Here is a 144,179-nt window from a genome sequence, read left to right on the forward strand (position 1 = left end):
ATTCCAAACACCTGACTGGTTGGGTATGCCCCAAGGACTGGGCTGAGAATCACTGTGATAGGGGAACAACTGGTTGGAGTTGAAAGTAAAACAGTTGTGAATTTCATCAGCTTTTGATTCAATGGATTCTGGTATCTTCTAAGGAAGAAACACAAAGGAAAGGGATTTAATTAAAATATATATAATTTAAAAAAAAGGACTGACTCACTTGTCCCTTAAGATCTGCATGCCCTAGTCACCTGGATACATAAGGTTGATTAGAACCTCCTTAGTGACTGATAAAGAAAAAAAAGTCTAATTGCAAAACAAAATAACTCATCAATATGTTTTCCTCATTAGAGCATTGTCCCACATGTTGAATACTTTTCCATTGTGCACCACCAAATTTATGCATCTTTCTAGCAAGCACTGTCTTTAGAATGCCTTGCTGCTCCTTTCCTGGCACCTCCTTAATAAGAAAACTTTTTTCTACACTCTATATTTACACACGTGAGCGATTCAAAATACAAAGTATGCCACTCGGGTTCTTAAGTCAGTTTCAAAATCTTTGTTTTCCAGACAAAAATGACTATGTTAAGAGATAAGTGAAAAGGACACAAAGAGGTTCAGTTTTTGGTTTTCTTTGCCAGAGGTCTTTTGACTGGCCAATCAGAGCTCTTGAGCACAGTGAAAGCCCCGTTCCTGACAGTATCTCACTAGTGCTGAGGCTGCTCTGATTAAAAGTAGTAGCAATGGCTGGAAGCTGGGGCTTATTTATTCTAGTCAGCTTTGGTGTAGTACATTTCACCTGGAACTCAGCTGGTAAGATGAAAAAAACTCCTTTAATCCTCTAATAGTTTCAGCTTTCTTTTATATATGTACTTGGATAATCAGTTCTGCAAACGGTAGGAAGGTTTTATTTTATCTACTGGAGGGTTTTGCTGCAGCAGCTGCTCGTTTGTACTTTGTTTTTATTGATCCACTTAGCTTCTACAAAGTTCTGTTGGAACCTTTAGCTTAAACTTTCTCGTTTTGTGACATTAGCATTTGTATATTTCAATAGCTCTTGGAAGTATAAATCATCTTGCACGCTCCACTTGCTTTTCTCTACAACACCAGGGCTTTTTTATTAGCAAAGTTGAATGTAGCCAGCGTATTTATTAAGAAGATGCCCTTGAGCGTGGTAGTATCCCTGGAGTGTTAGTTAAGTATCCTTCCTACAAACTCTTAACATTACACGTACATGCCTGTGGTATGCGTTTTATTCTCTGAGGTATGCAAACATCGATGCACAGCGCATGCATAGAACAGACAGTCGTAGCACACTGCTGCATGGGCCGGATAGAGCGAAGCCTTATGATCACCCTGTGGTTTCCGTTGAGGTGACTGAGACTTGAGCTGCAAATGTTGCTGGTCAGTTAAAAACTGTGAAGTGTCTTTCTCGGCATTCACTTTTTTTTTAGCTGCTTTGCATCATGGTCTTTTGTAGAAAGAGAAACTACACAGGACAGTTTAGTTGTATTGACACCAGTAAAATCTTAAGTGAACTATGCTATCTAATAGAAAATGACTCGATTCTCTGGCTATTTAGAAGTAAGGAGGAGCAGTTTTATCTATTTTAAACAAGCAACAGTAGAACTAAAACTGAATTATTAAAGGAGGTTTTTTTTACAGAAATATTACAGATGCTCTTTTAATATATGATTTCAGCTTATTTTAAAGAGTAGAGCACCCCATTTTATTCTGTAGAGCAGTTGCATATCTGGAGCATTTTGAAACCATTTCTAGTTGATAAATATATTAGGCTGTATAAAATCAGTCCTCCAATTGCTAGAAAGATTTTTGTTAAAAAAAAAAATCTGTATTTAAACTAAATGTCTGCATGTTGACTAACACCTGCTGCACTCAATGGACAGACATAGGGCCTTATTTGACATTTTGGGTTGTACTTTCTAGTAAACCAATTTTATACCTACAACAACAAGGACACTCTCTGCTGTTCCACACAACTTTTATAAAAGATGTGAACATTGGAAGATCCTCCCTACAGACCACTGTAGGCACTAAATTGAGTAGAGGAGCAACTGGAGTATTAGAAGAGGCTGACACAAACCACTTAAAGTACACAGCATTGGGGGTAGAGGAAGCACTGAAGATAAGTGTGGGTGTTAGTGTTCGGTGTGGGGGAGGGGGTGAAACCCTAGTGTCCAGTTACTGAAATTTACTGGCATGAGGTACCCCTTAAAGGCAATGTATATTAATACACACTCAAACACTTCTACTCACAAGGGAAGTCGTGAAAATCCAGTACAGATGGTTTGTTTCAAGGAAGACTAACTTCACCAGCTCTGAGATGGTATGAGAGAGTCTCGGTCTCAGATCCAAGAGTTAGTACTATTTCCTGCCGTGCCCATCTACCCCGCCCGTTCCCTTTTCCCTTCTCAGCAGCCCCATTCACAAACCATAAACTCACAAGTCTGGTGGTAAATATATAGGCTGCAACTTTGTTTATTAAGTGCAACATCAAACCATAAACATTCTTAAACCAAACTTCCACCTGAGCTGCAAAAACTTATGTTAACCTTATTTACCATCCTGCCATAACAGCTAGGGCAATGGTGTTGGCATGGGTCTCCATGCCTCTTTTACCAGGTCACCTCATCCTCCAGCCCACCCGCTCTTGAAGCCTCAAATGAGCTGAAGCCTGTAGCTTGGGTGTCTGTCTGCTATGACACACCAGCTGCTGTAGACCCGACCCCCCCCCCCCCCAAGCACAAAAACCCCTATGTAATCTAAGGGAGGGAGGGAGGGAGGGTTACAGAAATAAGACCCTGCAACTTGGAGACAGCCCCTTTGTTTGTTTGTTTCTCCCAGCCTCAACCTGGGTTGCTCACTAATTCCCAGCGGGGGCCTCAGTGGCAAAGGCTATTTAAATATGAATTAGACAATCCCCCGCTGTCCCTACCATAACTGTCACCCACCGGGCAGCAAGGTTAAGCCCATCTCGTGAGACCAGGGGCTCTTGGGATTAAACATACCACTTAAAACCTGAGTGTTTGGGAGGCCTAGTTTGTCACCATGCCAATAGTACACTCAAAATATTCACCTACATTTATACCCTCTCCCAATCGCATGTAAATATATTCATGGCTGCTTTTAACGGCAATTATGCTGCTTTTGTGAGGTTTTTAAGGGCACATAGTCATCAAAATATATATATGTTTTATACTTGGTTTTCCAATCTTGGTAACCAAAGAACTTCCATTCACTAGATATGCTGGATGCTGAGTAATAAAGCAATTGCTGTCCAGACTTGGTCTACAGTACTCGGTGTGGCAAAGGGGCTCTGATCATGACCTCAAAATCTGCAGAATACTGCTAAACTGAAGGGGGGAGTAGTGGGTGCCCCCTGCTGCCAACCAGGACCAGCTTCTGGAGGGAGTGCCACAAATGAGGATTAGTACCATGCTTTCTTCCCTCCTCCTCACATATCCATGTGTGGAGGAAGAGAGAGAAAAAGGGGCATGTTTAGTAGCAGTGGCTCAGGACAAATAAGGTACCACCAGTCAAGGAAGGGGGGGGGGGGTGGAGATAACTTCAGTTTTTGCACAGGCTGCTAGTTGGCCAAAAGCCAACCCTATTCCTAACTATTGAATTTATGGCTTGTGTTAGGAGAGCCATCATGCAGTGGCAACTGATGGGGTGCTGCAAGGAGGAACCTATTGTTACACTGCAACTTCATTACTTCCGATTGTATTACAGCACTTTAACCACTGTCTTCCAGAAATACACAGCATTAGACTAGAGCAGAGGTGCTCAACACATTCTTGAGACACACTAAGCCAGGTTGGTTTCAAGACATTTTCACTCATGGTTCAGAAATGGTGACTAAAACATTAGTCCACGTGGCCAAGGGATCTGAGCCCATATTGAAGTTGTAGCTAGAAATACTCCATTAATACTAATTTTCTGCCATCTTCTACATTTGCTGGAAGTCCTTCAACTTCTGGTCTAGAAGGTTGATTATGGGAAGAATGACTTTACCCAGGGTGTCATGTCCAAACTTGGGGCCTACAGGGCATTTTATTTATTTATTTGTTAGTTACATCATTGAAATGCTTCTTGATGTACATCATGTGCAACCAATCCTAACGTTCCTGGGAACACGTGAATGGGTGTCGGCTCTGCCATTAACTTCTACAGCATGACGACATAAGTTAGGTGATGTTCCAAATGGTGTACATATGCTGCAAAGTTGTTCAGAAGTGGCCCAAATATCTTTGGTTATAATTGTTGCCTGCCCAGGCCTGGATTTAGTCATAAACAGCATATAGTAGGTACCTACCTACCTAGGGTGCAAAATTCTGAAGATTCCAAATGTCTGAGCTAATAGGAGCTTAATTCAATTTACTTAGGACCATGCTGTATGATCTCTAGGGGAGAAGCTTCACCTTCCAGCCCTGCCTATGGGCACCAGCATCTTAAAATCCAACCCTGGCCATGTTCTGTTGACTTGCCTAGCTATTTTCTGGTATGTACTTATGAGATTATGTAGCACAGTGCTGCCAGCAACCTTGCCCCTTACTCTGTACAAGGGCATCCTTTTGTTAGATATAGTAAATATGGAAAACCTTGAATACCCTTATTTATCATTATCCTGATCATGTAGTTGTCACTGTCCTCCCCTCACCCTCCCTACTACCTCTAAGGTGGGAATCCTTGGCCCTTGAGGGCTGAAACCCAGTCAGGTGTTCAGGATTTCCCCAAGCAATATGCATTAGATCTATTTGCATACACTGCCTCTATTAACGCAAAGGACAGAGGTCCCTGCTCTGAGACATGGGCTGAGATGTAGCTTTGGTCCATCACCTAGCTGTGCAGCACAATCCACCTATATCCTGTTGGTATGGTTCCCCACCACCAATACCACCATATATATTAAAGAATAGCTCATGTGGCCAGTACTATGTCATCAAAGCCATGGGATAGCTGAAAGTATCTGCTTGCAGATATCCAGACTCTAGGAAATAACACTATTCACTATTAGTTGAGACTTTGTTTTAGTGATCGTTTTTAGTCCTATCCCAGTAATAATAGGATATGGTAGGTATGGAGATTTAGTATCATCTGAGAGTTGTAAAAGATGTTCCAATACAATCTACTGTTTTTAGAGCAGCTAGTTATATTTTGTATTTTTTGTTGGTTAATACTAAGTCTGTGAGGAACAAAGTATCAATTTATCTATGATTTGTTGATACACATAATATGAGGGGTAATGTCTATTACTGAAACTTGACTCCAGAAGATTTGGTTGTTTTGAATCCATTTTCTCATCATTTAAGTGTGATAATGAAAAAAAGAGAATGAATGTTGGCCTCGGACTCTTCATGTGGGTGCAATTGTGTACCAGTGCAGAAGGAGATAAGATTGTTGGATGTAATGTTGGACTGTCATCTTTTTTCAATGAAAGAACAAATTCTCCATGTAGTTAAATCAGCTTTCCATCAATTATCATTGTTTCGTTTAAAACCCATGTCATGTACAGTGGATTTTAGGAGTGTTATTAGGCTATGATTTGTCATAAATTGATTATTGCAATTCTCTTTGGGTGTTCCAGAGTACAGGATCAAAGACTTACAAATAGTACAAAATGCAGCTGTTAGGTTTGGTTTTTGGTGTTTCTAGATTTGAACATATAATTCCATTTTTGAAACGATTTCATTGGTTACCTATGAAATGTCAAGTGCAGCATAAAAGCTTTTTGGTTTTTTTTTTAGTATTATTCCTCAAATAATATATATGGTAAAATTCCTTGGTACAAGGCATTCACTCTTGTCTACATCAGGAAGGTCTTTAAGATCAGATTTCTCAAAATGTCTGAGTTTGCAGTTGGTGTCTTCAGTACATTGTGTCGTTACTCTGATTTCAGCTTTTTCTGTAGCAGGAATGTGGAATGCCTTGCCAGGTCAGCTTTCCTTTACTACTAATTTCTAGCAATTTAAGAAATTATTAAAAACACAGCTTTTTGTTCAAGTATTTATTGATAATAGTGCAGTTTTGGAAGTTATGACAGCAGCACCTTATGTTTTGGATTGTTAGTAGTATTTTATGTTTCTGTTAATTGATGATTTTTGTCTTACATTGGTGTATGTTTTATGGAAATGCCTAGTTTGTAGGCAGGTTAGAAGTGTTTTTAAAATAAAATATTTAGTGTTTCTCAAATGAAGACCAGGTAAAATAGGTGGTGGAGTACTTTATTGTATGTTTTCTTTTGTGAAAAAAGATTTATCAACGATTATTTGTGATCTTGGAACTCTGTGATCTTGACTATTAGTAGGTTTGAATTTACCTACTGACACAGACTATTTATTTAATGTGACTTTTAACTTGCAAGTTGATGATATTTCACAGGATGAATCTCTTATTAATTATTTAGATTCTTTAGGTTAGTCTCAATACGAAGGGGAAAACTCATTCTGGAGGTCACTTGCTCGATCTCCTTTCTTTTCAGATCGTATCCTCCCTTCTAGCTCATTCTCATTTATTTATTTATTTTTTTTTTGAAATAGTTTTTATCAAGGTTGTTCCTTATTCCGATTATGCTCTTAATTGTTTTGGGATCACTCTAAACAAATACTTTCTGCTTAAAGACCAGAATGTTAAACTACCTGTTAGAAGTCATTATGAGCTACCTGATTTAATAAAAACTCATCAAGCTCATTAGTAGATGATGGTTCTGAGACAGATGTAACAACCTTGATAGATAGTTGAATAAGAGTCCTAACTGTTTCTTTGTATGAAATGGCTCCAATCCATATATGTGAAATGTCTCATTCAAACTATGTACCTGGGTATACAGATCAGTTAAAAAATGTATGCTTAGAGTGGCAGGCAACCAGGAGGAAGTGTCCTTGCTGGCCAACTTTGGAAGATCATAATTTTCAATTGCAGTCTTATACTGTTAGACTGAAAGCTCAGAAATCATTTCAATAGAAGAATAGAGGAAGCTCCATTTTCAGCAAAAGAGCTTTTTGCTATTATAAGGAAACTTGCATCAGTAAATATTTCTAAAACAGATGATTCCTTCACAAGATATTGCTAGTGGTTTTTGTTTTAAAGTTCAGAAAATAGTTTCTCAATTTGAGAGTAATGCTCTTCCCATAGAAATATGTAAACCTTATCATATTTTTGGTCCAAGTTTTCAGTTGTTTTAAAATCTCATTTAGAAAAAATTCTGATGACAGCTAATAATTCCTTCTTCAGACTGGGTAGTGTTCATTCATCCATCCATAGTGAAAGCTTTGAAAGTTCATTTTTTTGTCTTTTTAAACACATGTGGTTAATGCATCCTTAAATGAGGGAGTTTACACCATGTGTTTTAAAAGTAGCAGTCATTATGATTTAAAGATTCCAAACTAGATCATACAATCATTGACAATTATCATCCCATCTCCTCACTGCCCTTTTCTGCAAAAGTAATTGAATTGTGTTTGGACAATTAGATGATGATCTTCAAAAAAAAAGGCATTTTGGATCAACATCAATTTGGTTTTAGAAAAGATCATGACACAGAAACATTGTTGATCTTTGGATGGTGTGAAGACGTGGTTTTGATAAGACAAAGTTCCTGTTGATTACTTTAGATATTTCTGCACCATTAATCATATCTTACTGAACCAGTTACAGTCAATAGAATTAACAGGCACTGTACTGTTCATTCTCATTTAGGAGGTACTGCATATTTAATGAATTTGAGAAATCTGAATTTGTATGTTAAACTGGAGTCCCTCAGGGCTCCTGTCTGTGGTGCTTTTCAATCTTTTTCATATAACATGCATGTTACTGAAATGTCTTGGAGTACAATATAAGTTGTATGCTGATTTGACATCCAATTTTTACTGCCAGACACATTTTTCCCAAATTATGACTGTTTTATGAAAATCATTCAACGGATTGAAAGTAAACTAAACCTTGCAAAAACTCAAATTCTTCTTTTGTCAGGCTTTATTGATGACTATTCTCTGTATTTAGAATGAATTCAGTTGAAATCTCAATAGTGAAAGAAATTAGGAATTTAGGAATTCAACTTGATACTACATTATCAATGAAGAAACAAGTTCAGGGTATGATTCAAAGGTCTTTCATAAACTTAAAATAGTTGGACGTATTAGATTTTTTGTTACAGATGATTTTCCCAAGGTTGTTCAACCAGTAGTTTGTCCTCTGTACTACTGCAATGGCCTTTTCATAGGCACTGTGAGTATTTCCCTGAGTGCTTTACAAGTTGCTCGGAACTCTTAGTAAAAGTTTTATTATAGGGAGGTCGCATTGACCATATTACTCCTATTTTGAAGTCCCTGCATTGGCTTCCTATGAAGTTCTGTACTAATTTGATGTGTTTCCCTGACACTTGATTCTACTCTAAGATGTTATCAACCTTTATGCTCTTTGAGATCTTCCGAAAAACAGCTGCTTGAAGTTCCATCATTTCGGCATGTTGGAAGAGTATAGGTCTTCTATCTTATGTTAAGGGTCTTTAAGTTGTGGAATGCCCTTCCTGTTGAGAGCTTCGCTCTATGTAAACTATTGCTCAGTTTAAGAATGAGCTAAAAACCCTTATGTTTGTTCAAGCATATGGATTATTAGATTAATGATGCTGCTCTGCTTTTTGGTAATGAATGACTCTGTTAATGTTTGAGTGACATTTTATTTATTTTATTTTATGTTGTTCATTTTATATTGTTTTACTTTGTATGTACCTTTTTGTTCCCTGCTTAGAATGTTGCAGATACAGCAGGTTAGAAACCTTTATCTACAATATAGAGAACATATGATTTATACCCTAGCTTCTCCCCCCGCCCCAATGTCTTATCAAGTGTGACTAGTTTCTTCTGCTAATATTTCCCTCATGTACAGATGAAGATGGCCTTTTTGTAAATAAGACTTCTATTTCACACACAAAGAAACAGAATAAGAGCTGATTTAATGTCGTGCACTGTTCCATACAGGAAGCTGTAAAAAAATAAATCATCCCATCTCATCAAACCCAGTGTATATTATCTCTTCAGTACTCTTTGCTGAGAGTCTCCATATTCGCTGTTCAAAATAAAATTGTCCACTTCTCAGTATTCATTAGAGCTTGATTTTGTAATCTTTATATTATAAAAACATTGAAACATTGACAGGCACTGTTGTAATTCTATATCATTCTCTAAATTCAAACCTGAAAAAACCAAATAATTTTTGAGATAAAGAATGCAAAAGAAGTTGCAACATATTTTTGACACATGAGCTGTTAATTGTCGTTAAACCACAGTGGGGTCTCAAAAGTAGTGTGGGTAGCAAGGAGAGATGTTAGTTCCATTTGCAGAAGAAGCTGTTAACCTCAGTCAGAAGAATCTTTCCCCTCAGGATGCACAGTGCTTATGCTAGTGTTGAAATGAACTTAAGCCAAACTTCACGTAAGCTTCTGTTATGTTCATATGGCTTACAGAGTTTTACTAAAATGCTAGATCAGTCAAAATAAGGGGGAGGGTCTGATTTTTTACAAAATGACCACTAACCTCACATTTTTTTTCTGCAGCATACAAAGAAAAGAACTGAGTTTAGACAGTTAATTTCATCCTCAACATACATATCTTTAACAATTTGATTTAGTTTTTCCTTTTTTCGCTTTAGCTTTCAAATTTTATATAGGGTCACTCTCTGTTTTGAAACTTTTAAACACTCTGCATTGTTTATCCTCCCCTCTTTTCCCCTTAAGTAAAGTTGATACTTTTTCAGTACTGTATTACAAACCATAGCATGTGGTTACCCTGACACACATTAAGCATATAAAAACATCAATGTACTCTATCACTACCAATTCCCCAGTAAGACAGCAACCATTCTTTGCTCATATCTGCGGCTCCCACAGCATTCACAACAAATTTACAGATTCAAGACAAATGCTAGCTCAGTGAAGCAGCGAGTTCAGTAAGTGTCCCATGTGTTCTTGAAAGCTCTCCACAGAACTGACATGCCTCTAGGCACATTCTTTATCAGAACAAATTCTTCACTGGGTCATTTGGGGGGGGGGTCAGAACACCCAAAAGGTATGCCTTCTTTAACAATAGGCTGTCGCTCTTTTTCTCAGTGTGAGAAGGCAGGAAAAATCCTCAAAGCAATAAATCTGCCTTAGTGACTTTATTTTTCTCCCAAACTCCCATCAGGTACCCCACCATCAATTTCAAAAAACCTTGGATTAGGGAACATAACCCAAAAAAGGTGAGCCAGGGCAGGCCCTCCTGCTCCCCACACCACACACCTCCTTGCACGCTCATTTGGTCAGAGAGAAATTTTGCTGTCAAAGAAAGGATATGCTTTATACAAATAGCTGGATACCCATTCACTACTACATTTAAAGGCTCATTTTCGAAAGAGATGGACGTCCAAAAAGTGACAAATCGGCACTTGGACATCCATCTTGCAGAGATGTCCAAATCGGTACAATCGAAACCCGATTTTGGACGTCTTTCTCAGAAGTCCGTCGCAAAGACGTCCAAATCTCAAGGGGGGGGGGGCGTATCGGAGGCGTGGTCGAGGCTGGACTTGGGCGTTCCTAAGACTTGGATGTCTTTGAGCCATAATGGAAAAAAGCAAAGACGTCCTGTTTTTATTACAAATAAGGCACAAAAAGGTGCCCGAAATGACCAGATGACTGGAGGGAATCGGGGATGACCTCCCATTACTCCCCCAGTGGTCACTAGCCCTCTCCCACCCTCAAAAACCATGATTAAAAATATTACTTGCCGGCCTCTATGCCAGCCTCAGATCTCATACTGGGGTCTATTACAGCAGCATGCAGGTCCCTGGAGTAGTTTAGTAGTAGGTGCAGTGCACTTCAGACAGCTGGACCCGTTCCATACCCCCCCCCCCCCACCTGTTACGTTTGTGGAGGAAACAGTGAACCCTCTGTGCCCCTCTTCACCTATAAGGGCTATGGTAGTGGTGTACAGTTGGGAGTAGTGGGTTTTGGGGGGGCTGAACACACAAGGTAAGGGAGCTGTGTACCTGGGAGCATTTTATGAAGTCTACTGCAGTGCCCCCTAGGGTGCCCGATTGCTGTCCTGGCATGTCAGGGGGACCAGTCTACTAAAACTGCTGGCTCCTCCCATGTCCAAATGACTTGACTTTGGACGTTTTAGACTTGGACATCTTTGCATTCGAAAATGGCCGAAAATCCAAGGACATCCAAGGTATTTTCAAACACAAAGATAGATGTCCATCTTTTTTTCGAAAATTACCTTTTCCTGCCTCTGAATTTGGATGTTCTTCAAAGCAGTGGCGTAGACAAGGGTGGGCCCGCGTGGGCCCAGGCCCACCCACTTTGGGCTCAGGCCCACCCAGTAGCAGCACACCTATGAAGTGACTGGCAGGGATCCCCAAGTCCCAGCAGCCGAAAACTCCCAACAACTGTCCCTCCTGCATACCTTGTAAATAGCAGATCTTTGCCTGTAGCAACTAATACTGCTCGCACCAGCCCCACAGCCTTCCCTCTGATGTATTCCCGCCTATTCAGAGGGAAGGCTGTGGGGCCAACATGAACGGTGTGTATTAGTTGCTGCTCGCTGCCAGTGAAAATCTGCTATTTAAAAGGTATGCGGGGGAGGGAGATGTTTGAGAGACCATATGGCATGCAGGTGAGAGAGGGTGAGACCATATCACTTGTGGAACAAGGCGGAATTCTCACCCATCTTGGGCCCAGGCCCACCCAAAACTGGGTGTCTGGCTACGCCCGTGCTACAAAGACGTCCAAATTCCAACTTAGATGTTTGTTTCTAAAATGCCCCTCATAGTGACCCAAGTTTCTCTCTCTGTCTCTTTACATAGGCACCTACACGCACCCAACGTGTATCAATTTGAAATTACTGCCTAGCTACCGCATGGCCCAGGTTGTAATTTCATTTTTTACGCATGTCCACTACGGACCGGAAAATTATGTTCATCTTTTAGCCGCCTGGTTAACACATGTGACCATACCGCTAAGACAATGGATGGCAATAAGGTCTCAGACCCAAAATGGACACGCGCCAGATTTCATTTTCGGCCAAAAAAAAAAGTCTTTTTTTTTTTTTTTTTTTTTTTTTATAGGTGCACTGAAAAATGGATCTGCATGCATCCAAAATGCGCACCTACACTAGGACAGGCCATTTTTCAGCGCACCTTAGTAAAAGGACCCCTGAAAGGAGCACCTGTAAAGGTTAGGACTTTAAATTGGGCATTGACATTGTTTAAAAGTACCATCTTGGAAACCCAGATGAGGTGTATAAGAGCCAGCATGGCTAAAAGATGAAAAGGCTATTAAAGCCTAAATAACATCTTTCCAAAAGATGGGAAAAAACAAAAAATCCAAAAACATGTGCTACTGCCTCCTCCAGAGTTGATAACCTGAAAGCAGATTTCTGGTACCTTTTTCCCAAATGAGGTATATAAAAACAGTGTGTGAATAACAAACCAGCTCAAAATAAGTCTGCTGGATCTAGAAGAGGTTTCAGCTCATGGTCTCCTCAGTAATTTGGGGCTGTAACCTTGTTAAGTCAGACTGGCTCAACATACACAGCTTTTTCAGGGTATCCACAATAAAGTTTGAAAATGGCATGCACTACCGGGGGGGGGGGGGGAACATGGGGGGAGGAAATTCCCCAGGTCCAATTGAGAATAGATAGGAGCTTTTGCTGTCTGCTTTTCATTTTATTGAAAGTGTTAGTGAACCTAGCATTTTTCTCACTACAGTGGCACTGGGCCATGCATATTTAGGGTGTTTTTAAATGGAAATATGGAGGGCTTTTTAGTTTAAAAGTGGTAACTGCATGGAGGAATAAGGTGCTCATGCAAAGCATGTGGCACAGTAATAAAAGTTTGAAAATAAAAGTAAGTCTACCCAAATGCTTTAGAGGCTAAATTTTCTGGGTTTGTACAAAGCTACTTTGTCAAGGCTAAGGATCTATTTATGCATATTTCTAGTGCAGCAGGCTACCAAACATCCTTATTTCCTTGAGCAACTGCAAGGTGTTAATCCAATCTGAATAATGGGTGGTCTATTCTGAGACAGTAGCCCAAATGAATTGAACGCTTTTGGAGGGAAGTACGGAAAAGAAAATCAAGGGAGGAAGTGACTCTCTAGAGGTGGTCCAAAAAAGGGAGAATGTGCAACTACAGTAAGCCAGTTACCCCACTTGGAGGCCCACAGGAGCCTTGGTTCCTTGCTCAAGAGGCTAAGGAGAAACCAGCATAAGGGCTGCCTGTCTGCCTCTGGGAACAGCTGTGGACCGTAGAGGGCCAGATGCAGTAACGTTTACCCAAAGTTAGACACCATTAAGATGTGTGTTAAGTCAGTGCCTATACCAGTAGTTCCCACACTTGGTCCTGGAGGCACCCCGTCTAGTCAGGTTTTCAGAATATCCACAATGAATATTCATGAGAGAGATTTGGAGGCAGTGCATGCAGATCTCTCATGAATATTCATTGTGGGTATCCTGAAAACCTGACTGGTTGAGGTGCCTCCAGAACCAGGTTTGGGAGCCACTGGCCTATTCTATAAAGGTCATGAACACTAAGCAACCTTTATAAAATAGCGGTTACTATGGTTACCTATGCCAGCTTTGGGTATGAGGACTTTTGCCTGCCAAAACCTGGTGAATCTTCATGCCCAACTGATGGCAATTGGGCACAAAAAATCCAAGTATTCTTTAACATCATACCTAATTTCTGGGAACGCCCCTGGCCTGCCTATGTCCCCTTTTTGAGTTGTGCAGTATGAAATTTAGGTGCACATGTTATAGGAGTTGCATGCATATCTGCCCTATGCCTTAATTACTGCTAATTAAATGCCAGTTAATGTCAATTAGTGCCTAATTGACTAATTAGTTTGTGTGCATCTGGGATTCATGCCCAGATCTGGGCACCCAACGTTGAACAACCTGTATAGACACCAGAGGAGAGTGCCTTAAAGGAGGAAGGATTGGGGGATACACTATTTGATCTTTTTGTAACGGGGGGGAGGTAATTATTTTGCCTTATGTACAAAAGTGATGATACTGTACATTACAATAAAATTCCTTTTTAATGGGTTCTCCAGTCAACAGTCTTCAGTTGCTTATCTTTATTTAACTATAGGCTCCACTGCATTATTTGTACACTGGCCTCCAAAGTATCCCTCGACCCCCACCAATCGGAGGTCCACTATGTTAGGTTATATGGAGGCAAATTTTAGTACATGGAGAGGGGTGAGAGGCACTGCTAAATGCAGAACCTCTTCTTAAATTGTTGCAGAACTGCACACTTTTATCTTTGCATGGAGCAGGAGCACCATTTTGTAAAGCTGCAAGTGTGGCGGAGGGGTCCACAAATGTGAGAGCAGCCTTTCAAAATGGCTGCTATGGCACAACCCAAGCCAGGAGAATCAATTTTGTCTCCTTACCTGAATCCACCTTTTCTGGGGTTCCTGATGTCTAGTGGGAGCAGGAGCCATCTTGTTCTTGGTCTTCCAGCCCCCAGATTCACTAGACACAAAGGGGTCCTGGTGAGGCCAAGGATGAGGGAGTTATGATCTCATGGGGGGGGGGGGGGATTCAAGGAGAGAACTGGTTCTGATTATCACCTATGGGGAGGGGTATAGCCCAGACCTCGATTATATACCACTGCACTTCAAATGAGCACTTATGCCTGCCTTGAGGCAGCTGAATATGCCAACACCTTTTTACTTTTTCCAGGTGGGCACAGATTTCCCTTGTGAAATGGGCAATTGGCATTTTTGATGTTGATCCACTTTAACCACTCTCCTTGTCTTCTAGAAATCAAAAAATGCTTGGCCTCCCCACATTGGATAGCTTCTATTCTGATACAACCTACACGTGTAAATGCTTTTCTTTGCATGTAAATATTGCTATTTACATGTGAAGATCTTCTAAAAACCTCTATAGTGTCTAAAGACTTTATTTTGGTTTGTGTGGGTGTGCTTTCTTCTTTTTTTTTTAATTATATATAATTTTTTTTTAGTTAATTACACAGAAAGGACAACAGAACCTGGATTTCCCCAACATGCTAACACAGATGACCCTGGAGTTAAGAAAGCAGCCAAATTTGCTGTTTATGACTATAATAATAGATCAAATGATATCTTTGTATTCAAGATATTGGATATAGACAAAGCAATGGTACAGGTAAGAATTGTTTTGTGGTTAATAACTATCACAGTGAATGTTGAATACTGGCTCCTATTCTCTGCAGTGAAGTCCTTGTACATGCTTTGCCATCATGTTTATAGTAGATATCGTATTACTAGTGAGTTCATGGTGTCCCACTGTGCTGGTATTTGAATTGATAATTGCAATAGAGCCAGTAAAATAAGTATACACAATCTCTTAAGTAGGCTCTCAGATGCCACACAGAGACAGCTTTATTTTATTATTTATTTATTTATTGCATTTGTATCCCACATTTTCCCACCGAATGGAAGGTTCAATGTGGCTTACGTATTGCTAAAAAGGAGGTTACAAAATTTAGATTTGTAGAAGTCTACTACATAATACAGAAGTAGAATAAACGCTTAGGTTGATATATTAGCATATTGAGGGGCATAATCGAAAGGGACGCCCAAGTCCCGATGAGGACGTCCCCGCAAAACGCCCCAATGCAGGGGCAAGGAAACCCGCACCATCAAAACAAGATGGATGTCCATCCCCCGCCCCGACAACACGGTCAGGGACGTCCAAATCCCCCAAATTCCAGATTCGGCTACAAATAGCATAACCTAATACCTGCTGTCACTGCAGCTCACTAAATGTGGCAAGGGTACACACTGCTGGGAGCCCTGCCCACATTTACATCCCTTAGTTACATGCTATTGTACTTTAAATGTGTGCCTTATAAATAGCACTTGGATCTCTTATGCTCAAGTGTTACACATCCCTTGCACATAAATGCCAAGAAAAAGTAACTGCTAGCGCCTAGTTATACACTTGCCCTTATAAGTTGGAATTTATTTGTTACATTTGTATCCCATATTTTCCCACCTATTTGCAGGCTCAATGTGGCTTACATTGTTCTGTAGAGGCGTTCGCCATCTCCGGTAGTGAATTTAGTCCTAAATGTTGACCTCCCCCAGTCACTTCAAACTAAAATACATGTTCATATAGAATATCTTGTGATTTACCATTTTGTATAGTCCTTCCTCCTCTTTCCCACCCCACACCCTAGAATGGATGGGATTGCATGAAAGACTCTTCCTCAGTTTAGCATAGCTCTTAAACTTAAGGACTGATTTAATAGTTTTAAGTTCTTATGCTCATACCACCTTTTGCATTGACAATATATGCATGCAAAGCTCTAGATACATTCTTTAGGCAAGTGAACATGACAGACAGGGTGAGTTGTGTTCTTATCTCCTGTGTTACTTCAGCTGTACTTAAGACTTATTTGGATTTAGTTCGCACCTTTTTTAGTACTAACTCAATGCTAGGTTCCCTGTTCCTTGAGGGCTCGCAGTCTAATTTTTGTACCAGAGGCAATGGAGGGTTAAGAGACTTGGCCAAGAAAAAGTAGCAGTGAAATTTGAACTGGGAACTTCTGGATGTTGAGCCTGGTGCTCTAACCAAGTCCTTGGGGCACACCATTGGTGGGGTTTTCAGGATATCCACAGTGAATATGCATGAGAGTCTTGCATGCACTGCCTCCTTGGTATGCAAATATCTCATGCATATTCCACTCTGGATGGGACTGGGTTGAGCAGTACTGTTCTAACCTAGCTGCCTACTCCACTACTTATCTGGCCCAGATTTTGACATGGGCAACTACCTTTGATGCCGGATTCTAATAAGCTCCTGAGTGTTGCTTCCACTACTGTGGATGAAAAGTGAGAAAGGTTCTTTTGACGTTAATTGGTATCTTAGACTCTGTTTTTCATAGACTACATGTCTTAAGAGACTGAATGTTGTGAAATACTCTCCATCACTTGTCTTTCCTCACTTTTCATCCATGCTTTATCATGGGGATCATATCCTTCCTTTGTTTGTCTACACTTCCACTACTGTGCCTCGATCAGGGTTTGCTGCTATGGTGGTTGTCGTGCAACATAAAAATCAGTGCTGCACTGCAGCATCTGCTGAAAGGAAAACTCTGTGCCAGGCCCACAAGCCCGTGCTAAGAGGGTCTGTGGAACCTGGCCCTATCACTTGCGTGGGTTGGGTTGTCATAGTGACAGTCTGTGACTAGGGGTGGGTGCTGAGCAGAGCCATTCAGTGCACGAAGCAGTGGCATAGCCCTATAGTCAATCTTAAGTGTGGGTGGGCACATTTTTTCTCTGCTTTTCCCTACCCCCAGCTCAAAAATATAAATACATTAGCTAATAAGGATACTCAAGCTCTGTCAGCTGAAGACTTTCTCTGAAGGTGGCCAGAATTCCCTTTTACCAAGGTTGGCAGGCAGCAGCAACATCCCTAAACTGCTGATGTTGTCGCCCCCATACATGCTTAATTGTCAGTGGCTCAAGGATGCTGTCGCTTCTGCAGAGCTTGGCAGAAAGGAGTTCTGGCCCAGGTCAGAAAATAAAAGAGGGCCCCCTCCCCAATGCCGGCTCCTTCCTGCCTTCCCTCCAATTTCCCTACCTGCCATTACTATCACACCAACAAGACCCTCATCAAATACAGAGCAAAGGATCACAAATTAGAAATAAAAATATTAAGACACAAATTGGGAACCCCAAGAAGTTAAACTTACTATGTACTGCCACACTGGCAATAAATGCATTTCCTTTTTTCGGTTGAATATAGGACAAAGACATCTGCTATACACATTTCCCAAAGCTAACATATTCCATTTAAGACATTCAAAATTAAATTCTCTCTTCTACCTTTTGTGGTCTGAACATCCAGTTTCTCTTTTCCGCTTTCCTGTCTGCAGTGCTAATTCTCCTTCAAGTGGCTGCTGTCCGTTTGTCTTTTCTCCTCTCTCCTATCTATTACCTCACTACACCGTCTGACATATTTATCATTCCTTTTTAGCTGTTTCCTCTCCTTTTCCCTTTTTGTTTTTTTTTCTGCCTCTGTCAAGTCAAATTTCACCCTTGCCATCTATTCAGCTACCTATCAAATTTTCTTCTCACCCACTAGCTCTCCCATCCCCATCTCGCTCCTTCCCTTTCATCTTTACTCTACTCTTCATTATCATGTTTCTACCCCTGTGATTGCTGGCCTCTCATTCATGTTCTTGCCCCCCCCCCCCCCCCATGGCCTCTCCCACATGGTTCCGCCATTCCCAGCATCTGCTCCCTCTTTCTCCCCCTCCCTACACTTATAGCCTGACATCTCCCTGTCCCTTTTTCTCTGCCCTCTTGCTCTATGGCCCAGCATTTCTGCCTCTCCGTTCATCATTCCCTTCTGCTCCTAAATCCAACATCCCCCCCCCCCATCTCTCCCTTCCTTGTGTCCCCTGGTCCAACATTTCTCTTCCTCCACCCCTATATGCAAGATTTCTCCCTTTCTCATCCCTCTCCACCCCATGTCCAACAATTTTCTGCATTTCTTCCTTCCTACCCTCTTAGTATAATTTTCAATATTTTCTCCCCGTCTCCTCCATGCATTCCCCCCATGCACTGTCGTCTTCTCTTTCCCTCTATTCAGATTCCCAGGTAGTGACAGCATTTCCCACACACTGCCTTCTGCTAACCCGGAAGTCATCCCTCTGCAGCGTCTCACCAAGGCAAACAGGAAGTTGTGACAGAGGGGAGGGTTCTGGATTAGCAGCAGGCAGTGTGTGGGAATTACTGCCGGGGACCCACTGAAGCCAGAGCGGGAAGGGGAGGGAGATGCAGGATCCCAGCCTGCTCCCCACCCCCCCAATACTGATGCTGTCAAGGATACAGCACTGCTGGGTGGGCCTGAGCCCACCCATAATTAGGCCCCTGGCATGAAGGCAAAGCTGGGAGACCCTGAATTTCCCTTATGGAGCAGCTGTAGTATGGCTTATTCTAATGCTACAGGAGAGCCACAAGTTAAAAGGATTCGGAGACCTGCAGATCTGAGCTGTAGTGAGAGAAAGGAGGACCCCCGTTTCACCTATCCTTGCAGTTGCACCCACACTTAAATACATCACTGTGAAGCAGGGGTGGGTAACCGCAGTCCTTGAGGACTGTAACCTAGTCGGGTTTTCAGGATTTCCCCAATGAGTATGCAAAGACATCTATTTGCATGCACTGCCTCCACTGAATGCAAATAGACCTTATGCATGCTCATTGGTGGAATCATGAAAATCTGACTAGGTCATGTCCCTCACATTGAGGTTGCCCACCCTTGCCATGAAGTATGCAACAAACCAATGTATGACTAATTCATTGAATGGGCCTTTATTAAAAAGGCACTTCAACTGGGACAACACTGTTAAGGTTCAAATAGTGCTCCAATACAATGCTATGCATATTCAAAAGGAAACAACTGAGCAGATTTGATTTTGCTCTAACAGAATTCATTAAAACATCATGTTTTGTTTCTGGAGACTTTAGTCACCTTTTCCCAGAGGTGTCACATTTTTATAAAAAATAAAATGGGAACTTAAACAAAAAGCAATAACTATATTGGTTTCTTATTTCCCTGTGAACAATCTAAAATTTTAAACGCAAAACACAAGACCTGTTTATGACCCATAGCATTTAAATTTTGTAATTTATCTAAAGTGGTAGTGCAACCAGTGAGACCCCGTCTGCAGCGTCGAGTCCATCCTGTTGTGTCAACGGCTTCATTCTGTGTTTATCTGAGGTTCAGGATCCAGTCTCCCTGTGATCAGACCTCCTTCCTTAAAGTGATGTCTTTGTACTATTCCATTATCAACTGGTATTCCTATACGTGAGAGGCTTAAATCATTGGTCTGACTTCTTATGTTCTAAGGAGCTTTCTGATTCTGTGAAGTTTAAATTTTTGTTCTTTTGGGTGTCTATCCAACTGTATTAAATTTAAAAGAATATTTTTTTAAGTAGTAAATGCTTCTTTTCAGATGGATAAGGTCCCTAATCAGCTAAAGACAAGCTTTTGGTTCACTCTATTACAAAAAAAGGACAAATACATGTGATCTGATCTAGAATTCCGTTGCATGACAGCTTTTCTCATGGCAAAAAACATCTAACCCCTGCTCTAGTTACTCCTCACTGGTGGTTGGTGTTTTGGCAGGTTAAATTTAAGTTGCATTTATAAAGGCTTTTGTGGATGAAGTACCTTATTTTCACAGCATCCCTTGGTCTTTATACACCGGTTAGAGATCTACATCAAGTGGCACAAAGATGTGCAGTTACCCACTGCTAATTCTTTTCATTTGGCAGAAACCATGAACATGACATTGTGTTTCTGATCCATTTAAGGTCCCCTTTTTTTTTACTAAGCGTTTACGCGCACCCAACGCGCGCCAAAATGGAGTTATCGCCCAACTACCATGTGGCTCTTGCAGTAACTTCATTTTTGGAGCACGTCCAATGCGCACATCTGAAAATTATTTTCGTGCACACACCAAGTGGCATTTGGCATGCGTAGTCATTAGCACCCGGTTACTGTGTGAGTCTTTACCGCTAGGTCAATGGCTGGTGGTAAGGTCTCAGACCCAAAATGGATGTGCAGCAATTTTCATTTTGCCGCACATCCATTTTCGGCAGAAAAAAAAAGGACTTTTTTACAAGCTCGCTAAAAAATGGATCAGCGCACACCGAAAACCCACGCCTACACTACCGCAAGCCATTTTTCAGCGTGCTTTTGTAAAAGGACCGCCCGAGTGATTTATCTTGCGTTCAAAAAGCAGGTGAAAATGATTTTGTTTTCTTGAGGTTTGGTACCTAATTGTACAATAAACTGTTGTTGAGCTTCGTGGAGAGTGTGGGGAAGCGATGTATGGCTATTGGTGTATGTGCTATTTTTAGGTATGTATTGTGCCATGCTTAAAATTATGGATATGTGGGCTAGAAATGTTTTTTTTCAATAAAATTTTAAAATGTATTGTGCCTTACAGGGGTGACTGTGGGTCGGGCTGACCTACCCTGATCAGTTCACTTAATACGGAAACAGTTCACCCCTTCCTTTTTGTCTCTAGGGCAAGAAACTAAGGTTGTGGTGGACCCTTGGATGGGTTCCCCACCTACTGCTCTTCTACATTCTCCTTGTTGGACACCCTCTGAGGGAGGAAGACCTAGTTCTTTCTATATATTTTCATTCTGAAAGCCCAAGCTCAAAATTGTTGTTAGGACAGGTCACCATGGCACTTCTGGAGCAGGGACTCATGATGTTCCTGTACATTGGCAGAAAGAGAGTATTTTGACTTGCTATAGCAGCAAGACTCACCAAGCCTCTTAGGTTCTGATGCCTAGGAGAACAAACTATGTAAAACAATAAAAAGCTAAAAATAATGGACAACTGCTATAATTTTATACTGAAAAAATAACATTGTTACCGATATTCTCAATTTTTCCATCCTGCTAACCCTATCATTCTTTTTAAATAAATACTTGGGAATATAATAGTGGTAAAATTTTTATATATGACCTTGTGCTGCATTTGTGAATCACTTTTTTTTTTGCTGCGGTTTTTAACAAATTTGAATGCAACATTGTTCACGATTAGAAAAATGAACCTGCTCTTTTCTCGGCTGACAAATAGATCTTGGGTTCCGTTTTACAAAGCCACAGTCATGATTACTGCATGCTGACAAAGCATGTAAGAATTGAATGGGCTTTGTCACATTTGGGGCACCGCTAATCACTAGTGTGGCTTTGTAAAAGGAGCCCTTTTGTCTTTAAGAGAGACCAGAACCGGCTCGCAATATGTTAACCTCCCTATGCTATCATTTGGCAGATATGTTAAGAAAAACTTAAATCCATATTTTTGGGTGTTAGGTTGTGAAAGGACTGAAGTATATGCTAAATGCAAGGATTGGACGGACTGTGTGTCGAAAGAATGAACATTATAAGTTAAAGAACTGTGAATTTCAAACAGACAAGACACTAAAGATGGTAAGTTAATTGTTTTCCTTCTGTTGAATACTTGTTGCTGGAATTCTGTGCTTTTGACATTCCTCATCTTCTGCTTGTAAAAGGTTTTTTTTTTTTTTTTTTTTTAATGTCCTGGTAGAACTGAAGAAGGCCAGTAAATTTTATCCTAGCATGGATATGCTCTGTGTGTAGATTACAGAACATGGAGGAATTTGGGAGGGGGGGGGGGGTGAGGGATGGGTTTTGGTTTTGATGTACCATCTTTCTGCACTTACAAAGCATTTTAAATATTTATATTCAGGTACTTATTTTGTACCTGGGTCAATGGAGGGTTAAGTGACTTGCCCAGAGTCACAAGGTTCCCCTGGTTCTCGAGTTACCGCCCTAACCATTAAACTACTTCTCCATCCTGGTTGCTGATACTGTATTGGGCAAAATATTGGTCTGGTCATAGCACCAGGGGTCCATCCCATATCGTTGCTTATATACTTTCTTTCCCCTTTTTATCGGCTTCCAGTTCATTCTGAACTAGCTTCCAGAGGCTTCATGTGCCTGTTCCGGGGCAGAGGGAGCAGCAGGGAGGGAACGAGCAGACTCGGCCAACAGGCGTGCGGCACCCCCCCCCCCCCCCATCAGGTTAAAAATGCACCCGGGGGGGTGTAATTTCACCAGGGGGGGCCCGCGCTGCGCTCGGGGGGGGGGGGCATCGGCGATCTGCCCCGGGTGTCAGGCAGCCTAGGAACGCCACTGGAGGGAGGTAACTCAGTTTCTGCAGTCAACAAATTACTTCTGGATTTTCCTATTTGGGCTTTTAATCACTTGTCACAACTGTGGTAGTGACCCCACTTTCAGACTCGCCTTGTCTTCCAGTGGTCAGCCTCCGAGGTAGCTCCAGTCTGCTTTTTGCCTTGCATTGTGCCTCTTCCCTGTAGTCATGATGTCATCAGTGAAGGCTCTCATAAGGAAGGCAAGGTTTTCCTGTGTGCTTGTAGCACTTCTGCCTTGTTTCCTTGCCTGTAAGGATGTCGCAACTGTCAGAAATGGTGAACCTTTGAACCAAAGCTGACAAATCACCTGGGCTGGCACAGGCAGGAATCAGAGCAGACTGGACTAGGATAAACTAACAGACTCAACAAGGTAGGACAGAAGTAACTAAACACAATGGACAACACAAGAACCGGATCCAGACGAGGCAAGGAAAAGAAGGCAAGGGCCAGAACTGGAACCCAGACAGGACAAGGCAAGACTCTAACTGGATTAAAACTAGGTCCAGAAAAGGGCATGACAAGGACAAGGCAAGGACTGGATCTGGACAGGACTAGACTGAAAGAGACAAGACAAAGCACAACTAGACAGGGTAGGAGCTAGGCAACAAGAATAACAGAAGCAAGACAATAAACAAGGCAGGGACAGGATTCAGGATTGTCAAGCAGGCTTGGCTTGGCTGGAACGGGATACTGAAAGGGACTTGGCTTGGCAGGGAACTGGGACAGAACCTGGCTCAAACATAGAGCAGGAGCAGAACTTAGCAGAAACAGAGCTCAAGAGCCAGGAAGCAAACAAAGCAGGCAAAGAGAGGACAAACAAACAAACAAACAAAGAAGAAATGTGCTTACCAGCATCCACAGCTGGAAGGGAAAGGCCAGGCAGATTGAGAGGCAGCAGACACACCTGCATAGCAGTGAGATAATTAGGGACAATGCTGGCTTCTACAGACTCTCAGAATTAACAGACAAGAACTATACACACAAGAAACAGAACAGGGAAAACAGGAACAGAGAGTGGCTTAAACACGGAGCTTAACTATAGCAAGAGTCAAAAGCAGGGCTAGACTAAAAGCAGAAGCCAAGAGAAGTCAAACAGATACAAACACCAAGGGTAGGGTGAGGGTGTGGCTCTAGAGCCAAGCCTTCAGGATCAAGGTTCAAAAGTGAACTCACAGAAACAGAACAAAGCATTGAAACACAAGACTCAGGGAAACACAGAACAGACCTTCAGGAGCAAGACTCAGGAAGAAAGCCAAGCATGGATAAGATCTAAACAGGTAACACAAGATTAAGAGACCTCTTGCAAAGGCTAAACATGATAGTTCCCAGGTGCTTATAAAGGACTTGCTGATGATGTCACAAATAGGAAATGAAGCAGAAGCAGGGAGACCAAAATGAGGCTTGGCTTACAGGAAGAACAACGATAGGGAAAAAGGCAGACTGGAGAGGTCACAGAGCTAGATACAGAGAAACAGTAGGTCTGAACATAAGGGCACGGCCACAACCGTGACAGTGGGCACTTCTGCCTTGTTTCTTTTGTTTGCCTGTGTGTTAAGGTTAGCACTTCTGTCGTGTCCCTTGCTGGTGTGCTGGTTTTGCTCTTCTTCTGCCTTGCCTTGTGTTCTGCTTTGTTCTGCCTAGGTCCCTGTCTATATGCTTGTGTGAGTTTGGCCTTTCCTTTATCCCTTGTTTATGTGGGCTCCAGTGCAGCTTTGCTGCTTGTGTGTGTGTTCTGCCTTCTTGTGCTTGCCTCTGCCTGTGTGTACATGCCTTCTGCTGTTGTGCTTCAGTTCCAGTTCGGCCTTGTGGCCCATATGAGAGGGCTCTGGTGTGCTCTGATTCCAGTTCGGCCTTGTGGCCCATTTGAGTGTCTTTCTTCTAGATTTACTTGGCTCTGTTCCTGTGTACCCTGTTCTTGCCTAGCCAAGCTCTGCTCCTGTGTACCCTGTTCCTGCCTAGCCAAGCTCTGTTTCTTTGTATTGCCTGTGTGCTTATTGCACTTCTGGTCTGTTCCTGCCTGTGTGGTATTGCACGTCTAGTCTGGTCCAGTCCAGGTTGGAGGGTTCGCCTGCTGCTGTCGTTCATCAGCAGCAGCCCAAGAGCTCACATTTTCCCTGAGTCCATGACAAGTTTGCAAAGGCCTCAAGGTCATGACATAGCAGCTGGCAAATCCAAAAAGGTGCATAATTAGCTCTGAGGCATGGAGGGCATTGGAAGAATTGGGTTGCCACAATCTAGTGGCATCTGGGAGCAAGCAGAACTAACGCAGAATGGCTGGCACAAAATTCCAAGTACTCGCTCTAAAACATTGCAGTGGAAAACTTTGACTTTTCACATGTGGTTTTAGTTGCTTACATTCATATTGCCTGTAGTCTTGCATTTTTGGAAATGCGTATTTATTATTTTGTAGGGATATTTAGAACATGAGATTTGTCAGTGACTGTTATTGGGGTATCTGTTTATCATGTTCTTTTGAATACAGTGCTTGCTCTAGTAGGGGGTGAGGGAGGGTTGGGGAGTTGGGAAGCATTTGGAAGCCACCCATCACCAGGAAGCAGGACTCACTGTTCCAACCTCATACCTCCACTGCCCTCAATCCCTTTAGAAACTGTCCAAATGTTTGCTTGATGATGATACTGGTGAGGTAAGTGATAGTTGCCTATGGGATTCCCTTAAGGTAGTGGTGCGGGGGCACACAGGAAATGAGCAACAGATTTAATACATTTGCAATTAAGAGAAGAATTGGGGCACTTAGAAAAGGAACACCCTGATCCTATCCTTTTTTGAGGAATTAGTCAAAGTTAGAGCTGAATTGGGCAGGTTACAAATTGGAAGTTTATGGGCCAATAACTTCGTTAATGATTTTTTAATTTGGCATCCATTCAGGTTCCATGTTGGCTTGTTAGCTCCAAGATAGACAAGTGGGTCAGCATATTAGGAAATTTAAAGGGTATGAGTGATACCCTCCATTTTGATGAGGATATTCAGCTGCAATTTGGCATATTATTGAGCATTATATAGTGAGATATCTACTACTCAGCTACAAATATTTGGACACAGTGGATTTGCCCTGTCTTTCTTGGAAGATAGGAATATGCCTATTTTCTTTTCTTGAAGTAGAATGGGCAATTTAAGCAAATGCCTCTTCCAATTGCAGTAGGATTTTCATAGACCTATTTGGGGAGGGAAACTTCCTAGGCTATCTAAAGCCTTACTATGGCAGTTTGTAGGTTTAGGAGGTCTTGCAACTCAACTATGAAAATTGTTAGATTGGGAATTTTTATCTTGATAAGCAGGTGTCTTATTAGATCAAGAGCATTTGCACCATTTTTGCGTTGAAGCAGTTACTGTGGCTTTCTAAGGGTTCTAAGTAAGTAGTGTATCTTGCTGGCTTTTGTCTAAGTTAATTTGCATATTTTGACAGGAGGCCACACCTACTTCTGGCCTGACAGCCAATCAAGTGAGGACACACCCATGCTCTGCCCCCATGATGACATCTGATGTGATGTCACCCTTTGTATAACCTCACTCCTTTGGTGATGTCATGGGACATGACCGGCCATGATCCTTTTTCCAAAATGGCTGCTACCACTGGACACCCTGCATCACTTTTTCCACTACTGGACGCCATGTTGGATGGAGTCAAGTGACGGGAAGTGACATCAAACCCCGACACCACTTTCTTTAAAAACAGCCAAACTTGAAAATAAATGGCTTAGAAGGGGAAAGGGGAAGTTTAGAGAGGCTGCAGACAAATTTGGGCTGTTGGCTAGGGAGAGGGAGGAGTTGCAGGGAAGGCTACAGACTGATTGATCTTACAGACAAGAACAGCATGCTTGCAAATCAAATGGTTCACAGAGATGTAATGATCTCTTGAAAAAGCAGGACTGTGAGGGAGCTTTGTACAGCACGCTAGTTCTTCCTGTCATTCTTAAAACCATATGGACCTAACTAGATCCAGCTTAAAATAAACAAAAGATGTCCTTTTGAAAGAAAAAAAATAAAAGAAAACTGAGTTGGGGGCTAAAAATGCCTATTTTCTTTCCTGTGAGAAAAAAAAAGTTAAGCTGTGCACATTCCTCAAAGGCTGTAGGGGTGGTGTTGAGGTTTTTTTGACAGCTTCCCATCCCATGATGGCAACCAGCAGTGGAAACAGGAAGTGACTTAGTGCATCTAGTGGTTGCCACCATCTTGGAGAAAGGGGTGTAGCTATGACCTTCCCATTACATCACCAAAGGGTTTTGGAGTGGGTTTATAAAAAAAAAAGGGGTGGGGTAGGGCTATGCAAATAAAGTGGGGTTAAGGCAGGGTTAAAATGTAAAAGAAGCAGAGCTGCAACATCACATCCAATGAAGTCATAAGGGGCTGAGAATGGGTGGGGCTTGGGCATGTCCTCACTTTGGCTGTCATGACCAGAAGTGGGCATGGCCACCTGTCAAATATGCAAACTAGCTTTGACGCAAGCCGGTTTGACATACTAAAGTAATACTGTAGTGATATTTTAAATCCTTTTATGAAGCATCTTTTGGTCATATGGGGCAGATAGGGTTAAATATAGAACTAGATCTGGGGTCTCCACTCTGGCTGCAATTTGATGTGAACCCACTTTCAGGATGGGGCAGGAATATGGGGTTTTCACCAGGTAGGAGGGCAGGGGGTTGGTCCATTTTAGACAATTGTTGGATGTGAAGGGAATTTTTATCCTTTTGAGGACTTAATGGAATTGTAAAATCTTCCAGGTAGTGATATTTTTTCCTTATTTACAAGCTAAGCATTTTCATAGTACTTGTGAGATGATCCGGAAGATGGAAAACATCTTAAATTTGTGGGTGGCCTTGGGGAAGCTTAAGGGCCCTATATCAATTTTACATAAGTATTCTTTGTTTTTGTGGGAAAGAATTTTTGAAGTGTAAATTAATGGTTCAATGGGAATCAGATCTGGGAAGAAATTTATCTCAAGGGGAATGGAAAAGAATATTTTTATAAAGTTTAAAAGGACATCTATTTGTATCTTAAGGAAAATACATATAAAGTATGAACTCATTGGTATTGCACACCAGTTTGGCTACAAGCTATGTTTCCGCAGAGAGCTACTATGTTTGCTGGAGGAGCAAGGGACCTTTTACCACATTTAGTGGGTCTGTAAGAAGAATTGAACTTTTTTTTGAACTATTGTTACCTGTATGGCACACTGTTTGGGGACTCTGTTCCCTTTTGTACCAACAGTGTGTTTTGTTGGACTGTGTAGCCGGTGTTTGCCGAAGAAACAATGGTAAACACCCTGATAGAGACGTATATTTCTGGTATACTGTTGTGGGGTGGGAGAGGTTTGTTTAGTTACAGATTGGACTCAATTGCTGACTTGTGTAATGTACATCTTCTTTGTGCTATATTTTTATGCTTCATGAAGGGTGGGTATTTGTAAATCTCTTTACTGAATAAAAATTGAACAAAATTGCATTCCATATTAAGTCGTGTGTTTGTCTTGTGGTCTAGTAGTGAGCAATATTATTGGAAGGACATTCAGAGCCCCTGCTATAGATGGAAGCTATCCTACCAGAAATTGCCAACAGCCCCAATGGGCGCTCTCATCCAGCTCCTCTGACTCCGCTCCAAGGTTTCCTTCCTCCCCAGTTCAGAGGTTTGCAGCATGACTTACTAGGCCCTATTAGGTACCTCCTAGCAGTTTATAGGCTTTCTGACACTGAGACTGGAAATCAGCAGTTTTGAGACTTCCCTCACGCTTCCTTGAGTCTCATTGGGAGTTCCTGCAATGACTTCCTTGCCCAACTTTGCTGTCGAGGTTGGAGTCCATCCCTGGTTCCAACACTGCGGACACACCCAACAAAGGTAAGGTCTGCATAAAGGAGGACATGAAAGTGGGAAGGGGTGGGGGGGGGAAGAGATCTGAATCCATCCTTCCTTTTAAAGCATCCTAGGCTAGTTCAAAAGCAATAAACTTACTGTGACAAATTACACCACCAATGAAGCGTCTTTCCAATGCAACCTAATCAGATGGCATCTTGGTTCCTCTTACAAGTGCTATCTTTTTTTTTTTTTTTTTTATATAGAGCTAGATGACGTGCACTACTGCATTATGGTATTGCTAATGCATTCTCTGTACCACAGGTCACATTTTATACAAAGGTACTTCTTTACTAATGTGTGTTGATGCACACTAACTTAATAGTTAAGTGCTAGATTGATTTTTTTTTTTTTGTTTAATTCCACATGCTTTGCGTGCACCAATAAATTATTTTTCTGTGTGCACACCCCTATTGAACAAGAGTCAAAATAGACCCTCTGAAGTCTAGGAACTTGTGACAAAACAGTGGGTTTTTAAACTTATAAAACTCTTCTTGAGTGAAAGAGTGGCCTAGTTGTTAGGGTGGTGGACTTTGGTCCTGGGGAACTGAGTTCAATTCCCACTTCAGGCACAGGCAGCTCCTTGTGACTCTGGGCAAGTCACTTAACCCTCTATTGCCCCAGGTACAAATAAGTACCTGTGAGCTGCATTGAGCCTGCCATGAGTGGGAAAGTGTGGGGTACAAATGTAACAAAAAAAAAAAGTATTTCTCCTATTGGCCAGCTGGTGGCGTTTCCTTACTTTAAAGCTGTTACAGAGAAATGACTGTTCTTTTTTTTTTTTTTTTTTTAGTCTAACACAGATGGGAAGTAATATGCAGTATACTTTTATTGAAAACTTGTTGTTCTGGGCTCTGATTGGCCGAGGAGCTCAAATTCATCTAGGATGTACTGGCCTTTACCCCAGTCTATATGTCCTGAACTCCCCAGGTACTAGTTACATAGTAAACAAATGTTTAGTTAGGATTAGCTTTCCTATTTCAGTTACTTGTTACTGTTTGCTGATTGCACCTTTTCTGTTCATTGTTCATGACATTTTGTAGTTTGTTTGGCCTAAGAATCCAGGTGGTTTGTGTGTTGGGTCTGTGGGTGCTTTCTAGGAACAGTGGGACCATTAGGAGTGTGGAGCAGTAACCTAGAAATCGCTGGGGATAATTTGAGAGCAGGAGACTCACCCAGAGGTGGTTGGGACCCAGTCGGTGGGAGGAGGGTGCTAGTAGGGTGCTAGTGTAATGCACAAGCGGCAGGTGGACCTGAGCTGTGCTGGGGATAGACCCTCTAAGTGGCCGCAGGGGTAGCCCCAGGCGTGTGGCTAGGCATTTCATAACAGGACTATTTTATAAATTTCTATTAATTACATAGAAAATTAAACTAGATAAAACACTCAAAATGACTTTGAAATAAATGTGAGCCATTAAAGTTGTTTTTCTTTCTGTTGAACCTTGATAGAGGAAAAGTAAAGTAAATGCTGTCCAGGCTGGAATGTTGTGGGGTTTTTTGTCATTCAAATGAGAGCATATCCCTATGTGGTTGTACTGTCTTGGTGCTGAAGAGAGTAATCACTGCTCCAGTCACAAGAAATGACTGAAAATCTTTGTTTTATGGGTGAATTCTTTATATCAATATGGAGTCTCTTCCTTTTTCAGATACTCAACTGTTACTTTGAAGTTTGGATTGTCTCATGGATGAATATGGTGAAGGTGCCTGTAGTTCTTTGTCAGGAATGATGATTTTGTTTTCTGAAGAATTCCCTCTAAAATACCAAAGCACACACTGGGAAAGAGATTTTGCCATCTTACGGCTTTTGGTTTCCTGCAGATGCTAGCTATCATGTTCTATTCATATCTCACAAATGTCACCAAATGCAAAGACTCATCTGTCAAATAAGAGATGCAAACACAATGAATGTATAATTATATAAAGCACCCAGTTTATCACGTTTTAAAATTATCCTTTAGTCTAATTCTCATTTTAACATCTTATTTAAAGACTATATTACTCTTCAGTAATCTTTATCCACTCATTTGTTCACTTGTCATGAGATGTTTTCAGTTTTGCTGTACATTTGAATAACTATGGCCTGATTTTAAATAACTGACATTTCTAAGCAGGATTACTGTAGCCTTCTTTCCTATGAATAAAACTACATTGCTCTAATTCCAGTTGCAGTTTGTGACTTCAACATGGTGCTCCAGGAGACCCCTGGAGTAGCCTCCCCTCCCCCCTGGTACTCTGCCTCTCTACCCAGACTCTGGACAGAAAGGGGAAAGTGGATGGGGAGAAGAGCCATGTGCTTGAAGGACAAGACATTTCTCAATAGACAAGAGTGATTTGAAAATGCTCACAACCTTGAGGATAATAAAGTTTGAAGGTGGACTGGTGGGGATGGATGTCATTGACAGACACTAATCAGCAGTGTTAGCTCTCCTTCAGCTCAGCTGTGTCATGCCCAAGATATTTGGTGTTTTTCCTTCAGCTCATTAGAATCCAAAGTGGCCCCAACTTGAAAATTAATGGACACCACTGATCTAAGAACTGCATTTAACAGATAGCTGTGGCAGAGGTAGAGTTGTCCAGTGTGAACCTTCTGTCTACTAGGCCTGGCAAAAAGCCATATTGGTGGTGTAAAGGGGCTGAACTTCAGTGAGGCCTTAAGTTTTTCTCACAAGAAAAACAGTACAAAGCTGTATCAAAGCCTCCAGCTAGTGAGATCTTGTCCAGTATGATCTTTTGAGGAAGAGGAATTTTTTTTAAAGTAGTTTGAAGGCAGGCAGGAGGAGAACATCAGCACACAATCTGATTTATATTTCAGAAGCATTTGTAAAGTATACCTGCATTCTGTAGTTCTGATGCAGAAACATCCTGCATTTTATTATAGGCTGTAATGACTTTTTCATTACTTTTATTTTGAGCTAATACAATATAGCAAACGGGCTTTTAAGAATACACCTGGAAAAGAGCAAATCATGAAAGCTCATGGTTTCAGCCTCAATTCTTATAGTGGTAACATGTTATAATATAGGCTGTAATACCTCCTCTGCTAGGCAAAGTTCCTTTTATAAAACCAGTAGGAAGCTAGAAAAGTCTTTTTTTTTTCCCCAGGATTTATCGATCCAGAACAAAGGTTGGCAAGACAGTGTATGCAAGAGGGAACACTGTTTTTGCTGATTGTGTATGTGTGCGCTATTAGGGAAGAGTATGCATTGCATTACACAGTGCTGCGTATGCCTTGTAGCGCTATAGAAATGATAAGTAGTAGTGCTTTTGTACATACTGCAAGAAATTGATGGATGACATTTTGTTGCAAATGACAGCCTATCCCCCCCTTTGCAACTGGCTACAATGCAATTTTTCTATTGTTTTGTGTAGATTAGCAACACTTCACACATGATAGGGAGGGGACAGGCTAATGTGCAAGGACCAGGAATGTGACTTCAAGGTAGCAAAACAATGTGACTACCAAGGGTAGAGGGTAGCTGAATTCATGAACTGGAGCACAAGACCAGGGCCGTGCAGACTTCTTCGGTCTGTGCCCTGAAAAGGGTAAGGACATATCACGTCATACATTATACTATGATTTTTATTGTGTTGGGCAGACTGTACAGATCTTTATTTGCTGTCATCTACTAAGTTACCTGCCACTGTTGGTCCTGAGCCTTCCTTCTGCAGTGTTCAGGCCCTGCAGTGACAGGAAGCCACATCCAGGGAGCACATGGCAGAAGGAAGGCTTTGGGGCCAGTGCAAGCAGCAATGTGTGAAATGTTACTGCTGCCAGCGACCTCTGGAGGGGGACACATTGTCAGTTAGACATAGGGAAGTGTTGAGAGACAGATATCCTCAACCTTGGGCAGGAAAGAAACATGCTAGGTAGCAGTGGAAAGAACAGAAGAGAGAGATGTTGAGTGAGGGCCAGAGGGGAGGGAGAAGTAGTAGAGATTTTGGACCCCCCCCCCCCCCATGATGGGAGAGATGTTGCACATTGTGGGGCTTAGGGAGACCAAACAAGGGGTAGCGAGGGGCGGGGGAGTCAAAAGGTATGTGGAAGGCAGACACTGGCTTAAGGGGGGGAGGGGAGATGATGGACATCAAAGGAGGAAATGGGGTGAAACAAACATAGGGAGAGATGAGAGCTAGAGTCAAGATTCTGAACAGAGGAGGATATAGGGAGATGAAATGAAGATAAACATGGTAGTGGAGTTTATGAAGAGGAGATGCTAGACATGGTGGAAGTTTGTGGTCATGTTAAAGATATGGGACACAGAGAGATGGAGAGGAGATGTTGAACACAGGATAGCATTTCACTAAAAATAAGCATGTGCACAGGGGAGGGGAAAAGCAGGGCCAGGCAGCATGGTGGTACATATCACTGCAGGAAAGCTTCTGCCCATGCCAGCTAAACTAGCAGCCCTTGGGGGGATCTGAACCCAAATGGGGGGGGGGGCAGGCCCCCTGTGGCTACACCACTGTTTCAAGCTGCCCTAGCAGGACTTTTTTTTTTCTCTTATATGAGAACTTGAACCCCACTAGTATCACCATTTTGAAGGAGACAGGAGCAAGTGGAAATCGATCCTGCCTTGGGGCCTCCTGGCATGGATCAGGATTATCACTCAGAAGAGGCAGTGCTCTGCAGACAGGTGGAACAGCATGAAGCATATATTATATATATATATATATATATATATATATATATATAAACATGCATATATACATAATATGCAATAAATCATAAATTTAAAAAGCCAATGAAAGTGATCAAACATAAGAGTATCAAAAATGAGTGTATGTTAGAGACTGCTTTGATGCAGCCTTTGGCCAGAATGTGGAGTGGCCTAGTGGTTAGGGTGGTGGACTTTGGTCCTGAGGAACTGAGTTCGATTCCCACCTCAGGCACAGGCAGCTCCTTGTGACTCTGGGCAAGTCACTTAACCCTCCATTGCCCATGTAAGCCGCATTGAGCCTGCCATGAGTGGGAAAGCGCAGGGTACAAACATAACAAAAATAAAATATAGATGAAGTCAATTCTCCAAAGCCATTTACAAGCACAAATGGCCTACTTAAAAACTGCCTAATGTTCCTGCAGGTAAAAATATGTACATGTAGTAGTGCTATAGAAATAAGTAGTTGTAGTAGTATTTTGAATTTGTGTGGCTGTCAAAACCTATTGCTCTGTTTTCACAGCAGCTAGTTTGCTTAATGGCTAGTCCTGCTTAGTGGTGGACAACTTCACACTTTTTTTTTCTTTAATTACACAATTACTCACTGGGGAATAATTAGAAACACACATATACAGTTCTATTACCTGACTTAATATAAATTTTAAATAGCTCATTCCTGTGCAGACTGCAGAGCTGCAATGCAGGGACACAGGGTTGCCAAACCTGAGCATCTGCTGTCATATAAAGCATCAGGGAGCTAACCAAAGGAGAATACAAGCCAATAGGCAGAGGGTTGTCTCAGGGGCAATTTCTCTAAATGGGTTATTTTTGTGCATACCATGACAGTAATGAACCTCACTCCTAAGCCTGGGAATGTAGAGTCCATCTCTCAACTTTACTGCTAACGCTCGCCATAGTACTTGCCTCATGCCAGAACTTCTTTCTAGAGTATGGCTACCTCAGGGGAGAAGGGGTAACCTGCGCTGAGCAACCATCGTTAGAACCAGGGCACCAACAATAGTGTGATCAGATGTTTCAAAACAGCCTCTCTAGCTTTGGTGACTGTGCTCATTACAAAACTTGGTAATACTTAGTAATGTGGCTTTTAATTCTATGACTCTAGGCCAGGGGTTCTCAACTCTCTCCTTGGGCCACACCTAGCCCTAATGAATATTCATGAGATAGATTTGCAGCAGTTCATGCAAATCTATACATGCATATTAACTGCAGATATCCTGAAAACCTGAATGGTTGGGTATGGTGCAAGGACCAGATTGAGCACCTCTCTTCTCTAGACTGATGAACCGTTGGGCTTTTTCTGGTTTAAGAGCTATCTTTAGTGATTTATGTTACTTTAGATTGATTTTATTTTTTCAACATTTATACTTAATTTATTATTGCTTTTGGAGAAGGTTTGTCTTGGGTTGTTTTTATTGTTTGTTTGCTTGCTTGCTTATGTTTTGGGTATATTTTTATACAGCTTTTTTTCTTTATTGTATTTTTAAAAATAGAACATACTTCGCCAGAGTATCTTCCAATGGAAATTAGGTAAACAAGATAATTACAAATAAGAAAATATAACCATCATAAGCACATCAGGCAAAATATAGACCTCTCTGAAAGGAAATATTGCGGGGGTGGGTGGGGTGTCATAAGACAGATAATAAGGGGAAAAAAAACCCAAAACACACCTACCTCCCAGAACAGGATTAAACGGACAATAAACGATTCCTAATTCTATATGGCATTACAGACAAAAAACAAACAAACCCTTGCTTAGGTATCACGTGAATAACCAACCCACCCCCACGACTAGCTCTTGAGTTGAGAAATTGTTTGTAGTGGTCTGGGGAGAAGAAGACGTGTGTATTATTATTAAAGAAAAGACACACAAGGAATTCAAACTAGAAAGTTAAGTATTTGTCCTACCCCTCAAAAGCAAACACTGTATTTTCTGTTACTTTACACAAATCTGGAACCTGTACCATCTTTTTTACCCATAAAGGAAACCTCTAACCAAAATACAATTTCAACATTGTATTTCAATTTGTATTCAAAATACAAATTCAAGATACTTGCCAAAACTGAATTTCAACATTCAGTTTTGGTTAAACTCCAGGGCAAAATTGGCCACCAAAGTGGAAAGAGGTATCTCACTTTCTCCCAAACCATTTGTGTAAGATTTGAAACTGGCCACAGACAATTGATTTTTCTCTCCAGTCTTCATCCTTTGCCCACTGTTCCCCAAATAAGCTTTCACCACCAAAGGCATAGTTTTGGCAAGTATCTTCAATACTTCTGTTAAATATTTCTTCAACGTTGCACCACTACCAACGGGCATTGGAAAATTGAGAAAGCACAAATTAAATCTTCTATTTTTGATTATCCAAAATCTCTGATTTCCTTTGTAGCCCGAGCTGGTCTTTAGCCAGGGCAATTGTACATTTCTGAAAATCTTTAACTCTAACAGACAAATCCTTCACCTTGGATTCTTATGAAACTAAAACACATTTCTTACACCTTCAAGTCCTGCGTTACAGTTCCAACTTGGTCAATATGAGCTGAAAGCAATTCTTCTATAGAATAGCCAGCCACAGACACTCAGATTCTTATATATGGCGCCTAGATTTGCTTGCCAAAATTTAGGCACACACCCCAGAGGTGCATGCAAATTAGTTGGCTAATGATCAAACATCAATAATTGGGTATCAATTACACCTGGTTTTAGCAGGCATAAAGTCTGGCACCTAAAGTTAGATGCGGGAATCAGTGCTTCACATAATTGTATAAAGTGTGCACGCCCATTGTGCTTTCTGTCAATATTTTGCAGCACTAAAATTTAAACACCATTTATAGAATTCCTCCCAGAGTCTAAAGTGACAACTGATGGTTTGTCAGTGGCAAAAGGCAAGGCTACTACCAGCCCCAGGAGATCAAAGGTAAAATTATGTATCATACCTGATAATTTTCTTTCCATTAATCATAGCTGATCAATCCATAGACTGGTGGGTTGTGTCCATCTACCAGCAGGTGGAGATAGAGAGCAATCCTTTTGCCTCCCTATATGTGGTCATGTGCTGCCGGAAACTCCTCAGTATGTCGATATCCAAGCTCCATCCGCAGGACTCAGCCCTTAGAGAATTACACCCACAAAGGGACACTCTGCCCAGCTCACCACCGCCGAAACGGGGGAGGGGAATTAACCCAGCTCATCCCCACACAAGTGGGGGAGGGGAATCCGTCCAGCTCATCCCCGCGGAGCGGGGGAGGGACACCACACCCGCCGATGCGGGGGGATCTGGCTTATCCTGCAACCGCAACCGCGAGAGGAGCTGACTGACCTTAACACCGCCGAAGCGGGAGGGGTACAAAGCTGCCCTACAGCCGCACGAAGCAGGAGGGAGCGCCGGCAGAATTTATGTCTCAATCCAGCCCCGAAAAACGGAGGGGAGAGGAATGCAGCAGCTCACTGTAACACAAACTCATCTCAACTCTTGAAGAATCCAATTGAAAAAACTTGAACACGAAGTCCTCCTGAACAGGAACTGAAGACTAAACTTGAACCTGAAATGCAACCAGAATATAAACAGTATAGATATCTGGGAGGGGCTATGGATTGATCAGCTATGATTAATGGAAAGAAAATTATCAGGTATGATACATAATTTTACCTTCCATATCATCATGCTAATCAATCCATAGACTGGTGGGATGTACCGAAGCAGTACTCACCCAGGGCGGGACATTGAAATCCCTGACCGCAACACTGAAGCTCCAAACCGGGCCTCCGCCCGAGCAGCCACAGTCAAGCGGTAATGCCTGGAGAAGGTATGGGCCGATGCCCAAGTTGCTGCCTTGCATATCTCTTCCAAGGAGACGGACCCGGCCTCTGCCATCGAGGCCGCCTGAGCTCTAGTGGAGTGAGCCTTCAGCTGGATAGGCGGCACCTTCCCCGCGGCCACATAAGCCGCTGCAATGGCTTCCTTGACCCATCTTGCCACTGTAGGCTTAGCAGCCTGCAGACCCTTACGAGGACCTGCAAACAGGACAAACAGATATCCGATTTCCGGAAATCATTGGTCACTTCCAAGTATCTGATGATGACTCGTCTCGCATCCAGATATTTGAGAGCAGAGTATTCCTCTGGGTAGTCCTCCCTACTAAAGGAAGGGAGACAGAGCTGCTGATTCACATGGAAGCGAGAAAAAATCTTGGGCAGAAAGGAAGGCACTGTGCGAATAGACACTCCTGCCTCAGTGAACTGCAGAAAAGGCTCTCGACATGAGAGTGCCTGGAGCTCGGAAACTCTTCTGGCTGAAGCGATAGCCACCAAAAAGACTGCTTTCAACGTCAGGTCTTTCAGAGATGCCCTCGACAAGGGTTCAAAAGGCGGCTTCTGCAAGGCTCTTAGCACCAGGTTGAGATTCCACACAGGCACCACTGAGTGCAGAGGAGGGCGCAGGTGATTAACTCCCTTGAGAAAACGCACCACATCTGGCTGCGAAGCCAGGGAAGCACCCTTCAGGCAGCCCCTGAAGCAAGCCAGAGCCGCTACCTGGACTTTAAGGGAACTGAGCGACAGGCCTTTCTCCAGACCTTCTTGCAGGAACGCCAGCACTGAAGAAATTGGAGCAGTGAAGGGAGAAAGCGAGCCTGCTTCAAACCACGCTGCAAAGGTACGCCAAACCCTGGCGTAAGCAGTAGAAGTAGAGCGCTTCCTCGCTCTCAGCATAGTGGCGATGACCTTGTCTGAGAAGCCCTTCTTCCTCAGACGCTGCCGCTCAATAGCCAGGCCGTAAGACCAAAGGGGGAGGGATCCTCCATCACCACGGGACCCTGATGCAACAGGCCCTGCTCCACTGGCAGCCGCAGAGGGTCGTCCACTGAGAGCCTGATCAAGTCCGCATACCAGGGACGTCTGGGCCAGTCCAGACCCACCAGGATTATTCGGCCCGGATGCTTTGCCACCCGGTCTAGTACCCTGCCCAACATGGGCCAGGGCGGGAACAGATAGAGAAGCTCCTGTGTCGGCCACTGTTGGAGAAGAGCATCTACTCCCAGAGATCGAGGGTCCCGTCCTCTGCTGAAAAAGCGCGGCACTTGGCAATTGGCCGATGACGCCATCAGATCTAGGCTCGGCTGGCCCCAGCGCTTCGTGATGTCCAAGAACGCCTGAGCCGATAACTGCCACTCTCCGGGATCCAAGGTATGGCGACTGAGAAAGCCTGCCTTGACATTCATGACTCCGGCAATGTGGGCCGCTGACAGCTGTTCCAGGTTCACTTCCGCCCACTGGCATAGATTCATGGCTTCCTTGGCTAGAGGGGCGCTCTTGGTACCTCCCTGGCGGTTGACATAGGCCACAGCCGTGGCATTGTCCGACAGGACCCGTACTGGCTCAACGCCAGTACCGGGAGGAACTCCAAAAGCGCCAACCGAATGGCTCTGAGTTCCAGGAGGTTGATAGACCACTTTGCCTCTGCAGGAGACCCGAGCCCCTGCGCTGTCCTTCCCAAGCAGTGGGTCCCCAGCCCGTCAAAGAGGCGTCCGTCGTGACGACAATCCACTCCGGGGTCACAAGAGCATCCCTGCAGACAACTTGTCTGTCTTCAGCCACCAGCTCAGCGCCATGCGCACTGCTGGGTTCCAAGGGAAGGCGCACAGCATAATCCTCCGACACCGGAGTCCAGCGCTGCAGCAGAGAGTGTTGTAGTGGTCTCATATGAGCCCTGGCCCAGGGCACTACTTCCATCGTGGCCATCATAGAGCCCAACAGCTGCACATAGTCCCAAGCCCGAAGAGGAGAGGCTACTAGGAACTGGTCCACCTGAGCCTGAAGTTTGACAATCCGATTGTCCGGCAGGAACACTCTGCCCACTTGGGTGTCGAATCGAACTCCCAGATACTCCAGGGACTGAGTTGGGCGCAGCTGGCTTTTCTCCCAGTTGATGATCCACCCCAGGGATCTCAAAAGAGCAATCACCCGGTCCACAGCTTTGCCGCACTCTGCATAAGAGGGGGCTCGGATCAACCAGTCGTCCAGATAAGGATGGACTTGTACTCCTTCCTTTCGCAGGAAGGCCGCGATGACCACCATTACTTTGGAGAAGGTCCGCGGAGCAGTAGCCAACCCGAATGGGAGGGCTCTGAACTAGAAGTGTCGGCCCAGGACTGCAAAACGCAGAAAGCGTTGATGAGGAGGCCAGATGGGAATATGCAAGTACGCTTCCTTGATGTCCAAAGATGCCAGGAACTCCCCTGCCTTCACTGCTGCTATAATAGAGCGGAGAGTCTCCATGCGAAAGTGCCGAACTTTCAAGGCCCGATTGACCCCTTTGAGGTCGAGGATAGGCCGTACAGAACCTCCTTTCTTTGGTACCACAAAGTAAATGGAAGTAACGTCCCTTGCCAAGCTGATTTTCTAGCACCGGAACGACCGCACCCAGGCGGATCAGATTGTCCAAGGTCTGCTGCACTGCCACAGCTTTGACCGGAGACTTGCAGGGAGAGAGTACAAACCCGTCTCTTAAGGGTCGGCAGAACTCTAGCTTGTAGCCATCTCTGATGACTTCCAGCACCCAAGCGTCTGAAGTTACCCTGGTCCACTCGCCCAGAAACGGGGACAGGCGTCCTCCAATCTGCACTGGGCCATGGACCAGGACCCCGTCATTGGGTACGAGACCCTGGGGGAGGACCGGAGGGCGCACCTCCGGGACGGCGGTCTCTGCGAAAGGAATGCTGCTTGGGGGAGAAGTTCCTCTTGAAGGAAGAGGGGGCAGAGGAGCCCGACTTGCCCGGGCGGTACCGACGGGCTTCCTGAAACCGTCCTCTGGAGATACGGGGTGAGCACTGGCCCGAGCCCTGACCTCTGGTAACCTCTTGCCCTTAGACGTGCCGAGATCGGTCACAATTTTGTCCAGCTCAACCCCAAAGAGCAGCTTGCCTTTAAAGGCAACTTAGCCAGACGGGACTTAGAGGCGTGGTCCGCAGACCAATGTTTCAGCCAAAGCCACCGCCGCGCAGAGACTGTCTGAGCCATACCTTTAGCCGAGGCTCTCAAGACATCATACAGTAAGTCTGCCAAATAAGCCAAGCCCGATTCCAGGGCCGGACAATCAGCCCTCAAGGAAGGATCCGAGGGGGAAGCCCACTGCACAATCGTCAGGCAAGCCCCTGGCCACATAGGAGCCGCAAACTGAGGTCTGCAAACTTAAGGCAGCCGCCTCGAAGGACGACCTTAAGGCCGCCTCCAATCTTCTGTCTTGGGCGTCCTTTAGGGCCGTGCCACCTTCCACCGGCAACGCCATTTTCTTAGTCACCGCAGTGATTAAAGAATCCACGGTAGGCCAAAGAAAGGCCTCCCGTTCACTTTCAGGCAAAGGATAGAGGCGGGACATAGCCCTAGCCACTTGAGGCTCGCTTCCAGGACATCCCATTGAGCCGAAATTAAGGTGTGCATGGCATCATGCACGTGGAAGGTTCTAGGCGGGCGCTTCGTCCCCAGCATAATGGCGGAGCCAACAGGGGCTGAGGGAGAGACGTCCTCCGGAGAGGAAATCTTCAAAATGCTCATGGCCTGCACTAACAGGTTGGGCAAATCCTCTGAGCGAAAGATCCGCGCTGCAGAGGGGTCATCCGTTCCATCCGAGCGGGAATCCGTCTCCTCCAAGGAATCCCCAAAGGACCGTTGGGAGAACTCAGATACGCTGCCCTCATCTACATCAGAGGAAACAGAGTCCTCTAAGGCCTGGGAATCCACCCGAGTGCGTTTACTTCCGGGGGCCTCAACCCCTTTATCGGACAAGGGAGAAGGGGCAGCGTTTTGCATAAGGAAGGCCTGATACAGCAGCAAAATAAACTCGGGGGAGAAACCCCCCAGACTGTGCACTTCAGCAGCCTGGGCCACAGCCCTAGACGCACCCTCAACCGCCGCTCGCAAGAGCGGGGGAGAAACATGCTGCGCATCCAAGATGGCGTCCGGCGTGACACTCCGCGAAGGAACCGCGCGGGAAGAACGGTGCTTAACTTTAGCCGCTTTTTTGCCATCGCCCAAATCAAGGGCGGCCATGGCATTAACGTCTCCCAGCTCAAGGGCAGCCCAAGAAGAAGCCGTCCGAGCAGAGTGGCCGGCCAAGATGGCGGAGGCGAGCAGCGGGGGATGGGCGTTTATGGCGGGAAAAACCGCCGCACCGGAGGAAGACCCGGGACACTGACCGGCCTCCGAACTGACACCCAAGAAGGGCGAATCAGACTTTAAGACCCCCCGCATCCCCGCTAGAAGCGCACACGCGGTCCAGGGAGCGATTCTTCGCGCCCTCGCCCTCCGACGCCATAGGCCACGTGGAGATCGATCGGAGAACCCCCTGCCCGCTATAAAAAGGTAAAAAATTACCTGCTTCTCGCTCTGAGCTGTAATGACCTGGTGTCCCAGTGAGTAGCTGCAATAAACGTTTAAATAAACGTCGAAATAAACGCCTTTAAGGACGTCCAAAATTTTTTTTTTTTTTTTTTTAACGGAGCCAGCGGGAGGGGGGGAGGGAGAAAAGGAGGGACCTGGCGCCACCAGGTTTGCACTTGCTCAAGAAGAGCCCTCAACCCCAGGTACTCAACAAACCTAAAATTAGGCTTGGAGACCTAGCCAGAGCTGCTGCTGCTGTGTGTGACCACCACCTGCTGAGATAGAGAACATACTGAGGAGTTTCCGGCAGCACATGACCACATATAGGGAGGCAAAAGGATTGCTCTCTATCTCCACCTGCTGGTAGATGGACACAAACCCACCAGTCTATGGATTGATCAGCATGATGATATGGAAGCATTTCTTACCTTTTTCCATTAAATCTTTACCTGGCAAATTCCCGAGTCCGGAGCCTCCTCCTTCAGCTTGTGCCAACAATGCTAGTTCCATATCTGATCCAGGGCCAGTTCTTTCACCACCCGGCTGTATAGGCTGTGTGTGTAGTGTCTAAGCAATGTTTCCAGGGCAGGCAAGGCACCAACACCAATCACAGAACTTAGACTCAGTACCCTGCTGAAGAAAGCTATTGAAGTAGTCTGCATTTTGGGGTCTCACTTGGTATCGGAACATACACAGGAGTTTTTCTTTCCTCTTTTCCATGGCAAAGTCAAAAAAGCAAGAAAATATTAACAGCGAGCAACTCCTTCAACATGTAGGCAGTATGACACAATCTTGAATCTTCTACTATTATACAGATTTTGTAAATTTGTTTTTATTCTTGTAATCATCGTATGATTTCAAAAGTTATTTAATCAAATTAACAAATACGCTTAGCAGTGCCTACAGCTTCAATGGCGTTTTGACTTTTAGGTGTCCCTGGGCATGAGTGAGTTGAGGACATCAAAACTGCACATAGAATCTACAAAAAGTACTTATGCACATACAGCATGTGTACTCAAAGAACAGCAGGGCAAGTATTCTCACATCTGGGCGACATTATCCAATGGAGCCCAGTGTGGACGCTGATTAGCAATATTAACTCAGAACTTTCTAGCAGCATTCCACCATGCATGCACTGTTGCCTCCCCACCGGACAAATGAGAATGGGTTCTTCAGTCATTTTTAAAAAAACTAAAGAACAAACTCCAAGGGGTGGTGAGAGAGTATGTGAGAATACTTGGCCCGCTGTCCTCCAAGAACACCTGCTACAGGGAAGTAACTTTGCATTCTTCAAGGACAAGCAGGCCATTGTACTCTCATAGCTGGTAGGAATCCCTAGCTACCAGGCTCACCGAAACAACAATGCTAGAATAGGGACATGAAACTTCAAGGCATGTAAGTCAATTAACCTTATTTTCTTTAGATCCAGGCTGCACCTTCACAACTAGTATGCAAACTGGGCCTAGGAGGGTAGAGTTAGATTCTAAGCACTGGTTTAGTGCTGAATTGTCTGTGCATTGTCACTGAGCACTTTGGACTTTTAAGGTCTTTTCTCCTCCTTTATCTTACTTGTATATAATAGAACATTTTAGGAGTTTTGGCCTTTGACTCTTGTCCTTGCGTTCTGTGCAGCATCAGCAAAAACTAAAAGGGGGGGGGGGAGCTTGCCACAGCTGATGGGGTATAGTTACCAGTGCTGACATGCAGTGTATGTGCCAGTGAGATCAATTACTGCAGTGAAACCAACTCTGTCCTAGAGCACTTTGAGGTCTTATGCTTTCGTAATATGGCAAAGAGATGCCTCTATGTGATAGGAGTTGCGGCAGTAATTGCTTAATACGTTATTAATAACTTGTAGATAATGGGGAGAGACTGATCCAGGTTCAGTGGTTTATTCACAATTCGTGGGCTGGTGCTCGATCTACCTTGAGATTCTACTAAAAATTGCAAGATCATGGACTGACGAAGGGAAAGAGAAGTCAGATTGACTGTTTCATTCCTGACGTATACATCTATATACTTATAAGGACCTTCAGGTATGCCTTCATTCTCTGGAGAAATAGTTCAGTTGTGTTCAGAAAGAATGACGTGATCTATTATATACAAAAACATTTTTTTGCTACAAAAAGAAAAATTATATATAATTAAAGTGAACAGTACCCTCAAAACTTATAAAATCACCCAGATTTTATATATGGGTGTATATTTTTGTCTCTTCCTTGGGTCCCTTTGTGAACCACAAAATGCACAGTGTTAAGTGATATTTAATCATAAAGCATAAATAAAGCTATTTCAGTACAGACTAGAGGTTGGGATGTTTTGGTTATTGACACATAATAGACCCACCATCAACCCAAATGAATAAAAAAAGAATTATGCAGCAATACCCGCAATGTGAGCAGAATTGTCAGCTGTGATTCACAACAATGGTATCCCCGAGAATTTGTTTCTAGGAAGCTGAAGACTGTTCCAACACAGAATAAGACTAGACGCTGAATTAGTGCACCATTCACTCGGATCGCAAATAGAGACTAGAATATTAAAACAAACACACACTATCCTCTTGGAGAGGCCTATGTTGTTTACATCATATTTTATTTCATCCAATTTTGTTGCTTTTGCAGACAATTTAGAACATACATAATATCAAACCCAGGGGATGAGAAAAAAAACCACATTACTCAGCTGCTGAAGAATGTCAGGAGAACAGAAAAATTTGAAGGTTGCTCTCCATTCACACTTACAACTTGTATCATAGAAAAAAGCAGGGAAAACAGTGTTTCCTGTATGGTCTTTTGCCTTCTTTTTCTGAAGTGGGATCTTAACAAATGCAACATTGCCCAGGAGCACAGTCGGCTGATGTATCCAGACATGGTGCCTGCAACCTTATTCAAAGCACATTTATTACTCACATCATAGTAAGTTTTAATTTTGCAGTTTACAGCTTCTGATTTCACACACACACATGGGGTCAGTCAATTATTTAAAATACATAATTAGAATGTAAAAGCAATAATTTGGCCTCAGTCCAATACAAGACTTCTGGTCACCCGTTATAAAGAGGTCCTCAAACTTTAAAAATGAACATAATACAGTTACTTATAAATCACTGCTACTGTAGATTAGCAGTCCATCAGCATGAAATAGAATAAAAAACATTTACTGCACATCTCAAGCTGAAGACAGCTAATCTCAATTTGCAGCTATAACATATCTCAGTTTCTAAACAAACTTTTCCTCTAAACAGAACCTGTTCCTGCCATGTTAAGCAGCTACAGTTCATAGAGAATCCACAAAGCGTGGAGAACTCAAAGAAGACCCACGGATACTTTGTTTGTTTTTAAGCAGCTACAGTTCCACATTACATGAGGAAAGCCGACATTTCTCTCTGAAATTTTCAGTTAACTCCGAGGTCAATATTCAAAGACCTTGTTAAGTTTAGATGAATGCTCACTTCAATGTAACCAACCACATTTTTAGCTAACTGGTTTATTAATTTGTTGCAGCAACCCATTAAAGCTGAATATCAGACACTAAGGGGAATTCTGTAAATAGCACCTAAAAAAAAAAAAAAAACAGCGCTGAAAAAAATATTTGCTTAAGCACTATTGTATAACCACGGTTTATAGAATAGCACTTAAGCATAGGGGTCAGCGTAGATTTAGGCACATCCATTTGCACAAAAAAAAAAAAATGATGCCAATGCCCCACAACTAATTTTTATAGGCATCACCCCCCTTAAATTATAACTATGCTAAACTGGAATCTACACCCATGACCCTCCCATATCTGCACTCCCTTTTCCAGGACTGTGTAAAATTTAGGCACTATACTACATGTTTTTATCAGATGAATTTAACAACTTCCATGGCAGCATCTCATCAGCCCAAGGGATGCAACTGAACAAAGTTTGCCCAAGTGCCATTGGACAGTCTTTTGTGGTTCAGACTGTTTATGGAACGTCTTAGCGATCCAGATAGTGACAGACACCTGGGCAGATTAATTTATCTCTATTTGTGTGTTTGCTTAACCCATGTTAGGGCTAGTCTTGAGAATGTTGTTAAAATGTTAAGGCAGATACATACAGCACGGAGCAGGTACTGTATGCCTTTAATGACACCATCCATAGAGCAGTATCCTCTTAGGAAACCACTTCACCTAACCCCTTAAGGAGGTTAGACGCAGGGCTTCCAAAACTGTGGGTTAAGACCCCAAATCAGATCACAAAATCTCATCTTTGGGGTCACAATCTAGGCAGGATCTCCATAGATACATCATTATACGTGTACCTGGGGGGGGGGGGGGGGGGGGGGGGGAGGGGAATTGAGGAGCAGTCACAAAAAGATGAAGCACTGTGCTGAGATTTAAGCTGTAGAAGTGTTTGCTGTGCAATGCGTGTTTCTTCTAAGCTGTCCATTTTTGAACCAGTACAAAGGTCAGGTCATAATTTCTGTACCAAACCTATGGTTCCTGGATTTAGGTGTGAAGTGAGGGTGAAGGTGGTTAGATATACGGGTGGAGTATTCAGCATGCCTAAGTTAAAAGTTTTTGTTTTTTTTAAAGAGGCTGTATGGACATCCTTAAACTGGATAACAATAACCTTTTGTAGCTAAATCACTACATACAATCCCTTTGAACAATTTTTTTTTTTAATGTAGTGGCATATAATGGAAGAGAAAAAGAACAAAGTGTAATTCAAATAATTGGAGGTGTTGGCCTATTAAACTGTGGATCGAGATTAAAATTACCCACATCTTCCTTGTACTGGCCACTCTTCTGATCGTTCCATTGATATATATATATATATATATATATATTATATATATATATATATTTCAATACACAATCACAAAAATGTAAAAATTAAAAACATTAAAAAAACAAAAACATACCAAGTCCTAAAGTAGGGTGGAAAGATGACGACTTCTATCCACCATACGCTCTCAAATCAATCCATACTTTTTGAGTTAGCATGCATGTCTCTCAGAATACCTACATGCTGAAAAGGCCAAATTGTTCCCTCTGTGAGTCAGCTACATACCAGCCCTAGAAGGCTACACTTAGCCCTTTAGAGTCCCACACCTCAATTCAATCCCCTCCAGTAGCTGTTTCTGCACATCACTAGCATCACACATCCTGAAGTTTAAGTCTACATATAAACGTGAGCGGTAAGACCCGAGATACAGATTTCCATCGTGCTCAAGTGCTTCGCTGACATACGTCACCACTTCTCCTTCGGGTCATGGAAGCTTCGCATGTAGATTCCATCGTCACTGAGTTCCAAAACCAGCTGTACTTGGGCACAAGTTTCATCACTGTCTCTTGGCTGAGCAACTAAAGGAGAGCAAACAAACAAGTTCAAGAGTGCTGCTAATTAACAAATAATTCACAGCCTTGGCAGATCTGACTGATTACATGTTGCTTCAACAGAACATTGCCATTATTACAACTTACCCTACCCAGTCATTTCGTGACTAGCCCTAGGTACAACTTACAATTTAAAATGTGTTACCAGTGATGCATCTTGCTGTGGAGAAGTGTTGCCACAAGTGAAAGGAAATTAAGCAGTTCCTTCAACCGTAATTTTTAAAAGAGCAACAGATCTCACAAGTACTCAACTGCTATAAGTATAATGCATTTCTCAACTGTATAATTTTACTAGAATACAAAGGTTTTCTCTGGATAACATAGTAGATGACGGCAGATAAAGACCTGTACAGTCACTCAGTCTCCCAAAAGATAAACTCATAGCATAAGGTATGATGTGATACTACATTGTATACTTGATCTTGATTTGTCCTTGCCATTTTCAGGGCACAGACCATAGAAGTCTGCCCAGCACTGGTACTGCTTCCCAATTACTGGTGTTTCCATCTAATCACCGCTAAGCTTCGTTGATTCCTTGCCTTCTATACAAGATTCCTGTGTGTTTATCCCACGCATTTTTGAATTCCATTACTGTTTTATCTCCAGGAATGAAAACGCTGATGCTTCCAAAGCAAAGTGGAGAGCCAGCACTGCTAGATATTAATAAAAAGAATGTATCTTGCTTCCTCCTCCACTCATTAGAATGTACCTGTTATATGCAACTTGTCTCCCCTTTATGTTTAAAAATCTGTACACCACCAAAACCCATAGTCAGTGCAGATTTAAAAGAAGGCCAATTTAGAGTTCACCATCGAGTATATTTCACACAGATACAGGCTCATAAATTCAGATAGGTGGTGACCCCTCTGTATTGTAAGTGTAATCAGGGAGACAACACTTTTCTACATGTCCTGAGGATGTCCTAAGTCCTAAGATAATGAGCAACAGCAGTCTAAAGCTGCTTTATACAGAACGAGTGATAGGTGTTAGAATCCTGACTCCTCTAAGAGTTTTGTTGCATTACACTTAGGGTTACTGGAGAAGGATGCAGATTATGAATTCAGAAGGCTTGGGTAGTGGAGAAAAAGTGTATATTGAAATCAAGGGCAATGGACACTTCGCCCTCCTTTTGTCCTGGTGTAATCAATTCCATATACTTAAGATAAACTGGGGGGGGGGGGGGCTAATTTACCCCCAAGTGGATGTAACAATTTTTAGCTATTTGAGACAATTACATTCAAACACTTTCTAACAGAGCACAAAGACTGTTACTGAATAGTTTGGAGATGGTACATCTGGAATAGACTGGGGTTGGGGAAGCAATGGGGAGGAAAAGGGATGCTGCTGGGAGCTTCTCCAGTTACAATATTACGAGGGGTCATCAGAGTCAAGGCCCTTCATGGATACATTATATTGTATAGTGAAATAGGAGGCAGGGGGTATAAAGTAGATTTGTTAAAAGGGGATTTATTGTCTTGTCTATAAGCAATATATCTTTGTTTTGTCTTCTTATTTAGATCTCTATTATGCCCATTTGTTTATTACTTAACAAAAAGATTTGAACCAAAATCTGTACAACCCAGGTCAGTGTCCACCCTGGGAGTACAAAAATGGTCTATTATTCAGTACATTAAGATGGTCCTAGAAGACACCAAGGAAAGCACTAGGTCTACTACCTAATTAATCTTTACTATTGCTATTAGAGAGGAAACTGGACATCCAACCGCCGTTTGATAAATGGAAACAGCAGGACCTAAATCAAATCAGTAAATTTGGGCACGGCTGATGGATGAACCATTCCATCTCTTCAGCAATTAAAGACTAGACTGGTGTGGAAAAAGGATTACTTTGCCATCTTGCAAAGATACTATATGAATCTCTGATAAGAATACATCCAACTATTTCCTTTTGATTGCCTCTTCTCCTTCACATTTATCTCCTCTGTACATTGTCTGCTGAGCTCCTTACCAACAAATCTTTGGATAACCTTCCACTATCACAGCAAATGCAGCAAGACCAACATTTATTTAAACATTTTTCTTGCTTTCACAAAAGAAATTTTGAAGGGAGGAACATAAGAACAGCCTATAACATAAAGCAATAGCAAAACATCCAACATACAACTAAATACAAGAGTAATAGTATATAAAACAATGAAAAAAATAAAAAACAGATCAAAAGTTAACAGGGAAAAGAAAACAGAGAATAGAATGCACCCCCTTTGTACTCTTACAACTCCAGGAAGGTCCGACTCAAAGAGCCAAGTCTTTGAGGAACAATGAAATACAGCACAGTCAGTGGTATGAATTGAGGACTATGCACAAAAAGCAACTTTATTCCCAATATAAGCTAACTGCACACCTAAGAAATGGGATGAGCACAACTGTTCTAGGTCACAATCCTCTGACCTAGAGTTTCTACAAACTGCCAGATGAAAATAGGCACGATCAGATGCGATTTGCTGTACAGGGAAACCGATCTTATTGACAGTAATCAGCCCTGGACAGCAGGCTGAAAGCTCGTAGTGCTTATAACATACAGGGCCGATTCTCAATATTTTTTCAGCTCAATTCAAAAATTAACGCATGTAAAAATATTCATTTAGTAAAATCAACTTTATGCGCATGAATTTAGGTCATTCAGTGCATATAAATTTGATTTGGTGCACATTACTTACGTACTTTTCCAAAATGAAACCAGATCCCCCAAATGTACACTCCTAGCACAGTGAAGACACAAAAGACAGAAAATGCTGGCACCACTTGAACTACCCCAGTTTACACTCTATAATAAGGTTACCACTATTTTTGGATTTAAATGAATTATTACATACACATGCAGCCTTAACAAATTGTTTTTCGTTCACCTTCACAATTACCTTAAAAATTAATTCTCTAAGCCAGAGTCTCTGAGATAAGAAATCCACCATAGAAAATCCAGGATTCTGTCGAACTGCCGACATCGCTACCCAATATCCTCCAGAGCTACTCGGTCGGATGTTGTCTGGAAAGCCGGGCATATTTTCCAAAAACATATCTGCTCCTCCTTTCCTTAATCCAGACACGTAATATCTAGCCAGAAAATCAGATGAACACCACAAGATACAGTGAGCTACAAAAATTATGAAATGTTTTACAAAAAAAGTTCTCATTCACTAAACCTAATTGTGGACCTTCAGAAAGTGGGCATTATGGAACAAAATTTTCTTTTACCATCACCAATTCCTCATCGGTCCAATTTTCATTATTTTCTCTTTCACTCTCCAGTATAAAATAAACCAAGTTTCAAGTCCACTTTTCTTCCATACGATATGAGTAACACTACTACTACTAATCATTTCTAAAGCGCTACTAGACGTGCGCAGCCCTGTACACTTGAACATAAAGAGACAGTCCCTGCTCGACAGAGCTTACAATCTAATTAGGACAATCAGGACAAACAAGAGATAAGGGAATATTAAAGTGAGGATGATAAATAAGGGTTCTGAACAAGTGAATAAGGGTTAGGAGTTAAACACTATTCCAAAATGATGTGGATATTAAGTACCATATATACTCGATATAAGCCACAGCACCTCCCCCACCCCAATAAAAAAAAAGGAATGGTTGACTAATATAAGCCGAGGACAGACATTTGTGAGACTGTGATGAGCCAATCTACAAAGACTACCAGAGTGGGAGAAAGCATGAGACTATGTGGTCAAGAGGGATTGGGGGGAAGAAAACTGAATTATGTCTTTGAACTGTGAGGATGAGGGTGCATGTAGCTACATCCTGCTGTCTGATGGAGGTCAATGTGTGAGTGCTATCTGAAGGAGAAAGTTGCAGGGTACTAGTTAAGGGGACAAAGAATGAGACAGCTTGGAAAAGAGATGGCTGAAAGGGTTATGATAGAAGTCTACAAAATACTTAGTTGTGTGGAACAGGTAAACGTAAATCAATTTTTTACTCTTTCAAAGACTAGGGGACAGTCAAGGAATTTACATGGTACTACTTTTAAATCAAACAGGAGGAAATATTTTTTTTCACTCAACAAATGGTTAAGCTCTGGAACTAGTTACCAGCGGATGTGGTTAACAGTGGTTAGTGTTATCTGGGTTTAAAAAAAAAAGTTTGGACAAATTCCTGACGGAAAAGTCCATAGTCTGCTATTGACATAGACCTGGGGAAGCCACTGCTTGTCCCTGGGATCAATAGCATGAAATCTTACTACTATTTGGGATGTTGGGTACTTGTGACCTGAATTGGTCAATGCTGGAAGCAGGATACTAGGCTGGATGGACCATTGGTCTGACTCAATACGGCTATTCTTATGTTCTTCCAAGAAAGAAAAGGCAGGGTCCATCTACCCAACTGTCTTGCCATGTACCTGCCCTTCTTTATTTCTGACCCCAACCAGAACTTACCAGTATATAAGTTATACTTAGGGCTTTCTATTCTCAGGTATTTATAAAGTTATAAATGTGGCATGAAAACTTTTTTTTTTTTTTGCTTACACATACTATTGCTAGGAGTCTTTTCCAGTGGAATCCAATATGCACATGTGTTCATTTCCACAACACAGAAGGTACAAAAATTGAGAAGAAAAAACAAAGAGAAAGCAGGAATTTAAACACACACACACACACACAAAAAAAGCATTCTAGTACACTTCAAGTACTACTACTGACATTTCTATAGCGCTACTAGGGTTACGCAGCGCTGTACAATTTAACAAAAAAGAGGCAGTCCCTGCTCAAAGAGCTTACAATCTAAAGGACGAAATGACAAGTTGGGGTAGTATGGACAAGACATAGAACCGCCAACAGCCTGGTTTCTGGAACTTTCAGCCATTACTGGTTTCTGAACTTACATTCTACTGCATTTTGGGACTCACAGCCCTGTTCTCCCATTTGAACGGGAAATTATGATTTTGCAGCAGGTCAGTCTGCTACTTTGCATTATACAACACAGGGGGATTAAAGTTTTCTAGAAAACCATGTCACGAAACCAAAACTGAAAAATAGAACAAGTTTCACAATGACCATAAGGGAATCAACATAGGAAGAGAGAAATAAAGAGAATGCTCAAGAATAAACTCTCCCTGGTTTTCAGAAGAATACATTTGAAGAGGGAATGTTGTAGAATAGAATGTGCTTGGGCAAGTCAAAATATACAGAACTGAAAAATGGAAATGTTTAATATCCTATAAACACGTGAATATTTCTAAAAAAAAAAAAAAAAAAAAAACTTAATTTTAGTGGGCATTGATAAGCTTTTTAGATTACTGAAGCCTCCTTCATCTTAAGTGCTGAACCTCAGCCTTCTGCTGAGATTCTACCTAAATGTTTTGCTTCTAAAAGTTGCCACTATTCATGAGTCTTTTTACAGCTAAACCTGGAGATTACAATCTGTGTCTCTGATGAATTGTCAGATGTAAAATTGGTTATGTAATGGGCGGTTTTTACCTCTTACTCTATATTGCTTGAGTCTTTTCATATTTTACTCATGGTTTTGGTGGTATTAATTATGCAAGCTTTTTGTACTGTGTCAAATTTCCTTTGCATTTATATTTTTTTATCAGTTTCTTCTTTTCATTTGCTCTTCTAATACTTATGTATATATTTTTTTCTGCATAGTTTAGGGACTCCTAAGGCAGGTCTTCGTGGCCAAAACATGATTCGTGTCGACTCCATTGCATATTTTTAAATAAAACTTCTGATGTGAACTCCGAGTCCATTGGACGTTATTTTCTACAGCATCTTTGTATCACCTTCACTGCGTTTGCCAGCTTGCATTGACCCGTGAGAGGTTTTTTGTTCTTCTATGCTTGTCGATTTGAAGTGTCAGATATTCCAGTAGATAGGAAATGGTCTACCCTTACACATATTCGGAAGAAAAAGAGAAGTGGGGGAAGATAGGCTCTTTCCAATCAATAAGGGAACGTATATTTGAAAAAGGTATAATATTTATTATAACAGGTCGACAACACAGCCGTGTTTCGGCGACGCAGCACCTTCTTCAGGAGTCTTCCAACAGTATATCAAGTACTTGATGTTTGATACTCCAAGAAAAACAATTTTGAAGAACATGCAGTTCCTTCTCTTTCAGAGTAGTGGCAGAAATGCATACAGCAAGCGAGGCCGTAGTAACATGTCCAAACGTTTTTACTTACACCTATTTCCCCAAGACTTTGAGAGCTCTAATAGGTTTGAATACTGGCTGCCCTTTAGATAATATGCCCTCCTTTTTCTAAAACACTAGCCAAAAATAGGATGATTCTCCCAATCCATGGGTAAAATTGTTCTTACTCCCATTCCCAAGAAGGCTAATGAAGATTGATCGCAGGTTTTAAATTTTAGGCCTATCGCAAACATACCCATTTCTTGCAAAACTGTTGAACTTCTGGTAGCATTCCAGTTATCAGGATTAAACTGCTGGTATTTGTTACACAAAACTCAGCATGTTTTCGCAGCTTCTGTTGAGAATTGGGGGGGGGGGGGGGGTCCCGAGCCCCCCCCAAGAAGTCTGGAGTGACCTTAATCTGACTCCATCTCTAAATAACACTAGTACTGGGGTAATCAAGGAGTTTGCCTCTAAGGGAGACGTTAGGTCTAAGGAAAAGATACCAGCCTTATGACAAACTGGATTTAGATTACAAGTTATACAATGCATTTATACTTACAGCCTTTGATCATTAAGTGAAGCCCACAAATCATCATTTGGAATGAGGAGTTTATTTGCCAAGGTACAAGTCAAATCAGTGATTGACAACAGGCACGTACAATCAATTAATTATAGGAATATAAGCTGCAAACAGGTGTTAATTATTTGCTAATCTTTTATAATTTCTTTTACCAATTAGAGGTTTTACAAGGGAAAGCAATTAGGTAATTTGTTAATTCTGCTGGACACATTGGTTTCCCTTGGAGAGAGAGTGGCAACCCTTTTCTCTCTAACTTAAACCAGGAAATACCCTGATTTTTATAGGTGCCCTCAGGATATGGATAATATGACAGTAGATATACCTGATTGGATCTATGCTAATGTCATGGTTGTCACTGATTGGCTCATGCTAATGAGTAGCTTCTATCTTGCTAACATGGTTTTCTTTAGCTCGCTTAACCACAAATCTTAAGCAAGACCCTGCATCTAGCTACGCCTATCCTGCTCACAGGAAAGTCTCCCTCCTCTCTTGGACAGCTAGTTCCCTATTTTCTTTGCACCTGCTATGACTCACTCATTTCTCAACTTGTTTTTCTAACTTACATTAGAGAAAATTCCACTTTGTAACAGATACGGGCTTCCATTTTGTGCTGAAATCCTCCATTTTGTTTCCATATCTATTGACCTAACTTTTAGGCCTCAATCCGGGCTACAAACTAGGCCATACTTTTCCAGTAAGCTCCCAGTTATGTCCATCAGATTTCTGACTCAGCCAAGGTCTGTAATGGCCTGAGCTCTATGACTGGGCCCTCCACCATTCCAGTGGGGGGGTCTCTGGCTGTACCATAATTATACACTTCCCAGGCACCAAAACTTTGTTATTGGTTTAGACATATGAAGTAAAGAAAGTATTGTCTAGAGACGGTGAGATGGTTCTTTTACAGTTCAGACATCTCTGCAACTTTTAACACAGTCATGACAACTTGCTTGGTAAACTGTCTGAAGTAGGTTTTTCTGGTTCTGTGTTAAACTGGTTCACCTATTTTCTGAAAAGAGACAATATTTACTGCTTAAGGATAAAAGTTTTTTTTCACCTCCTTAGGCATCTCCTTGCAGTGTTCCACAAGGATCCCCCATCTCTCTGTTTTTGTATAATCTATATATGAGCTCACCTGGTCAAATTGCATTGAATGTGTGTGAACAATCATCTTACGCTGATTTATTTATTCCAGTGCATCAGGATTTGAAGGTTACCTATAGTAGTGTTATTAGCATTATTGACAAACCTGGCAAATGATCTTCATCTATTTGAATTACAAACAAAATCAAAATTCTTTGGTTTGGTCTGAATTTGAATAATATGCCAAGGTTTATTTCAAATCCTGACGGAACCCAATTTAGTGTAGAAATACATCAAGGGTCCTGGGAATGATTTTGGACTCTTTATTGATGATAGAGCCTCAGGTTAATAGTTTGGTCCAGAAAGCTTTTTTTTTTTTTTTTACTTAAACAAATTATGCTTAGCGCATTCATGTTTTTTTTTTTCCCCCTAATCATTATAAAATCATTGTTGAAGATGGCCACATGAACGGACCCACCCACAAGAGCTCCTTACCTCTCTGGAGTTGCTGTTTTCGGGTTTCTCTTCTCTGACCCGATATGGGGAAAAAGAGGAAAGGAATAGTTCAGCAAGTTCCTCCAGCTACCGGAGCTGCTCCCCTGGAAACTACTTCGGAGCAGTTCCACGTTCCTGTTGGTGTCAGTGCTGTTGCTTCCCTTTCCAACACGCCAGTACTGGAGTCAACTTCCTGCGGCAGTGTGAGCAGAATTTTGCCAAGTCCCCACAAGGGGCTCTCTTTGGTGCAGCCCAGAGGGGGAACTAGAGATGCTGTGGACCAGAGTTGGAGGAGAGGTGAATCCTTCACTCTCCAAAATGGAGGCTCAACCCCCTGCTTCCTCCTCCTTTTTGGATACCAGCAGTGTCTGGAAGGTCTACAATCTTTGCAGCCAATAGTAAGTACCTTAACCAGGTCTAGAGAACTTGGGAAGCTCTCTGAAATGTCTGCACCACGGTTGCAAAAGCCTGTAAGTCACTATGGACTCTGTGGGACGTCTTGCAGACTCTTAATGCTACCCTTAATGGTCAAAGTTGTTGATGAGCTGATAAGCTCTAAAGATAAGATTGCTGACTGTTCACAGGAATAGGCCTCAATCTTCAAAAATTAGCCCCTTAGAGAAAAAGTGGGTGAATTGAATGATGTTAATGTACTGATGAAGGATAATGTATTTATGCATAGAAAGTTGGAGTATTAAATCAAAACTGTAAGAATTCTTTGCTTTTTTTTTCCACATCTCTTTTGATAAAACCTGTGGATATTTTATGGAAATATGCGTGAGGTTTTGACAATACCAGCGGAATCTTTGTCTCCAGTGGTGAAAGTTCAGTATTTGAATTTGGCATCCGATTCGGACTTGTTAAGAAAAAAGGAACAGTGTGGTAAATCTTACAGACTTCTTGGGGTCATCAATGGAGATAGTAACTCAGAGAATAACTCTTTTAGGGGCCATTTTACTAAGTCACGTAAGTGTCTACGCGCGCCCAATGCACACCAAAATGGAGTTACCGCCCAACTACAACATGGCTCTTGCAGTAATTTCATTTTTGGCGCGCGCAAGATACGCTTGTATGAAAGATATTTTTTTCGGGCGCGCGTAATGGACACCCACCAAGTGGTATTTGGCGCGCGTAGGTCATTACCGCCCGGTTACCATGTGAGTCTTTACTGCTATGTCAATGGCTGGCGGTAAGGTCTCAGACCCAAAATGGATGCGCAGTCATTTTCATTTTGCCGCAAAGTCATTTTCGGCAAAAAAAAAAAAAAAAAAAACTTTTTGTTTACAGGCGCGCTAAAAAATGGATTGGCGCGTGCCCAAAACCTGCGCCTACACTACCGCAAGCCATTTTTCAGCGCGCCTTAGTAAAAGGACCCCTTAGTAACTTTGGAAGTGGACCTGGCATTAGTTTTGAAAACTTATTTCCCAGTAACTGATGAGAAGTTTTTTGGATCCAAAATTAAGAATATTTCCAGATTTGTCAAGAAACTCTCAGAAACAATGCCAAGAATACAAGCAATAGGACTGAAATTTCCTTACGTTTATAGTGTGTAATCTTGAACATTTCTATTGTGGTCGAAAATCAAGTACATTTATTTCCAGATTGTAATAGGATATTGTTTATATGGAATTTCTGATTGTCATAATGATGTAACTGTGATACTAGTGTTGAAATTGCAAAAATAAAATAAAATCATTGTCCAGCTGTCAATTTTGTCACTGACTATTGCAATTTTCTTTATTTAGGTATTTCTGCTAAATTAGTACACAGAATTCAGTTTATTCAGAATACAGTTGCAAGGTTGATTTACTTTAAGTTTGACCATGCCTCTCCACTGTTTAAAGAGCTGCACTGCCTCCCAGTGCAGGCTTGAATACATTTTAAAGGTGGTGCATCTGATTTTCAAAACCTTAGAAGGCCATTGTCCCAATGGATTGGTCTTTGATTAATTTGTTGGGTTTCAATTTATAGAAAGTTGTAAGTGTAGTTATCTGCTTTTGGGATTCCCCTCTGTTAAAAATGTTAAATATAAATAGTCAGTAAAATTCATTTATGATTTATTGGCAAAACTTTGGAACGACTTGCCTAATGAGATCCATTCTGTGTTATTTTTTTTTTCGAAAATTGGTGAAATATTTCCTAAATTTCTGTAATAGGTTTTTTCTCTTCATTTTAGAGATGGTTTATATTAGATTGTAATTCCTGGCTACTGTACCAGTAAATTTTTGTTTCCCTGCTTTGAAACTTATTAAGGGATTAGGCAGGTAATAAGTCCCCCAAGATAAGATCTGTTATAATGCGAAGACTTTCAGCCAAGTCAAAGATTGATAGTCACTAGAAGGCTGCACCAGCAAAGAGAAAGCCTGGAGCGATAAGCTGGTTGCCTGATGCAAGTTACACTGAGCAGACCACATAACTAAGTTATAAGTGAGAAATGGTTTACAGCACAGAGGAGCAGAAGGTTGAACACACCTCTTTAAAAAAAATTCTATAGTTAACCACGCAAGCCACAAATGGCCTCTTTTAAGTCATAAATTGTAAAGCATTACTGTAACTTCACTGTAATTTGTAAGCCACTTTGAACCGAAACTTGTTTTGGATAATGGTGGGATATAAGAAAGCATAAATAAATAAAAATTAAGCGAAGTTACTCACCTGTAGCAGTTCTCCAAGGACAACAGTATACAATACCACACGTGAGTGACATCATCCGATGGATCTGACCGTGCGTCCATGCATGCCTTCCCACCTGCCTCATTCACATGTGCCAAGCAGTTGACCTCAAAAAGCATATAGAATACGATACTGGGACAGGATAATGTATTACTAGCACTGTAGATGTTGGAGGAAAAATGGCCGAGTACACTATTGCTTTTGTTTGATGTGTATATTGTATATGATTTTTTTTTTTTTTAATTGTACATGTACTTGATGTGAAATGCTTAAAAAACCTAACTCCTAAAGGAGGAGTGAAGGAATGTGGTAATATAAATCCTGCTGTCCTCAGAGAACACTTGCTAAGGAGGAGTAACTTTGCTTTCTCCGAGGACAAGCAGGACATCGATATTACCACATGTGGGAATCCATAGCTACCAGGTTCACCAAAACACCACCAGTCAACAGGGACTTGCAAGAGGCAAGACCAATTAGAAACCAATTAACCAAACTTACACATACAAGGGAAAGTACAGCCTGGAACAGAAGAAAACAGGCCTAGAGGGTGGCGTTGGATTCTAGACCTCAAATTCTGAAAAACTATTTGGCTAAACTGGCTGTGACATGAATGGGTTGACAGAAGATCACACTGCAGCTTTGCAAACCTCCTCAGTGGAGACTGACCTCAAGTAGGCTACCAACACTGCCACAGCTCTGACACTGTGATATGTGTCATGACCCTCTAGGGTCAGCCCAGCCTGGGCATAAGTAAAGGAGATGCAGTCTGCTAGCCAACTGGATAAAGTGCATTTATTGATGGTTGTCCTCATCCTGTTACACGCAAACAACAAAAAGCTGGGTAGAATGTCTATGAGTTTTAGACTGCTCCAGATAGCAGCTAAAGCTCACTTGCCGTCCAAGTGTGCAGTTTGCTTTCACCAGGATGGGCATGAGGTTTTGAGAAAAATGTTGGCAGAATAGTTAACTGGTTAAGATGGAATTCCAACACTACCTGAAGTAAGGAACTTAGGATGACTGTGACTCTGGGGGAAAGAGATCTCCAAACTCCATCACACTGCGCACACCAAGTTCTTCACAAGGAGGCTCATGTATGCAGGAGATAAACATAGAGAGCCCTGAAAACCCTTCCTCCCACAAGATTCCAGAATTTGAGCATCCATCCATGGGTGCACCGAGGCTTGGGTTCTGGAACTTCTGGCTCTTTTGAGGGCGACTCAACCACCACAGAATGCTGATGAAGCTGCTGCTTCTTCTCAAATCCAGGAGCCTTTTAGACCAAGTCGACCTTCTTAGGTTCAGGCTGCACAGAGAAAGGTCTCCCAATTCTTCATCTGCGTGCCTTAAGAATGCTGTGCACTGGCACAGCCTCCTTGGGAGAGGATCATAGTTGATAACATCCAATATCTCAGCCCTGGACTAGAACTCAACCACCCAACTTAAATCGGACAGGCCTTGCCATCTCCCATTTCAAAAAAAAAAAAGGAGAGAAAATTCCTCTGGGGGACACTTTTTTCTCCTGAGGTGGGGAGGGTCTAATGGCAGACCAATGGATGCTTCCTCTAAGAAGTCGTCTGGTTCCACCTCAGACATCCAAGAGCAGTCCATATCGACTCAGCAAAATATTCTTCCTGAGATGTCTAACCTGTGCCTGCCTCAGACTAGTAGACTCATGGTCACACTGGGCGAGGGAGCACAGAGGTGGGTCCTCTCCTTCTCCTGGTAGGCTGGAGAGGAGCAGTGGTCCAACGCGTGACACAGCACCGTCAATGAGCAGTTGATGGGCAGGGCATAGGCCTCCAGGATCGGCACCATGAACAGTATCAACACCCTTGATGCCTTGGCACCACACCAAGATGCGCAGTTCCTCCTGCAGCATGGCCCAGAACTGCTCCTCAGAGACAGGCATCAGTAAGGGCTGGGCCAGTGCTGGTGCAGTGACAGCCTGGGAAGATGGAGCTTAATAGGAGGTCTAGTCCCAGCTCTGAGAAGGCTGTTGCAGCAGCGCAGACTCCATGGAGGAGAAGCAGTCCTCTCAGCATGGACGCTTCTTGGTTACCAGCAATACTGATGTCCTGGAGCTCCTAATACTATGATTCAAGGAGGTCCGAAGGTGGTGCTTTACCACCCTTACCCAGCAATTTCTTTTAAATCCGATACCTGTTAGTTTCATGAAGTGCCCACTAATCTGGGCTTGACAAATCCCAGGAATTAAGCTGCTCTGACAACTAGAACTCTCCTTATGACACCCAAAACTTTCATGTCCCTGATGTTTTTGGCCTTCTGCAAAAACACATTTTTCTATGTCGCTCTGTGTGGCACAGGAACTTTCATCCTGGACTTAGGTCTCAAGTCTCACAAGACCAGATTAGGAGTTCCTGCACCACATTGCTCCAAACCACTGCGAACCATGCAACATCAACAAGAAGAAAGCTCCTATTTCAGTGACAGTAGACTTTAGCAGGCCACAAGGTGAGGAGGTAAAGGGTGACTCTAGACAGAGCATGTGAGAGATGCATTATTAAGTGGCTGGTAGCTCGGGAGGTGGGTAAGCTAGTGGTCTACTAGTGGCTAGCTAGCTAGTTAGTTGGAGGGAATGACTGGTGACCTAGAGAGGTGGCAAGGAGTAAAGTTACTGGCTAAAGAGAGGAATGGTGAGATTGGGGACAACACAGGATAGCTAAAATGAAAGAGGAAGAATACTTGGGTAAGCTTGACGTGAAAAGAAAAGTGTCAAGATGGACAATAAATATAGAAAACAACAAAGCAGTGGAATCAAATGCATTTGATTCCACTGCTTTGTTGTTTTTTCTACTGTTTTGTAAGCAGTTGTGTGCCTTTTTGTTGTTAAGATGGACAATAATACACACACAAAACGCTAAGGAACTTTTAAAAAACACTTCATGTTAACTGCCCTTTTTAATAAATTCAGCAGTTGGTTCATATGGTACTACTGTGTAGCTATATGGTCTAATAACTAAAAATCCACTGAAAATTGGATTTCTTTTTAAACACTGGTGTGCAAGCAGACAAGCTCTGTGGAACTAGCCAGACTTGGTCATCATGCATCAGCACCCATTCACTCCAAAAGCCTCCCCAACCCATTTTTGGTTAATGTTTATCAAGAACAAAACAAACATGGCCTTTTAAAGAATGCATTTTCAACCGCATGCTAACATCTTCAAAAGGATTTTCAAGCCTCCTGGTAAAAAGACATGTCAGTTTGAGCTACTACAAACCACCCCACTGATACCATATTAATAATATATCCGTGCGGCAGCAATGTGCGTTCACTCTTATTAGCCAACACTTTTGCGCATACTGTACCTTCTTATCCTAGCCATAGTTGTTTCTGCCACAAGAACAAAGTCCTCAGCAGGAGAAAGTTGAACTCCGTTTGGGAACCTGAGGCCATCCAACAAAACTTTCACTTCTTTGGTCACCGTGTCATACTCCAATAAGCTTTAGGGGGGGAAAAAAAAAAACCAAGTGCAATTTCAGAAATGGCAACCAATACATTCAGGTTTTACTACCACAATCAACATTAGAGGATGCTGCTGTCTGCAATCAGACATGCCTGTTGTAATCACTTTTGGAGACGTACTCTGAGACTCTGGGGGAAAAGTTTGTCATCGTGCTGCAACACAGACGGCAATTCTTTAACTGGGCACTCCATTTAGGTGCCAGAGGGTGAACAGTAAAAACCCATTTCTGTAAAAGGAGCAGGGACCAACTTTCTTTTATAGAATACTAGCATAACCAGCATACGCACACCTAGGCGTGATCACAGCAGAGCTGAGTGCCTAAGACTCACGTTAGTTGTATGAACTCATACATACTGAAGACCCTATTTCCACCCCAAATTGCTGCACTTTGAACGTAACAGCAGCCATATCTAGCCCAATATCCTGCTTCCAACGGGGCCAATCCAGGTCACAAAGTGCTGACAAGATCCCAAATAGTAGCAACATTCCATAATACCAATCCCAGAATTGAGTAGTAGCTTCCCCATGTCTATCTTAGTAGTAGATTATGGTCTTTTCCTCCAGGAAGTTGACCATACCTTTTTTTAAACCCAGATATGCTATGCTGCTATCATCCTTCGACAATGAGCTCCAGGCTTAATATTTATTTGTGAAAAAATATTTTCTTCTATTTGTTTTAAAAGTATTTCCATATAACTTCATGGAGTGTCCCCTTGTCTTTATTTTACTCGTTTCACGTACTCACTATTTTACAGACCTCTATCATACCTCCCCTCAGCTGTCTGTCTCCAAGCTGAAAAGCCCTAACCTCAAGTCTTTCCTCATATGAGAAGAGTTCCATCTCTTTAATTATTTTGGTCACCCTTCTTTAAACCTTGTCTAATTCACAATCTTTTTTGGAGGTATGGCAACCAGAACTGCAGTGAAATTGCACTGAAGTGCAAAAATTTAGCAGTAATCGAAAAAAAATTATGGGTGGAAACTGAAATACCTCTGCATTAACTGTTGTGGCTGTGCCCGGATCTTCCCATTCAGTTACCACACAGAAAAGAATGTTACCGCGCAGTAACCATGGCAGCAGTCACTTGCAGTGGTGACAGCGCTTGGTACCTTACCAGCATGTTAATTAAGAGTGGAGGAGTAGCCTAATGGTTAGTGCAGCAGGCTTTGATCCTGGCAACCTGGGTTCAATTGTGACCTTGGACAAGTCACTTAATCCTCTGTTGGCCCAGCTACAAAAAACTAGCCCGCTAGGGACAGAAGTACCTGCATATAATGTGTACAGCACTGAGTACGTCTAGTAGCGCTTTAGAAATGATTAGTAGTAGCAGCAGCAGTAAGGTCCATATCCAATCCCTGCCCATATACAGTTAGCACATGAATCAGTGCGTGCTCGCACGAGGATGGGCTTCATTTGCCACAAAGTGTCATTCGCCGATAACAGCGACAATTCTTTGCAAAGAAACAGTGCACTCTTTCCTGACAGTGCGTGCAAGTGTAACGATTCGTGCCTGTGTGTATCCCACATTTACATTAACATACAGCAAATAAAAACAGCTAGCTGTTTTACAAGAAAGTTTAATTAAGTAAGAAATAAGGAAGGAAGGGGGAGGCAAGAAGGCCTAGGTTATAATAGCAAATCAAATGATGGAGAAAGCATTTTGGAGATACAAACACATAGGACTAGATTATAAACCAAATTAAATCTAAAATGGAGGAAGCGACGTCAGCCGAGAGAAATAGCCGCTCGTAACAGAGCTGACAGTAATACCCTTCAGTCAGCATTGTCAGGAAGGAATTTATCTGGACCATTTACTTCCACACAGAGGCGATCCCTGAGACAGCAGTGACTGCAAATGCCCTTAGGGAAAGATGGCGGCCTGGCGCACCAGTCAACCCAATCCAAAGGAAAGAAAGGTGCAAGTGAGTGTGACAGAAGAAGCGCTAACCAAAAGGGACACATTCCATGGAAGGAGGAGATTCGGTAGATATTGCTATAAACAAAGAAGATAAAACTGCTGTGGCAGAGCTCCAACGAGAGCCGGCAGATTTGGGGAGACGAGTAGAGGAGCTCGAATCCAGAGAGGAACAGCAAGAGGACATGGTGCGATTTCGTAGCACGCGTGGAGCAAATGAGTAATGTCTAGAGGAGCTGCTGGAAAATACGAGGACCTCAAACACAGATCCAGGAGATGTAACCTCAGGATAAAAAGGATTCCAGAGGAGGCAGCTTTCAAAAAGACTGCGTGGTGGGCTTAAATTTGGTATGGAATGCATTGAAGACAATGGTTCACTTTTGCTTCATTAAAATGGGGAGCAAGGAAAATGTGGAAAGCATTAAATTGCTATGAACAATTGATTCAATTAGATAGGAAGCATCAGACACAGAAAGAAGTAGGCAGAAAAGGAACTTCAACAGATTTGTAGAAGATTATATGAACTGCAATTAGAAGTTTCATATTCCTATACAAGTTGTTTCAAAGAAAATTTTTCTAGTTTGGCAGAGGAGTGTGGTAGCCGTGTTAGTCCCTCTTAAGGTTATCAATAGAAATCAAACAAAATAAACATGGAAAAGAAAATAAGATGATACCTTTTTTATTGGACATAACTTAATACATTTCTTGATTAGCTTTCGAAGGTTGCCCTTCGTCAGATCGGAATAAGCAAATGTGCTAGCTGACAGTGTATATAAGTGAAAACATTCAAGCATTACTATGACAGTCTGGGAGGATGGGGGTGGGTCGGAGGTATGCATGGGACATCAAAGCATATCATTGATATTCTAACAGGATGGGTGTGGATGAGGTGAGGGGTGGGGTGATCAACAGAGACATACAGCTTTATGGTTTATAATGCGCTAGGAACCCCAGATCCTTGTTAAGTCCTTTCTGTTGGGTGTTAAATATTCAATCATTCTGACTTCAAAGGTCTTTCGTTCTTGTATGGTTTTAAAGTTACCTTTCAGTATTCTCACTGTGAAATCACTGGTACGGTGTCCTGGTTCTGTGAAGTGCTGTCCCACCGGGGTGGGGCCCTACTGGCTGTATTGTTCATGTGATGTCTATGTAAATGTCATGTGATGTCTATGTAACTTGAATCTGGTCTTAAGCATCTGGCCAGATGCTTAACAAGGTAAAATTATGTATCATACCTGATAATTTTCTTTCCATTAATCATAGTTGATCAATCATAGACTGGTGGGTTGTGTCCATCTACCAGCAGGTGGAGATAGAGAGCAAACTTTTGCCTCCCTATATGTGGTCATGTGCTGCCGGAAACTCCTCAGTATGTCGATATCAAAGCTCCATCCGCAGGACTCAGCACTTAGAGAATTACACCCACAAAGGGACCTCTGCCAGCTCACCACCGCCGAAACGGGGGAGGGGAATTAACCCAGCTCATCCCCACACAAGTGGGGGAGGGAATCCGTCCAGCTCATCCCTGCAGAGCGGGGGAGGGACACCACACCCGCCGATGCGGGGGGATCTGGCTTATCCTGCAACCGCAACCGCGGGAGGAGCTGACTGACCCTAACACCGCCGAAGCGGGAGGGGTACAAAGCTGCCCTACAGCCGCACGAAGCGGGAGGGAGTGCTGGCAGAATTTAAGTCTCAATCCAGCCCCGTAAAACGGAGGGGAGAGGAATGCAGCAGCTCACTGTAACACAAACTCGTCTCAACTCTTGAAGAATCCAAGTGAAAAAACTTGAACACGAAGTCCTCCTGAAGTAACTGAAGACTAAACGTGAACCTAAAATTCAACCAGAATATAAACTGTACAGATATCTGGGAGGGGCTATGGATTGATCAGCTCTGATTAATGGAAAGAAAATTATCAGGTATGATACATAATTTTACCTTCCATATCATCATGCTGATCAATCCATAGACTGGTGGGATGTACCGAAGCAGTACTCACCCAGGGCGGGACATAGAAATCCATGACCGCAACACTGAAGCTCCAAACCGGGCCTCCGCCCGAGCAGCCACAGTCAAGCGGTAATGCCTGGAGAAGGTATGGGCCGAAGCCCAAGTTGCCGCAAATCTCTTCCAAGGAGACGGACCCGGCCTCTGCCATCGAGGCCGCCTGAGCTCTGGTGGAGTGAGCCTTCAGCTGGATAGGCGGCACCTTCCCCGCGGCCACATAAGCCGCTGCAATGGCTTCCTTGACCCATCTTGCCACTGTAGGCTTAGCAGCCTGCAGACCCTTACGAGGACCTGCAAACAGGACAAACAGATGATCCGATTTCCGGAAATCATTGGTCACTTCCAAGTATCTGATGATGACACGTCCACATCCAGATATTTGAGAGCAGAGTATTCCTCTGGGTAGTCCTCCCTCCGAAAGGAAGGGACAGAGCTGCTGATTCACATGGAAGCGAGAAACAATCTTGGGCAGGAAGGAAGGCACTGTGCGAATAGTCACTCCTGCCTCAGTGAACCGCAGAAAAGGCTCTCGACATGAGAGTGCCTGGAGCTCGGAAACTCTTCTGGCTGAAGTGATAGCCACCAAAAGACTGCTTTCAACGTCAGGTCTTTCAGAGATGCCCTTGACAAGGGTTCAAAAGGCGGCTTCTGCAAGGCTCTTAGCACCAGGTTGAGATTCCACGCAGGCACCACTGAGTGCAGAGGAGGGCGCAGGTGATTAACTCCCTTGAGAAAGCGCACCACATCTGGCTGCGAAGCCAGGGAAGCACCCTTCAGGCGGCCCCTGAAGCAAGCCAGAGCCGCTACCTGGACTTTAAGGGAACTGAGCGACAGGCCTTTCTCCAGACCTTCTTGCAGGAACGCCAACACTGAAGAAATTGGAGCAGTGAAGGGAGAAAGTGAGCCTGCTTCACACCACGCTGCAAAGATACGCCAAACCCTGGCGTAAGCAGTAGAAGTAGAGCGCTTCCTCGCTCTCAGCATAGTGGCGATAACCTTGTCTGAGAAGCCCTTCTTTCTCAGACGCTGCCGCTCAATAGCCAGGCCGTAAGACCAAAGGGGGAGGGATCCTCCATCACCACGGGACCCTGATGTAACAGGCCCTGCTCCACTGGCAGCCGCAGAGGATCGTCGACTGAGAGCCTGATCAAGTCCGCATACCAGGGACGTCTGGGCCAATCCGGACCCACCAGGATTATCCGGCCTGGATGCTTTGCCACCCGGTCTAGCACCCTGCTCAACATGGGCCAGGGCGGGAACACATAGAGAAGCTCTTGTGTCGGCCACTGTTGGAGAAAAGCATCTACTCCCAGGGATCGAGGGTCCCGTCCTCTGCTGAAAAAGCGCGGCACTTGGCCGATGACGCCATCAGATCTAGGCTCGGCTGGCCCAGCGCTTCGTGATGTCCAAGAACGCCTGAGCAGATAGCTGCCACTCTCCGGGCTCCAAGGTATGGCGACTGAGAAAGTCCCCTTGACATTCATGACTCCGGCAATGTGAGCCGCTGACAGCTGTTCCAGGTTCGCTTCCGCCCACTGGCATAGATTCATAGCCTCCTTGGCTAGAGGGTCGCTCTTGGTACCTCCCTGGCGGTTGACATAGGCCACAGCCGTGGCATTGTCCGACAGGACCCGTACTGGCTTCAACGCCGTACCGGGATGAACTCCAAAAGCGCCAACCGAATGGCTCTGAGTTCCAGGAGGTTGATAGACCACTCTGCCTCTGCGCTGTCCTTCCCAAGCAGTGGGCTCCCCAGCCCGACAAAGAGGCGTCCGTCGTGACGACAATCCACTCCGGGGTCACCAGAGGCATTCCCGCAGACAACTTGTCTGTCTGCATCCACCAGCTCAGCGCCTTGCGCACTGCTGGGTCCAAGGGAAGGCGCACAGCATAATCCTCTGACATCGGAGTCCAGCGCTGCAGCAGAGAGTGTTGTAGTGGTCTCATATGAGCCCTGGCCCAGGGCACTACTTCCATCGTGGCCGTCATAGAGCCCAACAGCTGCACATAGTCCCAAGCCTGAAGAGGAGAGGCTACTAGGAACTGGTCCACCTGAGCCTGAAGTTTGACAATCCGATTGTCTGGCAGGAACACTCTGCCCACTTGGGTGTCGAAACGAACTCCCAGATACTCCAGGGACTGAGTCGGGCGCAGCTTGCTCTTCTCCCAGTTGATGATCCATCCCAGGGAGCTCAAAAGAGCAACTACCCGGTCCACAGCTTGCCGCACTCTGCATAAGAGGGGGCTCGGATCAACCAGTCGTCCAGATAAGGATGGACTTGTACTCCTTCCTTTCGCAGGAAGGCCGCGATGACCACCATTACTTTGGAAAAGGTCCGCGGAGCAGTAGCCAACCCGAAAGGGAGGGCTCTGAACTGGAAGTGTCGTCCCAGGACTGCAAAACGCAGAAAGCGTTGATGAGGAGGCCAGATGGGAATATGCAGGTACGCTTCCTTGATGTCCAAGGAAGCCAAGAACTCTCCTGCCTTCACTGCCGCTATAACAGAGCGGAGAGTCTCCATGCGAAAGTGCCGCACTTTCAAGGCCGATTGACCCCTTTGAGGTCGAGGATAGGCCGGACAGAACCTCCTTTCTTTGGTACCACAAAGTAAATGGAGTAACGTCCCTTGCCAAGCTGATTTTGGCACCGGAACGACCGCACCCGGCGGATCAGGTTGTCCAAGGTCTGCTGCACTGCCACAGCTTTGACCGGAGACTTGCAGGGAGAGAGTACAAACCCGTCTCTTAAGGGTCGGCAGAACTCTAGCTTGTAGCCGTCTCTGATGACTTCCAGCACCCAAGCGTCTGAAGTTATTGTGGTCCACTCGCCCAGAAAACGAGGACAGCCGTCCTCCAATCTGCACTGGGCGTGGACCACAGGCCCCGTCATTGGGTACGAGACCCTGGGGGAGGACCGGAGGGAGCACCTCCGGGACGGCGGTCTCTGCGAAGGGAATGCTGCTTGGGGGAGAAGTTCCTCTTGAGGAAGAGGGGGCAGAGGAGCCCGACCTGCCCGGGCGGTACCGACGGGCTTCCTGAAACCATCCTCTGGAGGTACCACGGGGGCGAGGAAGCTAGCCCGAGCCCTGACCTCTGGTAACATTCTTGGCCCTTAGACGTGCCGAGATCGGTCACGATTTTGTCCAGCTCGACCCCAAAGAGCCAGCTTGCCTTTAAAAGGCAATCTAGCCAGGCAGGATTTAGAGGCGTGGTCAGCAGACCAATGCTTCAGCCAAAAGCCACCGCCGCGCAGAGACTGTCTGAGCCATGCCTTTAGCTGAGGCCCTCAAGACATCATACAGCAAGTCTGCCAAATAGGCTAAGCCCGATTCCAGGGCCGGCCAATCAGCCCTCAAGGAATGATCCAAGGGGGAAGCCCGCTGCACATAGTCAGGCACGCCCTGGCCACATATGAGCCGCAAACTGAGGCCTGCAAACTTAAAGCAGCCGCCTCAAATCTTCTGTCTTGGTGTCCTTTAGGGCCATGCCATCTTCCCACCGGCAACGCCGTTTTCTTAGTCCACCGCAGTGATAGCGAATGCTACATACCTGTAGAAGGTATCTCCGAGGACAGCAGGCTGATTGTTCTCACTGATGGGTTGACGTCCTCGGCAGCCCCCTCCATCGGAAAGTTTACTAGCAAAGGCCTTTGCTAGTCCTCGCGCGCCCATGCTCACCGCGCATGCGCGGCCGTCTTCCCGCCAGAAACCGCTCGAGCCGGCCAGTCCATTATGTAGTAAGACAATACACTTCAAGGGAAACTCAACTCCAAAAGGGGAGGCGGGCGGGTTTGTGAGAACAATCAGCCTGCTGTCCTCGGAGAAATACCTTCGACAGGTATGTAGCATTCGCTTTCCTCCGGGACAAGCAGGCTGCTTGTTCTCACTGATGGGGTATCCCTAGCCCCCAGGCTCACTCAAAAACAACAACCATGGTCAATTGGGCATGCAACAGCGAGGACATAACTGAAATTGACCTAAAAAAGTTACCACCTAACTGAGAGTGCAGCCTGGAACAGAACAAACAGGGCCCTCGGGGGGTGGAGTTGGATCCTAAACGCCCAAACAGGTTCTGAAGACTGACTGCCCGAACCGACTGTCGCGTCGGGGTATCCTGCTGCAGGCAGTAATGAGATGTGAATGTGTGGACAGATGACCACGTCGCAGCTTTGCAAATTCTTCAATAGAGGCTGACTTCAAGTGGGCTACCGACACAGCCATGGCCTAACATTATGAGCCGTGACATGACCCTCAAGAGCCAGCCCCGCCTGGGAGTAAGTGAAGGAAATGCAATGCTGCTAGCCATTGATATGGTGCGTTTCCCTACAGCCACTCCCCTCCTATTGGGATCAAAAGAAACAAACATTGGGACGGACTGTCTGTGGTGCTGTGTCCGCTCCAGGTAGAAGGCCAATGCTCTCTTGCAGTCCAATGTGTGCAGCTGATGTTCAGCAGGGCCAGGAATGAGGACGGGGAAAGAATGTTGGCAAGACAACTGACTGGTTCAGATGGAACTTCCGACACGACCTTTGGCAAGAACTTAGGGTGAGTGCGGAGGACTACTCTGTTATGATGAAATTTGGTGTAAGGGGCCTGGGCTACCAGGGCCTGAAGCTCACTGACTCTACGAGCTGAAGTAACTGCCACCAAGAAAATGACCTTCCAAGTCAAGTACTTCAGATGGCAGGAATTCAGTGGCTCGAAAGGAGGTTTCATCAGCTGGGTGAGAACAACATTGAGATCCCATGACACTGGTAGGAGGCTTGACAGGGGGCTTTGACAACAGCAAGCCTCTCATGAAGCGAACAACTAAAGGCTGTCCTGAGATCGTGCTTACCTTCCACATGTAATGGTAAGCACTGATTGCACTAAGGTGAACCCTTACAGAGTTGGTCTTGAGACCAGACTCAGACAAGTGCAGAAGGTATTCAAGCAGGGTCTGTGTAGGACAAAGAGCGAGGATCTAGGCCTTGCTGTCACACCAGACGGCCAAACCTCCTCCAATGGAAGAAGTAACTTCTCTTAGTGGAATCTTTCCTGAAGCAAGCAAGATGCGGGAGACACCCTCTGACAGACCCAAAGAGGCAAAGTCTACGCCCTCAACACCAGGCCGTAAGAGCCAGCGACTGGAGGCTGGGATGCAGAAGTGCCCCCTTCGCCTGTGTGATGAGGGTCGGAAAACACTCCAATCGCCACGGTTCTTCGGAGGACAACCTCCCAGAAGAAGAGGGAACCAGATCTGACGCGGCCAAAAAGGAGCAATCAGAATCATGTGCCTCGGTCTTGCTTGAGTTTCAACAAAGTCTTCCCCACCAGAGGTATGGGAGGATAAGCATACAGCAGACCCTCCCCCCAGTCCAGGAGGAAGGCATCCGATGCCAGTCTGCCGTGGGCCTGAAGCCTGGAACAGAACTGAGGGACCTTTGTGGTTCACCTCGAGATGCGAAGAGATCTACCAAGGGGGTGCCCCACACCTGGAAGATCTGTCGTAACCACACGGGAATTGAGCGACCACTCGTGAGGTTGCATAATCCTGCTCAACCTGTCGGCCAGACTGTTGTTTAACGCCTGCCAGATATGTGGCTTGGAGCCCCATGCCGTGACCGGCGAGCCCAGAGCCACATGCTGACGGCTTCCTGACACAGGGGGCGAGATCCGGTGCCCCCCTGCTTGTTAACATAGTACAATGCAACCTGGTGTCTGTCTGAATTTGGATAATTTGGTGGGACAGCCGATCTCTGAAAGCCTTCAGAGCGTTCCAGATCGCTCGTAACTCCAGAAGATTGATCTGCAGATCGCGTTCCTGGAGGTACCAGCTTCCTTGGGTGTGGAAGCCCATCGACATGAGCTCCCCATCCCAGGAGGGACGCATCCGTGGTCAGCACCTTTTGTGGCTGAGGAATTTGGAAGGGACGTCCCAGAGTCAAATTGGAGCAAATCGTCCACCAATATAGGGATTTGAGAAACTCGGTGGACAGGTGGATCACGTCCTCTAGACCCCCGGTGGCCTGATACCACTGGGAGGCTAGGGTCCATTGAGCAGATCTCATGTGAAGGCGGGCCATGGGAGTCACATGAACTGTGGAGGCCATGTGGCCCAGCAATCTCAACATCTGCCGAGCTGTGATCTGCTGGGACGCTCGCACCCGCGAGACGAGGGACACAAGTTGTTGGCTCTCGTCTCTGGGAGATAGGCGCGAGCCGTCCGAGAATCCAGCAGAGCTCCTATGAATTCGAGTTTCTGCACTGGGAGAAGATGGGACTTTGGATAATTTATCACAAACCCCAGTAGCTCCAGGAGGCGAATAGTCATCTGCATGGACTGCAGGGCTCCTGCCTCGGATGTGTTCTTCACCAGCCAATCGTCGAGATATGGGAACACGTGCACCCCCAGCCTGCGAAGTGCCGCTGCTACCACAGCCAAGCACTTTGTGAACACCCTGGGCGCAGAGGCGAGCCCAAAGGGTAGCACACAGTACTGGAAGTGGCGTGTGGCCCAGCTGAAATCGCAGATACTGTCTGTGAGCTGGCAGTATCGGGATGTGAGTGTAGGCAGCCTTCAAGTCCAGAGGGCATAGCCAGTCGTTTTGCTGAATCATGGGGAGGAGGGTGCCCAGGGAAAGCATCCTGAACTTTTCTTTTACGAGATATTTGTTCAGGGCCCTTAGGTCTAGGATGGGACGCATCCCCCCTGTCTTCTTTTCCACAAGGAAGTACCTGGAATAGAATCCCAGCCCTTCCTGCCCGGATGGCACGGGCTCGACCGCATTGGCGCTGAGAAGGGCGGAGAGTTCCTCTGCAAGTACCTGCTTGTGCTGGAAGCTGTAAGACTGAGCTCCCGATGGACAATTTGGAGGGTTTTGAGGCCAAATTGAGGGTGTATCCTTGCCGGACTATTTGCAGAACCCACTGATCGGAGGTTATGAGAGGCCACCTTTGGTGAAAAGCTTTCAACCTCCCTCCGACTGGCAGGTCGCCCGACACTGACACTTGGATGTCGGCTATGCTCTGCTGGAGCCAGTCAAAAGCTCGCCCCTTGCTTTTGCTGGGGAGCCGCGGGGCCTTGCTGAGGCGCACGCTGCTGACGAGAGCGAGCGCGCTGGGGCTTAGCCTGGGCCGCAGGCTGTCGGGAAGGAGGATTGTACCTACGCTTGCCAGAAGCATAGGGACCAGTCTTCCTTCCCCCGAAAAATCTTCTACCTGTAGAGGTAGATGCTGAAGGCTGCCGGCGGGAGAACTTGTCGAATGCGGTGTCCCGCTGGTGGAGAGACCTCGACCACCTGCTCGACTTTTTCCCCCAAAAATGTTGTCCGCACGGCAAGGCGAGTCCGCAATCCGCTGCTGGATTCTATTCTCCAGGTCGGCGGCACGCAGCCATGAGAGCCTGCGCATCACCACACTTTGAGCAGCGGCCCTGGACGCAACATCAAAAGTGTCATAAACTCCTCTGGCCAGGAATTTTCTGCACGCCTTCAGCTGCCTGACCACCTCCTGAAAAGGCTTGGCTTGCTCAGGGGGAAGAGCATCAACCAAGCCCGCCAACTGCCGCACATTGTTCCGCATGTGTATGCTCGTGTAGAGCTGGTAAGACTGGATCTTGGCGACGAGCACAGAAGAATGGTAGGCCTTCCTCCCAAAGGAGTCTAAGGTTCTAGGGTCTTTGCCCGGGGGCGCCGAAGCATGCTCCCTAGAACTCTTAGCCTTCTTTAGGGCCAAATCCACAACTCCAGAGTCGTGAGGCAACTGAGTGCGCATCAGCTCTGGGTCCCCATGGATCCGGTACTGGGACTCGATCTTCTTGGGAATGTGGGGATTACTTAATGGCTTGGTCCAGTTCGCAAGCAATGTCTTTTTCAGGACATGATGCAAGGGAACAGTGGACGCTTCCTTAGGTGGAGAAGGATAGTCCAGGAGCTCAAACATTTCAGCCCTGGGCTCGTCCTCCACAACCACCGGGAAGGGGATGGCCGTAGACATCTCCCGGACAAAGGAAGCGAAAGACAGACTCTCAGGAGGAGAAAGCTGCCTTTCAGGAGAGGGAGTGGGATCAGAAGGAAGACCCTCAGACTCCTCGTCAGAGAAATATCTGGGGTCTTCTTCGTCCTCCCACGAGGCCTCACCCTCGGTGTCAGACACAAGTTCACGGACCTGTGTCTGCAACCTCGCCCGGCTTCGACTCCGTGGAGCCACGTCCACGATGGAGGCGTCGAGAGTAGACTCCCTCGCCCGCATCGGCGAAGCTCCCTCCGCCGACGTAGTCGGAGAGCCTTCCTGGGAGGTGGCCCGCGGTCGGCAACCGGCACGCGGTACCGACGTCGGGGACCTCAACCTGGGCGATGGACCAGCCGGCGCCACGCTCGACGGTACCCGGAGGCGCAAGCACCGCCGGTACCCGGAGGGGTAGGGCGCAACAGCTCTCCCAGAATCTCTGGGAGAACGGCCCGGAGGCTCTCGTTCAGAGTGGCTGCAGAAAAAGGCTGAGAGGTCGATGCAGGCGTCGACGTCAGAACCTGTTCCGGGCGAGGTAGGCTTGTTCCGGGCTGTCCAGAGTGGAGCGCATCGACAACCTCCTGAACAGAGGGTGAGCGGGTCCTCTCGGTGCCGATGCCTGCTGGGTGCCGAATCCCTCGGCGACCCAGAGCTCTCGGTGCCGACACGGGGAGGAGACCGGTGTCGATGCTTCTTCGACTTCTTCCGAAGCATGTCACCGGAGCTCCCCGGCACCGACGAGGAGGACGTAGAATCCATCCGTCGCTTCCTCGGGGCCGAGACCGAAGAGGGTCGATCTCGGGGGGGCTGTACCGCAGGAGCCCTCAGGGTAGGAGGAGACCCACCCGAAGGCTCACCGCCACCAGCAGGGGAATGGACAGCCCTCACCTGCACTCCTGACGATGCACCTCCGTCCGACGACATCAGCAGACGAAGTCTCGGTACCACCGACGTCGATGCAGTCGCCCGATGCCTCGGCGCCGATGCAGAGGTCCGATGCCTCGATGCAGTCGATGGAGCGGCAGCCAAGGAAGATGGTCCGGACGCTGACGACGTCGATGCACTCGATGCCTCCGGTGCCGATGTCGACGAAGAGCCCGAGAACAAAACGTTCCACTGGGCTAAGCTCGCTACCTGAGTCCGCCTTTGGAACAGGGAACACAGACTGCAGTTCTGAGGGCGGTGCTGGGCCCCTAGACACTGAAGACACGCAGAGTGCCTATCAGTGAGCGAGATTACCGAGGCGCACTGGGTGCACTTCTTGAAGCCGCTGGAAGGCTTCGATGTCATGGGCGGAAAAATCACGCCGGCGAAATCAAAGGCCGAAATGGCGAAAATTGAAGCACCAAAATTTAAAGGGAGAAAAATCTCGACCGAGGCCAAACTAGGCCTACCCCGACAACGAAAGAAAACTTACGGGGCAAAAGCTTGAAAATTACGGGAAGGGCAGAAAACCCGAAAGGGTCTTCCGGAACACCTCCGGAGCGCTTCCCGAACTTTTAAAAAAAAAAAACAAGGAAAAAACACGTCGAAAAGGACGCGCGAGGTCGACTCTCTGGGGCACGAACGGCGTAACACGACCGTACCGAGCGCGGACGAAAGAAGACTGGCCGGCTCGAGCCGGTTCGGGCGGGAAGACGGCCGCGCATGCGCGGTGCGCATGGGCGCGCGAGGACTAGCAAAGGCCTTTGCTAGTAAACTTTCCGATGGAGGGGGCTGCCGAGGACGTCAACCCATCAGTGAGAACAAGCAGCCTGCTTGTCCTCGGAGAATAAAGAATCCACGGTAGGCCACAGATAGGCCTCACGTTCACTTTCAGGCAAAGGATAGAGGCGGGACATAGCCCTAGCCACTTTAAGGCTCGCTTCCGGGACATCCCATTGAGCCGAAATTAAGGTGTGCATGGCATCATGCACGTGGAAGGTTCTAGGCGGGCGCTTCGTCCCCAGCATAATGGCAGAGCCAACAGGGGCTGAGGGAGAGACGTCCTCCGGAGAGGAAATCTTCAAAATGCCCATGGCCTGCACTAACAGGTTGGGCAAATCCTCTGAGCTAAAGAGCCGCGCTGCAGAGGGGTCATCCGCTCCATCCGAGCGGGGATCCGTCTCCTCCAAGGAATCCGCAAAGGACCGTTGGGAGAACTCAGATACGCTGCCCTCATCTACATCGGAGGAGACAAAGTCCTCCAAGGCCTGGGAATCAACCCGAGGGCGTTTACCCCCGGGGGCCTCAACCTCTTTACCAGACGAGGGAGCAGGGGCAGCGTTTTGCATAAGGAAGGCCTGATGCAGCAGCAAAACAACTCGGGGGAGAAACCCCCCAGACTGTGCACTTCCGCAGCCTGGGCTACAGCCCTAGACGCACCCTCAACCGGCGCTCGCAAGAGCGGGGGAGACACATGCTGCGCATCCAAGATGGCGTCCGGCGCGACACTCCGCGAAGGAGCCGCGCGGGAAGAACGGCGCTTAACTTTAGCCGCTTTTGTGCCGTCGCCCAAATTAAGGGCGTTCATGGCATTAATGTCTCCTACCTCAAGGGCGGCCCAAGAAGAAGCCGTCCGAGCCGCGTGGCCGGCCAAGATGGCGGAGGGCGAGCAGCGGGGGATGGGCATTTATGGCGGGAAAAACCGCCACACCGGAGGAAGGACCGGGACACTCATCGGTCACTAAACTGTCACCCAATAAGGGCGAATCAGACTTTAAGACCCCCGCATCCCCTCTAGAAGCGCCCAAGCGATCCGGGGAGCGACTCTTTGCGCCCTCGCCCTCCGATGCCATATGCCACGTGGAGATCAATCGGGGAACCCCCTGCCCGCTATAAAAAGGTAAAAATTACCTGCTTTCCGCTCCGAGCTGTAACGACCTGGTGTCCCAGTGAGTAGCTGCAATAAACGTTTAAATAAACGTCGAAATAAACGCCTTTAAGGACGTTCAAATTTTTTTTTTTTTTTCAACGGAGCCAGCGGGAGGGGGGAGAAAAGGAGGGACCTGGCACCACCAGGTTTGCACTTGCTCAAGAAGAGCCCTCAACCCCAGGCCCTCAACAAAACCTAAAAATTAGGCTTGGAGGCCTAGCCAGAGCTGCTGCTGTGTGTGACCACCACCTGCTGAGATAGAGAACATACTGAGGAGTTTCCGGCAGCACATGACCACATATAGGGAGGCAAAAGTTTGCTCTCTATCTCCACCTGCTGGTAGATGGACACAACCCACCAGTCTATGGATTGATCAGCATGATGATATGGAAGATTCAATTTACATAGACATCACATGAACAATACAGCCAGTAGGGCCCCCACCCAGGTGGGACAGCACTTCACAGAACCAGGACACTGTACCAGTGATTTCACAGTGAGAATACTGAAAGGTAACTTTAAAACCATACAAGAACGTAAGACCTTTGAAGTCAGAATGATTGAATATTTTAACACCCAACAGAAAGGACTTAACAAGGATCTGGGGTTCCTAGCGCATTATAAACCATAAAGCTGTATGTCTCTGTTGATCACCCCACCCCTCACCTATCCACACCCATCCTGTTAGAATATCAATGATATGCTTTGATGTCCCCATGCATACCTCCGACCCACCCCCATCCTCCCACCCTGTCAGACTGTCATAGTAATGCTTGAATGTTTACACTTATATACACTGTCAGCTAGCACATTTGCTTATTTCCGATCTGACGAAGGGCAACCTTCGAAAGCTAATCAAGAAATGTATTAAGTTATGTCCAATAAAAAAGGTATCATCTTATTTTCTAGTTTGGCAGTAAGCCCAGCAGGTTGTTAACTTGACAAATATTAAAAAGAAAAAAAGAACAGCTTGGCCTTCAGGATTGAGATAAATGAAAAATAGAAACTAGCGGCAATGATGTATCTCCCAAGGAGAAGTAAACACTGTTGTCCACACTATTGGAAAAAACGCTACTAGGAATCTGTTTTTCTACTTTGCATTTTTTGAACATTAACTTTGGACCCCTGAGGCAGGTTCTATTGCGCTGAAACCTGGCCCGTGTCGGGGGTCTCTCAGAATAAAAGGACTCCGTTTATCTCAATCCTGAAGGCTCACCTGTGCTTTTTTTCATTTATTGCTTGTATTTGTGTACTGTTTTACCTTCTCTTTTGTTACCTAGCTCGATAGGTACAAAATGTGAGATAATAAACGTGCAGAAACAGAGGGCAGGGGAAGACTAAGCGTACACTGATGCAGAGATTAGAGAAACGTTTGTGCAGTACTATACTCCGTTATATTCTAGGCGAGACAGGTGTCACAGGACATACAAAATGATTTACATTATTTTCAGGCACCTAATGGGAAAATAATGGCAAACTCAAAGGGAGAGGTATAAACTCAGGATACCCCCAAATCTATTTTTGCCTCTTTTACACAGGCCAACACCGTGTTCTATACTTGCCGTCCATCGTCTGTACCCTCCATTACTAAGTACGAGTAGTCCCTCCTTTGCCATTTGCTGCTCGAATCTGTGAAGTAGATTTTCTTCCCATCTTGGGTTACAGTCAAGTCATTCACAAAGGACAGTTTCCTCCCCTGAATTGGATTACCGGGATAAACAAGCATTTGTGCATCTCCTAATGAAATGGAAAATAAAATACAATAAAATTTAGAAAAGACGGTTTTAAATGACTGGCCGTTTAGTGCAGAGATAAGGCAACTCTGGTTTTTGAGTGCCACGGGTAGGTCAATGAATATGCATGAGGTAGATTTGCATAAAATTGAGGTAGTGCATGCAAATTTCTCTTCATGCATATTCATTGTAAACAATTTTCCCAAGGGAGATCAAATAAAATATAACAACAAAATAAAAGTGTAATGAAAGTGCTCAGAAAACCAAACATGCCCAAGTGAATAATTTCTCTTTAAGGCCACTCATTGCACTTCCTCAATTTAACACTGATCAAAGTACACAGTCCATGATCTTCTTACAAAAAATTTAAACCAAAAACAAACTTATCTGTGATGTTGAAATTACAAATGATGAATCTTGTTCCCCATGTACCCCCTGAAGAAGCTGTTAAAACTAAACTTGGATCCATATCTGGGTTCTGAAGTAATTACGTACAGTGTCGTATGAAGAGCGAAGACAGAACAATTCTTCTTTTGGAATTTCAGCAGCAGTTTGTTTTTGGTTTATATAATTTTTTGTAAGAAGATCATAGACTATGGACATTATGATATCACTGCTAAATTACAAGGAAGTGCAATCATAGATAACAGTGGTCTTAAAAAGAAGTTATTCACTTGTTGGTCACGCTTGGTTTTCTGAGCACTTTCACTACACTTTTTTATTTTATTCAATCTGCCTGGGAAATTGTTTTAGTATTAAATATTTATATCTCTCAGGAATTTTGTGAAAAATGTTTTTGTTTTGACTTAAGTCTCATTTTGGATTTTTTATGCATATTCATTGTGGATATCCTGAAAACCTGACCTACCTGTGACATTCGAGAACCAGAGTTGCCAATGCCTGGTCTAGTAGAATATAATATTGGCCTTAAACATCAAAAATTGCGGTCTGATGTATTCCACAATAGATCAAACTAATGAAAGATAAGAGTACTGAGCTGCTGGGATCTAGAAGGAGAACTGGGGGGGGTGGGGGGGGGGGGAGTGCAAAATACTGGTTCCTCATAAGCAAAAAGGTGCAGCAGCAGAAAAAGATTTACCGTAGACCATGGCTACATAATATACAGGAATAGCAACATGACATGAGTTAGAAAAGCACATAATGGCATGAGAGAACAGAAGAGGAGATTCAGGGCCAATTCTAAAAATTAAAGTGGAGCAATCACGAGAAATAGTGAAACTTACTGAATTAATCCTTTATAGAATTCTGCAGGGAACCCATCCTCTCCTGCTGCTTTCCCAGTGAAAAGACTTTTGATTGCTTCCACAACCTCCTGATGCTGTATAGGTTGCCCTAACCACTGTTGCTAGTCTGGTAAACAGGGAAGGGGATAGTGCTGGGCAGACTTATACGGTCTGTGCCAGAGCCGGTGGTTGGGAGACGGGGATAGTGCTGGGCAGACTTATACGGTCTGTGCCCTGAAGAACACAGGTACAAATCAAAGTAGGGTATACACAAAAATTAGCACATATGAGTTATCTTGTTGGGCAGACTGGATGGACCGTGCAGATCTTTTTCTGCCGTCATCTACTATGTAATAGTTAAATTGGGGCTGCGGAAGATTGAGAAGGCATTGTGAAACTCTTGGGATTCAAGGTTACTTGTGGTCCTAAATGCTGGTGAGCAGGATCATTCAAAGCATTCCCCAAAGAAGACTTAGCAACATATGGAGGAAAAGAGAGAATTACAGGGAACAAAGCCAAGTAAAGCAATGCAGCAAAAACACAGAGCCAAGAAAATGACTGGCATAACCAATACTGCACACACAGAAGCTGAAGGTTTGATTTACAGTATACAACGTGGATTGAGAGCACCATAATTTTCCAGACACAGGATGTGATGAACGAAAAAAGTTTAACGAGAAATGTTATCTGTAACCACCACATGTGCAAGTCATTTTCACTTCAACGCATCATAAACTATGATTAAACAGAAGTATCATACACAAAAAGAGTCTAGCATGTACCTGTAACTGGATTAACTTCAAATATGCCAAGGTAACAGTCTGCCACAAACAAGGTGCCATTTGGCCCAACTCTGATGCCAAGAGGTCTTCCACAGGTAGGCTCAAGTTCTCTGGTTCCTGTCGAGAAAGTTTGACATGGATTTACAAAAGCAGGCAGTGTCTGCCTGGTAAAAAGAGCAGACTAGCGGCCCCTTTTACCAAGCTGCGGCAAAAGGAGGCCTATGCTAGCATCGGCGCATGTTTTTGATGCATGCCGAGGCCCTCTTTTACCGTGGTGGGTAAAAGGTAGATCTCGCTTTTCTGCAGCACTGCCATGCAGCAAGTTGCCACGCGGTCATTTCGGGGGGGGGGGGGGGGGGGGGCCTTACCGCCACCCACTAGGGTGGCAGTAAGGGCTCCCGCGCTAACCAGACAGTTCACGGCACTGCCCAATTACCACCAGGCACACACCGGCGCTACAAAAATAAATATATTTCTGTAGCGCCAGATATGACGGCACACTGGGTGTGGGAAATACTGCCGGGGCTGCTGTGGTAGCCCAGCAGTACTTCATTTTTAGTGAGCAGTAAGCCCGCATTGGGCTTACCGCCGCTTTGTAAAAGGGACCTTAATGCACCACCAAGGGAATAATGTTAGGTGCCAGGATGATGTGTGCCGAGCGTGGATTCTATAAAACAGTTCTAGCCAAAGTGCGAGCACTTGGATGGTGTTATTTGCGCACACTTACCTGTACACAGGCGCGTAAAAAGTGATTAACTGTGCTGTATGGGGTACAGATATGCGCTTACCACAAGGGGGTCTGCCAAGCCTGGCAACAGTATGGATCTTCCCATCTTCGATTTTCAGAATCTGCCCATCAGCAGTGCCAGTATATACAACATCTAGACAGAACAGTACGAGAGGTTAAAATATTTCTCACTAGCTAGTTTTTTTGTATGTAGCTCCATATGTGTTCATATTCTACACACAAAACAGATGGAAATAAAACTGCAGAGAACAGTTTACTTAGATTTTCTGTGTGTGACAAAACAGGGGAGTGAAGTATTAATGACACTTTCTATACTGTGGAACTTTTCTTGTCAAAGAGTGTTTTCTTTTCCTTTGATGATTTTAAAGTTAAGCAACAGGTGGCAGCAAAACAGTGGGTTAAATTCCGATGCCAGCCTGAACTGGAATGTGATTGCTCATGTTATGCTTTGAGCTAGAGAATAACATGGACAAAGTTTGTCCCCGCCCCATCCCTTCAGGCTCTGTCCCCATCCACATGTCTGTTCTATCCAAAAGACTCACAAATGGTACTGCCACTACTAGTCTACTAGAAATAGTGTACCAACCTACAGGACTTCAAGGGTTAGTAACCTCTTTCACAAAGTTTGCATGGCTGCAAAGGGAGTTCTGTAGCAAACTGGCAAGAGAAAAGAGCCACACATCTCGATATAACATGATCAAGACGAAGAACCAAAAAAGGCACAATATCATGTTTACATTGTATATTTTAATTCTGCTTTCATGAACGACCCCCCCCCCCCCCCCCCATCTACAGCATGTAGCAGCCCCTCTAAAGAGCCAGCTGTTGCAGTCATAGTACCATAGTAACATAGTAGATGACGGCAGAAAAAGACCTGCATGGTCCATCCAGTCTGCCCAAGACAAACTCATATGTGTATACCTTACCTTGAATTTGTACCTGTCCTTTTCAGGGCACAGACCACATAAGTCTGCCCAGCAGTATTTCCCGCCTCCCAACCACCAGTCCCGCCTCCCATCACCAGCTCTGGTACAGACCGTATAAGTCTGCCCTCCCCTATCCTCGCCTCCCAACCACCAACCCCTCTTCCCCCCCACCTGCTCCGCCACCCAATTTCAGCTAAGCTTCCGAGGATCCATTCCTTCTGCACAGGATTCCTCTATGCATATCCCACGCATGTTTGAACTCCGTTACCGTTTTCATCTTCACCACCTCCCGCGGGAGGGCATTCCAAGCGTCTACCACCCTCTCCGTGAAAAAATACTTCCTGACATCTTTCCTGAGTCTGCCCCCTTCAATCTCATTTCATGTCCTCTCGTTCTACCGCCTTCCCATCTCCGGAAAAGATTAGTTTGCGGATTAATACCTTTCAAATATTTGAACGTCTGTATCATATCACCCCTGTTCCTCCTTTCTTCCAGGGTGTACATGTCCAGGCGTGCATGTATTCTCTGGCATTCTCCAAAGAGATGCTCCCTTTTATAAATGGAAGTTGTCACACAAAAATGTATCTTGTAGGTTTGCTCTAAATTTCTACTTGTTCTTTAAAAAAAAAAAAACGCAGCAAGCTTTTGCACGCTGTAAGATAGCCAGCAGGTGGCAGCATAACTACTGTCTGTGCACAGTTCTCTCTAGGTAACAGAATTGAAAGAGTAACTAACTGCCAAGGTTCTGAGGCAACAACAAACAGAACTATGGAAAAAGTTGTTACTGAGATTTTGAACAAAAGGACGCCCTTGTGGAAGTCACTCTTTCAGCCGAAATAGCTCAGAGCTGACAGAAAAAAATCTGCCAGAGAAATACAAAGGAGCTGGAAGATTACCAGAACTTGGGGGCCCATGCAGCAAGCTTGTATTAAGAGCTATATGCTGGCACTTAGCTTATTGCATAGGAAGCTGTGAACAGCATGCAGGTTATTGCTGCATTAAAAAGTATGCACTGTCAACAAAATGGCATACACTACAGTGGTAATACATAGCCATTTGCTGCAAATGACTCCCTTACTGGCAGAGATTAGCTCACACACTGAAAGGAAAACAACCACCCCCCCCCCCCAAAAAAAAAAAAACCACCACCACCTACTGCCTCTCTCTGGGTCCCTTTCATCTTCCCTACAAATAATTGGTCTAACAGACCTCCCCCCTCCACCAGATCCCCTAGTCCCAGAGATGACACCCCTACAACCCCTTAAAAAAAAATTCTTGGTGGTTTAGTGCATCCCCCTCACAACCCTAAAAAAAAAAAAAAAAAATAATAATCCATGGTGGTCTAAAAGGCAGAGTGAAGCCCACTCACTCCTGCCTCTGTGCAATTATCTTTCAAAATGGAGGCACCTGACCCCATACAGTGCATCATACATGGGTTCAGTATACCAAAAGAGAAAACTTTTGCCTGCCAACACTTAGTGATGAAGCCTTTGTATTGTGCTCTGGCTTTCCTTCTTGCGTACTTTTTCATCTGCGCAGAATAGGGAATTAGACTCCTTATAATTCTCTATATGCTGTAGCTTGTGCCCACAAAATAGTTCAACTTTAATGCACAAACCCCACATGAAGCCCGAGCATACTTTAACTGCATCAGCCCCAGAGAGTTTAACTGGAGATAAATGCTTTATTTTAGTGGCAATTCCTGATCTTTACCTGACTGTTGTACCTTTTAATCCCTTTTGCACTTTTTGTTTGTCCTGTTTAATAGAGGAGTAGATATTCAAAGTGATTTAAGCAACCAGGGGAGGCTCCTGGCCATTTAAAAATCACTTGTGTGGACTTCCGGTGACGTCACTGACCAACATGGCAGCCTGCTCCTGGGGCTCCCGGCTCGCCAAGCTATTATCGCTACTTTAAGCATTAAAGAAAAAAAAGATTTCTCTCTCTCTTTGGTAAGAATCACGAGTGAAGAGAGGTTGGGGGTCAGAAGTTAAGTCGGGAGCGCGGGGCAGTTAACGACTCTCCAAAGCGACCTCACGCCACGCTTCTCCCCAGCAGGAAGGTGCATCGGACTCGGAATCAGTAGGATCGGAGGGCAATATAGGCACCACCCACAAATCTCATTTTAAGCGCCTTATGCTCGATCGGAGTGGAGGAGTGGCCTAGTGGTTAGGGTGGTGGACTTTGGTCCTGGGGAACTGAGGAACTGAGTTCAATTCCCACTTCAGGCACAGGCAGCTCCTTGTGACTCTGGGCAAGTCACTTAACCCTCCATTGCCCCAAGTACAAATAAGTACCTGTATACAATATGTAAGCTGCATTGAGCCTGCCATGAGTGGGAAAGCGCAGGGTACAAATGTAACAAAATAAAAAATCTTCGTAAGGATTTGGTACATATGAAGGCTGATATTGTTGAACGTATAGAAACTGCGAGGTGAGCTAAAGGACGTAGGTATACATATTGAAGACCTCGAGGCGAGGGTGGACGAACATGGAAACCATTCAGCAAATGCGCCAGAGAGAGGACAGCTTTGCGACTCAGCTGGAGGAGCTACAATATAAACTGGATGACATGGAAAATAGAGGGAGACGTAAGAATCTTTGATTTAGGAGAGTCCCTGAAGTAGGTAATCAGGAAGATGTTAAAGTAGTGCACGAAATCTGTATGCAGATACTTACTTCAACACCGGATGTTTCAGTTCCAGAAATTGAGTGGGCCCATCGTGCTCTGGGTGCTCCACCTAACAACAAGCTGAGAGACATTGTGGTGCGCTTTTTGAAATATTCTGATACAGAACATCTTCTCACCTTATCGTGCCAAAGGAAGGATTTGCTATTCAATGATGCTCCAATTTCTGTCTAGCAAGACCTCTCTGCGTACACATTGCAGCAGCGTCGGCCCATGAGGCCTACTTTGGAGGTTCTGGGGACTCACAATCTGAAATATCTTTGGGCCTTTCCATTTGCATTATACTTTACGATGTCTGGGAAACAGTACAGTGTGTGTACTCTAATCAGTGCAAGGCAGATTTTACAATCCGCTGGAATCGTTGCGCCACAGACGGACTACCTCTACTGATGCAAATGCTCGAGACAAAGTGCGTCAATAGCAACAAGTCTTCAACAAAGCTAAGAACCCTCGTCTAAACCTGAACACTGCTTCATCTTAAATTGGGAGGTGGACTGGAAATATAAAGGAAAAAAAAGGAACAGAGAGAAAGAGAATTTTTTTTTCTTTTTCCAATGTTTGTTGAATGAATATATGGGTGAGTTGGGGGCATTGGGTGAGGGCTGGGGGGGGGGGGGGGAAAGAGTTCTGTTGTTCTCTTTCGCCCTTGCTACACTGGAATACTGTTTGGGGAAGTGGGGGGGGGGGGGGGGGGGTTACCACACTACTTTCTCTGTGTGTATGTAAAAATATTTTTAGTTTATGGCGGCTAGTTTAAAGATCCTAACTCTGAATGTAAAGGGCCTGAATGTTCCCAGAAAAAGGCAACTGATTTGTCAGGAATTGTCTAGATCGAACCCTCATGTTGTGATATTGCAGGAGACCCATTTGAAACGGGCCCCCATGAGCACCTATTTCGTCCTGCTTCTTACTCAAAAATTTTTTTCGCTTCTGATATTACCAATAGTAAGAAACAGGGAGTGGCCTTACTTTTCCACAATAGTCTCCCTGTACAAATACTTCAGGTGAAGCGAGACCCTGCTGGGCGATTTGTTTTGGTCCAAGCAGAGCTGGATGCCTGGGAGTACACTTGGGGATCCGTGTATGGACCTAATACAGGCCAACCTTTTTTTTCAATTGCTTAAAAGCAACATACAAACCCTAATAAGAGGCCAGATTATTCCTGGTGGGGATTCCAATGCTACCTTAAACCCAGAATTAGACCACTCTGGCTCTATTTCTGGTGAAGACAGAAGGGATCCCAAATGCCTCTAGCTATGGACTCTGACTGATTTGGGATTGTTTGACTCTTGGCGGGACTGTCATTACTCTTTTTATTCATCAGCACATGCTTCTTACTCCCGAATTGACTTTCTCTTTTTAGATAAATCCTTGGGAGGGAATATTATTGAAGCTCAAATAGGAAATATTACTGTTTCAGATCATACCCCCTGTAGCTTAAATCTCAATATGCTGACGATTTTTCAGCTAGACGCTGGACATTTCATAACACTTTGCTTTGAGATGATTATACCTGTATCTTTACTGTATATTAATGTAAGGAATACTTGCAATTCAACCTAAATTCTGGTCCCTCCACTGCAGTGATTTGGGAGGCTCTCAAGGCAGTGTCCAGAGGGTACTTTATGAGATGAGCGGGGCGTCTCAAGCGACAGAGAGAGTCTACTGCACTGCATTGGAGACATCAGATTAGGGACTTGGAAGCTAAACATAAAAGCACAGGGTCCTCTAGGATCTATACAGCCTTACAGTCTGCACGGTTGCAGTTGGACGCAGTGCTTTCTAAGGATCTTGATTTCATCAATGAAAAATTGCACTTGCATAGCTATAAGGAGCGGAACAAGATCAGTAGACAGCTGGCGATCAAATTACGTAAATTGCGTGCTGAGAGAACTGGATTTCGCATAACAGGAAGCACAGGGGACACTCTTACAACATCTAAAGCTATAAGGGAAAGATTCAGTTACTTCTATGCAGATCTATACACACGAAACCTATCTATTCAGTTATACCTTGAGGGGTTGGACCTTCCGAGTTTGCGGCCAGAGCAGTTGGCCATGATCGAGGCTCCGATTACAGTACAAGAAGTCCTTAAGGCTATTAAATCATTGAAAACAGGTAAGTCACCAGGTCAAGATGGCTTTACAGGGGAATTTTATAGAGCTTTCACCCCCCAATTAGCACCGGTACTGACAAAAGTTCTAAATTTTCTGAGTTCAGGAGGGGTCTTACCACCTACTATGAAGGAGGCACGGATAGCTGTGATCCCTAAACCTAACAAAGATGTAACTGACTGTGCCTCCTATCATCCTGTAGCGGTACTGAATGTTGATGTGCGAATTTTGGCAAAGGTGTTGGCCTCTAGATTAATGTTTTACCATCTTTGATCCACCCAGACCAAGTAGGCTTTGTCCCTGGTCGACAGGCCTCTGATAACATACTTGATATCATGTATATAGCTGAACAACAAAAAGTGCCCTATTGCTTGCTCAGTGTCGACGCAGAAAAGGCCAGAGTCCATCGGCCTTTTTTATATCACACTTTGCACCGGTTTGGGTTTGGGCCAAGTTTTATTGGTTGGATTCAAGAATTCTATTTCTCGCCTAGAGCATGTGTTACAATAAATGGGAATCTCTCTCCCTTCTTTGAATTACAGATAGGCACTAATCAGGGATGCCAACTCTCAGCACTCCTCTTTGCCCTGGTGATGGAACCATTGGCATTAAACATTAGGAATAATTCAAGGATTTGCAGGGTGCGTGCTGGAGCTTGGGAATCCAAGGTTGCTCTTTTTGCGGACGATGTCTTGCAGACTCTCTCCTCCCCTTTGGATTCCTTTCCTGCTTTATTTCAGAAAATTGAATCCTATGGCCAAGTATCTGGGTTTAAAATTAATTTTACTAAGACTGAAGCAATGGCACAGGGACTAACTGCTGAAGACTACCAAACCTGTAAACGTCTTTATCCCTTGACCTGGGTGCCCAATGGATTGCGATATTTGGGGGGTTTGCATTACTAAGAAACTTGAAGATTTAAATTCTGCTAATTACACCCCCCTGCTTAAAGAGATTAAGACTGATCTAGAGCAATAGGACCCTCTGAATTTGTCCTGGTTTAGTAGAATTGCTACAGTAAAAATGAATGTTTTCCCCCCTTTTCCAAGCCATACCAATGCCTCTTAGTGATCAGCTGCTCTGTCCTTGCAAACACACCAAAAAATTATTTGGAAGGGTAAGCGACCTCGAATTCCACATTCTATTCTATATCTAGCTCGTAAGAATCAAGGTGGCTCGGGGTTCCACATTTGGGTTTATGCCATAGGGCAGCTCAAGCAAAGGCAGCGGTTGAATGGTATCAGGCATCTACTCATAAGCTGTGGGTACATGTGGAGCATCATATGCTGGGCAGCCCTTTGAGGTTACAGCAATTGCTTTGGTTACCACTTAAACATAGATATTTGAAACCAGCCCTTTGCCCGATCATTCAACACACATTTTCTTGTTGGGACAAATGGGATAGAACTTGGGGATTTTATAAATCACAGATGTCTCCTATAGCATATAATCCTGCATTTCCTCCGTGATGTTCTCCCTCAGTTGTCACTAGGTGGGAGAGACATGGCTTGCTGTCCTGGGGGCAATTAGTAGATGTTGACAGTTTGTTTTTTTTTGCTGCTGACTTGGCGGCCACCTATCAGCTGCCTCAAAGTGACTTCTATGTTTATCACCAGCTTATTCACTTATTTTATTTCTTCCAATTTGAAAAACAAATTGTTAGGGGAGAATACCTTCCTAGAGGGGGTATGTGCTGACTTTAAGGGTACTAGGTTTCTAATTTTCTGGCTGTACCACCATTTGAGAGATACCTTGCCATCAGCCTATAGACATCGTGAAAGGTGGGAAACTGAGCTGGGTACAAGTTATGGCGCTGAAGAATGGCAGCGGATGGAGATAGCCTCTGTTAAGGTCTCTCCAGCAGTGAATGTACAAGAAAACTGTACTAAATTAATCTACCGCTGGTACCTCACACCTGTTAATCATCATATGTTTGTGAAAGTACCCCCATTATGTTGGCGACAATGTGGTCAGTCAGGTACATTGGGCCATATATGGCGGTCATGTAGAAAAGTGAAGGTTTTCTGGAAATCTGTTCATAGGCAGGTGCAAGCTTGGGTGGGTTTTTCTATACCTTGAGATCCTGCTATGTTTTTATTTAATAGGACCCTACCAGGGGTCAGTAGTGTGGGGTGAGTGTTTGCGAAGCATTGTTTCTGTGCTGCAAGACTAGTGATTGCACGAGCCTGGAAGCAGACATGCTGCCCCCTCAATTCTCAAGTGGCACAATCTTTTATGGTACATTTGTGATTTGGAGAAGCTACTGGCTCAGGAAAATAAGACACTAACCAAATGGGAAAAGATCTGGGCTCCTTTGCTCTCTACCTTAGTGTAATGAAGACTGATAAAGACTGCAACACTATGAAACCAAAGCACGTAATGGACATAACATAACTCTCCCTCTATACAATTCCCTAATGTGTTTGTTCCACATGAACCTCATTCTACCACAACATCACCTATTGAGCCTGCAAATAGGTGGAAAAATGTGGGATACAAATGTAACAAATAAATAAAATTTTATTCTTGTGCAGAGGAACTGGTGTGGGTCTATGGGGTGTGGGACAGGTTCTTGGGAGTTGAAGAGTTTGGTTTTGCTTGCTTTTCATTTTGTTGTCGTCATCTCACTTAAATACAAAAAGACGGGAATATTACTGATGTATAAGACGAAGCCACTTTTGGTGGGCTCCTCAGCTGTAATGAATCTGTACATCATGTGGTTTTCCACTGTTAATGTTTGCCGTTGTATGTCCTATGGATTCATTCAATAAAGCTTCCTGTTAAAAATTCAAAAAACAAAAAAAATCACTTGTGTGGGGCTATCCAGGAAAATTCAGCAGAATTTAACCAGATTGTCACTGAATATCTCCTCTAACTGCCCATGCCAAAACCGGCTAGTTTGTGGGCAGTCTGGGACGGAGTTTGGTTAGCAGCAATTTTCAGTCTACTAACCAGCTGAGCAACCACAAATTTATTTTATTTATATACTGTCTAGACTTAAGTGGTTTACAGTTTTATAGGTACTGGCACTGTCCCAAATGGGCTCACAATCTAAGCGTATATTATACCTGGGGCAACATAAGATTAAGTCTTACCAGGGTCACATGGAACTGCAGAGGGAATTGAACTCGGTTCCCCAGGATCTCAACCCACTGCTGACCATTAGGCAGCAGAAGGAATCAAACCCAGTTCCCCAGGTCCACAACCCACTGGACTAACCCCATTAGGCCACTCCTCCACTCCTAAAATGAGGACACAAAAAAAAAAAAAAAGGCTGTCCTAACTTTATGTGGGAGGTTAACCAGGCACATCTGAATATCAACCGGTGCCTGGTTAACTTTTGGGTCCTGGCCATTGTGTTGCCATCCCCCACCCCCACTCTCCAGCGGCCCAGAAACCCCCTTTCCAATCCCCTCAGAAGCCCTCTCTCTTTCCTCCTTCACCAATCCCATCTAAAACAAGCCCCTCTTACAATCCCCCTCCCTCCCCACACAGGTTAGAAACAGCAACTGGGCCCAACCCCACCCATTCCACCCCTGTAGACCCCCCCCCCCCCCCCCCACGGTCTACCGTGACATATCCTGGTAGTCCAGTGGGGTCGGAGGGGAAGGAGCGCCCACTCACTCCTGCCCATTGTGGCTGGCTCCTTAAAAAGGCTGCCATGACCTCTAGCTTACAGGGTGAGGGGTAGGCCTGGTTGGCCTCTCTAACCCTGGGGAAAGGGAGAGGTGACTCAGGAGAGCAGAGGGTGCCTACATTCTTTATGTGGGTCCCGGGTTGATAAGCAGCTGGGGCCTACATAAGCTCCAGTGGCCAATATCTGAAGAATTGGTCCCAGATATAGCCCAGCATTAAATCTCTGGGGCTAATTTAGCCAGCAGAAGTCAACATTAAAAAAAAAAAAAAAAAAAAACACTGGACCTCTACTGGCTGAATATCAACCAGAACGTTTTTGGTTTATTAGTTTCTTTATTGGAGACAAATTAGAAATGCAGGTGAGACCTTGCAGGACTTCAGTGTTTCAAAGTGGATATATCTCAGGTTGTGGCAAGATCTCAAGTGTGCCTAGAAAACCTAGGGTAGTAGCTTACTGACCGGAACTTACCCAAGCAGTAACCCAACTGGCAGCTGGGGGACTGGAGGAGTAGGTGCACATAAGCCTTGTGCAGTACGGAGACCCTCTGGTGGCCTAGGATTCAACCTCAGGCTGGTGCACAACACTTTTATAATGCTGCCTTTTTGTGCTTTGCACTTGCCGTTTCCTGTGGCTTCTCTGGAAGGCGTCCTTTTTTCTTTTTCTGCAGACACACTGCTGCCTTGCCTCTGGAAGCAGCAGGATTAGGCAGAAGGGACCATAACCCCTTTCCCTTCCAATAGGCACCAGGAGCCACTAGTCTCCCATCGCTGGGCAAAACAGTGTGAAATTCAAAGCGCAATTATGCTTTTGGCCAAATCCCTCCTGGTGCAAGCCTCTGCAGTACTGTGATTTCATAGCATCCCCTACACCTCAGACCTTCTACTAACTGTAGAAAATATATGCAGTTTGGCGTTATGTTAAAAGTATTTTAAAACCCTTGCGAGACACTAAAGTGTTTCTCAACTTCAAGTGCCCACTAAGTCAAAGAAATTTCAACCAAGTACCCCCAAGCTCCAATCAGCAGATTTTGAAATGGACATTCCAAAAAACAGACATTCTAATCACAAGATAAAAAATAAAATTACTTTTTCTACCTTTGTTGTCTGGTTATTTTATTTTTCTAATTATGTTGGTCCAAGTTCTGGTTTCTGTTTTCCTCCATCATCTCTGGTCATTTTTCTCTCTCCTCTTTTTCCTTTTAGCATTCAATTCCCTTCCTGTTCAGATTTAATTCATTCTTACTATCCAATCTTCAATTTCCCTCTTTTTATTGCATCTACCTACAGCTTTCCATCTCTCTTTCCCTCATCCCGGCTCTCCTTCCTTATTTCTCAGTCTTTCACCAACTATCCTCTCTCTCTCCTCACCTGCCATCCAGTTGTCACTGCTGCTGCTTCTTCAGAACAGCAGTTTTCCAGCATGCGCTTGTCAGCTCTGCCAGTGCCCCACCCCATGACGTCAACTTCCTGTTCCAGGGCAGGACGACCAGGAGCCAATAGCACACGAAGGAAGTCTTCGGCCACACACTTGCTGTATGTGGTTTTGCTGCTGCAGCTGTTCTTCTGCAGAAGCGGTGGAGGTGGCAACAAGAGGGAGGCAAAGAAGGTCCTCCACCAAAGACTCTCTACCATGTGTTGATAGCCTACCGGGCACCATGTATCATGTGCGGTATACAGAGTGGTGTGCTGGTAAATGTTTAACAGACTCTCAAACAAAATATTAAATAAAATTTTAAAAACACACCCGTAGATTTATACATTAACTATCATACATTCTATTGGTACAAATATGTGCAGGCAGCAATCACCTTACAAATAATACTAAAACATACAATATTCTTTACTGAAAATTACAAATGGCCAATTGATTTTCACTGCACATCTGTAGCCAACCTATGTTTGCTATTCATCCAAGAGTTTTCACAATACATTTATTAACATTAAATCTGACATATGATTTACTATCAGAATATTTCTCACCCTATATACCAACATACCCACTACTGGAAAACTGGAACAAGCTGAACTATTACATATTCCCACACAGACACTACAAGCCAACAGAATAGAGATGGCCCCTCCAAATGCTTCAAAAATTAACCTGAAATCCTAAGAAGCTAGACTTTGCATGCAGTATAATACCAGGAAAACAGAAAGAAATATATTTCCTCCTATATAGTGCAAAATAAGAGACGATGTAAATTCTCAAATTGGACATATTCCAAACACTAAAATGAAAATAAAATGACTTTTTCTACCTTTATCAACTTTGTTTTTTTGATCATGTTGGTCTCAGTCTCTGATTCTGCTGCTCTCTATATGTTCTCTTAACTCCATTTCCAGGGCTTCTTTATTTCTTTACTTTCCTCCCTTCTTCTTCATTTCTTGCCCTACTTCCATAAATAAAAGCTGGGCCCTCCGTGGACTTGAGTGGATTCAGCTTTTGCCTATTTTCTCCATCTATATGCAGTTTTTCTCCTCTCATCTCCTGCATCTTCTTTTCTCTTCCCTCCCCTCTATACATGTCCAGCATTTCTCCTCTCTCCAATCTCTTAAATCCATGTCCAGCATTTTCACCTCCCCTCCATGTGCATCTCCTGCCTCTCTCTTCCCTCTATCCATAACCAGCATTTCTCCTCTCTCCCCTCCATCCATGTCCAGCATTTCTCCTCTCTTCCCTCCATCCATATCCAGCAATTCCCCTCTCTCCCCTGACCTCCCCTCCATCCATATCCGGCAAGTCTCTCTCCTGCTCTCCTCCCATCCACATCCAGCAATTCTCCTCTCTCCCCCCTGCCCTCCCCATTCACGTCCAGCAATTCTCCTCTCTCCCCCCTGCCCTCCCATTCATGTCCAGCGATTCTCTCCTCTCTCCCCCCCCTGCCCTCCCATTCATGTCCAGCGATTTTCTCCTCTCTCCCCCCTGCCCTCTCCTCCAATCCATGTCCAGTGATTCACCCCAGCGTCCACCTGCCCCCCTTTTCAGCCCCCAAGTTACTACTACTACTATTTAACATTTATAAAGCGCTACTAGGGTTACGCAGCGCTGTACAATTTAACACAGGACAGTCCCTGCTCAAAGAGCTTACAATCTAAAGGTCAAATGTACAATCAGACAAGTAGGGGTCGTCAAACTGGGGCAGTCTAGATTTCCTGAAAGGTATAAAGGCTAGGTGCCCCAGCCTTAGCCCCCTTTTCAGCTGCTGCTTCTAGTTCCAGTACCCGCAACAGCCCCCATTTTGTTCTTGTCACCCTGCGTCTCTTACCTCAAAGCGGCAGCGTGACAGCATCAGTGAAAGAAGCAGGCTGCTGACTCGGGCCTTCCCTCACTGTGTCCTACCCTCCTCTGATGTAATTTACTGTTTCCGCGATGGCGGAACACACCCAAGCCGAAAGCCTGCTTCCTTCGCTGATGCTGTCACGCTGATGCTTTGAAGTAAAAGATGCAGGGTGGCAAGAAAAAGGGGGCTGGAACTGTGAGCCACCAGCAAGGATTGTGGCACCCTCCAGAGGCCAGCACCCCCTGCCATGTTTACCACGCTTAACAGGTTGAGCCAACACTGTGGCAGGAATGAAGGACAGAGAATCGCTCCTGCCGCAGCTGATCTGGCGCAACAACTGGCTTGCAGATTTTCAGAAAGTCTGACAACCGGCTCGTGAGCCGGCTCCAACATACCACTGGGTATACATATCACCCCCATTGAGAACCTCTGCACTAAAACACATCTAGGAGTTTATTACTGCAAAGGCTGCTTTGGTCAGAACTAGTAAGGCAGTATATAAAGTAAAATATAACCAAATGGTTGAGTATTTTAAAATCTGAAAGTGAAAAACATTTAAATGTTGCATATGACATTAGCGTATTGGAATTACAGGTATGTTTAAGAATCAAATTCTACAACATAATGTTTGAAATACTTGTACAGATTGCTGAGAACTTGTGCAAATCAGAGATAGACTCACCACCAAAAACTGCAATAGACTCTGGTCCAACAAGTTGACCTTCAAACAACCTCTCCGCCTGTCTTAATTTCAGATTTGGCTCTAGAATACCACTCAGAAGGGGAGGTTCTTGGAAACTAGAAACAAAACCAAACATTTTTCAATATATTAACTATTAACATTACCTGACAGCAGAGAGGGGCCTCATATGAATTCTATTAAGGTGACCAAGAGGCATATTTTCAAAGCACTTACAAAGTTCCAAAGTAACCTATGGAACTTTGTAAGTCTAAGTACTTTGAAAATGACCCCCCCCCCCCAAAGTCACTGGAAGAAGAGATCAACAAAAGGAGCAAGGGAGAGAGAGAGAAGGTGCTGCAAGATCTGCTCTCTCCCTGCAGAACAGCAAAAAAAAAAAACTCTTCTCTCCACTGGGAGGGCACTTGCTCTCTCAAAGGCCAGAATGGGTTCCAGAAGGGCCCCTGGAAGCGACTGGAGGGTTACTTTTGCGGTCAAAGAATAACATTCTCCACCAGACATCGCCACCAACCAGGTTTTTGGATAGTAAAATTTTAAAAAAGGGAGAAGAGAACTGTCTAGATTTCAAGCAGATCCAAGAGAGGAAAAGGCCTGTTGGGATTAAAGAGGAGGAGTGGCCTAGTGGTTAGGGTGGTGGACTTTGGTCCTCCTGGGGAACTGAGTTTGATACTTTGACTCCCGGCACAGGCAGCTCCTTGTGACTCTGGGCAAGTCACTTAACCCTCCATTGCCTACCGCATTGAGCCTGCCATGAGTGGGAAAGCGCGGGGTACAAATGTAACAAAAAAAAAAAAAAAAAAGCGAAGCCTCAGTTTTCCTGCAGTTTTACAAAAGCACCATTACAAAACTACACTGAGTTGTTGAATCACCGTTTAGCACCACTGGAAAAGCTCTTGATTTTTATATCAAGTAAATAGACGCTCCCTTCCCCTAATGGAAGAATCCTGACTCCAGGTCTGAAACGAGTATTCAAAAAAGGTGGCTCCTTGCTTGTTTCCATGAGGAAAAAATAAGACATAAACAAAGTTTACACACGAGCACATATTAAACCCGTGCTTTAAAAGTAAACACCACTGGCTTTAAAATTAGAAAAGGTGGCTTTTACAGCACAGCCATGGCATAATTTCAGACCTTCTACCCCGCCCAGAAGGATCTTTCCCCATGATCCTTTGTGCAATCTCTTATCCCTCTTTACAGGGTGAGAGTTCAGAAGACAATGATCATCCTTAACAAAACATATTTGAAATTGCAACACATCCTTAACACAATTTCATCTGCACTGTGGTAGATGAATGGGATCATCAGTGCATGCCCAGGCAGCTGCAATGAAGAGGTCATATTTGAACTGCAAGCTGCTCTGTTCCAGTACACTACTTTAGAAAGGAACAGAAAAGCAATGTAGCACTCCTGCAGCAGGTGCTTCCCTTAGCCAGCACGACTGATGAGGCACACAATGTCACTGGGATTAACTGCTCTCCCAAAGCTCAAAACTTAGTATAAAGTTCCGAGCATGTGAGGCCCTTCCTGCATACCATGGTTTCCAACTCCTCAGTTTGTTCCAAATCTAGTAAGGAAAAGTCAACTCTCAGGCAGGTGGGTGGGATAGTGTGCCTCATCAATCATGCTGTCTACAGAAAAACATCTGCTACAGGTAAGCAATGCTGATCCCTGGCCTAGCTCCCATCAGCGCAGGCTGGTGCCTGTGGCAGGTCCCCCTAGGGCTGAGTCATACGCCTCACCACGTGGTTACCCATGGGCAATGACTTAGTCCAGTCCATGGACCTGGAAATGAGCCTAAAGGTCACCCACCTCTTCCTCCCCTTCACAATCACTCTCACATGGTCATCTGTAAAACCCTCAGAAGTGCTCTTCTGAATGTTCTGTTTATTATTCTGAGAATATTTTGCCACCCAAGAATTTACAGATCTTTGCAAATAATCCTGGGCATCTCGAACTTCTTAACCTTGTTTCAATTTGTCTCTAAATTGCTTCTACGTTTTTTTTCTTTTAATTCAGCCAATTGGTCTTGAAATTGGTTGAATTGTGGGTTAGTTTGGATGTTGTAAATCTGCTCAGCATCTCAAGTGACCTCTATAGTTGTTTCCTGGATTGTCTCTAATATAAACACCATGAGGTAAAGGGAGCACTTGTTCAAAATCACTGCCCACTTAAATAGGAACACCTGATTACTTGTGAAAACTCTGGGATACTTCTGAATACAAAGACCCCTGGGTATAATAATCTGCCATTTTTAATATATTCAAATCAGAGACACACTGCCTAATTGCATTCTAATCAACGTGCACTGTAGATTCAGCCACTGATTTTTTTTGTTGGTTATATTGTCACCACCCCCCCCCCCCCCCCCCACCCAAGTATCCTGCAAAAAGGATGAACATGAACCCAATTGAAGAGCACTTTTCCAAAACTCACTCAGTCCATCAGCGGCAGTTTTGAGAAAAATAGGTAGCAGCTTTTGCAAAGACTATTCAACACAAAGTCAAAACAAAAATAAATGGACTGAGTTTTAGAAAAAAGTGTTGTTCCACTGGGTGATGTGTTCAATGGAATAGCATAGCGTGCGCTGCCAAACTGGTTAATTCCATTGGGAACAGTAGAAAGTACTCCAAAAAAATAGAAAACCCAAAATATCATGGAGGTTATTATTATTATAAAACATTCACCCTCTCATGAACACAACCTGCACTAACTTTTAAAATACAATAAATATGGGAGAGAATACTCAGTTAAAGGGCTTTTCTACAAAATGCCCTACAGCATACAACATATGAATATGCCAGTTTTGAGGCTAATCATAACAAGCTCCTCAGCATCACAGTCCTCTCTCCTTAATGTGCCAAACAATTTAATGCGATACATGCAAATCAAAAGTCTAGCATGTAATCTGGAAGTCAATTTGCACCCCATTTATATTTGCAGAGAGCGATAAACTGCTTTTCGACTTTAGTCCCTATTGCGTTGAAATGAATAATATCGCATTGGAAAGATAACTCTCCAGTCAATGTCATTCTTTGGAGGAATTGGGTCTTATTGTACAAGAAATATGAGCAACCGTCAGTGAATGATATCCCTGGGTCTAATTATGGTTCTCAGAAATGGAAAACGTTTGACCTCTTTCTTTTATCAGCTTTCTAACTGTATTGCCTAATGTTTGATCTCAGCTTAATGTATAACATTGTCTTGTATAGTACAAGTTGGGTTTTTTTCCTCTCTCTTTCGATTGCTGTATTTTTGAAAAACTCAAAAATATTTACAAAAAATAAAATAAAGTCACCCAACTTGAGCTTAATTCAATATAATTTTTCCCCCAACTCCAGAACGATTGAATCAGCAATACTGCTACTCTAAATCAGTGGTTCTCATACCAGTCTTCAGAAAACACCTAGCCAGTCAGGTTTTCCGCATATCCACAATGAATATATATGAGGTAGATTAGATTTGCATGCACTACCTCCATTCTATGCAAATCTACCTCATGCATATTCATTGTGGATATCCTGAAAACCCAACTGGCTAGGCATGTCCCAAGAACAGGGTTGAGAACCTCTGCTCCAAACACAAACCTGTTTCATTGTGAATTGTTCATCTTTGGGTTTTGTCCTGATCGCCACTGAAAGCGAATGCTACATACCTGTAGAAGGTATTCTCCGAGGACAGCAGGCTGATTGTTCTCACTGATGGGTGACGTCCACGGCAGCCCCTCCAATCGGAAACTTTACTAGCAAAAGGCCTTTGCTAGTCCTCGCGCGCTCATGCGCACCGCACATGCGCGGCCGTCTTCCCGCCCGAACCGGCTCGTGTTCGTCAGTCCCATATGTAGCAAAACAAAGCAAGGGAAGACACAACTCCAAAGGGGAGGCGGGCGGGTTTGTGAGAACAATCAGCCTGCTGTCCTCGGAGAATACCTTCTACAGGTATGTAGCATTCGCTTTCTCCGAGGACAAGCAGGCTGCTTGTTCTCACTGATGGGGTATCCCTAGCCCCCAGGCTCACTCAAAACAACCATGGTCAATTGGGCCTCGCAACGGCGAGGACATAACTGAGATTGACCTAAAAAAATTTACCAACTAACTAAGAGTGCAGCCTGGAACAGAACAAACAGGGCCCTCGGGGGGTGGAGTTGGATCCTAAAGCCCAAACAGGTTCTGAAGAACTGACTGCCCGAACCGACTGTCGCGTCGGGTATCCTGCTGCAGGCAGTAATGAGATGTGAATGTGTGGACAGATGACCACGTCGCAGCTTTGCAAATTTCTTCAATAGAGGCTGACTTCAAGTGGGCTACCGACGCTGCCATGGCTCTAACATTATGAGCCGTGACATGACCCTCAAGAGCCAGCCCAGCCTGGGCGTAAGTGAAGGAAATGCAATCTGCTAGCCAATTGGATATGGTGCGTTTCCCCACAGCCACTCCCCTCCTATTGGGATCAAAAGAAACAAACAATTGGGCGGACTGTCTGTTGGGCTGTGTCCGCTCCAAATAGAAGGCCAATGCTCTCTTGCAGTCCAAAGTGTGCAGCTGACGTTCAGCAGGGCAGGAATGAGGACGGGGAAAGAATGTTGGCAAGACAACTGACTGGTTCAGATGGAACTCCGACACGACCTTTGGCAAGAACTTAGGGTGAGTGCGGAGGACTACTCTGTTATGATGAAATTTGGTGTAAGGGGCCTGGGCTACCAGGGCCTGAAGCTCACTGACTCTACGAGCTGAAGTAACTGCCACCAAGAAAATGACCTTCAAGGTCAAGTACTTCAGATGGCAGGAATTCAGTGGCTCAAAAGGAGGTTTCATCAGCTGGGTGAGAACGACATTGAGATCCCATGACACTGTAGGAGGCTTGACAGGGGGCTTTGACAAAAGCAAACCTCTCATGAAGCGAACAACTAAAGGCTGTCCCGAGATCGGCTTACCTTCCACACGGTAATGGTATGCACTGATTGCACTAAGGTGAACCCTTACAGAGTTGGTCTTAAGACCAGACTCAGACAAGTGCAGAAGGTAATCAAGCAGGGTCTGTGTAGGACAAGAGCGAGGATCTAGGGCCTTGCTGTCACACCAGACGGCAAACCTCCTCCACAGAAAGAAGTAACTCCTCTTAGTGGAATCTTTCCTGGAAGCAAGCAAGATACGCGAGACACCCTCTGACAGACCCAAAGAGGCAAAGTCTATGCTCTCAACATCCAGGCCGTGAGAGCCAGGGACTGGAGGTTGGGATGCAGAAGCGCCCCTTCGTCCTGCCTGATGAGGGTCGGAAAACACTCCAATCTCCACGGTTCTTCGGAGGACAACTCCAGAAGAAGAGGGAACCAGATCTGACGCGGCCAAGAAGGAGCAATCAGAATCATGGTGCCTCGGTCTTGCTTGAGTTTCAACAAAGTCTTCCCCACCAGTGATATGGGAGGATAAGCATACAGCAGACCCTCCCCCCAGTCCAGGAGGAAGGCATCCGATGCCAGTCTGCCGTGGGCCTGAAGCCTGGAACAGAACTGAGGGACTTTGTGGTTGGCTCGAGATGCGAAGAGATCTACCAAGGGGGTGCCCCACACCTGGAAGATCTGACGCACCACACGGGCATTGAGCGACCACTCGTGAGGTTGCATAATCCTGCTCAACCTGTCGGCCAGGCTGTTGTTTACGCCTGCCAGATATGTGGCTTGGAGCACCATGCCGTGACGGCGAGCCCAGAGCCACATGCTGACGGCTTCCTGACACAGGGGGCGAGATCCGGTGCCCCCCTGCTTGTTGACGTAGTACATGGCAACCTGGTTGTCTGTCTGAATTTGGATAATTTGGTGGGACAGCCGATCTCTGAAAGCCTTCAGAGCGTTCCAGATCGCTCGTAACTCCAGAAGATTGATCTGCAGATCGCGTTCCTGGAGGGACCCGCTTCCTTGGGTGTGAAGCCCATCGACATGAGCTCCCCACCCCAGGAGAGACGCATCCGTGGTCAGCACTTTTTGTGGCTGAGGAATTTGGAAGGGACGTCCCAGAGTCAGATTGGACCAAATCGTCCACCAATACAGGGATTCGAGAAAACTCGTGGACACGTGGATTACATCTTCTAGATCCCCAGCAGCCTGAAACCACTGGGAAGCTAGGGTCCATTGAGCAGATCTCATGTGAAGGCGGGCCATGGGAGTCACATGAACTGTGGAGGCCATGTGGCCTAGCAATCTCAACATCTGCCGAGCTGTGATCTGCTGGGACGCTCGCACCCGCGAGACGAGGGACAACAAGTTGTTGGCTCTCGTCTCTGGGAGATAGGCGCGAGCCGTCCGAGAATCCAGCAGAGCTCCTATGAATTCGAGTCTCTGCACTGGGAGAAGATGGGACTTTGGATAATTTATCACAAACACCAGTAGCTCCAGGAGGCGAATAGTCATCTGCATGGACTGCAGGGCTCCTGCCTCGGATGTGTTCTTCACCAGCCAATCGTCAAGATATGGGAACACGTGTACCCCCAGCCTGCGAAGTGCCGCTGCTACTACAGCCAAGCACTTTGTGAAAACCTTGGGCGCAGAGGCGAGCCCAAAGGGTAGCACACAGTACTGGAAGTGACGTGTGCCCAGCTGAAATCGCAGATACTGTCTGTGAGCTGGCAGTATCGGGATGTGTGTATAGGCATCCTTCAAGCCCAGAGAGCATAGCCAATCGTTTTCCTGAATCATGGGAAGAAGGGTGCCCAGGGAAAGCATCCTGAACTTTTTTGACCAGATATTTGTTCAGGGCCCTTAGGTCTAGGATGGGACGCATCCCCCCTGTTTTCTTTTCCACAAGGAAGTACCTGGAATAGAATCCCAGCCCTTCTTGCCCGGATGGCACGGGCTCGACCGCATTGGCGCTGAGAAGGGCGGAGAGTTCCTCTGCAAGTACCTGCTTGTGCTGGAAGCTGTAAGACTGAGCTCCCGGTGGACAATTTGGAGGTTTTGAGGCCAAATTGAGGGTGTATCCTTGCCGGACTATTTGGAGAACCCACTGATCGGAGGTTATGAGAGGCCACCTTTGGTGAAAAGCTTTCAACCTCCCTCCGACTGGCAGGTCGCCTGGCACTGACACTTGGATGTCGGCTATACTCTGCTGGAGCCAGTCAAAAGCTCGTCCCTTGCTTTTGCTGGGGAGCCGAGGGGCCTTGCTGAGGCGCACGCTGCTGACGAGAGCGGGCGCGCTGGGGCTTAGCCTGGGCCGCAGGCTGTCGAGAAGGAGGATTGTACCTACGCTTGCCAGAAGAGTAGGGAACAGTCTTCCTTCCCCCAAAAAATCTTCTACCTGTAGAGGTAGAGGCTGAAGGCTGCCGGCGGGAGAACTTGTCGAATGCGGTGTCCCGCTGGTGGAGCTGCTCTACCACCTGTTCGACTTTCTCTCCAAAAATGTTATCCGCACGGCAAGGCGAGTCCGCAATCTGCTGCTGGATTCTATTCTCCAGGTCGGAGGCACGCAGCCATGAGAGCCTGCGCATCACCACACCTTGAGCAGCGGCCCTGGACGCAACATCAAAGGTGTCATACACCCCTCTGGCCAAGAATTTTCTGCACGCCTTCAGCTGCCTGACCACCTCCTGAAAAGGCTTGGCTTGCTCAGGGGGGAGCGCATCAACCAAGCCCGCCAACTGCCGCACATTGTTCCGCATGTGTATGCTCGTGTAGAGCTGGTAGGACTGAATTTTGGCCACGAGCATAGAGGAATGGTAGGCCTTCCTCCCAAAGGAGTCTAAGGTTCTAGAGTCCTTGCCCGGGGGCGCCGAAGCATGCTCCCTAGAACTCTTAGCCTTCTTTAGGGCCAGATCCACAACTCCAGAATCATGAGGCAACTGAGTGCGCATCAGATCTGGGTCCCCATGGATCCGGTACTGGGACTCGATCTTCTTGGGGATGTGGGGATTAGTTAAAGGCTTGGTCCAGTTCGCCAGCAATGTCTTTTTTAGGACATGGTGCATGGGTACAGTGGACGCTTCCTTAGGTGGAGAAGGATAGTCCAGGAGCTCAAACATTTCAGCCCTGGGCTCGTCCTCCACAACCACCGGGAAGGGGATGGCCGTAGACATCTCCCGGACAAAGGAAGCAAAAGACAGACTCTCGGGAGGAGAAAGCTGTCTCTCAGGAGAGGGAGTGGGATCGGAAGGAAGACCCTCAGACTCCTTGTCAGAGAAATATCTGGGGTCTTCTTCCTCTTCCCACGAGGCCTCACCCTCGGTGTCAGACACAAGTTCACGGACCTGTGTCTGCAACCGTGCCCGACTCGACTCTGTGGAGCCACGTCCACGATGGGGGCGTCGAGAGGTAGACTCCGTCGCCCGCATCGGCGAAGCTCCCTCCGCCGACGTAGTCGGGGAGCCTTCCTGGGAGGCGACGGCAGCCGGTACCGCACGCGGCACCGACGCCGGAGACCTCACCTCGGGCGAGGGGCCAGCCGGCGCCACGCTCGACGGTACCGGTGGCGCAAGTACCGCCGGTACCGGAGGGGTAGGGCGCAACAGCTCTCCCAGAATCTCTGGGAGAACGGCCCGGAGGCTCTCGTTCAGAGCGGCTGCAGAGAAAGGCATGGAGGTCGATGCAGGCGTCGACGTCAGAACCTGTTCCGGGCGTGGAGGCTGTTCCGGGCTGTCCAGAGTGGAGCGCATCGACACCTCCTGAACAGAGGGTGAGCGGTCCTCTCGGTGCCGATGCCTGCTGGGTGCCGACTCCCTCGGCGACGCAGAGCTCTCGGTGCCGACCCGGGAAGGAGACCGATGACGATGCTTCTTCGATTTCTTGGAACGAAGCATGTCAACGGAGCTTCCCGGCACCGACGAGGAGAACGTAGAATCCAGCCGTCGCTTCCTCGGGGCCGAGGCCGAAGGAGGTCGGTCTCGGGGGGGCTGTACCGCAGGAGCTCTCAGGGTAGGGGGAGACCCACCCGAAGGCTCACCGCCACCAGCAGGGGAATGGACAGCCCTCACCTGCACTCCAGACGAAGCACCACCGTCCGACGACATCAGCAGACGAGGTCCCGGTACCACCGACGTCGATGCAGCTATCCGATGTCTCGGCGCCGATGCAGAGGGCCGATGCCTCGATGCACTCTATGCACTGGCGGCCGAGGATGAAGCTCTGGACGCTGAAGACGTCGATGCACTCGATACCCCCGGTGCCGATGCCGACGAAGAGCCCGAGAACAAAACGTTCCACTGGGCCAATCTCGCTACCTGAGTCCGCTTTTGCAAAAGGGAACACAGACTACAGGCCTGCGGGCGGTGCCCAGCCCCCAAGCACTGAAGACACGACGCGTGCCTGTCAGTGAGCGAGATGACCCGGGCGCACTGGGTGCACTTCTTGAAGCCGCTGGTAGACTTCGATGTCATGGGCGGAAAAATCACGCCGGCGAGATCAAAAGTCGAAATGGCGGAAAAGGCACCGAAAAAACAAGGGGAAGAAAACTTCGACCCGAGGCCTAAAAGCGGCCTACCCCGACGACGAAAGAAAACTTACCGGGGCGAAAAGCTGAAATTAGCGGGGGGAGAAAAGACAGGAGTCTTTTCCCACACAGAATGGAGTAATATATATATATTTTTTTTTTTTTTGAAAACACACGACGAACGCGCGAGGTCGACTTTGCGGGGCCCGACACGGCGAAAACACGACCGTACCGAGCGCGGACAAAAGAAGACTGACGAACACGAGCCGGTTCGGGCGGGAAGACGGCCGCGCATGCGCGGTGCGCATGAGCGCGCGAGGACTAGCAAAGGCCTTTGCTAGTAAAGTTTCCGATTGGAGGGGCTGCCGTGGACGTCACCCATCAGTGAGAACAAGCAGCCTGCTTGTCCTCGGAGAATGTAACCTTTACCACAATATGAAGATTATAGTTTATTGAGAGTTACACCACCGCCATTTATGAAAAAAGTTTAAAAAACAGGTCACAGCGGTGTACAAAGTAAGGGCCCTGTTCACCAAGGTGCATTAGTGTTTTTAGCGCATGCGCTAACCACGTAGGCGCCTATAGGGATATTGTAGGCACGTACATGGTTTACGCACATTAAAAATGTTTACGCGCCTATAACACTGCCTGGTAAATGGGGCCCTAAAATTTAACAAACTGAGAAAAGAACTCCATTAATAAAACAGGAAAGGAAGCAACTATCAAACCCTCAAAAGAAATGCACTCATTCCTAAAACAATTAGCTGCACAAAAAAGGGGGTGGATACATCAGAGAGACTCCGACTGGAAGGCAGTGGAAGCCAAAAACTGTACAATTCATGAAAGCGCAAGAGAAGGAGGAACCCCCTCCCCCCCAGCAAACTCCTAGTTGCAGCCAAAAAGGTTAAACTGATGATTAAGTAAGGTCCTAGATATAGCAATAGGAAAGAGAAATGAACAAGTTTACCAGAAGTTAAGCCTGCACATTTCAGACACCACCAGGGTAATTCTTTAAAAGGGGTCCTTACTTGGTGCTTACTTTCCTTTATAAAAAGACTACCATAGCAGGGCATATAGTTTACCATCTCTTGGAAAAGGTGACTAAAGTCACCAGAAACCAAAAATGAGGTTTTAAGGAATTCTGCAGAGAAAACAATTTGTAATTTGAAAGTCCAAACACCATCCTTTTCTGTGAAAAAATTAAAAATAAAAAATTACAGAAGTTCGAACATATAACGTTTTCATACTGCTTATGGACCCATGACACGAAAAAAATTTTTTTTGACAATTCTCAACATTTTTGATGTTTACTTTAGTCACCTTTTCCCAGAGATAGTCACACATGTTCCCGTATTTTAGGCTCAAGCTAGCGAAAATGCTGGCACTTCAAGTACTTATTATAAACTCTCAGAAGTTATAGTACTTGTTTATATACACAACTGTCTGCCCTGCCCCCACCCAACGAAGCACAGTAAAACAAAATTGTATACTCCAAAGTAAAGTGGTGCTAATAAAAAAAAGTCTTTAATGTAAATAAGGCTCGACTCGACAAGGGCAGTGTTTTGGCCAGTAGGCCTGCATCAGGAATCAAACACAAAATTGATCTTTTCTCCAAATGTAGCGCTTGAAACCACCAATAAAAAACAACATATCCAAAACTATACAAATCATTTGGATGGTAATGTATCTGGACAAATCATAGAAATCGTTCTCTATCAGGTGAATGGATCTCGCACCAAGGTTGGTGTCAAGTCAAGCCTTATATACATCAAAGGCTTATTAGCACCACTTTACTCTGGGTGAATGAGATTTTGTCACCTTCGCTCTGCTTCTCTGTTGTGACCACATGGTTGCGAAAGTTTCACATTCAAAGTGCACGCCATCACATTTAGGTGCCATTTTATAGAATAGCGCATAGCCAAATACTAGCATCTATGCACATAAGCCAGTATTCTGGTTATTTACATCAGGTCTTGGTGCCCTCAGATGATTACCCCCCACCCCCCACCCACACCATTCTACACATTATCTCAGTGTATCACGCAACTCACCTTAACTGTTGTGGTTCTATTGGACATTTCAGTACAAATATTGCTGCTAGCAGAGGAAGGAGTACCAGCAGAGCTAGAATTAAGAAGGTCACCATGAAAACCTTGCCGCTGTATGTACTAGAGGGAAACAACAACAAAAAAAAAAACACATTAAGACTTGCCAATACTTTCCTAAACAAAAAAAGGAAAACACCACGATTACTTACATCCACTTGCAATCTGGTCTTGCAGAAAAGAAAAACATCCATTCTATTATCTAGCAGGCTTCAATCAAGTAGCAGAAGGAAGCCTTTTCCAGAATTTGTGTATCTAGAATACATGGTATTACATAGACAGAGAGAAAACTGAGGTTAAGATGGTTGCATATTGCCACATACAGTAAACCTCTAAAGTTCTCTCTATCTCCACCTGCTGGTAGAGAAACATAACCCACTTGTCTCTGGATTGATCTGTGGGACGCTATGGAAATATTCTCTAACATATTGGGTTGTGCTTTCAACTCTCAGCTTGTATCCTAAGTCATCTCGGAGCCCACATATAAATTTCATGCTCACCTGCACTGCATAAGACAAGTCTGAAGCCCAGGCCATTCTGTAGCTTTACTCAAATGTTGCTACGGTACCCCTCAGGGATCTGCTGCATACCACCCATTTCAACCAAATGGTGGCTATCCAAGCTTGGCAAGAGAAGTGACTGTATTATAATTAGGGTAGGGCAAACTAGATCCAGCCCAATACCCTAACTGCTGCACCTGATGAACTTTCCGCTTCTTCTCAATCCCTTTCCAGGTTCCTGCTTTGCTGAGCGAGAAGCTATGCAGTGCTAGGCTAAGAATAGACATGCTTACAATAGATATATATATATATATATAAATAAAAGAAGTGAGGAAAGGAAAAATGCGGGTTTATTGTTTCAATAGGAACACAGAGTATCCCTAATTAAAAAAAAAATCTGCATATGTGTTTGGTGCTTAGTCAACGACTCCAGCTGTAAGGAGCTAAGGCCAGTGCTGGGCACACTTCTATAGTCTGTGTCCTATATGATAAGACAGATTGGGATGGGATGGAGAGGGCTTTGATGGCAACTCCAGTAAGGAATGTAACGGAAAGTGTGGTGCAGATTTCTATGGTCTGTGTCCCGAAAATGGCAAAGACCAGGATCAAGTATTTTTATACCACATTCATTGGTGGTTTAATCATGAAATAATAAGTGTGACTGCTGGGCAGACTGGATGGGCTGTTCAGGTCTTTATCTGCCGTCATCTACTAAGTTAATATAAGGGGGTTTTTTTTTAGGGGGGGGGGTTGGTATTGTACTCCCAGACTACTTTTAAAACAGTGGTTTTCCATCACTTGCAAAAATACAGTTTTATTGAAAGGGAAAGAAGATATTAGTGATTTTTTTAAAGCACTTTTACTACAAGTCAATTTTACTATGTAGCCTGGGAGCACAACATAAAATGTGTCTTGAGGTATGTTCCAGGTTTCATGGAAAACAGCCTCACAATAGAAAATTATGGGTTACACCATGCACAGCTCTCAAACTCCATCACCCTGTTCACTTGTTCAGTACCCACCTCTGTTTTATCATTCCCACCTTAATTCCCTTATTTGTCCTGATTAGATTTTAAGCTCTGGCAAGCAGGGACTGTCTCTTATTGTACAGCACTGCGTACGTCTAGTAGCGCTTTAGAAATAAGTAGATGCTATTATAACTTTCCAATGCAGAAAGACAATAAGAGTATCGGGGGGAGGGGGAGGGCGGGAGAAGAAGGAGAGGGGGCATCATAAGTCGTGCTCTACCATGCTTGCCATAATGAATCTATTCCTGAGTTTTCTTCTTTGTAGGAGAGGGAATGAATTTTCATTGCAGACAACTGAAGACAGATGGGGCAAGCGCTTAAGCATGCAGATTGTCTACCTAAGGGAGGGTTGGGCAACCACAGTTCTTGAGGGCCACAACCCAGTTGGGATTTCAAGATTTCCACAATGAATATGCCCTTAATCACACCAAGAGTTACATATAATCTAAGTAGTTCCATCTGCATGGGTTCCTCCTGGAGCTACAGACGCTATGGTTGAGACTTATCTGAAGTTGGTAATGCGGGATTTGGAAAAATTGGAGCAGCAGCGTTTTTTTGTTCGTAACAATTTAACTAAGACACAGAGACAGGCATTAGAAGAGCTGAAACAAGATATGTTGATTGTTATATCACGTGCCGATAAAGGCGGTGCGATTGTAGTGCAAGATCTACTACAATACAAAAGGGAGGCTTATCGTCAGCTGTTGGACACTTCCTTTTATGTATGTTTGACAGCTGACCCTAGGCAAGATTATGTGGCGGAAGTTTCAGCTTTGTTGAATGCAGCGTTGGATCAGGGAGTGATCACTAAAAAAGAACATAAATATTTGTTACGAAAAAAACCAGATATACCGTGTATATATGTTTCCCCGAAAATCCACAAGTCGTTGGGTAACCCTCCGGGACGCCCCATTGTGTTGGGTATAGGGTCCCTTTTTGAGCCCCTATCTCAATTTCTTGATTATCATTTACATTCAGTGGTGCAGAATACTCTCTCTTATGTCAGAGATTCGGGCGATTTGTTGAGATTTTTGAGTTTGTTACAGATTCCTGAAGATCAACAGGTTATTATGTTAACACTTGATGTTACAGCATTGTATACAAGTATACCCCAGAATGCCTGCCTTCAGATCACTGAACACACGTTACAGGGTTTGGATATGTCAGTCACTAAGAAGCAGTTGCTAAGTCAGATGGCGCGATTAGTGATTGAAAAAAATTAATTTTCAGTTTGAGGAGCAATTCTTTCTGCAGATTAGGGGAGTCGCTATGGGGGCCACGGTTGCCCCCATGGCGGCTTGCCTCTATATGGCAGATTTTGAGCCTCGATTTCTGACCCATCCAGGCAATGGACTTTACAATCTCATTGCCTGGAAAAGGAACATCGATGACGTGTTTATTATATGGTCAAGATCTGAAAAGGAGTTGCAGGACTTCGTGGGGTATTTAAACAGCTGTGATGCTAATATACAATTTGTTATGCAGGCGATGGGTTCTTCTGTACAATTTTTGGATATAGATATCTCCTTTATTGATCATCAATTTGAGACTGGGGTTTATCGTAAACGCATAGATAGGAACACGGTGTTGCATTTTGGGAGTCACATCCTCGCAAATTGAAAGAAAGCATACCGATCGGCCAATTTCTGAGAATTAAGAGGTTGAGTTCGCACCAGCAGAAATATATACAACATGCTAGATCATTAACTGAGAGGTTTCGCGAGCGGGGATATCCTCGATATGCCATTAAGTCAGCATATAAGCGAGCTAAATATGTACATCAATGTTGGTTTAACAATGATCAGAGAGCTAGACAACAACCCAATGAACTTATTGTGTGCTTCCATTCTATAAGCAGACCAATATGATTCAGCAGATTGGTCAACTTTATCTTTGCATCCGGCATTGAACATGAGGCCTCGGTTCTCCTGCACCCGAGATAGAAATATTGGAGAGAGAGACTGTCAAGGAAGAGATTGACAGTGTCAGGGGGACAGGAGGGGCTGGGGCCACACGCAATGTGGTTCGTGCTTGTACTGCAAGTATGCTATCAGTACCGATCGGGTGTGGGTCCAAGTTACTGGAAAAGATTTTTATTTAAAGATGAAATCAGATTGTAACAGTAAAAATGTTGTCTATGGGGTGGTTTGCCCGTGCCAGCGATGGTATATCGGGGAAACTACACGGAAGATTAAAGCGCGTATTGCGCAACATCTTAGCAACATTAGGTTGCAGAAAATAGATACTCCATTAATTTCCCATTTGTCACAAGCAGGTCATGTGGTGGATGATTTAAGATTTGTGGTGTTAGTTGTGTTGAAGGGGACAGGAAGGAACTGTGAGCGAGAACTAATTAAAAGAGAACAAAAGATGATATATTATTGGGGCACGGTGGAACCGCACAGTTTGAATAAGGAAGTGGATTGGCCACTATTGATGACGCTATAAAAGAGCTGCGTGACCAGTGGCATAGTGAATATCCAGTGTGAGTGGTTACACCGACCACAGAGCGTTCTCTTGGTGTACCAGACTATGATATGAGGCTATTTAAGGTTTTTATAATATACTGTGCGTTTAAATAATTGAATATGGTAGATTGTATGAGAGTAGTGTATTATGTTTGTTGTTTCAAACCAGGTCTCCTGAAGAAGATGAATGAAACACGGCCAGTGTTGAGACCAGATTCTTGTTTGTAAAGAGAGTTTGGGCTACCCAAAACCCGATATGGAAAGAGACTGGATCTTTGTTTGCAAAGAGAGTTTGGGTTAATTGAAACCCGATGTGAAAAAGAGAAGGGACGTTTGTCAACGATTGTGTTACTGTTTTTCACCATTGGACTGAGATTGAATTGAAAATAAAATAAAAATCTTCTTGGAACACGATCTTTTGGGACACACTGAGTGGACAGTGGATATAAGGAGGTTTCACGACTATGCATGTCGTATGGTGTGGACTTTAAGACAAGTGGAATAATTGATGTAATTTTGAGTCCTGCAGTTTGCAAAGAAAGTTTTTGGGGGATTGGATAAATATGTGTGTGTTAGTGAGTATACACAATTAAGAGAGGAAGTGTGAGTAGTAATAAAAAGCTGCTATAAATTGAAAAATTAATTTTGTAGTAGTCTAATTAAGAGTAGGCAATGAATATGCCCGAGATCTATTTGTGTACAACCCCGGCATAAGGAGTAGAACAATGAATAGTAGTCAATGGATTGTTTAGTTTGATATAGGACAACTACAATTTGAACACGAATATCAAAACTACTTGATAACAAATATTATTCCACTATATTATAGTAATGCATCCTAAAAAACTATATAAGAAATTGTAAAATGCATGCTGTAAACCTAGGATGTCAAACTGCAGGGGGCACAGTTAGCCTCCCCCAGCAACTTTGGACCTCCTCCCACCGCCAACCCCCCCTCCCCAGCCGGTCTTCTTCAGCGCCTGTCGACTCTGGCGCCTTTGTTGATGATCTCTTTCTGACTCCTGACGTCCTGCATGCACGTCCTGTTTGTAGCCCCATGCAGGACGTCAGGAGTCAGAAACAGATCATGAGCGAAGGCGCCGGAGTCGATCGGCGCTGGAAGACTTCGGCTGGCGGGGGTTGGGGACCCCCGCCAGCAAAGGTACCTGGTGGCAGGGGAAGTTCGGCGGCAGGAGGGGGTCCAAAGTAGAGGGGGCCAGGGCTTAATCTGTGGGGGCCCATGCCCCCACCTAGTTTCGCCCCTGCTTGTCAAGATATTCCTATGAATATTCATAAGGGATGGGATCTGAAGCAGCACATGCAAGTTTCTCTCTCATGCATGCTGAGGATCTCCTGAAAATTTGATTGTATGAAGCTCTGCACAATTGCTATTTGACACCCTTGCTCTAGATTTTGCAAAAAGGCACATTTTGCTGAGTGAATGGCAGGATGGGGTTGGTGTGATTGCATTAATTAGCGAGTGATGGACCCAGGGGTGTGTGTTATTTCAGGGTTAGAAGGCAGTGCCAGGGGGAGGAGGGGAGAATGGTGTAGATGGGTCCATGGGAGAGGAAGCAGAGAAATATAGAATAGATCCTACGCAGGGAAAGGATGCGTGCATGGCCATGAGGGGGGGGGTTATGTGTGCTCACTCATGGGAGGGTATTATATATACAGGAAATACATAAGGAGTTCAACAGATGTGAAGGATGTAGGAGAAACAACCCCCCCCCCCCCCAAATGTCTTTGCTTAGGGTAACCTATATAGTGTGCCATGTTCAATCCTAAACAAACCTGTGGAGGGCAACCTCATGAAATAGCAGGTACAACCCAAAACCAAAAGGCATAGTGGCAGGTGCAACCCTAACCGCTTTCCAGAAATAGGTAAAGCCAAATCCTCCAGAACCTATGCTTTCTACCTTAGAAGCCACTGATGTTATGCCAGATCCTCCAGGTCAAAGCTCCAGAGGCTTTTAAAGTACAAAGCATAGGATTCAGAGGATCAAGATGCTTTTTCTTCTCCGCTCTCCAGTTTACCCTTGACTGCTGGGGCTGCACCAGACTCTCTTTGGCTTTCAAAGTTGAAGCTTTGTATTCAGGAATCCGCTTTCCTTTTCTTAGCCATACTCTGTTTACTCTTGCTGCAGTCTTGGTTATTCTCCAGGCAAAGGATATGGAGGATCCAGCTCGTACTGCGTCCCTTTCTCTACTAGTGGCTCATCCTCTGCTCTAGCGAAAATGGGGTCACCAAGGGAAAGCTGAGATCTTCCTTACCAGTTAAGTATTCTTTCCTCAAGTCTGGCTAGACCAGTCCACAACAGTGGGTTATATCTCCTGACCAGAAGATGGACATAGAGAAATAGTTTCCGGTGACATCATCAATAAAATATCAGGTGTAGCTTGGAATCAGTCAGTAATATCAAACAAAGCCCATTAAAAAAAATGGAGGAAAACCCAAAAGAACCTCCAAACTTCTGTAGATAAGCAAATCAACCATGAAAAAGGAACCTGCAACCATAAGAACGGCACTGAGAGAATAGAAAAACCAACCTAGCTAAACACAACTGGAGAGGTACCCCCCCCCCCCCCCACACACACACACCAATGCCCTGTCTTCTAGGGCATGATTGGTGGACTGGTCTGTAGCTGAATTCAAGGAATGAAAATTTCACCTCTTAATCATCCAGCTTTACCTATCCACCCCAGTGGGATATACCAAAGCTTACACATCTAGATGGGAGACAATACTCCCTGAACCATTGCACTGCCAAAGACGCTATCACCTCTGACCCACAGATCCAACTCGGTCCTCTCTTCATTCCTTCGTGAAGCATTATATGTTGCTGCATGACAAATGACCTCTGGCAACTCAGCTTAGGCCTCCACCCAAGAAGTGGAATGGGCTCTATCAAGCAGGCTCGAAAACTGACAAACTATTTTATCAACCCACAGATTTGGAGATAAAGAAAAAAAAACTGGAGAAATACCATAAAGATATTTAAATAGAAATACTCCACACCCTTATTGAAACAGTATCAAAAATATTTATTAATACACATATCACTCCTACTACATTCATACCGCTCAATCATACTACCAACTGCCTAGCCTAATTGCTGACAGGCACATAGGCTCATGTCCAAAATAATAATGGGAAAAGATGTTATTTTCAAAACCAATCTGTCCCTCAACTCCCAGGAATGCAAGTAAACTGCATGCAGCAAGGTCCCAAAAAGGATATCATCAATCAACCAGTAAATCATCACTCTCACATAAATAAATGCTGAAACTGTTGTCTTTCAAAGCTGTTGATTTGCGATAAATCCTCCCACTGGGCTCAGTTTCTTCAAATCCACCAAAGTGGGCAAATAATATAGTACTGACACAACAATCATTGGACAACAATTAGGCCAGCAGTTTGAGAATAAAATTCAATTGTGCCTCTGCTCCCCAATGCGAGACCGCATTTCAGGAATCTTCCCCAGGAGTAGAAAAATCACTGTAAACAAAACAGCAAAAAAAAAATGAACCTACCAACTAAAAGAAAGGTTACAATCAATCGTATTAACCAATCCTCAAATTATAAGGAAAATATAAAGAAAAATATACGGATGCTTACCGGAGGGACTACATCCAGATCATACTGTCAGCATCCTAAACTCCAGGCGGAAATGCCCTTACAATATACTTCTGGGTTTAAATAGAAGCCCGGCACACTAATACAAACAATGAAAATTAATTACAAAATTACAATCACTATTCCACTTCCAAATTTAGCCCCCCTGGTATAACCGTGTTCCAAAAAAAAAAAATCTTTGTTCTGAATTCAACAAAACATCACTGACATCACCACCTCTCTTTAAGACAACAAATCGCAAACCATCAACCACAGGATACCCAATGGGCCACCAAGGGAGCCTCCAATCTCAAATTTTTATATTACTAATATGCTTCGCTATTCGCTGTTTCAATTTCTTTTTTGTCCGCCCAATATAATACAAGCAGCAGGGGCATATAATGCAATAAACTAGTTGTGAGCTGTCACAGGTAGTCTTGTGCCTAAAATAAGAATTTTTTTGTAGTACCCATAATGGGTAAATTATTGGTGGTCAAAGAAAATTTACAATAAACATTTACCACAGGGTGAGTGTCCACCAGATGAATGGTCATTTCGAGGGGGAGGGGGCCTTCAATATTTCACCCATATTTGTCAAAGTAATCCCAAGCCCTGGAAGACATCTGGACACAAAATGCCATCTTCTGAAGTTGGACCCTGAAGATACTCTCCCAGTGTAAGGCAGACTTGCCTCATGTGAGTAGCAAAGTGAAACCCCAGTTATTCCAGGTCCCGGGAAGGGCTTGTAGTAACAATGTAGTTAACTACTCAACCAAGGCTTTCCAAGAAGCCGATGACCTGAGACACTGCTACAAAGAGTCCTCCACCAAACTGGTCAAGTCAGCCAGTCGTCCAATTACAGATGTATCCACACTCCCTCCTGTGGAAGATAGCCACCATCTGGTCCTTGGAAAAGGTCCAAGGCACTGTGGCCAAGCCAAATAGAAGTGCCCAGAACTGAAAGTGCCTGACCAACACGTAGAAGCGAAGAAACCTCCTGTGTTCTGAGTGAATGAGGATATGGGACTATACCTCCACCAGATTCAGAGAGGAGAGAGAATCCCTGGGTGGACAGACAATTACCAAAACAGAGTTGCCATGTAAAAACTAGGAAACTGCAAGGCAACTGACCCTTTTAAGGTCTAAGATGGGATGGAAGGAGCCCTTCTTCTTGGGGACCAAAGTATGGAGTAGCAACCCCAACCCTGCTCCACTAGCAGGACCTCCTCTACAACCACCAACTGAAGGAGAGACCTCCACTGCTCTGTGCTTGGGGAGGGAGCCATCGGGGAAGGCCATAAAAAGCATTGTATCCTGTGGACTCAAGTTCTATTTTGCAGGCATCACAAATGGCCCTCCAGAACCCACTGGTTGGAGATAATGACACAGTCCCAAATAAAAAGGCTAAGTCAGCTTGGGATAGACCCTCTAAATCTCATTGGGTTACCTTGGGGGCAGAGCCAGGGGTATTCCCCCCTCCCCCCACTGCTTTTAAACCAGCTTGGCCCTTGAAAGGGCGTCCCCTTTTGAACTTTAGTATTAGTATCACCCAATGACTGTTTCCTAGATCAGAAGTAGCCGTGGAAGCAATCCTAGCTCCCAGATGCCTTGGAGGACCCACAGGGTTTATCCTCAGGAAGCCACCGAGAACAAGCCTCACCAAGATCTGATGAGCTTCTCATGATCCTCCCCAAACAGATGACCCCACCCCTTAAAGGGTAGCATACAAAGACAGTCCTTGGAAGTCAAATCCACCAACCAACGCCACAGCCAAAGACGACATCAAGCTTCCACTGTAAAGGCAACCAAACTTGAATGCTCAGGACTACATTGTAAAACAAGTTTGCCAGAAATACTGGTCCAGACTGCAGTTGGGCCAATTCCAGGGAGGGAGGGGGAAGCTGCTGCACCAACTGGAGCACAGCCCACACCACAATAACTCCCACTTCCAAGGCAGATAAAATGAAGAGTTGCTTCAACATCCCTTCCAGCTTGCGAATGAAGGGGCCCTTAACAGCCATACCACCCTTCACTGTGGTGACCACTTTGGGAATGGAAAAGTGGCGCTCCACATCATCCCGGGGCAGGGGATAAGGCCAACCCATGAGCTTAGACCTCCAGAGAGCCGAAATCAGAATTTCCCACATCACTATTTCTAGAAAGCCCAGTGGATGGGAAAGGTATTCGCTGGCCTGCAATAGCCAGCAAGTATAGAGAGGATCCCTCCCCAAGATGCCTCCGCTAGCAAAGTAGACAACTAGAGGTCTTCCATCACTTGATCAACAAGGGCAGACAGCTCATCCCTGTGGAAGGTATGCATCACTGGCGATCCCCATTTCTCTCCTCTGGAGAGCTCACCAGACTCCAGCAAATGAGCACATGGGAGACGCTTTCACATCCTAGCTAGTGTCCCTGCAGTGAGATCTGGGATGTAATCCAAACCCCCACTGGCTACCAGCACCCACTTGCTTAGGGAGCGGGGGGGGGGAGGGAGGAAGCAGATGCAGGAGGAGTGGGAACAAACGATCTGAGAGTCTGGGTGGGGGAAACATCTGTACTGCTGCATCCCCTGGAGCAAGGCCAAGGAGGGCCTCCCCCTGCCAAGTTGCCAGGGTTCTACCAAGCCCTTCAGAAATGGCCATGACAAGAGGAGCCCACTCTCAACTTGGGCCCCAGGGGCTCCAGAGGGCCAACCTGGTCTGGTGGAGCCCCAAGGAGAACCCCTGAGCTTTCCAACCTCAATCCAACAAGCACAGGGCTCAGAAGGAGCTACATGGTCAGGTTCCAAAATGGCTGCTCCTTCTGGAGTAACTCAAGGGGCCAAACAGAATCATTGTATTGTAAGCCACATTGAGCCTGCAAAGAGGTGGGAAAATGTGGGATACAAATGCAATAAATAAATAAATCACCCCCCCCCCCCTTTTTGAAGACATCGCCCTGCAATCAGGGCAGGCAAATTCAGCAGCAACCCTGTGGCCACAGCAAAAGCTGCAACACTGCATAGGCACCGCCCTGATCCCCCCTACACTAACCAGCACAGTAAGACTTGGGGAGAGCTCCCAGAAGGCTGAATTTGTCCCGTCTCTGGCAGAAGCAGTTTCACAGTCTTGCAAAAAAGTGAAACTGCTCCAAGACTGAGCCTTTTCTTTTGTTTCCCCCTCCTTAAGAAACTATGCTGCTGACAGCTAAAAACAAGACCCTCCGTCTTTTCTTTTTTTGGGGGGGGGGGGGGGGTGGAGAAAAAAAGACAATTCCAGCTGGCAGGGGCCCTGTAGGATCTGTGCCCCCAAAAAGATGGCACTGACTGGCAGGCAAAGGAGATTGGCAAAGGTCTGAAAATAGTATACCCTCCATCAGGAAGACAACCCCCCACCCCAGAAGTGGCATCTAGGCCTCAACCACCGAAGCTTAAGTCTGTGGGAACCAGGCCACAACAAAATATTTTTAAAAAGCAGCTGCCAACAGTATAACCTGCACCATCTGCTGGAGGAAGAAAAATACTCCTAGCCGCACCTGACATTAGACCAGTAATGTCACAGGAAACTGTCTCCATGTGTTTCTCTACTTTTTATCTGGGCTATAACCATTTCAAGTTTCTCTTTGTTATACCACTCAAGGGCAAACCATCTAAGTGATTTACAATATCTAATTATTATTACAAAAAAAAGTAAATAAGAAAGGAAATACAATTAAACAGGCCAGAAATAAGAGAAGAAAAAAAAAAAAGACTGTACTTCACACTACACCTCTAATTCCATCAGGCCTCAGTGCATCAAAAAGGTGGTGTCAACCACCATAAGCCTGGCAGAAAAGGTGAGTCTTCAAGTCCTCCCTAAATTTCTTAAAGGGCAGGTCTAAATGGATAATAAGGAAGCTGAGCACAATGTACAAAAGGAAACGGGTCCTCTGGGTTGCAGCTCCAGCAGTTTTACAAGTTGAAAGCATAGGATCCCGATTCCCTTCTCCACGCTCAGTTTACCTTTAGTGAACCTCTCTTCCTGATGCAAAGATAGAGAAAGGGGCATGGTTCAAGTCGGATCCTCCAGCTCGGTAAACAGCGTGAAAAATCTCTCAGATCCTGTTTTCCACTTTAAAAACCAGTCACCGTTGATAGCTTTTAAGGTGGAAATTCGGAAAGCATAGGATCCGGAGGACCTGGCTTTTTTATCTGACCCAGAAGTACAGGTTGACACACAACGACTTCCACACGAGTAGTCAAATATAGAAATCTTTATTGGTACCTCAATAAAGATTCCTATATTTGACTACTCCTCGCGATTATTGTGTCAACCTCTACTTCTGGATTTTCATAGAGGTTTTGTTCGGGGGGGGGGGGGGGGGGGGAAGACTCTCTTTTACCCAGTCAGCCACCGTCCTAGGCAGGCTACACGCGCCATACTAGCTTTACCTCCAGTCAATTACTATGCTCCTACGTTCTATGGCATTGGGAAACAGTGCTTGAGCAATCATTTATCGATTAAATACACAAATTCATCAAAATTGACCAAACGCATGTGGGCGCGATCTCGATTTATGCAAATTCATGCATTAAAGCGTGAAAAACAAAACAGGTTTGCGAGAACCAGAGCTAGGAGCCATACTTTCAAAGGCAAAGCATGATACAAGAATTCCTGCCTCCTCCGCCCCTCTATAATCAGCAAAACCTAAACCTCCCGTACGCTACTTAGTGCCACTCCCTCCAGCCCAAGGACTCCAAGTCAATGTACGCCAGGCAACGGGTGTACTTTTAGACCTAAAGATCCCGAAAGAATATGACGCTGCCACTCAATTGCATACAACAGGAAACATTGTGACATCACAAACAGAAAGCGCGCTCAGAATTACCTACTACGATCCTTAACGTTCTGCTCCGTGGCCTCGTCGGTGACCACCTGCGGCCTGATAGGTCGGCGCTGCCTAACCTCCATCTCATTCATACCGCCGTCAGCCTGTCTTCTTGGAGCGAGAACCGAATAAAACACCACCAGTGCACGTCTCAAGAATCAAAGTCACCTCCTCGCAACTCTTCCCCGTAGCCCTCGAAACAACACCCACCACAACAAGTGACAGTAGTCAATTCAAAATGCTAAAAACGTCTAGACGTAAGGGGGTGGTGACAAATTGTGACGTTCAAAGGAGGGGTCTGTGACTGCCGAATAAAAGAGCCTGACTGGTCCCCATCTTGAGATTGGCTTAATTATGTTCTCAGTTGTTTCCCTGCCCTTTGAAAAACAGTAATTAAGCCAATTGTTTTTAATGATCTCCATAGCAGGAGTTTTGAGCAGAGATGACAAGTTACCCAGGTCGAGGCTGGACTGGAGACGTTTTGGCTGGGCCTGTTTTATTGTTTTTGTTTGTTTGTTTTAAGCTTACATTCCAAGCAGTGTGGGAGCTGTAGTACCTGAAGCTGCCCTCTCTTGACATTTATTTATCAGTAAAATTTGGCATACCACTAATTGCATTGCAAAAAAAATGCTGCAAAGCGGTTTACAGTTTCATAAAATAGCATCCAGACATAATGAACAGAGAAAGAAAGAAAAAGCAGCAGGTGTAAAGAACATGGAAAGTAAGTGGACAGGATAGAAAATTAAAAAAAAAAAAACCCTCAGAATCCAGAAGCACAATTAAAGGTTTGACCAGCATTTAAAAACAGAATAAGAAGATTCTGTCCAAATCAACAGTGTATTGTGTTACAGAGTTTGGACCTGAATAACCAAATGTTGGCTCACAGGTATGTAATGTCCAATTGGAGGTGAGATGGAGGGGGAAGCTGCAAGAGGAAGTGTTGAGCTGATCGCAAAGTGCTTGAAGTTGTATATGAAATCAGAAGGTTAGAAACATAATCTGGGGCAGAGGGTAGGAGACCTTTATGCTAAACTGGATAAAAGCAGACATGTGGAGCCAGCCTAAGGCCAACTGATGACCTAAGCACAGCCCAACAATGGTGGGCTTGACAACAGTGATCATAACATGATCGCCTTTGAAATTTGCTTTCAAAAAGGTAAGCATAGGAAGTCAAATATGTTAGCATTTAACTTTTAAAAAGGAAGCTATGATAAAATGAGAAGAACGGTTAAAAAAAAAACTTAGAGAAGCGACTGAGAGGGTAAGAAACCTACAACAGGTGTGGATGCTGTTCAAAAACACCGTCCTGGAGGACCAGGCCAAACATATTCCACGTATCAGAAAAGGAGGATGGAAAACCAAACGACAGCCGGCGTGGTTAAAAAGTAAGGTAAAGGAGGCTATTGGAGCTAAAAAGGAATCCTTCAGAAAATGGAAGAAGGAACCGAATGAGGAAAATAAAAAGCGGCATAAGGAATGTCAAGTCAGATGCAAAGCGCTGATAAGAAAGGCAAAGAGGGATTTTGAAAGAAAGATAGCGATAGAGGCGAAAACTGATAGTAAAAATTGTTTTAGATACATTAAAAGCAGGAAACTGGCAAAAGAATCGGTTGGCCCGCTGGATGACTGGGGTGTAAAAGGGGCAATCAAGGAAGACAAAGGAATAGCAGAAAAACTAAATGAGTTCTTTGCTTCGGTCTTCACCGAGGAAGATTTGGGTGGGATACCGGTGCCGGACAGGGTATTCGAAGCTGAAGAGTCGGAAAAACTTATTGAAATATCTGTAAATCTGGAAGACGTTATGGAGCAGTTCTGCAAACTGAAGAGTAGCAAATCTTCTGGACTGGATGGTATTCCCCCTAGGGTACTGATCGAACTAAAAAATGAGCTGGCAGAACTACTGTTATTGATTTGTAATTTATCCTTAAAATCGAGCGTGGTACCGAAAGATTGGAGGGTGGCCAGTGTAATGCCGATTGTTTTAATTTCCCCCTCTTGGACCTCTTTCTGACTCCAGATCACACGGGGGACTAAAGATACCTATTTTACCTAACAGGTTCTGTATGGTTTCTCCAACCTCCATTGTCACCCAATCACAAGGAGGTCTGCTCTGGGTTTGCATTAGGGGCTGTAATCGAATTCTAATTCCCATAACTACTGCTTTCTGTCTTCCTGGATCTAGGTATACTCTGGGCCATTTATGTTCCCAGATAATGCCTAATAAAAATCTGTCTAAGTTTCTCCAGAGACTGAGTGTATGTAATCTGCCTTGTAAACTAAATGTAAGGTAAAGAGAAGATAGAATAAAGACAGAGATAGATTTGAATAAATAGATACATTTTATTTCTTACCCAAAGACAAGTCTTCAAGTTGGTACAAGTACAGACATCAGACTTTAATCAGGTACATTCAGCAGACAGATTCTTGGTACAATCGGACAGAGCCCTGCCGTCTGAGAGAAGCGTTGGGGCGGATACCAAAGCTATGGCAAATTGTCCCCTCTTTTATACACAAACTCTCCATAGAAGTCAATGGTGAGATACCTAGCTCTCAATTTCTGAGATGATACTTTCCCATGCAGTGTTATCAGCATGTTTTGGGAAGCTTTGAGATAACAGTTCCACATCTGTCTGTGTCGCAATACTTTTCACGCCATCTTAAGAACCCTGTATAACCTTGTATAACCCTGTATAACCTCTGTTGCCTTTTATACAAAAGTAATAGACTCCATTTTGTTCATCTGATTTAAAGTGACAGTTGTACCAGTTTGTGTCAGGACTCATTGTTCAGACCTGCTTTTTTTTTTACAGATTCTGAAATATTAAATCATTTACTTGTTGTTTGGCCTAGTCAGTACTTTTTCAGTTATTTTAGCTGTTAAAGGTATGTAAATTGACCCACCACTATTCCAGTGGATGGATCCCAAGCGGGGACACATATTAACTTACAGGAAAAGCAAGTCCTTGCGCAGCCAGTCATAGATTTTTAAACCTGGCTGGTATTTTTACAGCCTGGGTCCTAAAATCTGGCCTTCCCACCCTTCCGGTGGGCATCCAGTGAGGGTCTCTTGCTGTACTATAATTATACATTCCCCACTTGTCACCCCCTCTGAGGAGGGGTGACACAAAGCTCGTCAAGCTTGTCATCATCCATTCCAGAAGGTGGCAAGCTTTCAAACGAGAGGGGGAGTTTTGCTCTTATGGATTGCTAGCAGATATTATGCCAGACAGAAAACTTCATTCTTAGGTGGTATATTTCTGGGCATATGGAATTCCCTTTATATTACCCAACCCCTTGGGCCTTAATCTTGATGTTACCCCTCTTGAGGCGTACTCAAACCTGTAGTGATAGAGGTTTTATGAATGGGACAAAACCATGAGTTCATCTACAAACTCTCATGAAGTATAGGTCATACTAATACTTTCAGGTCTTTCTATGACTTCTATTGTATCTGTTGCATAGTACATAGGGAGATAATCTAATGTATGTATCTCAGTAGTCTTGAGAAGGAACAGTGGTTTCGATTAAGCATTGTTATGGTGGCTCAACAAATATATAGTTAGTATTCAGATTGCAGGCTGTTTAAGGTTGTAGGTATTCAGAATCCTTAAACAGGTCGGAATTCTTGGATCTTACTATTACTCATCATTGGCATCCAATCATGAGCACTAATAAGTGGATAGCAAGTATGAGGTTGCCTCATACAGCAAAAAGGGTAACAAAGGTCATGCATGGATCTTGACATATGCATAATGACCTGGAAGTATGGGAAGCAATTTATATACTTATTACCCCACTTGGAGCTTAGTCAAACCTACAAAAAGACATGCAACGTAAGTAAGCCTACACCAGAGTTAAACAATTGCATAACTGGTTGATACTCGTATCTGAGCAATATCAACTTCCATTCAAATTACATAAACAGAAATAACAGGGAAATTCTTAGAAAAACAATTAGAACAATAAAGAACAATAAAGAAAATAATAGAAAAATAAAAATAAAACCTTTTCAATATCTAGACAGGATTACTGCTAAAATAAAACAAAATATGAATCTATAATGTCCATAAACAGCAACAGTAGTTCTCAAATTAAGTATCAGTTCTAAAGTCTCTTTCATCGATCATGGTTGAGGCGGTGGAAGCGCTGAAGAATCTGGACGGAGATCTAACAGGGCTGGGTTTTCAGGCTGGCTTGCTGAAGGAAGTGGCTGGTCTTGAGATGGTTGGGGGATCTAACATCATTTGGGCCTGGATAGATCTTGAAGACGTACTTGTGGTGTACAAATTGGGATCTTTCCATGTCTTTATTCTAGGCATGCAGCATCATAAACAGTTCATCAAGAGTCAGAGGTTGTCAAAGGAATATGCAACATGACTGTATGCCTGAATGATACATTGCTATATCTTAGTGGGCACAGTCAGGGTGAATTGAATAGACATGAAAGTCAATGTAAACATTGGGGTTCAATAATGAAAAGCCAATTTACATAAATAGCAATAGTATATATGAAATTGTATCTACAAAAAAACAATTAGAATTTAGAGATGATGGTAAATGTTCAATTATTGATGTATGGAGGGCAATGCGTTGCAATTTATCGCCAATAGATATGGAATCTTCACCTACGATGACTACCATTCACCAAGGGTTGAGCCCTCAGCTGCAGGAGGCCAGTAGGACTTACGAGCTAGATGATTCAGAAGGAAAGGTAGAGGCCAAAGCTTCTTGCAACTCCAGTAAGTGGAGAGCCTGTCTCTTTCGCTCGTGGACCAATTGATGCATCTGTTGAAACTCACGCTCAACAATGTCTCGTATCTCACGCCGGGTAATGTTGGGGTCTGTGCATCTGTCTTTTAATTTAGCGATTCTTTGCTGCAACATAGCCTTCAGATCAGATACATTATTGGGTAGTTCTTCTTTGCTAGCAGTCGTCTCCTCGGTGAGGGACGTCAACGGAATTCCTGTATCCATCTGAGGAAAGGCAAAACTTAAACAGACCAGTAGTGCAATTTATGTGGTTAAGTTATTGAAAGAAGTCAGAATGCTAGGGGCCAGGAAAGAGGCTTGGTAAGAAACAAAGCATCGAAAATGAAAAATTAAAAAAAATCCCCCCAAAAAAAATAAAATATATAAAAATAAAAATAAAACAAAATATTATACATCTGAATTGCAGCAAGGCGTATTCAGACGGCAATGCAAGAAAAAGGTTCCTCGAAAAAGACAAATGGAAGAAAAACATTAAAAAGTGCAGCCACTTGATTGACCTTCACATAGAGTTTAAGTAACCCTTTTCAGTCAGTCAAAGAAGTAGAGAGAAGCATATCGCTTTAAGACAAAGCCACCATGTGGTAAGAGTTAGTTGAAGCAAGGTGTTAGTTAAATACACAAAGCATAAATTCCAGGACCGCTGCACACGAATAATGTACACCAGTTCTTCTCACAATCACTCACAGTGAAAGACAGAGAGATAAAAAGAGTAATAGTTGCCATATTGTGAGAACCTGTTTTGAATAGAAAGGAATCAGAAAGTGGAGTGTATAATTTTCCCAATTTATGTTTGAAAGCTTCACCAATTCTTAGTCCAAGAATAGTACAAAATCTATGATCAGCGCAAAATGCTTCCCCAAATGGCCAGTTCAGGGGAATATTTTTCGCATTCATTCCATATAACGGATAATGGTTATTAAATATTTCTTCTTTCTTAGACAAGGAAATAATGAAAAGCTTTCAGATGTCACACATATCATAGAGAAATTTCAAAAATGAAGGCTTTATATTCATGAAAAAACTAAAGAAGTGAATGTCACATCAATTTAAACAGCATAACAGTTAAAGCAGAAAACATTTTAAAAATGTGCAATACACAGCTTTTATTTAAAAGGGATCCCGTATAGAGTAAAATGGCATAAATAAGTCAGTTAAGGTTTATATAAAAAAACATAAAATGAACATCCTCTGGGGATCGCTTATCCCTGCAGTTGATAAGAACTCCCCAGGGAAGGTATGCAAAAAAAAACAAATAAAGAACTTGCTGACTCAGTTAGGTCATTTGTATGGTACCATAAACATACACTTGCAATTAAACCTAAAAAAAAATATAAGATAACGACATGTCACCTGTAATAGAAACAGAAACATCACACCAATACATATACAGAGAAATGGTTTCTGGATACTAAATGAGGAGCTGAGTAGTATGAGTGACTGAGAGCAACAAAATCAAATCGGGTTTGGGGTAACGCCTAGTCATTATGGGGTGGGTAATATTGATCCCTAAATCTGTGGTCACTGCGGACGGTGTTGATCCGGGTTCCATAAAGGGAATGACTGCCGTTCAGGGGGATTTTGACGGACCTGCGATTTTCTAAATCTATATGGCTGTGTCTGAAGACATTCAGCAGCATAATGACCATATTGTTGGCAGCGATAACAGAGCACATCAGGATAGCGATCAGGGCTAGGCCGGGAACGGTAGTCTCGTTGTCGCCTAGTATCCTCAAGAGGGCCCCTTGGGGGACCTCGTTGGGGTAGAGAGCGACGACCCCGTTCTTCTGGGTAATCAATTCTACGGTCTGGGCGGTAGGGCCGATTTCGGCCATTATTGTCATAGCGTTGGTCAGCATACATAACAATAACAGGGGGAGAAGTGTCAGGAGTATTGGTATCAGGGTCAGAGCTCCTAGAGGCTCTTTTCTCTTTGAGATCTTCAGTCTGCAGCACTTCCAAGTTAGTGTGTACTGTCTTACGATGTTGGGCTTCATTTTGCTTGCTTTTAATGAGTCGTCTGCAATGATGAAGGATGTGTTCACGAATTTTAGGCCATTTTTCCAGGTGGAGACCCACGGTGTTCTCCAACTTAAGTTTAATTTCTGAAGGTAAGGTTCCCTTCAGTAAATGGTAGAATACTGGGAGGGCATTATCAGAGTCAAATTTTTCCTCTGTTTCTTCCTTATATAGGTCTTGGAGTCTGAGTAAATAAGCCTCAATAGGCTCTGAATCCATTTCCCATCTTTGGGAAGTGATAACCGAAAAGTCTTTAAGGGTTGGATACATGGTCCGGATTTCCTGAAATATTTTTGTCTGAATTTCAGTCAAAGGGTTACCATCATATTGGGTATCTGTAACAAATTTTGCATAGCCCGATTGAGTGAATATGTCAGTGACACTAGCGTGTGGGGTTCTGCCCAGGAGCGCTTTCATGTCGCCGACTGACAGAGTGGTCCCCAGGGTTATGTCTTGTAATTTCTTCAACCATCGATTACCTCCCTGTGCAATATCTGGGAGCTGTAGTATGAGGCTGTTCAATTCAACCGCTGAAAGTGGAGTATATTCCGTATGAGGGACACCTCCGGACATTTTATTCAACAGGGGAAAAAGTTTCACTGATTTAAGGAGATCAATCGAGGTGGTTGGGGGAAACTGATTCTCATACTTTTTCCAAACTTGGAGACCTTGAATTAGGTAGAGGGTCGTTTTCTGATCCCAATGGGGGTCAGGGTGGTCATAAATTAGATCTCTTACAAGTGAAAGTTTGTCAGAACGTAAGGATCCTTCACGCGGGAAGAGGGCGGACTGGGGCTGGAGCGCCTCAGACCATCCTGCAAGGTTATCAATCCATGGTCGAACATAATGCCATGAATTCTCATGTAATGCCACATATTGAGCAGGTGTGCTAGGTGGATCAGATAGGATAGGTTCTGTACTGGTATTTAGGGCGGGCAAAACTGTAGGATGATGGGGACTATCAATGACTGTAAGGCAGCGGTTAGATCCCTCATTAGTAAAATAACTTTGAGGGTGGCGTTGTCTGGTATGATGAGAAATAAGATCATGTTGTTGAGGAAAATCAGATTTTGGTGCAACAGATACCACGGTGTCCGGGGTATCAGGGCGCGGTTGTGTTGTCAGGGACTTGCGTAAGGAACGAAGTCCCTCTGAAACAAACGCGAGGCCATCTCCCATACTAGCCAATGCGTGACCGTATTGTTCTTCCGAGGGGACTGGGGTATTAGGTAACGTAAAACGAGGTGAATCGTCTGCAAGGGAAGGGATTACTTCACTATCTGAAAAAGGGGAGAAATGGAACATCGGAGGAGGCTCGTTTCGAATATCCTCTATGTCCGATTTTGTGGGGAGTTGTTGTTTTAAAACTTCCCATGCTTCGTCTAATGGGGAGAGTCTAACCTTCGGTCGCTCCTTATTAGCTGGTTTGGCTGGGAGTACCAAGGGACGCATTGGCCGTGCACCTAACGTGTCCCATCTAGGGTTCACTGGAGCAGGGGGCGGTTTAATGAAACCCCGATCATAGAGTTCCTGACAAATAGCCCGTGTTTGTGTAGCAGGACTACATGGAATGAAACCCATTTGTCGCAATTGGGATAGGATAGACTGTAGGGATTCAGCGGGCAAGGGACCAGTTTGGACAGAAGAGTCCAAACGTAGTGGTGGAGGTGATGTTTGAGTTGGGTGCCCCATATGTGGGTAGGTAGTCGTTTGGGTGGTCATGTGTGAGGTGAATCCTGATCCTAGACCAGGACAAGTGGAGGTCTGGGCAGCCACATCAATTTGATTGATGGCAGGGTGCTGGACGGTGACCGGAACCGGTGGGTTCGGGACACAAGGGTATTGCTCAATAATGGGAGGGGGTATTTCAAGCTCATAGCCTCCAATAGTACGATATACATGAGGCGGTGGTGGGGTTAGCGTCTGGGTTGTTGCTTGCATCGTTGGAACAGTAGTAATAGTAGGCAATTGGGCGGTGGTCGTGGCCACTGGGGTTGTTGAAGGGGTTAAGGGCGTCTGGGTTTGTACTGACCCCTGAGATATTGGAATTGGGTCTTTTTGTGATGAGGGAAGAGATAGATCAACTAAACCGGCAATGTGTACGGTAGTAGGTGGGTCAAATCTGATAGGAGCGGGATGTACCGCAGGCAGCGAAGGTATCGCTGTCTGTGATCCTTGAGATGGGGGGGTCTGTGTCTGAGATCCCTGAGAAATCTGTAGCTGAGGTTTATCACAATATCCCGGGGGTATTGGGGTGTATCCCACTGCACATGGTAGGAGCTTGGTAGTACCTGCAGCGGTAGCAGCATCATAGGGTGGAGGGGCCGTAGGTGTTATTGCCTCTTGGCAAGGGGTTTGATCGCAATCAGACCTTGCTAGGGCTCTGTCATGCTGGTTTTGTGCAATAAGTATGAATTTATTAATAGCAGCTAAATGCTTATCCCTAGATTTTCCTGTTTTGTTGGATTCATTGTAGCAGATCAAGGCTTGGAGTTTACCCTGATCAAATGAACCCTTTGTTGGCCATTCTAGTCCTGGGTCTTTAGCGGACCAAACGGTGTGCCAGGTCTGACATAAACGGGAAAGTTCTTTTTTATCAGCGGGGAAAAAGTTAAGAACTCTTTCCAGGGGGCTAGTAGAGGACTGAGTGGACATAATGGATTTAGAAGTAAGGGGAAAGCAATCCACATAGGTGGAGGTGTGCAGTGTAAAATGGCAAATTAAATCTCAAATTGGATCCTAGTTCGAAGAATTATAATAGGTACCTCTATAAATATATATACATAAATAAAAAGGGTGCAAAAGAAGATCATTCAAAGGAAAACATGCATCATGCGTATAGAAAACACCTTTATACTCACGCGTCTTCAAGAGCGTCCCAGAAGTGGAACCTAAAACATAAATTACTAATTGGCGGAAAGCCCTATGCTTTTGCCGCAGGTTATATTAACAAAGAAATGATAGCCATAAATATGAGAATAGTGCAGGAGTCAGTTGTGTCACTTACTATATATAACCTACTCTAAAAATACTGCCCTCCAGAGTATGCTTCTATAGAAATTGACCATGGGATAACACTCGCCTTGGATTACATATGGGATAACACTCGCCATGAATTTGATATGGGATAACACTCGCCATATTGAAAACCCCAAAAGTGGGGGAAGCAAAAACTCCAAAAAAGATTTTAGCGAACAGCGAAAATAAGTTCTCTAAAATTAAAGGGCAGCGATCTAATTGGTTTTCGCCGGTTAGAAATATGGGAATACACTCGCCATATATGGGAATACACTCGCCATTTTGTCGCTAACCCCCAATAGATGCTTAAATATTCGTCTAGAAGAGAACAAAAATTTAGGGCCCCAGTCAACCTATATACACTCGCAACGAAAGTCGTTAGACGTCTCTTTATTAACCCCGCGCTCATCTATACAAGTAACTCATAGGTGGGCAATAATGCCGAAACCGCAGGCCACTCCGAAAAATGGAATGGAAGTCTGCTCAAAATCTAATAAATGAGATACCGTCATCCATTGGAGCACCCTCAATGGATGTAAGTCCCAGACATCGGTATCAAACCCAATGGTTATAGCGTGACACTGGTATATAAGAAAACAATAAAAGTATAGTATGTCCCAGGGAAAAGCCCCTGAAAATTACTATAGAAGTGATAGAAAAATAGAGAGAAAAACGAAATATTCCAAAGCAAAACAAAACAAATGTAAGCTCTTTGGGAAAGTCACAGTCATAAAAAGAGCCTTTAGTTGGAACACCTTAGTCAGGACAAAAAATGTGAAAAATTCCACGTTCATCATTCACTAGACAATATATTTTCCACTCAACAAACCAGGAGAAGGAAACTCAAAAGCATTAGAGCGGAACAGTAACAATAAGAAAGCCTGCAATACAAGGGCAAACAGTACAAATAAATTCATTCATACCTGTAGTAAAAGAAGAAAACTAATTAGGAAAGATAAGTGTACATATTATATGATAAAAACTGGGCCTACCTAATTTGTAATGTAAGGCAAAAATAAGCTGTAAGGGTAGGTTGAAAGCTGTATATGAAAACAAAATATAGACTTTAAACAAGACATGAAACTACTACATACTATAATAAGAGTAACAGAGGAGAACCATATATGTAACTGGAACATCGAAAAGGACAAATTAAAACATGTGATTCTTACATCAAGAACTTCCAATGATACAGCATAAAACATACATACTAGTCAGTGATTGTGATGACAAACAGAACAGCTGCAGCATTAGAAGGAAAGAAAAGGTGGGTTGGGTTATAAAGAACCAACAGGAAATAACTGAAGAAGTGAAGCAACGCTGTATTCTCATGGCACGCAGTCATCATCTTCTCAACAGAAAAGGGAAAACATATTTTATATGCATATCTATTAAGGTCTTTAAAACGAGTACGTCATTAAAACAGAGCACAAGAAACCTGAACTATATGAGAATCTTATCTAGAGAGTGAATAAGATCCCCTCATATCTAGCGCAGTATAACACAAACAGTAAAATAGATAATGCAAGCAATAGAAGCTGATGGGCGGGGACAGCATAGCGCCTAGCTTATAACGGGAGCAAGATATAATCCATATAGCGTCTAAGCAAATTTCAAATAGGAAAATAAATAACAAACCGTAAGCATTAATTAAGAGTAGGACAAGTACAAATTTAATAAAACAACTGAAAATAGTAGCCAAGAGACTATCAAAATTAAAAAGGAATATATTTAAATAAGTGGCAGAGAAGAGAACGTAACTTTACAAACAGACAGGCTATACGTAAGAGCAGGAAGCATAGTCAGGAGAAAAGAAGGGTGCCGTTGCCGTACAGGGCGAAAGGTTATTACCGGAGATTATTAGAAACAGGATAATGCATTCCTAAGCTAGAGATTAACAGATACGAGAGACAGAGAGGGCAGAGAATGGAGGGGAAGTTATTTATAAAACAGCCACAGAAAAAGAGGAAAATAGACAGCTATGCACTTGTAAATGGGGAAAGCAAAAATACAGAGAAATGAGACTGCAAGTATAGGGCGAGAGGTCTCAGTCATAAAAAGCTGAGAACTTGAAAACAGCCGTAGAGAGGAAACAGACCTTTCCTTTATTAGAGAGAAGTAAAACAAAAGTGGCTAGAGAGCTGAACGCCGTAATCGGTGCATCCAGCTAACGGTGAAAGAAAGTTATAAATAAACAAATAGAATAAGGAGACATACAAGCGGGTACGAGGAAAAAGGGACACACTCCGAACAGCAATCTTATCAGGGGTGTGCACAGAACGAAACTGTAATAACAGGAGGAAACAAAGGTAGCTGTGCAGTTTTAAATAGAATGCAGGAAGTGTGGTTTATAGCTAGAAAGGTAGCAAGAAAAAATTTTGTTTTAAAGAGAGAAAAACATGTAAGCTCTTCGGGTAAGGCACCTTAGTTTACAGTGTATACTAAGGTTGCCACACAGCAAACTATGAAAGGAAAGCTTGAGGGTGGTAGAGCAGAACAGAAAGGAAGCTAGGGCAAGCAGTACAAAAGCAATCATGCAGGACAAACAAAGCTGAAAAAGTCTGAGAAATCCTTAACCTTGTTTACAAGAAAAAGTCTGTAGCTAGCATGCTCTGAAAATCACGCTATATTCCTGTATTATAGAGCACAAGCACAATATGATAGCATTTAAATGTAACAAAAACAGTTGCTTCTCAACAATATAACCACAATATGCAGCAGTCTTCCTAAAACACTACCAGTTAAGCATTCAGCAAGAAATACATGCGTATTAATCATAGCAAGGTAAATGTGACATTATAGTGGAACATTAAGACATATATCTATGCAGGGCAAAAGAAAGTAACATCTGTAAAGAAGTATTGCAACATAATTACAGAAAGCTACACTAGGACAAAGAAGGAGAAAGTTCCAAAGGGGTAAGTTATGTATGTTTGAAGGAAAGATACTCTTGTAACACTTTGTAAACACATGGTGTAGCACAATGAAGTCTATCAGGCTGTCAGTGTTAAAGAGTGAGTATAGGAACGGAGAAAGCAGAAGGATTTTTAGGGGACAGCAATCTGAAAGCGTGCTGTTCTCCCAGAGTAAAGAAAATTCCCCCGATCCGGGAGCCTACAGAGAAGAACGGAGCAGGATTAGAGCCAGGGGATTAATAGGAAGAGGTAGGCAGAGGAAGTTAGGATGAAGGAGAACAGGAGAAGGGATTGGGAAGGAAAACAAAGTCGACAGAAAAAGAAAGAACAGAATAAATGGTGAGAACAGGGGGACAGGGATTTGAAAAGGAGGGATTAAGACAGAACACAAGATGGGATGGGAAACAGAGAATGCCCAATCTCTAAGGATTGTTAAGCGAGAATGCTAGCATAAAGACCAATCCAAAGATTTTGAACATTGAAATAAAACTTACAGCAAACCCCAAATCGCAGTCGCCTGGATTCGGTGTTATGCCCCATTCACACAACAAGCACAGTCTTGCGTACATCACGCAAATCAAAGAGATGGACAGGAGAGGAGAAAGAAAAGAGGGCGAGAAAGAACAGAATATAGAAAAACAGAAATGAAAATTTGAACTCAAAGAATCAGCATAGAAAAGGGCAGAGAAGCAGGTGTGTTAGTTCAGCGCAGGGCATGAAGAAAATCAGGGAAGAAAGTAAAAAGACAGAAGAATAGAAGAGTATTTAAAGTAGGGGTGAGAACGGACAGAACATTGGTGCCCAATACCCCTGAAGTGGGCAGTGTCCGTGATAGGGGAAAAATGAAGAAATAACAGCAGGGAGATAAGAGAGAAAGAGAAAAAGAGATGGACAGATGACATAGAACATTTGAACGCACAACGATATAAGTATCCCCTCTTGCGTTCAAAAAAAGAAGAGAAAGAAGGATAGAGTGAACGGTCAGCATACGGCTGGTCACCACTGTTTTAATTTCCCCCTCTTGGACCTCTTTCTGACTCCAGATCACACGGGGGACTAAAGATACCTATTTTACCTAACAGGTTCTGTATGGTTTCTCCAACCTCCATTGTCACCCAATCACAAGGAGGTCTGCTCTGGGTTTGCATTAGGGGCTGTAATCGAATTCTAATTCCCATAACTACTGCTTTCTGTCTTCCTGGATCTAGGTATACTCTGGGCCATTTATGTTCCCAGATAATGCCTAATAAAAATCTGTCTAAGTTTCTCCAGAGACTGAGTGTATGTAATCTGCCTTGTAAACTAAATGTAAGGTAAAGAGAAGATAGAATAAAGACAGAGATAGATTTGAATAAATAGATACATTTTATTTCTTACCCAAAGACAAGTCTTCAAGTTGGTACAAGTACAGACATCAGACTTTAATCAGGTACATTCAGCAGACAGATTCTTGGTACAATCGGACAGAGCCCTGCCGTCTGAGAGAAGCGTTGGGGCGGATACCAAAGCTATGGCAAATTGTCCCCTCTTTTATACACAAACTCTCCATAGAAGTCAATGGTGAGATACCTAGCTCTCAATTTCTGAGATGATACTTTCCCATGCAGTGTTATCAGCATGTTTTGGGAAGCTTTGAGATAACAGTTCCACATCTGTCTGTGTCGCAATACTTTTCACGCCATCTTAAGAACCCTGTATAACCTTGTATAACCCTGTATAACCTCTGTTGCCTTTTATACAAAAGTAATAGACTCCATTTTGTTCATCTGATTTAAAGTGACAGTTGTACCAGTTTGTGTCAGGACTCATTGTTCAGACCTGCTTTTTTTTTTACAGATTCTGAAATATTAAATCATTTACTTGTTGTTTGGCCTAGTCAGTACTTTTTCAGTTATTTTAGCTGTTAAAGGTATGTAAATTGACCCACCACTATTCCAGTGGATGGATCCCAAGCGGGGACACATATTAACTTACAGGAAAAGCAAGTCCTTGCGCAGCCAGTCATAGATTTTTAAACCTGGCTGGTATTTTTACAGCCTGGGTCCTAAAATCTGGCCTTCCCACCCTTCCGGTGGGCATCCAGTGAGGGTCTCTTGCTGTACTATAATTATACACGATATTTAAAAAAGGTTCCAGAGGAGACCCAGGAAATTATAGACCAGTGAGTCTGACGTCGGTGCCAGGCAAAATGGTAGAGACTATAATCAAGAACAAAATTACAGAGCACATTCAAACGCATGGACTAATGGGACAAAGTCAACATGGACTTAGTGAAGGGAAGTCTTGCCTCACCAATCTGCTGCATTTCTTTGAAGGGGTAAACAAACGTGTCCAAAAGTGAGCCAGTTGATATTGTGTATCTAGATTTTAAGAAGGCATTTGATAAGGTCCCTCATGAAAGACTACAGAATTAGAGGGACATGGGATCGGAGGTAGTGTCTTACTGTGGATTAAAAACTGGTTGAAAGATAGGAAACAGAGAGTAGGATTAAATGGTCAATATTCACAATGGAAAAGGGTAGTTAGCAGGGTCCCTCAGGGATCGGTGCTGGGACCTCTGCTTTTTAACATATTCATAAATGACCTAGAGATGGGGTTAACTAGTGAGGTAATCAAATTTGCCGATGACACAAAGTTATTCAAAGTAGTCAAATCGCGGGAAGATTGTGAAAAACTACAAGAGGACCTTACGAGACTGGGAGACTGGGCGTCTAAATGGCAGATGACGTTTAATGTGAACAAGTGCAAAGTGATGCATGTGGGAAAGAGGAACCCAAACTATAACCACGTCATGCAAGGTTCAACATTGGGAGTCACGGACTAAGAAAGGGATCTAGGTGTCATCGATGATGATACGTTGAAAACTTCTGCTCAATGTGCTGCTGCGGCTAGGAAAGCAAATAGAATGTTGGGTATCATTAGGAAAGGGATTGAAAACAAAAATAAGGATATTATTCTGCCGTTGTATCGCTCCATGGTGCGACCACACCTCGAGTATTGTGTTCAATTCTGGTCGCCGCACCTCAAAAAAGACATAGTGGAATTGGAAAAGGTGCAGAGAAGGGCGACAAAGATGATACAGGGGATGTGACGACTTCCCTATCAGGATAAGCTGAAGAGGCTGGGGCTCTTCAGCTTGGAGAAAAGGCAGCTGGGGTCTATAAGATAATGAGTGGAATGGAATGGGTCGATGTGGAGCGTCTGTTTACGCTTTCCAAAAATACTAGGACAAGGGGGCATGCAATGAAGCTGCAGTGTGGTAAATTTAAAACGAATCGGAGGAAATTTTTTTTCACTCAACGCGTAGTTAAACTTTGGAATTCGCTGCCGGAAAAGGTGGTTAAGGCGGTTAACTTAGCAGATTTCAAAAAAGGGTTGAATGGCTTCCTGGAGGAAAAAACTACTACTATTTAGCATTTCTATAGCGCTACAAGGCGTACGCAGCGCTGCACAAACATTGAAGAAAGACAGTCCCTGCTCAAAGAGCTTACAATCTAATAGACAAAAAAAGCCATAGAATGTTATTGAATGGTCGAGGGAATAAAATGAAGATACATACCTGTAGCAGGTATTCTCCGAGGACAGCAGGCTGATTGTTCTCACGAATGTGTGACAACCACGGCAGCCCCGATGATCGGAAAATCTTCCTTTTCCCTCTTCTCCGTCAGTATGCATCTCCTTCCTATTTATTCCCTCTCCTCCATCCATATGCATCTCCTTTCTCTATCTTCCCTCTCCTCCATCCATGTGGAGGAGTGGCCTAGTGGTTACGGTGGTGGACTTTGGTCCTGGGGAACTGAGGAACTGAGTTTGATTCCCACTTCAGGCACAGGCAGCTCCTTGTGACTCTGGGCAAGTCACTTAACCATCCATTGCCCCAGGTACAAATAAGTACCTGTATATAATATGCATGAGTGGGAAAGCGCGGGGTACAAATGTAACAAAAAAATGTCCAGCATTTCTCCTCCCCTCTATCCATGTTCATCTCACATTCTATCGCTTCCCTCCCCTCCATCCATGTCCAGCATTTCAACTCTCCCCTCCCCTCATCTGTGTCCAGAATTTCTCCTCTCCCTTCCATCCATGTGCATCTCCTTCCTCTGTCTTCCCTCCCCTCCATCCATGTCTGGAATTTCTCCTCTCTCCCCTAAGTCCATGTGCATCTCCTCCTCTATGTTCCCTCCCCTCCATTCATATCCAGTCCATTCATGTCCAGCATTTCTTCTCTCCCCCTCCCCTCCATCCATGTGCATCTACTTCCTCTGTCTTCCCTTCCCTCTATCCATGTCCAGCATTTCTCCTCTCTTCTTTCCCCTCCATTTGTGTGTATCTCCTTCCTCTGTCTTTCCTTCCCTCCAACATTTCTCCTCTCTTCTCTGCCCTCCACTCCATCCATGTCCAGCATTTCTTCTCTCTCCCCTCCTCTCCATCCACGTGCATCTCCTTCCTGTCTTCCCTCACCTCCATCCATGTCCAGCATTTCTCCTGCCCTCCCCTCCATCCATCCATCCATGTCCAGCAACTCCCCTGCCCTCCCCTCCCATCCATGTCCAGCGATTCTCCTCTGCCATCTCCTCCCATCCATGTCCAGTGATTCTCCTTTGCCCCCTGTCCTCCCCTCTCATCCACATCCAGTGATTCTCCTGTTCCCCGCCCTCCCATCCCATCCATGCCCAAAGATTCTCCTCTGCCCTCCCCTCAATGTCCAGTGACTCGCCCCAGCCCTCAACTTACCCCCTTTTTTAGCCCCCGAGTTTCAGTTTCAACCCCAGGCTCCACCTGCACCCTCAGCTTTCCAACAGTCCTCCCTTCTCCGTCCAGCCGCCTTGCGCTTAAAAAGTCGCAGGGGCAGCAGCATCAGCGAAAGCAGCAGGCTTGCTTGCCTCTAGTGTTCCCTTCTCTCTCAGTAGCACGCCTTCGCAGAAACCAGAAACAGGAAATTGCATCACAGAAAGGCGGGACACTAAGAGAGAAGGGAACGCTAGAGGCAAGCAAGCCTGCTGCTTTCGCTGCCGCTGTGACTTTTTAAACACAGGGCGGCTGGAAGGAAAGGAGGGCTGTCGGAAAGCTGAGGATTGAATGGCGGGGGAGCAGGAGGAAGCACCGCAGGGCCCCTGGAGGCGCAGGGCCCTGTGCGACAGCTCCTGTTGCCCCTGCCTAAGACCGGCCCTGTGGCTTACATTTGAAAATACAGTGAGACAGAATAATAGAATTAAGTTATATCATGGGAGCAAATAGATGGATATGTCTGAAACATTTAACAAAGTTGAGATTAGCATATATACCCAACTGGGCTTTTAAAAGTTTGTCCTTTAATGATACCACATTCGGAAATCGTAGCCATATGTATAGGCAGTTATTCAAAGATATGCACACACCAGAACAGGTATCCATTACATTGTAAAAGTAAACAACTTCTACATCTAAATTTTAACTTTTATTTTCTTATTTCAATCTTCCAAAATTCCAGACAGCAGATATAGATCAGCAGGAGCCAAAGCACTCCAAAACAAGTAAAGTCAGAAACAACACAGTTTATACCTAATTGTTCAATCACCCTTAGGATTCACCTTTGGGTTTAGAAAGCAAAACCATGTGCATGTAAGGTCTGGATAAACAAATTAAAATAATCAGAGTTTAAAGCAAATGCCTATAATATGTAATATGTGCAGTGGTGTGCTGGAGCTGGCTCGCACCGGCTCGCAAGAGCCGATTGTTAAATTTTTTACCGACTTGCGAGCCAGTTGTTCTTCAGAGCGAGCCGGCTCTCCTTCCTTCCTCTCTCCCAGCTACAGCCTCCCTCCCTTCCTTGTCCAGCGAATTCTTCGGGGCAGGGAGGAAAGATCCCCAGTCTTTCCTGCCCGCTGCTGGCGCTTCCCCTCCCCCCCCCCCCCCCCCCCCCCCCCACTGAATATGTGGTAGAAATAATGAAACAATGATGGAATATTCACATGGCAGGCAGCATGAGCCAACATATTTATTTTCCACTGAACATAATTAATTTGTATGAACTTGCGGCTAATAGTGTGCTGAGCTGGACAATGCAGGCACATTTAGGGCCCTGTTTACTAAGGTGAGCTAGCATTTTTAGCGCATGCACAAAATTAGCGCTCGCTAACTGTGTAGGCGCCCATAAGAATATTGTGGGCGCCTACACAGTTATTGCGCGCTAATGGTTAGCGTGCGCTAAAAGCACTAACATGCCTCTAGCATGGCTTAGTAAACAGAAGAAACAAGTCTTCACAGGAAACAGACAAAGAACAATACAGCAAAGATGACTAAAATAAAAATAAAAAAAGATGACCTTGTAGAAATCAAAAAGTTTATTGACTATAAAATTAAAAAATAAAAAATGTGATCGGGACTCGACACAGCTGTGTTTCGGCCTATCAGGCCTTTCACCATACAAAAAAACTTGTTTTCAATCATGAATAATAATGTTGAAAAAATCAGACCGAAACTTCTGCTCGGGCTATTCTGGTTTCTCGTAAGAATGTATCACGTTGAAAGTGTAACTGAAGCTGTATAAATGAATTGAGCTCCAGTTAGCGTCTCGCATCTGGGAGCTGAACCCAAAGCCTTCTATATCGCCCTGATATCTATGTGTGCAATCAGGACGATATAGAAGGCTTTGGGTTCAGCTCCTTAAGATGCTTTCGGGCGTACCCATTGATATCAAAGCTAAACAGCAGCTAAGTATACGTTCATCTGTATGATAAAACATTCTATGAAAATAATAGAAAAATTAGTAGACACACGAGGTTTTTTTTACTTGTGAGGATACTCGCCAGTAGTTCTACTTAAAGAAAATAAACATTTCAGTGTAAACGCTGGGCGACCTGGTCTAAGTGACTGTTAAATCAGCTAGTACCGAGTATCTGAAGTCTTTTCCTCGTAATAAGCAAGATACTAATGAGAGAGCAGTGGCGTACCAAGGGGGGGGCAGTCCACCCCGGGTGCACGCCGCTGGGGGGGTGCCGCGCGCCTGTCGGCTCTTCGTTTTCATGCTCCCTCTGCCCCGGAACAGGTTACTTCCTGTTCCGGGGCAGAGGGAGCATGAAAACGAAGAGCCGGCAGGCGCGCGGCACCCCCCCCCCCCCAGCGGCGTGCACCCGGGGGGGTTCTTTCACCAGGGGGGGGGCGTCGCGCTGTTCCGGTGGGCACTGCACCCGGGGGGAGGGGCACATCGGCGATCTGCCCCGGGTGTCAGCCCCCCCTAGGAACGCCACTGTGAGAGAGTTTTTACTTGCTAATAGTGGACTTGTATTAGATATTGTTTGATAGCAAGTACCAGGTATTAAATTATAATATACCACTGCAATCCACAAAACAAAAGGAGCAAGTTCCCATATGCCATCTTTTTCTTTTGATGTAGGTACAGGAAAAAACATTTTTTAACTGCTTCCAGGTTTCAACCCAATTCACGTTTAACGTGTGATATAAATATAGATAAGTAAATAAATAGATATAAACTCTAATATTAAGCAGTGATTCTCATAGCATTAGATTGTAAGCTCCTTGGAGCAGGGACTGCCCTTTTTTGTTAATCTGTACAGCGCTGCGTAACCCTAGTAGTGCTCTAGAAATGTTAAGTAGTAGTAGTAGTAGCATGATGTCTGTTTTAGTGGCCCTACCTAACTGGCAGATCACAGCGGTGTCACATTTCTGTAAGCTCCTGCAGCCAGCTGTAAGCCACAATGCCACAATCTAAACTCATTTATATTTGTCCTCTTTTGGGAGGAACAAATGTTCCCCTAAACCATGGTGGACTGTACCATCATATTGGCCCAGGGGATCTTTTTTCTCCTACAAGAGCATCCAGCCCACCCCATCTCTTTCTCTTCTTTCCCCTTCCCTCCATGACACTCAGAAGGATCCCTGTGGCGCACTCTGCAACATGGCAGTAAAACATGAGCACAAGACCCCTGATGAGGAGGAAGTCTCTGTGCTGAATGAGGGGCCAGGAATGTGGCAGAGAATTCAGCCCTGTAGGAGGAGCTCAGAAGCCCCACACTTAAATTTGATTTCCTCTAGTCTGCTTTGGTGGCAGCCAGGGCCGCTGAGAGAGGGGGGCAGGGGGGACAAAATTCCCAGGCCCGGGCCTCCAAGGGGGGCCAGCGCCGGGGTCAGGCCACCGGCGCTGCAGTTCCTGGTCTCACCTGCCTGCCTCCTCGGCTCCGGGCCCCCTCCATTCGCAGCGGCAGTCACAGATCCCCTCCCTTCAGGCCTTCCCTCCCTGTGTCCCGTCCTCACGGAAACCAGAAGTTACATCAGACGAGGGCGGGACACAGGAAGGGAAGGCCAGAAGAGAGGCGATCTGTGACTGCCGCCTTGAATGCAGGGGGCCCGGAGCCATGAAGGCAGGCAGGTGAGACCGCGGACTGCGGGGGGGGGGGGGGGGACGCGATGGGGGCGGCAGTGGAGGCGGGGCGGCCTTGCCCCGGGCCCAGCCTAGTCTCTTGGCGGCCCTGGTGGCAGCGCAGTTTTCATGCATATGCCACTGGAGTTCCCCTGCCGGGTCTGTCCCAGCTCCTGACAGCATCCAGCCCACCAGGGTACACCTGATAGGACAATCTGCCCCTGGCCTAATCTTTTGCATTCCTCTGCTCAGGGAGTGGGACTTTTATTAGACGTTCTGGGGCACAAAGATACTGAAGCATTTGTTTACAGTGCACTAAGGGGTCCTATTACAAACCATGGTATACAGTGGCCTTATCACGCCCTTATGTGGGTTTTTCCCATTTTTACTATGGCAGTAAAATGGACAATTTTTCTCTCTTTTTTTTTTGCATTAATTGCCATGTATTAATACTGCCATTAGCGCTGACCATTTAAAAAAATTACTGCATTGGCACTTACTAACACTTATTTTGTAGGCAGTAAAGTTCATGCTGTAATCCTGCACTAATCAGTTAGCACACAGTAATGTAGCTGTGCTGATTAGCACAGAATCACCTACTCTCCATCCTAACATGCCCCCTCTGTGTAAAAAAAAACACATTTTTTAGTGCGTGGATAGTGCATGCAGACTAGGAACTTATACAGACACCTGAACACATTCCAGTAGGTAAGTACATGCTAGCACATACTGAAGCTTAGTAAAAGGACACCTAAATGAGTTTTGAAAGAGTGCAAGTATTTTGCAGAAAGCAGGAGAAGGAAGAGAGGGCAAAGAATCCAGTTTGGTAATCACTGAGAAAACGAGAAGGAAGAAGAAAGAACATACAGCCTCAGGTCTAAGGACTTTGAGGAAATTCACTTCTTATGTCTTTGAAGGATTTTTAAACTTTTTTTTCTACTTTTTTCTTGTAAATTCTTATAGTTTTGGGATCCCTCAATAAGGGTGTTTTTAGTATTATTGAACTCCCTTGTCTTGGGTGGAGTTTATTATTCACCTCCAGGGAGGGCCTTGAGATTTGTTTCCTGCCTCCCTCTCCCACCCCCACCCCACCCACCCACCCACCCACACCAGGACTTTGTTATGAACTATAGAGATTTTTAGAGTTCTTTTTTATGGTTCTGAGTAGCAGTGTATATTTCTAAATATTTATTCAGGGCCTCCAGGGCATTCTGTATCACCCTAGTAAGAGACTGCTACATGTAAATATGTATAAGTATGTGCAGTCATACACATGTATTTGTTCACACATAGGGCTAAATTCTATATATGGCGCCTGAAAATTCTGCATGGAAAAAAAATACACCTAGGCATATTATTTATTTATTTGTTGCATTTGTATCCCACATTTTCCCACCTATTTGCAGGCTCAATCTGGCTTACATTGATCCGTCATGGCGATCGCCATTCCAGAGTGAAAGATACAAGTGGTATTACACAAAGAACATAAGGGATCTGGTAGAATTAAGCAAACAGGTATAAAGAGATCAAATTTGGAATAATAGATACAGTGGTAATGCGTTACAATTCATATAATACATTAAAGTTAAAAAAAATGGGTCGATGCAGTATGCCTTGTTGAAAAGGTAAGTCTTCAGTAATTTGCAATTTATTATGTAAAGTACACCTAAATTTTATAGAATAGGCTTAAAATTTCAGTGTGATATATAGAATTACGACGTGCGCCTCTCCACGTGACCAAATGTAGATGTGGCCATTTATGTCATGTTTTACTTGGAGTAAATCCCAATGTCTAAATTAGGCACAAAGCGGGTTTATTCTATAACAACGTGCATAGATTTTAGAACCGCCCATGGCCATGCCCCCTTTTCAACTATGCGACTTAGAATTTAGGTGCACCACATTACAGAATACGCTTAGCGAGCTGTACATGTAAATCTTAGGTAATGCCAATTAGTGCTAATAATTGCTTGTTAACATCCAATTAACAGCGCTGATTAGCTAGTTGACCAACTAAGTTACACACATTGTTAGAATGCACTTCAATTTCCACACAGAAATTAAGGTGCCATATATAGAATCACAGGGATAGTGGAACAGCCCTTTTACAAAAAAATAAATCTATCTATCTATCTAACCACACTTGGGGTGTTATATGTGTGAGCAGCAGGACTTATGCATGGAAGTGGCAATTTTACAACTTACATGTGTATGTGCCAGATTTTGTAAAAATTTGAACAAAACAAGCCAAGTAAGGACCCAAGTTCTAAACCATAAGTTTTCATATTTTTAGGTGTTTTTTTTTTTAAGGTCAGAGAATAAGCACACGCTCCCTCATTCCTCCTCATTATCTCAGGTTCACACGAGCAGTTAGCTCATACTTACGAGTGCTACAGAGGACATATAAATGCTGATGGGAATTTTTTTTTTTAATGCACACATATTTCCCTTGTAAAATGAGAAGCACATGTATAGGTTAGAAGTCTACCCAAACAATACCCTTTTAAATGTACATATATATGTATATTATTTTCTTACTTCTGTTACTCTATCTTATCTATCTATATGTTCCGTCTGTGCTTACACCCTATGCTGTCTATTAAAATGTTTTATTGTGTATTGTGTATTGTGTTGGCATTGTAAAGCAGCATACTATGCCATACTTTGTATTGATATTTGAATATTTTTACTGCTGTAATTATCTATTGCTTATGTTTGACTTATTCTTGCTGTATACCGCCTTGAGTGAATTCCTTCAAAAAGGCAGTAAATAAATTCTAATAAATAAATAGGGCCTCTTTTATGAAGCTGTGCTAGCAGTTCCCACGTGGTAGTACCAACGGAGTCCATTCAAAGTGAATGGGCTTTCTCAGCTTTTCTACAATCACCTCTTAACACATGTGAACTAGCTTTTTACACAGTTAAACATTGCTTTTTTTTTTTTTTTTTAGAATGATTCCTTGTTTATTGGACTAACAATAGATTTTTTGACAAGCTTTTTTCTAAGGCAACACCTTAGAAAAAGATGACAAATATCATAGCATTAGCACTCACACCATGCCACTGTCACACATTCATACAAACTCTAACCAATTTTTATGTTTAAATCTTTTTTATTGACGGTAACATAAGATAACATGTACAGATCTCAAAGAAAAACACAAATACAGAATGTCATCATACTAACTGAAGTCACCATGCAGTTTTACATGTTCTCCCCACATCCCATCCCCCTCCATCAACCAACTCAAACCCCGTACTTTTTCTATGGTTTCATCTTTTTATGTTTCAACATTTTATTAACTAAGGTACACGTATTCATTTCTTCATCAGCCAACACTAAATGTAACTCACATAGTCACAACTGGTAAACAACAAGTCCAGCTAGTCATGCAACCAATTGCACCTTTCCTGTTTCCTCCCTTCCTCCTCCCCAACTCCCCCCTTTCCCCTCCCACAACCCAACCGCCCCCCAAAACCATAGCTATTCTTCTGTGTACCTAGTAGCAGGAGAGAAAGAAATCCCCCTCCCTCCAACCCGACCAAAATCCCCACCCTGCCTCCCTACCTCCCATACCCAATACCAGCCCCTATATCTTAGACCAGCTCCAATTACTTCCTACACACTTCTTATGTTTAAACAGTTTTTATTGAAACTCCAACAATATACATCCATGTATTTCACTGAATAACTTCATCAACCAATCATGTTCAACATGTGCAGCGAAGTACAAATCAGCCTGCAAAGTAAGTTTTACACATATTCTCCCCAATCCCCCCTATAGCCCTCCCTCTCCCCTTCCTCACCAAACCCCCACATCAATGTGTCTATCTGATAACCCCTTCAGTGACCTGATCGGTTTTGCATAGCAGGACCCGGACTGGGGCTACCAGTCGGACCCGTCCGCACAAGCTATGCGGTTTTGTCAGTGTGTCACTGTGCCCTTTGAAGCTGGGTTTGGAGCTCCAATATTGTAAAACACACTTCCGAGCAACCAAACTCAGCTTCCAACATAACAGGCTTGCCTGGCTGCTTAGAGGGGTAAAAGCCCTAGGTTGATCCAACAGAAACTGCCCCTCCATCCCTCGGATTTTACTCCCTAACCTGATCAGGAAACCCCGCACCCATTGCCAAAATGCCCGCACCTCTGGACATTTCCACAATGCATGATAAAACGAGCTGGGACCCCCCCCCCCCCACACACACACACATTTTGAATAAACTAAGTCGTCAGACCCCATCACGTGCGCCAACTGTGCTTTAGACATGTAGCCTCTTAAGACCACTCTATACCCACATTCTCTCAGTCTTTCATCCGTTACCAGCGCTTGAATGCCCTTCAATGTAGCTGTCACATCCCAGGACGCTAAAGAAGATCCTAGATCATTCTCCCACCTATTTAAAACAACCATAATTTCTCCTAGGTCTTCGTCTAACCAAGGCACCATGGAGTTCCGAAACCAAAAGATGCTCCTCCAGGGTCTCACGAAAGAAACCTCAAATCTGCATTCCCAGATGGCTTCTCAAGGAGGACTGATTTAAAGAATTTACATAACGATTGACTTGTGCATATGCAAACCAATTTCCCCAATTGCATCCCAGTCTATCTTGTAGGGCTTCGAACGAAAGTAATACATCGCTATCCTGTAATAAATGTTCCAGTTTTGAGACACCCTGGCACTCCCATACATGAAATATCGGATTGTATACTCCTGCCTCAAAAGCTATATTCCCAGTGATAGGTATTAGGTCAGTGGCATACGGGCTCCCCCCTAGCAGTCGCACCAATCATTGCCACACCTCACACAGAGGTTGGAGCAACAAGCTCTTTTTAAAATTTGGGGGAACATGACCATGGGGAAGATGTAAAAGTGTGAAGAAATTATAAGGAGTGAAGAAGGCTCGCTCAAGGTTTGTGGGTGTATAATTTTGCACAGATATAAACCGGTCTCCCAAATGACGGAGGAGGCATGCCTGATTGTAAAGGAACAGATCAGGAAATCCTACGCCCCCCCCTGTTTCCAACCCCAATCAGTGCTTCTTGGCTGAATTTTGTTTT

The 144,179-nt window shown here is 44.4% G+C and overlaps 2 protein-coding genes across 2 annotated transcripts; one reads left to right on the forward strand and one right to left on the reverse strand.

Moving 5' to 3' along the window:
* Window positions 1–711: 711 nt before the first annotated feature.
* On the forward strand, window positions 712–30,764 carry CST7 (cystatin F). Its single transcript, XM_030194837.1, has 4 exons — window positions 712–801; window positions 15,019–15,182; window positions 21,884–22,000; window positions 30,258–30,764. Exons 1-4 carry the CDS (start codon window positions 732–734, stop codon window positions 30,336–30,338), a joined length of 432 nt encoding a protein of 143 aa, XP_030050697.1. The 5' UTR covers window positions 712–731; the 3' UTR covers window positions 30,339–30,764.
* Window positions 30,765–46,791: 16,027 nt separating this feature from the next.
* Window positions 46,792–118,290, reverse strand: LOC115464460 (adipocyte plasma membrane-associated protein-like). The gene is given in 12 exon segments (XM_030194839.1): window positions 46,792–46,826; window positions 46,829–46,900; window positions 46,903–46,956; window positions 46,959–46,998; window positions 49,910–50,102; window positions 61,291–61,425; window positions 77,779–77,953; window positions 79,976–80,092; window positions 80,764–80,856; window positions 94,052–94,167; window positions 105,531–105,647; window positions 118,042–118,290. Coding segments are annotated over 12 exon segments (1,239 nt in total). The 5' UTR covers window positions 118,134–118,290.
* Between the last annotated feature and the right edge of the window lie 25,889 nt (window positions 118,291–144,179).

Source organism: Microcaecilia unicolor, chromosome 3 (genome assembly GCF_901765095.1).
Source record: "Microcaecilia unicolor chromosome 3, aMicUni1.1, whole genome shotgun sequence".
In the NCBI taxonomy this organism is placed as follows: domain Eukaryota; kingdom Metazoa; phylum Chordata; class Amphibia; order Gymnophiona; family Siphonopidae; genus Microcaecilia; species Microcaecilia unicolor.

Bases quoted from the DNA above. Each gene is read 5' to 3' on its own strand.
- CST7 (XM_030194837.1), top strand. From the start codon at position 732: ATGGCTGGAAGCTGGGGCTTATTTATTCTAGTCAGCTTTGGTGTAGTA. The intron at 802-15,018 runs GTAAGATGAAAA...ATTTTTTTTTAG, and splicing joins TTTCACCTGGAACTCAGCTG to TTAATTACACAGAAAGGACA. The intron at 15,183-21,883 runs GTAAGAATTGTT...TTTGGGTGTTAG, and splicing joins TAGACAAAGCAATGGTACAG to GTTGTGAAAGGACTGAAGTA.